Genomic DNA, 144,179 nt, shown 5'->3' with positions numbered 1-144,179 from the left:
ACATGCATTACGTGTGAAACTATAATACTTGTTCAATGTTTGCCTTTGAGGTAGAGACCCTGTATTTCTCATTTATCCCTAGTCCTGCCTCCCCTTCCTCCATTCAGTATGGTGGGATTAGTAGATGCTCCATAATTATTTTTTGAGAGAATCTGGCAGGCATTTAAGTACATTTCAGTCTTTAAAACTCACATCCATCCACAGGTGTTACTGTAGATCACGTAAATGACTTGCCCAGGGCCACGGAGTAAATGGCGGAGCCGGAGTCTCACCTCACCCTGTTTGATCCTGTAGCGCGATCTGGTGGGTCGCACTGCTCCCACCAGCGGGCCTGCCTCTGTGACGTCTTTTCAAAGCAGAACTCCAGTTTTCCATGAGTATACATTGCATGCGATGTCACAGTAATAGTTGTATTGTTTTACCTCTCAGCTGATATCGACTGCTATGCGGCAGCACTATTTCTGAACAGCGTATTTCTGGAGCTACACGTCCTAAGACTCCCTGTGCTGAGTTGTTCTTGAGAGCCAGAGAGTAGTTTTAGAGGCTACTTGTTTTAAGTAGTTCTATTTTGCCTCTATCGTCAACAAAATATCTGATTTGCAAGGTAATTCCCTCAAACCTATATATAAGCACACAGAAGAAAACAAGCAAACAAAGAAAAACAGAATTGATGGATAACTAGGGTCTGGGTTGTCTTTTTTGTTTGTTTTTTACTATTTCAGCAAAGCAATAATTTTGTCTTACCAGATATTCAGTATTTTTATAAATTTCTGGGAAGAAGGATGCTGCCACATTGCAGAACAGAGGTGATGGTCCCTAAATTGCAAAAAAGCAGTAAAGTGAACCTAGAGGTGCTCTGAGTTCTTCCTGCTTTGAGATAATGCTGATAATCAGACCTCTCTGATTCCGTGCCATCTGGACAGGGAGTGGGGAGACCGACGCTGCATGGAAGGAACTGTTTCTCCTCCCTCCTTCCTCCCTTCCTCCCCAACACACAGCAGATGGCACCCAGATTCTCAGCAAAAGCATTGAGGAGCTGATTTTAAGAGCCACACCCATTAACCCTTGGAGAAATCTAATAAAGAGTAAGTTAAAAGTAACCCTGTCTTTGAGTTTTTATTTGTTTCTGTTTGTTCATTTGTTGCTTTCAGTTTTATATCCCACATATGAGTGAAATCATATGGTTCTGGGTCTTTTCGGTGTGACTCATGTCACTTAGCACGAGATTCCCAAGATCTATCCATACTGTTGCTAATGGACAGGAGAAGATTTGACTTTGGGTGGTGGGCACACCCTGCAAAATACAGATGACATATCAGAGAACTGTGTACTTGAAACCTATAAGATTTTATTAACCAATGTCACCCCAATACATTTAATATATTTTTTTAAAAAGTAATACTGTTCAGTGCTTCTAAAATGCCCACAAGTTGTTCTGGAAGCATAAAGATGGACCCCTGAAACTAGAAGAGATCTTGGGGACAGATTTCCATCAATCAGCAGCTATTCCCCAGATAAAATAAGCTTGGCCAAGAGAAAGACTTTGAGGCCAGAAGGATGAAATTGAGTGAAGTAAATATTTCCCTGTGCTTCTCACAAGAAAATTATGCTCATTTCCCATAGGAAAAAAAGATTGTTTTATATAGTCTCCAGAAAACAGGAAGTAACTCACTTTACAATATGATAATAATTGTCTGAGGTTCCATTGTTGGGTTATTCTAGAAATAGAAAGTATAAAGAAAATGTCTTTCTTTTTGTCAAACAACAAGCATATTTTTTACTTATACTGTTCTTTTTCTCTATCACTTCAAAAGGATAATTATAATTTCTTAGTATATTCATTCTGTATATCATTTAGTCTCAGTCCAACTTTAAAAGAAGAATTTCCAAATTCCTATCTGCCTCCCTGACCATTCCCCCGAGGTCCAGATTTCTATTTTTAACAGACTGTTTCAACTGTACATCAAGATATCTCACTGGGAGCACCAACTCATTACATCCAATACTGAATTCCTCATCAGCACCCAAACCAGCTCCTCCTAAAGACTTGCCCATTCATGTTGACTTTGCCACCAAAATGAATCAGGCTGACTAGTCTCATCTTTTACTCACCTTTCTCACCCTGACATCCAATCAGTTCCCAAGAGTTTTGTTACACCCCCATTAGAGCTCCATTTTTTTGAGCTGTGAGACCTTAACTTGAGAAGTTAAGAGAAGTCATTTAACCTCTTCAGACCTCAGATTCCTAACCTGTAAAAAGAGGATAATAGCCCTGGCTGGTGTAGCTCAGTGGATTGAGCACAGGCCTGCGAACCAAACAACTGTGGTTCGATTCCCAGTCAGGGCACATGCCTGGGTTGCAGGCCAGTTCCCAGGAGGGGACACATAGGATGGAACCATACATTGATATTTCTCTCCCTCTCTCCTTCCCTTCCCCTCTAAAGATAAATAAATAAAATTTAAAATTTTATGTATTTATTTATTTTTAGGGAGGGAAAGGGAGGGAAAAAGAGAGGGAGAGAAATGGAGAGAAACATCAACGTGTGTTTGCTTCTCACATGCTCCCAACCTGGAACCAGGCCTGCAACCCAGGCATGTGCTCTGAATGAGAATTGAACCAACCACCCTTTGGTTCACAGGCCAGTGCTCAATTCACTGAACCACAGTAGCCAGGGATGACTTAAATTTTTATTGCATTTGCATTCAAGAAGTTTTCTTTTCTGGGTTTAATTTAAAAAATGCAAATCTAAAGCTTTGGCCGTGAGCCACAGTTAATTTTAAAATTATTCACAAGACTTTGTTTTCTTAATTTTAAAAATAACATGAGGAGAACCTCAAGGTTATGATTTTAATTTCAATTCAAAATATTATGCCTAGAAACTGTCATTTACAATATGCTTTTTTATTTTCCCTCCAGCTTCCTAACATACTATTTCTGCTTTCTTTTTTGAGCTTTAATTTAAGTGTCAGGCTTTAAAACATGTTTATAACATATGGTTAACTGCAAAGAGTCCACTGGACATTTAGAAGTCCTGTTATAATTAACTACATGGCTTATTAGCATTTATTGAGACTAACAGTATGCAGAAACTGCTAGTGACCACAGATCAGAGAAAATCAACTCTAACTGTAGGCTATGTGTGAGGCTGAGATCCTCCACATATAATATTTCGAGCTGCTCAGAATTAAAGAGTCAAATTCACTTAAAATCTTTTTTTTATTAGATTTGAGTGTTAGATTCCAAGTTCTTTCAGAAACTTGGAAAACTACTTGATTGCTTAGGTAAGCTGTACTGCTGAAAAGTTGTAAATTAATCAGTTGCTAATTTTACAACATTTGGGGTGTAGTCTCATTAAAACTCAGTTTCAACAACACTTGTATCTGATATTTTTTTCTGTCTTTTCTAAAGGCTCACCGTCAGAAATAGAGTATAGAGCTCAAAATTTTAATGGGGTCTCAATGGTAAAAAAATACAATTTCAATTCCTTATCTGTTATATTTTGTCAGAAATGACTTTTTCACTTTTTCTCCCATAATTCCCTCTTTTTACATGCTGTCCTTTCACATCACATTTTTGCAGATCCCTGTTGTTTTGTTTTGTTTTTTGAGAGAGGGGGAGGGAGGGGAAAAGGGAGAAACATCAACGTGAGGGAAAATCATCAATCGGTTTCCTGTCACATGACCCCCCAACGGGAACTGAGCCCACAGCCTAAGAATGTGCCCTGACAGGGAACCAAACTGGTAACATTTTGGTTTGTAGGGTAACACCCAACCAATTGAGCCACACCAGCAAGGACTATACGTTGAACTTCCTTAACCTGTGTTTTTGCTCATTAATCTCTTTGCTTGGAACTTATTTATTTTTTACTCATCTACTTATTTACTTAATTATTTAAAAATGTTTATTGACTATTTTATGTGTCAGGAACTATGATGCAACAGTTAACCACAAAGAGTCCAAGGCATATATAGACCCTTCCCTCATGAAGCTGATGTCCTGGTGGGGAAAATAAACAGAAAATAAATGAAATAGTTACTGAAATCGGGGTAAATGCAGTGCAAGAGATAAGTAGTTGGAACTAGAGGCTGTTAGAGAGGGATGGGGGAGAAGCATTACAGACAAAATGGTTAGGGAAGGCTTCTCTGAGGAGATCACAACTTAAGCTTAGATATAAAGATCTAGGAGCTTGTCAATTCCAAAGGAAAGAGCCCCCAGGACTAGAGGAACACCTTCTGCAAAAACCCGAAGACAGGAATGAGAGCAGCACATTTATTCTAAGAACTGACAGAAGACACGTATGGCTGAACTCTAGTGAGCGATGGGAGACAGCTATCAAGTGAGGCTAGAAGACTGGCAAAGTTATGTTTAAGAACCGAAGTAGGGAAACCAGTTGAAAGACTATCACAATAGGGGCAGAAGACAGATGACTCAGGTTGTGGCTACAAAGATGGAGCAAAGTAGAACTATTCAATATGTACTTGATTTTGAAAGGAAAAAAATCAAGGGACTTGTTGGTGTATGTAGGGAGTGATAAAAGGAGAGAAATACAAGATGGTTTTTAGACTTCGAGGTTAGCATCATGGTGGAGTGAGAAGACCACTTGAATCTCCCCTTAAATTTACAACTAGCCGGGCAATTATAATCCAACAAAAGTTCTCCTGCTCAACACACAAACGTGCTTTGCGAGACCCACACATTGCAACATCTGAAGGTGGGCATATTGGAACTTGCTGGGGAGGCAGGGTCAGGGCTGGAAGAGGGACGGTGTTCATGGATGCAGTTGCCCAGCTGCCGCAGCTCCAGCTAACGTGGCAGCCGCGGAGGAGTCAGGGTGTGGGACCATCCACTGGGAAGAAGATGTGTCATTTATTACTATATATGATCCCAACCTAGAAGCACCAAAATACACAAAGTAATTTCAACAGACCTAAAGGGAGAGATAGAAAGAGAAACAATAATAGTAATCATTGCATCACCATAATGGTATTATACTATAGTAGTATCATAGTATAATAATAGTAACTGCCTCCCTCCCCTAAATCCTTTGCTTCATGCAGTTTTTATTTTGAGGGAGGGAAATTACATTTGTTACCACCTTATATTCTATTATATGTTTATTTATTTCCTCTTTCTTCCTTTAATAAGTCTCATGAGAATGGGGACCTTGTTACTACTACTACTATTCCTAATGTACTCAGAAGCATATCTGGTATATAGCAGGGCCCCAATTCATATTTGTTGAATGAATGAATCAATGTATGAATGACTTACTTCTAGGGTTATTTGTTCCAAAGCTTAAATAACACATGCTTAGTGTTTTAAAAAAGTCACTTTTATGAAAAGATTGAAAGAGACTGCAATGTCTTTTAAACTATTGCCCAGTGCTAGACCTATACATATATGCATCCACAACATATAAGACCATTACATTTTTTAAAAGATTTTATTTACTTATTTTTAGAGAGAGGAGAAGGGAGGGAGAAAGAGAGTTAGAGGAACATCAGTGTGTGGTTGCCTCTCATGTGGCCCCCACTGGGAACCTGGCCTGCAACCTAGGCACGTGCCCTGACTGGGAATCGAACCGGTGACCGTTTGGTTCCCAGCCTGTGCTCAATCCACTGAGCTACACCAGCCAGGTCAAGACCATTACATTTTTGACACTTCTTTATAAAACAGGTTATATTTTTAGACTTTTTTCTCTAACCTATCATATTGAAAAAAAAGTCTATAAACTTTATTAGACCCATAAGGCTATATAAGTTTCGCTCTCCCAAAGAATATATAATCCAAGAGGAAAGATACACCATTCTAACGGGGGGTAGAAAACCATACACATCGTAAGTGGTTAGAGAGGAAATGCTCTGGGGGTTCAGGGTGAGCAGAGACATCTCCTTTTGCAGGATGAAGTGGGTGTGTCACTACAGACACTCGCAAAAGAGAAGTTGGTGAATCAACTGGAATTAATATAAGACAAATAACCAATTATGGAATATTAGGGAAAGAATACTCTAGTCCTGTTCCTTTCAGTTAGCCGATGCAATTTTTGAATAAGAGCTACCCTGTTCAACCTCTGTGACACCTTTGGCAAAGGAGGTAAAAAAAAGGGGGGGACTAGAAAATATGTGGGCTGACCAAGGAATGCTAGCATGTAGGCATGAAGCACTGTGAGAAACCAGAACAGATCAAAATTTATAGGTGAAAGTTTTGGGGAAGTTCATAGCTTGATGACTTCACTGAACATCGAACAGTAGTCTAAGAGTTTTAAATGAAATTCTAAACAAACCAAACAAGCAAGCAAAATACGACCAATGACACTCAAATATGGAACAGGCTGACAGAGTCCAGAGGGGAGAGGGGAGAGAATCATAGGGGAAAAGGGAATGGACTCACATGAACAAGTATAAAGGACACATGGACAATAACTAAGGGTGGGGGGTGGAAAGGGGAGGGAGGCGGGGAGCATGGGGTGGGGGGCGGGCAGGGTTGGGAATATAAGACAGAAACCTGTACGTGAACAAGAATTAAATAAAAATTATATTAAAAAAATAAATAAATGAAATTCATGCATAATCACAGTGAGTGGTTCTGCTAGGGAATGGACTCTGGCTACTGACTTTATTACCATTAACAAATAGTTTGTTTAATTGACTTTTAAAGGGCACTTAAATCTGGAACAGAGCCCAAGTTAGAATGACCTCTTGGTTCATAGCCCTATATTGAGATATATTTTGTGTAATTGTTTTCCAAATTTTTAAAAATTGAGCCAGCTTAGATAGACTTGGCCACCATCTATCTATTCAAGACATACTTTACTCCAGGAACTCCTGAGCACTATGAAAATGCCATTTTTAACTTACAACAGCACAGAGAAGGCATTCCAATCCACATTTTTTTCAGATTAGAAATTGAAGGATTCAAGTTTTCATCCAATATCATATGGCTTGTAAACCAGAACTTGAGTCCAAATAGACATGCTATACTATAACATTGCTACCAAGCTGATCAGTACATATTTACTGAGATCCTACTATGCTGAAAGCACTTGAAAAGTCATACACATACTGGCAAATCTTCTGCTGCCATGCAAGCCCTGCTTGCTCTTCAGGTTAGTAACTTTCCTATTGGGTCAGTAGGCTGTATGAGGCAGGGGCTGTGCCGTCCCCCTGGATTGACTCATACCTGTGTTGGCTTTCCAACACAGCCTTCTCTCCCTGTTTACTAAGCATGGAAAGAGAGCAGTGCTCTTTTTTGTTATTCTCAGCCAGAACATATAGGTGATGCTCATTGGTATTAATAATAACTCACATTTATTGTCTGCCACGTGTCAATATTGTTCCTAGAATTTGTGTTTCGTTTTCACAAGAGCTTCATGGAGTAGGTACTAATATCACCACCCTCCTTTCATATGAGGACGTGGAAGTTTAGAGAGGCTTAGTAACCCGACTAAGATCATCCATCTGGTAAGATGGAGTAGCATTTGAATTCAATAGCCTCGTTCTAGAGATTGGGCTATAAATCACTCTGCTCCACTTCTCTTAGCACAAGAATTCTCGATGAAGGGAATGAGGCTTCTCAAGGATAAATCATTATTAAAGAGACCAGATACATCCCGCCCTGGTATTCTAATACCTGATATATGCAGAACTTTTACTTCCCTTTCCTTCTATTTTCTGTATTGTTTAATTTTATTCTCAAATTTTAAAATCCTGCAAATAACACACCAATATGTCCTTGTAAATATTTATGATTGCAAAGGTACCTAAACAGTTAATGCTCCCTCTACAACACCCTGTACCCTCTACGTCACCCCGTGGGCAGGCCCCATTCAGAACTGCTTCTAGGAATACATGTACTTATTCAATTATATATTTTGTTTTCTCTTTTGGTGTACTCATGTTAGCATAATGTAATCACACATGATCACATCATACATGTAATCATTACATGCATTGCACATGCATGTGATGTGACTTGCTTTTTGCAAGAGCCCCCACTCTAGCTTAGGGCTCTTTCTATGTAGGTCTACAAGCTCTGCCCACAAAAAGCCCAGCCATCGTTAATATCACAGGAATGGTTTGCATGACATCCATGCAACCTGGCAGCAAAGGAGAGTAGACTGGAATGTGCACGTGTGCATGCTCACCCTTGAGTGAGCATGAGTACTGTGTGGCTGTTGCATTCAAAATCATTAAGTAGAGCAACGAATCTACATCCAATTTTGTGTTAAATTTGAACATTCCTCCACAGAACTATTTGGATGATTCAGAAGGCTACAGCTATGGGCAACTGGTGATTGGCAGCTTCACCACAACAACACAGCTGCTCATGCATCACGTCTTGTGCAGTTTTTGGTGAAACATCAAATCATTCAGGTGACTCAGGTCCCCTACAGCCCTGATTTGGCACCCAGTGACGTCTGGCTGTTCCCAAATTAAAATCATCATTGAAAGGGAAGAGATTTCAGACTGTCAATGACATTGGACACCTGATGGTGATTAGGAGAACACTGTGAGGTCCCAAGGTGCCTACTCTGAAAGGGACTGAAGTGCCATTGTCCTATGTACAATGTTTCTTGTATCTTGTATTTTCTTCAATAAATGTCTCTTTTTTTGCATATTACATGGCTGAACACCTTCTGGATATACCTTGTATATTTATCTTCCTCATTCCTTTGGACTACTCTGCATATCCAAATATAAATGTATCACATGAGAGGGGACCAAACGCCTTCAGAATTTATAAAAAATTGTGTATTTATTCTTACATGTGTGAACTTCAGTCACCCTCAAAGCACTTTCCGTTTGATACAATACACCTACTGAGACATTTTTTTTCCACTGCTCAAAACTGTCTTTGAATTTATCGATTTTGGTGCCTTTAGTGCTTTTGCTATTTTTCGTTTCACCTCTTCCACATTGGCAAAATATTTCCCTTTGAGGACTTTTTTGAATGTGGGGAAATTGAAAAGAAAGTTGTTTGGGGCAAGATCAGGTGAATAGGGAGGGTGGGGCATGGGGGTCATGCTATTTTTGGTCAAAAAATTCTGAACATTCAGTGTGGTCTGAACAGGTGTGCTCCTAGATCAACCCATCATTAAATGGGCAAACGCCCTGAAAGAGTCTTCCAAAAAAAAAATTCACTGAAGCTGAATGCAGCCTCTCCCAACAATGGCAGCTGGTACACTGATACAGTTGGGTTCCTAGAACACTCACCTAGCAGGAGAAGGCTGTGCTAGAAGAGGCCTGACCTCCAGAAGATAATTTTGTTTTGGGGGGGTCCCCCATCATAATTCATTAAACTACAATGAATAGATTAATTTATGCATAACTTAATATTTATTATACAATAAAAGTTATATACCAAATATACTTTATATTATATATATATTTATATATATTATATTTCTTTATTTAATATATATCCTATAGGTATTTTATTTAGATAGTATACTTTTTTATTATTTCAATGAATGCTGCAATAAACAAACTTGTATAAATTTTTGCATGTATATGAATTATTCTTTTAAATAGACACTTAGGAGTAAAACTCCTGGGTCTGAGAGTGCAGTGGCAAATTTTTATTGGAACCACTAATTACCTACCAAATAGGCAGTAGCAACTGAACATACACTAATCATGTTTGAATGCATGTGTCCCCACATGTCAATACTTGTTATTATCTTTTTTTTAGTGTGTTCTTCTAATGGCCAACAATATAGCATTTTTATATGATTTTTGTTAAGTTGAATATCTTTTCATGTGTTACTGGCTGTTTCTTTTTCTGTCTTTTCTTTGTATCCTTTGCCCATTTTTTTATTGCTTTGTTTACTCTTATTTATAGAGCCCTTATATTTTCTAGATATTAACTACATATTTCTTAATATGTTGTCAATATTTCTTCCCATCTGTTGTTGGTTTTTAATTTCTCAGCTTCACTAAGGTGTAAATGACAAGTAAAATTATAAGATATTTAAAGTATATTTTAATTGTACCCACACATAAACACATACTTTTCTCACCTTTTAAAAAATTTTATTTATTTATTTTTAGAGAGTGAGGAAGGGAGGGAGAGACAGAGGGAGAGAAATATTAATGTGCAAGAGAAACATTGATCAGTTGCCCTTCTCATGCCCCCAACCAGGTACCTGGGTCACAACCCATGCATGTGCCCCGACTGGGAACTATACAGGTGATCTTTTGGTTTGTAGGCCCAAGCCCTGAGCCATACTGGTCAGGGTACACTTTTCTTATATTTGCCCAGAAGTTTGTATAGGGTCAAATCTGTAAATCTTTTCTTTTAAAATGTTGGGGTTCTTTGTTGTTCAGAAGAAATTCCACTGAGCGCGGGCCTGCGAACCAGATGATCGCGGTTCAATTCCCAGTCAGGGCACATGCTTGGGTTGCAGGCCAGTTTCCGGCAGGGGCCAGTTCCCTGCAGGGGATGCACCAGAAGCAACCATACATTGATGTTTCCTTCCTCTCTCCTTCCCTTCCCCTCTAAAGATAAATAAATAAAATATTTAAAAAAAAAGAAATTCCACTACCACAAATTAAAATGTCAATATTTTCTTCACATATTTAAAAACTTCAATTTCCCACTTACACACACACGCACACACACACACGAGGTGAAGTGCAATCAAGCAGACTTAACAGTGTGTTAGAAACCAATGCAAGGGTTCTCTTCCTGACCTCAGCCTTTGGGATTACAGGGTGGTTTGAACACCTCAATTTGTGTACACACGGAGAGTCCCTCTTCTGCTAACCAGGCCCAGACTTCAGATCTCCTAAAATCAGCATGTAAAAGGCAGTGGTATGTGGGTTGCTTTTTCTCACGTTATTGGAGCATTACAGTATGCCAATGACTGCTTTCTGGAAGTGTCCAGAAATACTTCCCAGCAGAAATTGTTCTCTTTTGATATGGGGACCGTGGGAAGGAGCATGGCTTCAGGCAGCTGTCACGGTCAAACTAATCTGAGGGTGGGTTCGTGAAAATGGCTTGAGTAGTGGTCTCAACGGGAAAATGGGCCCGGGTACCTCGGCTGGTGGAGGTAGTCCAACAATTGTTAGCCCTGGAAGGGATCTCCTATGTCAGGTTCAATGGCTGTAATTCTATAAGTCTAAAATTACAAATGAGGAGACAGGTAAGAACACATTGTCTGTCTAAGATCACCCAGCTGGAAGGACAATGATAAAAGTGTTGCACAGCTGATACCATAAACAAAGAGCTATGTTAGGCTTAGCAACAACCTCTGTGGCTTGCTATGCTGACCTTTCAGCATTTCTGACATTCAGGACATATTTCAACCTTTGAGGTTGTTTGGAATCCCATTCCAAAGTATGAAAAATACAAATATAATCCTGTACATGTCCCCCATGAACTCACTCTGTGATTGAAAAGTCCTCATTTTTCTCATACTCTACAGGACCACAGATTTCTAAGATTTTTACCTTTCTTTAAAATTGTATTACTTATTCTTATTTTCAAAATACTATTTTCTGCATGATCTTACTTGATTCGCATTTTGGTTTGCCTCCAAATTAAAGTAAATATAAACAAACAAGTAAATAAACCAACAAATAAACACCATCCTCTGAGTGGGAGGGGGTAGGTATCACTAGAACATACTAGTATTGCTTTTTCGCCATTCCACCTCCCTAGATTTTTAATGCAGTAGTTTTTTTCCCTTCAGGCAGCTTGTTCTCCCAGTAAAACCATAAGGCAGTGCCTGGTAAACTGTAGGAAATCAGTCAACTTTAAGAAAGATGTATTTGCCCTTTCATAGATGTATTTATTTATTTAGGTAGGAATAGGTGATATTTTTACAAAAGCCTAACCTATAAAAAGTCAGCCTCAACCTTGTCCCCAGTCCACCCAGTTCCTCTTCCACCGGGCAACTCCTCGGCAGACACCGAGCAGCTGACTTAGAACTAGTGTGTGCCTGGCAGTGTCACAGCTCCATGGTCCTGGAAGTCCCACTCTGGCCTTTGGGAACTAACCAATGATTATTTGAGTGCTTTTTTTAAAGTTTAAAAAAATTACAACCCACAGTAAGAACCATATTTAAACACACACATTTTAAATTGTTACCAAGCAAATTAGGGCTCAGCTACTTGGTTCCTTGATACCCAACAATTAGTGTTAGAGGAAACAGGTTTTTATTATCAGGGTTCCATCCTTTGGAGGGCCAAGAGCACTCCTGCTCAGAGCCCCCTTTCTCATAAGGCCCGGAGCCCCTCTCTTGCTTCCCCAGAGGCTATAAGCCAAAACCATGCCCAGAATATCCCCATATGTTCAACTGTTCTTAAGCCAGTCCCACAAACAGACCTCCACCCTTTCTGGAATGTGCACTTGTGGGTCTCAGAGTCACCATCCTCTCGTAGCAGCTCACCCCTTCAGGATCTGGGGTGCTCTGTTCTCAGCCTCCATGCAGTGATTCAGAAAAACACGTGCTGTGTTACACTGGGTTATGCTGGGGTCTAAGAAGGTACACATCCCTACAGAGTGGCTTTTCCATACGTCCGTCATTGAAGCAGAACAACCTCTTCTCTCATTCTAGGCCACATGGCTGCTCCTCTTTCTCTTTCAGCCTGCCCTCATTTATTTTTATTTTATTTTATTTTTAACACCTTTTTTATTGTTGTTCAAGTACAGTTTTCTGTCTTTTCCTCCCACCCCTCCCCATTACCCCTGCCCTCTCCACCTTCCTCCCATTTCCACCTCCCCTTGTCATTGTTCATGCATTCTTTATAATTATTCCTGCAAACTCTTCACACTTTTCCCCTATTATCCCCTCTGTTCACTGTCAGTCTGTTCTCAATTTCAGTGTCTTTGGTTATATTTTGCTTGCTTGTTTGTTTTGTTGTTTAGGTTCCTGTTAAAGGTGAGATCATATGGTATTTGTCTTTCACTGCCTCTCTTATTTCACTTAGCATAATGCTTTCCAGTTCCATCTATGCTGTTGCAAAGGGTAGGAGCTCCTTCTTTCTTTCTGCTGCATAGAATTCCATTGTGTAAATGCACCATAGTTTTTGAACCATTCATTTACTGATGGGCACTTAGGTTGCTTCCAGCACTTGTCAGCCTGCCCTCATTTAAATGCTCAGCCCAGAACTTTCCATGTGACCTCATATCCAGCCCTTCCTATGCTATATTAGTATCCATCATTTTCCCCAGTTCCTCCATATCTTTTACCTTCTTTTGGCTGCCACCTTTAGTTAGGGATAAAGTTCCCAACAATGAATGGACATCCATGGAGGGCAGCTGTCCCCAGCCTCTCGAGTGGCATTGTATGAGCTCCCCTGACTATATCATGGGTCCCTGGGTGTTTTCACAGTCACTGCACAATTCACCCTGGGCGGCAGTCCTCTTCTCTTCAGGAAGGCAAGGTTGTTAATTTCCCATTATCATGCAATGTATTTTAAATGCCATATCAGTATCATCTGCTCCCCCTTCCCTCCAATCAAGAGTTGGAAGACACAAACAAATGAAAACATATACCATGTTCATGGATCAGAAGAATTAACATCATCAAAATGTCCATACTACCCAAAGCAATATATAGATTCAATGCAATACCTATGGGTATTGTACCAATGGCATATTTCACAGACACAGAACAAACACTTCAAAAATTTATGTGGAACCATAAATGGCCCCAATAGCTGCTGCAATTTTGAGAAAGAAGAGCAAAGTAGGAGGGATCACAATACTTGATAGCAAACTGTATTTCAAGGCCACTGTGATCAAAACAGCCTGGCACCAGCATAAAAACAGACACATGGACCAGTGAAACTGAACAGAGAGCCCAGAAATAAACAAGTCTCTTAGTTAATATTAGCAAAGGGGGCAGCAACATAAGATGGAATAAAAATAGCTTCTTCAACAAATGATGTTGGGAGAACTGGACAGCTATGTGCAAAAAAATGAAACTCGAGCACCAACTTACACCATACACTAAAATAAATTCAAGGTGGATAAAAGACTTAAATATAAGCCGTGAAACCATTAAATTCCTAGAGGAGAACATAGGCAGGAAAATCTCATATATTTCACGCAGCAACAGTTTTACTGATATGTCCCCTAGAGCAAGGGACATTAAGGAAAGAATAAACAAATGGGATCTCATCAAAATTAAAAGCTTCTGCATGGCTAAATAAAACAGTATTAAAATAAAAAGAGAACCAACTGTATGGGAAAACATATTTGCCAATGATACCTCAGACAAAGGTTTAATCTCCAAAATATACAAAGAACTTACATGACTCTACTCTAAGAAGACAAGCAACCCAAATAAAAAGTGGGCAAAGGATTTGAACAGACACTTCTCCAAGGAGGACATACAGAGGATCCAGAGACACATGAAAAGATGCTCGATATCACTAGCTATCAGAGAGATGCAAATGAAAATCACAATGAGATACCACTTTACACTGGTCAGAATGGCTATCATAAACAAAGCAATGAACAACAAATGTTGGAGAGGGTGTGGGGAAAAGGGGACCCTAGTTCACTGTTGATGGGATTGCAGACTGGTACAACCACTATGGAAAACAGTATGGAATTTTCTAAGAAAACTAAAAATGAATATGCTTTTCGACCCAGCAATTCCACTGCTAGGAGTATATCCTAAGAACCCTGAAACACCAATCCAAAAGAACCTATGCACCCCAATATTCATAGCATCACAACTGGCAATAGCCAAGTGCTGGAAGCAACCTAGGTGTCCATCGGTAAATAAATGGATCAAGAAACAATGATGCATTTACACAATGGAATTCTATGCAGCAGAAAAAAGGAAGGAGCTCCTACCCTTTGCAACAGCATGGATGGAACTGGAAAGCATTATGCTAAGCAAAATAAGCCAGGCAGTGAAAGACAAATACCATATGATCTCACCTTTAACAGGAAGCTAAACAACAAAACAAACAAACAAGAAAAATATAACCAGAGGCACTGAAATACAGAACAGGCTGACAGTGACCAGAGGGGAGAGAGGAGGGAATTTCAGGGGGAAAGGAGAAGGGTTTACAGGAACAACTATAAAAGACACATAGACAAAAACGAAGGGAGGTGGAAATAGGAGGGGGGAGGGCTACATGGTGGGTTGGGATAGGAGTAAAAGACAGAAAACTGTACTTGTCAACAATTAAAATTAAAAAAAAAGAGTTGTGGGGGATAAGCTCTGCACCTTGTTACAAAGAACATAGTACATTTCAGGGAACGACACTTACTCTTACTATATAACACAGTGTCATGTTTCTGTTCTGTTTAACTTTTAAACCATCTACTAAACATGCATGTATATATTTTTATCTCCCTAACCCAATTCAATTTTAGAATATTTATCTTGTAAAATTTATAGAAACTTTTGATTAAACATAAGACTGAATACTCAAATTTGCTGGAGCTCCCCAAAAAGCTTGTATCCACCCCACACTGTGATAATGGAATTTAAATAAAAGGGCAAAACACAAGGGCTAAGAGGAAAAAATAGCAACAACCCTTTAAAAGCTGGATGGTAGATGGACAAGTGATAACAGATTTAGCTCGAAGCCTTTCCCTGGGAAAAGCACAGAAGCCAAATGTTTTCTGCTACAGAATCTCAGACAAACTCTGGAAACTGAGTCCCAAGTTGCCTCTAAAAAAAGTGCTCAAATCCAGACCTGCCTGTCTTCACCAAGGTGGGACCACAGAAGCTATGTTCTCCAGGAGTGTGTTACTTTTCCATCCAGGAATTATCTACCTGCATTGGGGGCAGAGAACAAAATGGATCAGTCTGTATAGAGCTGTCCAAAAAATCTCCCTGTTCTCTGCTCCACCACTACTGCCGTTTCCCTGGAAGTTCTGTGGGTTCTGTGGGACTGTCTCTCCTCAGCTTTTTGCTCCAAGCTACACCGTCTGTCTGCAGCTTCCCCCCAAGCTTCCTCACCAACCCTCTCCACCCACCTTCTGTCTCAAAAGTAGGTAGAAAGCTTTTGTTAGCTAATGGTTCTTTTTTTTCTGCCTTGTGTTTTTCTTAAAAAATTATTATTATCATTATTTTTGTTGTCATTGCTTTTTGTTATTTTTTGTTTAACAAGTATTTAGAAAGGAAATAGATAACAACAGGTGCTCATACAGAACAGGAATTAGATGTTTTTCTTTGGTTACTAACTGTGCATAAAAATGAATATTGATAATATATATGCAAATCGTAAGGCACAATGTTTTATAACAACCTCCTCAACTGAGAATTAGAACTTGGACAATTCTGGTGAAGCTCCCAGATGTCCCTCCTCAGCCGTGTCTCCCTTCACTCCAGTGGCGATTATTCCCCTAGACGGTGTGATTATTCCCCTAGACTTCTACTTTCTTTAATGACTATCCACATATGCATTTTGCTATTTTAAAGGTTTTATACACATTGAATCATATATAATTTCTTGTGACTTGCTTTTTTCATTGAATATTTTGTTTCTAAAATAATCTCTTTTGATGTGAGTAGTTGTATTCTTTTAGTTTTCACTGCTGTGTAGTGTGGATACACTGCCATTTATTTATTCACTTCCCTGATGGCTGGTCATCTCAAATGTCTCTTTCTTTTTTTTCTCTCTCTTTTTAAAAAAACCCATGAACAATGCTTCTATGAACATTCTTTTATGTATTTTCTGCTACAGATAAGAGTTTCTCTGGCTTACAAGTGGAATTACTGAATTGTAAAACATGCACATGTTCAGCCTTACAAGATAATGCCAAATTGTTTGCCAAAAATTTTTTAACCAATTTACACTTCCAAAAATAACTTCCCATTTTCCACATTTTTGATAAAACTTTGCATAGTCAGGCTTTAAAACTTTTCTTATCCTCCTGGGCATACTATGGTTCCCCATTGTAGCATTAATTTTTTTTACTTTATATTCCTTTTTATGTATTATGTAATACAGAAAAGTAAACAGACTCTAAGTGTACAACTGGATAAATGTTCACAAAATGAACAGTCAAATCAAGACACAGAATGTTATAAGTACTACAGTACCCACTCCAATGCTCCTTTCAATTCACTCCACCCCTAATGAACCACTGTCCTGGCTTCTATGAGCATAAGTTAGTTAATATATGTACATTTTTGTGTGTATGTCTGGCTGCTCACTTCAGTACAGTGGTTTTGAGGTTCGTGCATATTGTGGCATGTGGTATTAATTTTGCATTCCCAGTAAGCTCACAGTAACTCTGCCCTTTCCTCTCTTTTTGCTCTATGACTCAGCACATTTGGGACATGGGGATTTAGAACTGCTGCCCTGAGCAGCTTTAATATCTGAGTTCTGTTGTCTTGTCCACAGGAGAAACACAGACTGGGAGATGAGAGATGGAGCAGAAGAGATTAGATGCCAGACAAACACAGGACCAGAGTGGGAAGAACAGGGTAGGATGGTCCCGTGGAACTTCTCTCAGTGGTCCGGGAGTGTCCGAGTCTCTTGGCCATGTCAGTGGTCAACTTGCTCTAAGTAGACTTAAGTAAGTCTACTCACTTAAGTGTACTCACTTACTGTTTTACTCACTCACTGTGTAGGATGCTGAGGACTGAGCAGTAGACACATCTCACTCTCAAAAAAACTCAGAGTATGGGAAAGATTACTGACACATAAACAAACAAGTAAATTGCAATATAAAGCAATAGAAACTATGTGGTAAGTGTAGCATTTGGGGGTGGGGTGGTGGATGTCATCTCTGGTTGGGGGCCAGTGGTTCGAGGAAGATTTGTCCAAGGAAGTACCCGTTGCCCTAGTTGTTACAATAAGGGGGTGTTTGCTATGTGAACAAAAGTATAAAAACAGTAGAGTTTCCAGGAGGAGAATAATGTGCAAAGGAATCACATCCAAGAAAGCATGTTTAATTACGGGATCTGAAGTCTTTCACTAAATAGGCAGCAGAATATGTAGGCATTGAAGGTTGGAGACTTAGGAAGAATCATGAAGCCCCTTGAATGTCATGGGAAGAATTTAGGACTTGTTCACTAAACCACTAAAGTATTCTGTGTAAGGAAATACCAGTTTTGGATCAGTGTTTTGGAAGGACTGAGGAGGATTGATTGGTGAGTAGAAGACTGGATGGACATTTTCGCGCACTCCATTTTTGCTCTGTTCTAAGGCTCACCTGATTCAGATTCTTGGGCTAAATGTCCTTCTCAATGGCTGTTTTTATTTAGGACTGGGCAATACAAAATGGCTCCTATTAGGGAATGTTGATGAATAAAAGATAATGACTAACATTTAAGGGTCAAGTGTAGGATGTAGATTGGATGGCTGAAGAGGGGGTGGAATGAAGTCTTAGGAATCAAGAAGATGAAGAAACTCTTGAATTAAAGATGAGTCAGCACCATGGGCAAGGAGGCCACCCATGGGAACAGCAGAATTGAGTTAAGGAGGAAATACTGCTAGTTGGGTGTGCGAACACTAAATAAATGTGAGGGACTGACCAGTAGGAAGTTGACAGTGACAGGAAGAAGTGTCATAATCTATTAGCACAAGCTTGAAGGAAGATAGCTTTCTGCACAGAGTGGGTGATGGGGTGGGAAATGATCGGGAAGAGACACTGGGCTGCTAAGAAAATGCCCACATAGCTCTGCGTCCATGGTCGTGGTGTATGGGAGGAGGATGGGTTGCCTTCATGGAAGAGGGGACAAGGAAAGCAGGTTTGTTGTGGAAACCCCAGGTCCTGTTAAGGTAAGAAATACAAGAAAATATTTAAAAAGACAAGTATGTATTGTTTTCTTTCATTTTTCAAAAGATTTTATTTGTTTTTAGAGAGTAGGGAAGGGAAGGAGAAAAAGAAACATCAATGTGTAGTTGCCTCTCAAGCACCCCCTACTGGGGACATGGCCAGCAGCCCAGTCATGTGCCGTGACTGGGAATGGAACCAGCCACCCTTTGGTTCACAGGACAGCTCTCAACCCACTGAGCCACACAAGCCAGGGCTGCTTTTCTCTCATTTTGATGGTTAATTTTCTGTGTCAACTCAGAGGATGTTTTTAGATGAAATTAGCATTTTTATCAGTGAATTTTGGGTAAAGCAGATTGCCCTCCATGTCATGAATGGGACTTATTCAATCAGTTAAAGGCCTAAATAGAACAAAAAAAGTGCCCCCACAGTAAGAGTGAATTCTTCAGCAGACTGCCACTGCGCATTACCTGTACCACTGACTTTCTTGGGTCTCCAGCCTGCCAGCCCTCATTGAAGATTTTGAATCTACCCATCTCCATAATTATATAAGTCAATTCTTATAATAAAACTTTCTCCCTCTGTGTGTGTGTGTACACATTCTGTTGGTTCTGTTTCTCTGGAGAACCCTGACTAATAAATCCATCTCTCAGAGTTTTCTTGTACAGTGTTTCACATAATCCTCAAGAGACTGAGGATTGAGGAGAGTTTGTTTACAAAGCAGCAGAAGTTCCCGAGGTCAGAAGGCAAACATTTTAGAAAGTGGCCAAGTAAGTCTTTGGAATAAGTGACAATACATGGAAACTAGGAAGTTTATATGATGAGAAGACTGTGATATTAAAATAAATTATTATTCTTTATACTGGAAATTGCAAACCTCAGGAGACCCTGAAAAAATTCCAAAGAATATGTAATCTCGATACTGCTAGCACTTCGGGAAAGAACTCCTGTCTGCCTCTGGTAGGTCACCTCCACAAGCCACAGAACTGAGACCTCTCCTTTTGGCATAGGTCCTGCAGTGCAGCAGGGCCTAAGTCTAACAGGTTCTTCAAAAACCTTTGACTCTGCCCTGGCTGGTGTGGCTCAGTGGATTTGAATGCTGGCCTGTGAACCAAAGGGTCACTGGTTCGACTCCCAGTCAGGGCACATGCCTGGGTTGTGGGCCATATCCCCAGTTGGGGGTGTGCAAGAGGCAACCACACATTGATGATTCTCTCCCTCTCTTTCGCCCTCCCTTCCCCTCTCTCTAAAAATAAATAGTCTTTAAAAAAACAAACCTTTGGCTCTTCTCTGAATATCAAGTTCTCTGGGGCACCGAGGAAGACCCAGTGGTTTACTTCCCTGCTTAAGTCCCTCAGGGTGGAGGAATTAGGTGTCTAAACCTAATAGCCACAGACAACAACTGTCCTGTGACAGTTTCTCAGTTTGCCTACAGCAAGGCTGCTTTGACCTCTCCTCTTCCCATCTGTATTCATCCTTCTAGGAAATGTCTCACCGCAGTCACCTTCAGCCACTCTGGTGATGAAAGGGCTTGTCTTTCAGGGTCCCTTAACTTACTCTACTGACCCCGGGTTTTCCATCACAGTGCCTGAGATTTCTATTATTGGTGATCACTTTTCAGTGGCAAGAAAAAGAAGAAAAACAAAAAAATCAAAGAGACCTTCCTGCTGTCTATTCCCCAAGCCTGTAATAAATAGGAGGGAAAGCAGTGAATTAGAGAGGATGTTTGATTATACCTAATTATCTTATTTCCTCCCAAGGCCTATTCAGAGAAGGAAGAAACTTATTATTTGCCACAATTGTTCTGTTTTCCTTTCATTAACAAAGTTTAGTAATGCTTAGTAATAAGGGTGATGTTTTACCTAGGTGTCTCTAGTATTAAGAAGTCATCTGTTATTCAAATTCTTATAGCAATGCATTTTACTAACAATACCTCTGTTTCTATGGAAGTGCATAGTGTCATCATCAATATTACTAAAGCCTTCTCTATACCAGGACGATGCAGTTCATACATCCCACTGGGACTGAAAGAACACTTTGAGAAGCCTCATGGGAACATCTTCGCATGCATACATGCAGTTGCTCATCTCATTATCAGTGTCATCTGTGTCTTTCTTGCTGCTTTGTTGCTGGCCCTTCGGCTTCAGGGCTAAAATAGTATAAGTCACTATTAAAATGGAAAAGATGAAAACTCAGCTCATTAACAGTTTTTTTTCTTTAATATAATTTTTTAAATTTAATTCTTGTTCAAGTACAGGTTTCTGTCTTATATTCCCAACCCTGCCCGCCCTCCACCCCATGCTCCCCGCCTCCCTCCCCTTTCTGCCCCCCACCCTTAGTTATTGTCCATGTGTCCTTTATACTTGTTCATGTGAGTCCATTCCCTTTTCCCCTATGATTCTCTCCCCTCTCCCCTCTGGACCCTGTCAGCCTGTTCCATATTTGAGTGTCATTGGTCATATTTTGCTTGCTTGTTTGTTTTGTTGTTTAGATTCCTGTTAAAGGTTAGATCGTATGGTATTTGTCTTTCACCGTCTGGCTTATTTCGCTCAGCATGATGCTTTCCAGTTCCATCCATGATGTTGCAAAGGGTAGGAGTTCCTTCTTCCTTTCTGCAGCATAGAATTCCATTGTGTAAATGTACCATAGTTTTTTGATCCAGTCATTTACCGATGGGCATCTAGGTTGCTTCCAACTCTTGGCTATCGTGAATTGTGCTGCTATGAACATCGGGGTGCATAGGTTCTTTTGGATTGGTGTTTCAGGGTTCTTAGGATATACTCCCAAGAGTGGAATTGCTGGGTCAAAAGGTACGTTCATTTTTAGTTTTCTTAGAAAATTCCATACTGTTTTCCATAGTGGTTGTACCAGTCTGCAATCCCACCAACAGTGAACTAGAGTCCCCTTTTCCCCACAACCTCTCCAGCACTTGTTGTTTGTTTCTTTGTTTATGATAGCCAATCTGACTGGTGTTAAGTGGTATCTCATTGCGGTTTTAATTTGCATCTCTCTGATAGCTAGTGATATCGAGCATCTTTTCATGTGTCTCTGGATTCTCTGTATGTCCTCCTTGGAGAAATGTCTGTTCAAGTCCTCTGCCCATTTTTTGATTGGGTTGCTTGTCTTCTTTGAGTGGAGCCGAATGAGTTCTTTGTATATTTTGGAGATTAAACCCTTATCTGAGGTATCATTGGCAAATATGTTTTCCCAAGCTGTTGCTTCTCTTTGTATCTTGATACTGTTTTCCTTAGCCATGCAGAAGCTTTTAATTTTGATGAGATCCCATTTGTTTATTCTTTCCTTTATGTTCCTTGCTCTAGGGGACGTATCAGTAAAAATATTGCTGCGTGGAATATCTGAGATTTTCTTGCCAAGGCTCTCCTCTAGGGTTTTAATGGTTTCACGGCTTATATTTAAGTCTTTTATCCACCTTGAATTTATTTTGGTGTATGGTGTAAGTTGGTGCTCAAGTTTCATTTTTTTGCATGTAGCTGTCCAGTTCTCCCAACACCATTTGTTGAAAAGGCTGTCTTTACTCCATTTTATGTTATTGCCCCCTTTGTCGAATATTAATTGACTGTAGAGAGTTGGGTTTATTTCTGGGCTCTCTGTTCTATTCCATTGGTCTATGTGCCTGTTTTTGTGCCAGTACCAGGCTGTTTTGATTACAGTGGCCTTGTAATACAGTTTGATATCAGGTATTGTGATCCCTCCCACTTTGTTTTTCTTTCTCAAAATTGCAGCAGCTATTCGGGGTCTTTTATGGTTCCATATAAATTTTTGACGTGTTTGTTCTATGTTTGTGAAATATGCCATTGGTACTTTAATAGGTACTGCATTGAATCTGTAAATTGCTTTGGGTAGTATGGACATTTTGATGATGTCATTAACAGTTTTTAAAACTTTAGTAGTAAGTAGGTTTAGCAGATGCAATCAGGAAGCAGTCAGGAGTCTGAAGGACCGGAATGAATGAGTGTACCCTTTGCTGAGGAATGGAATGGAAGGAGATCCAAAAGAATTCAAGCTTGGAGTTGTTCTAGACAGGACGGACAAGGTGATAGTCCATAGGAAGGCCTCTGGGAGCCAGAGCAGTATGAGCACCAGACCCTTAGTGGGGTTTCTGCTCAGCAAGAGGTTTAAGACTGTTGGAAGAGATGGAGCTAGACCCTCCATAAGAGAAATGAGAGTGACCCTCTTTCTTCTCTGTTCTGCCTGGGTCCAGTGGCTTCATTAGCTTGAAGCATGAGGGTCCTGGAAGCAAGAACAGCCACTGCCTTAGAACCGAGGACTTGGTTCTGAAGTCCTTTTGCTGTCCATGGTAGAGATAAGACAGCAAAATGTCAAAATAGGCGCTGTAGGTAAAGGCAGGAAAAAGAGTGTGTGCACTCTTTTTAAAGGGTTGAGTTGGAGGTTTCTGAGACAGAGAAGAACAGAAACTGAGAAATAAAAGTAAAGGGGAAGAAAGGAGTGAGACAGACATAATAATTCTAATGGCTAGGGGTATTTTGCATGGCTGAAAGAGATAAAGAGAAATAGGGAGAGGGAGAAGAGAGAGGCTTATCTGCCTAGATGTGAAGAACACAGATAAAGTTTAAGCAACTCAGAAACTTTTCAGGCATAAAAAGTCTCAGGAACAACACATTTATCTGAATAGAAGGCCAGAATTGACAGGATGGTTATTTGAGCAAATGAAAAGCACTACAGGCTGTTTTGTGGTGTGTCAGCCCAGGAAGAAAATACACAGTCATCTGTTTGATGTTCTCTGCCTCTGACTCACCTAGTTCTACAGTATGAGATCCCTTCTCGGAAAAAAATTTTCTATTTTCATATAGTTTTTTAGTGAACTTACCTGATCTATACAGATAAATAATAAGGGATAAGGGAGAATCTACTTCAATCTGTTGTATTTAATTGTGGTTTGACTAATTCTACTACCTCTTACTTAGTGCATGCATATTATTTTGGCAATGTCCCCCTCCCTAACCCTTTTAGTAATAAAAAAAAATTCAGAATAGTTCCAGAAGTTACCTATTTCTTTTAATTTGGAACCACAAACAACAGGTATAACTATCATAATGTTTGTATCTTGCCCTCGTGCTTAATGATACAATTACCTTTTATAGAACATTCCTTCGAGGAAAGCCCAAGACTTAGCCAAAACACAGGATTAGCTGAATTAAACATGCATGCAAAGACCTAATCACAAGGAGACTATGCAAGGGTTTATAGCAGGAAAGAGCTGACCTGACCCTACCCCATAACAAGCGTGGTAAATGTGCTCATCAAAGGTTGGCATAGCCAAGTTAATGTACAGGAAAGGTCTTCCACGTAGATAGAATCACAGAGAATCTAGAAGTTAGAGGTAGAAATAACTCCGAGTTAGAAAGTTAGGGAGAACTTGGGAGGTGATTTGTCACAGCTGCCTGACTTTATGAAGATAAGGTATTAGTATTTATACTTAGCAGATGAGGAGCTAGGGATCTGAGACCACCTGGCTAGTTCATGACCCAGGGAGAATGAAACCCTATGTTCCCATCTTTGGTACATGTTATTCTAGAGTTAATAAAAAGTTTTAAAAATTTATGATATTTTAGAAAAGCAGAGTCAAAACCCCAATCTATTACATGAGAGGGTTCAGAAGGGAGATTCAGGGAAAAATACTTTTATCAAAGGAATAACTTAGAAATTTATGGCTACATGACCTAGGTCAGGAGACCTTGTAGAAAAAACATTTCCTTCAATTAAAGTGTGGAAGAGGAGGAAGGGAATATTTTTTAAAATAACTTTTCATGATATGTGTTCATATTTCAAAGTTTTCTTCTATGTTATTTTCCCTGAGCACAAACACCTTCACGGGAGCACAGTGGAGTACTTCACAAACAGATCAAACACTTCGGCATTTCTTTTCTCCATTACAGCCACATTGCCACTGAAAGTTTCCCGAGGTTGTTGAGACAAATTATGTTTCCCTCTCTCTATGTAGCACAGATACATTCAATTCAAGGCACATATATATTTTATATATGCATTCAGTTTATATATTTTAAAATATTACTGGTGCTCAAAGTGAAAGAATACTGATCAAAATGACAAATTCTCACCCTGGCTGCTGTAGTTCAGTCGACTGTGCCTGGGCCTGCCAACCAAAACATCAAAGGTTTGATTCCCAGTCAGGAGGGCACATGCCTGGGTTGCAGGCCAGGTCCCCAGTAGGGGGCATAAGATAGACAACTGCACATTGGCACTTTGACGTTCCTCACCCTCTCTTTCTCCGTCCTTTCCCCTCTTTCTAAAAAAAATGAATAAAATCTTTTTTAAAAATAACAAATTCTCTTTTCTGTTATACTATAATAAAAACACCATATTTTACCCTGGCCAGGTGACTGGTTGGTTAGAGCATCATCCCATGCACCAAAAATTTATGGTTTCAATTCCTGCTCAGGGCTCATACCTAGGTTTTGGGTTTGATCCCTGGTCAGGGCATGTATGGTAGGCAACCAATGGATGTTTCTTTCTTTCTCTCTCTCTCTCACTCTTCCTCCCTCTCTCTCTAAAAAAAAGTCAGTAATAAAAAATATACTCAGGTAAGGATAAAAAAGAGTCATCAGGTGGTGAGGGACAAATACCATATGATCTCACCTTTAACTGAAACATAATCAACAAATTAAAAAAGCAAGCAAGATATAACCGGAGACATTGAAATTAAGAACAGCCTGACAGTAACCAGAGGGGAGTGGGGAGGGGAGAGAGGGGAGAAGGGTTTTCAGGAACAACTATAAAGGACACATGGACAAAACCAAGGGGGAGGGTGAAAGCAAGGGAAGGAGGTGGGTTTGGCTGGGGTGGGGGGAATGGTGGGGGGAAAATGCAGACGATTTTAACTGAACAACAATAAAATAATTTTTTTTAAAAGTCATCAAATTTCTTCTTTGTTTAAAATGAGTTTTAATATACAGGGTCTGNAGTGAAATTAAGAACAGCCTGACAGTAACCAGAGGGGAGTGGGGAGGGGAGAGAGGGGAGAAGGGTTTTCAGGAACAACTATAAAGGACACATGGACAAAACCAAGGGGGAGGGTGAAAGCAAGGGAGGGAGGTGGGTTTGGCTGGGGTGGGGGGAATGGTGGGGGGAAAATGCAGACAACTTTAACTGAACAACAATAAAATAATTTTTTTGAAAAGTCATCAAATTTCTTCTTTGTTTAAAATGAGTTTTAATATATAGGGTCTGACACAAATAATGATCCTTTTTATTATAAAATCTTTTATAACAAAAATTATAAGCATATAATTCTGTAACATAACAATATCACACTCAAGTATATTCTATGACAGTTTAGGTAAAATGTTCAAATTAAAACTATAAATTATTACACCCATATTATTACCCTACTGACCACACTCAAGTAGGTGTTATTTCTGCTGGACCCTGTATTAAGCACAAGTAGAAAGAATAATTTTTCTCTTTGTCTTAGAATGAATTTCATATTTCCATCTTGGGAGCTTTGAAGTGAATTTTCATAAGACTTAGTGTAGGCAGGACAAGGTAAGATAATGTACAAAACCTTTATCTTCACAACTCAGACAGCTGAAATTGACCTAATATTATAAGACCAAGAAGAGGTAAAATGATTTTCTGGACAATGGGACCCAAGAGAGTGATAGGACTTGAAGCAACTACAAAGACCATCTTTTTACCCTTACCTAGCATTGAACTAGACCTGAGGCTTTTTGATTTAAGTGAAGAAAAATACATCCGACACAGAGGTAATTTTCTTGAATTTCCAATTGGAGCTGAAGCACCTAAGCAAATTTTAAACAGTGAAAGGAAATAAACACTGCTTATCAGTGGAAATTTTAGTAGACTAATAAAGTATCTCCATGAATAAGTTACATTTGCTGCCTATTCAAGATGTCTTTGAAACGAGGTGATAAACCAGGTAAAATATTTCTTCTCTTCAAATGACTCCATTTTTAAATAAAATTGAATAAGAATCTTACTTCATGTGATAGAACATGAGAGCAAACCAGAATCTGATTCTTGACAAAAATCTCAGATATCAGCCCTGGCTGGCATAGCTCAGTGGATTGAGCATGGGCCTGTGAACCACACGATCTCAGTTCGATTCCCAGTCAGGGCACATGCCTGGGTTGCAGGCCAGTTCCCAGCAGGGGACTCATGAGAGGCAACCATACATTTATATTTCTCTCCTTCTCTCCTTCCCTTCCCCTCTAAAGATAAATAAATAAAATATTTTTAAACTCAGACATCAGTTAATATAGCTTGCATTAATACATAAAAATTCACAAAACATTTCTTTGAATTTTTACATCATTTTATTCTAAGGCATTTCTCTTCTTGTTAATCTCATCTTAGTAACATAAGAGTTATGTAATTTTACCCATTGGATAGGTAGAAAAAATAAATGAGGTACAGAGAGGTCAGGTGTTTTGTTAAAACGGATTCTAGATTATAGTATTTTNACACAGCTCATGTGCCAGCGACCTGAAAAACGGACGTGTGCTCTTTTCCTGATTTACGGTACCCGGAGTTGGGACAGTGGGAGAAGGGAGCGCTGTGTGTGTGTGTGTGTGTGTAGGTGTATATCCTTAAAGACTTTAATATTTTAAGGAAGGCATTAGGCCTGAATAGCATTAAATAAACATTTTGTTTCCTTTTCACAAATCTCTGGCATTGAGAGATGTCTTTCCAATTGGTGGCGGACAGAAGAGCCCTATAGATATTAGTGTATTGTCCTTGGGAGGGGCCCCTGTTTTCTGCAGCAGTTTTTGGCATCCCTCGGAGGGCCAAGTATTGCCCCCCCCTCGGACCCCTTGTTCGGTAACAATAGGAGTCTCTACTATGCTCACTCTAGGAACCAATGCACTGAGGAGCTTATAATTAACAGCAAGTAAGGTAGTAAATGAACAATGAATGAATATCCTGATTGTGATTTCAGTTACAATTGGATTAGAATTTAGTACAGATTTTAATTATACAACAAAGCTAGTTTAAAATAAACTAAATGGATTTATGTAATTATTAAGAGACAGTGAATTAAACTTGGCATTTGAGGAGTGAAGGCTGGCTGGGTAATATAATATAATATAATAACTTCACATCTGCAGTGAAGTTATTTTGAAGTAGCAGATAAAGACTTGATGTTTGTAAAGACAATTTTACATAGTCTATGTTTGTGAACAAGCATCTTCTGTGTTGGTATCATAAAGTTAAAATAAAAATACAGATTGAATCTAGACATGGCCAAGCAGGATAAACTTTTTGTTACTAACTTCAGCATTATTGGTTTGTTTTCAGCAAACTACATTGCCACTTATTACATTAAATTAATATTTGAAAATTGATACACTGAACAAGTGAAATTCTTGAGAAGCACTATTTGTCTTCCATTGTTTCTTAAAATATATTTGGTGGGAATGAACTTTCCTTTCTGTGAGATGATGCGTGAGACCAGAGCTTGCCCCGTAGCATATCATAGTCCAACCACTCACTCAGAGGTGATAAAAAGTCCTCTGGCAATTTTAAGTTGTAAACACAGTCCCCATTTTTCACTTAAAATGGTGTAGTTCAATGTATTAGCCACACTTCAATCTTAAGTCAAAAGTGAGACCTATAGTCAACATATATAACCCACAAACAGCACACATTCACTCTGCTAGTTGAAATCAGCTATAGGCTGTAGACATGAATGCCTGCATGAGGCAGGAGGAGATGGCAGGCTCTTCACCCCCACCCTTCCCCTTGGTCCCCAGCTTTCTAGGGACTTTAAGATTGGAATGCAAATGAAGGAGGAAACCCGGTTCAGGAAAGTTCTTGTCTGGTGACTTTCTGTCATAAACTGACATTGGGATCTTGAGGGTGGCTTAAGTTTAATCTGACCTTCTTAGTCTCCCCATACTCTTTCAAACCCTCTGCTGGGCCCTCCCTCAGGCGGGATGATGCCTCTCCACTGCCCTTGGTGGACCAAGGTCTGCTCTGCCCAGACTGTCTGCTGGAGTGCCTATACCCTGACAGTCGGTCCCCTTCCCATGACTGAAAATGCCTTTAGTTCTGTTCCTTCTCCCACATGACCCGCATCTATTCCATGAGTCGGGGCAGGGAACACCTCGTATTCTCCTTTTACTGCAGGAAGTGTCACAGTGGTTACTTTCCAAACTTGGCCCTTCACTCTCTTCCTGCGGAAGGTGGTTTTAGCTTCCTTCAGCTTCCTTCAGGGGCCAGATTGTGATATTCTTCAGCACAGGGAATGCTTTTCAAGTGCAGGGGAGGGCAGCACCACTTTGGTGATGGTTAGGGGAGGGGACTGGAACCCAGACGCAAAAGTAGCTTTCGCCAAAGCAATGGGTCTAGATCAGTGACTTCCAACCAGTGTGCTACAAGAATTTTTCAAACATGCAGTACATGACTATTTAGTCAGGGGCACTGACTTCTTTCCCTATAGATGGTCAAATAAAAAAATGACAACAGCCAACACAACAATAGCCATCCTGTGTGGATGATGCAAAATTATACCTGTTTTTTAATCAGGTTGGCAAAAAAATATTTCTGGTGTGCTACAGAATTTTAGTAACTACTTTATGTCTACCATGAGATGAAAAAGGTTGCAAACCGCTGTTCTAGACCATCTTATTTAATGGCACACATGGAAGAGGAGAATGCTCGTGTGAACTGCCGCAGGGCACTGGAAGGTACTTAGCGGCATTATTTCAAACGTAGAACTAAAAAAATGGTAACTGCCTAATTTGGATAAAACTTGTTTTTATTTTTAAATCATGTTATTTTTCAATTGCAGTTGACATACATCATTGTATTACTTTCAGGTGCACACCCAGTGATTAGCTATTACATAACCTACTAAACGATCATTCTGATAAATCTCTCACTCATCTGACACCATACGCAGTTACTAGAATGTTATTGACTATATTTCCTATGGTTGTTCTTGTAACAAAAAATTTGTATTTTGTTTTAATCCTCTGCTGAGGATATGTTTATTAGTTTTAGCGAGAGAGGAAAGGAGAGAGTGGAAGGGAGAGAAGAGGAGAGAGAGAGAGAGAAGAGAGGGAAACATTAATCAGTAGCCTCCCACACACACCTTGACCAGGAATCAAACCTGCAACCTTTTTGGAGTATAGGATAATACTCCAATCAGCTGAGCCACTGGACCAGCTCCAATTTGTACTTTTTAATCTTTTTACCTTTTTCACCTATCCCTTGCAACCCTCCTCCCATCTGGCATCCCTCAAGATGTTATCTGTATCTATAAGATTTTTTCTGTTCTGCATGCTGTTTTTACTTTGCGTTTTAGATTCGATTGTTGATAGATATGTATTCATTGCCATTTCATTGTTCATATTTTTTATCCTTTTTCTCTAGTTGTTTGGTAGGCATAAGGACTATGATGACTTTATTTGCTGTCTATGGTGATCCATTGGGTGTTTTGAGAGTTGTATGAGAGGAGTCAAACTTTATATGCCTGCCATCATCTTATGAAAACTGAAAGCTTCAATTACCTTTGAGAAGAAAAGTAACTTTAGCAAAATCAATTGTTAAGAATGTATGTTATCTCAAGTCATTTCCATACCCTTTTATGTCAACATATATCTTTGAAAATCTTCAGGGAAAAAGTCATTTTAACATGAATAAATCAAAACAGACAGTTTTATAGTTGTTTTAAAATGCCATTTCCCTCGCCCTGTTTTATACATACCTTTTTATTTGGGTCTAATCTACAAAATGCTGAAAACCACCTGGTGTTCATTGATTGTGATTCAGTGTTTGATGAATTTGGGTGTCACCCATTTGGAATGAATCAGAATTGGAATTCAAGGAGCTTTGTTAATTGCTGATTGCCCTTGCATAAAGAATAGAGATGGAAACCATCTTAAAAGCTGCTTTTCTCTGGGGAATATAGAGCCAAAATACTAACACAAACCATAAAACTTTATGAGTTTATTTTTTCAGTGTGCATTTTTAGTTCCAGCGTAATGCCAGGCTCAGTACTTTTTCCTTGGAAAGTGCAATTTTAAAGCTATCACTATAGTTAGGCATTATACAATATTTTTCTCATTCCATACTTAGTGTATGCTAAAGATCTGCTGATATGAAAGGAATTTAATTTTGAATTTTTAAGAGTCTTCTTTAAATCCATTGCTCATTTGAACAACAAACTGAGCTGCTGAGACAAAAAGAAACAAAATGGCAGCATGGAAAGGGGAGCCTCAGGGTCAGACCCCAACTGGGGCTCCCACTGCTGCTGCTGCTGCTGCTGCTGCTGACCATGGCCCTGGCCGGAGGCTTGGGAACCGCTTCAGCTGACGTGTTCTGCTCTGCTGTGGGTGATACCAGGCCTGTCAGTGACCTAGCCCTTGCACACCTACCCGGAGGAAGAGGAGTTGCAGCGTGTCAGAGAAGTTGCAGGCTGTTTTCAATTTGTCAGTTTGTGGATGATACAGTTGATTTAAACTAGACCAAACTGGAATGTGAATCTGCATGTCCACAAGCATATTCCCAATGTGATGAGCAATACACTTGCCATCTTGGTTGACGGGATCAGCTGCCATTGGCTGAATTGAGACAAGAACAACTTATGTTCCTGGAGCAACGTAGGTCATTCCAGAGCAACATCATGGACTCTGCATAGAGCTTCATAACCTCTTCATGGACTTTCAGTTTAAAGGCTGATGATGAAAAAACTGTTATACTCCAGTCTAAGCCAGAAATCCAGTATGCACCACAGTTGGAGCAGGAGCCTACAAATTTGAAAAATATCATCGCTAAGCAAAATGTCCTCAGGATACCAATGAGAAGTTCACAAGCACACAGGAAATATCGTGACGATGTAGAAAGTGACAGCTTTTTAAGATGCCTCTCTCTTAACTCTGGATGGGTTTTAACCACAATCTTGTCTCTTGGCAATGGTATTGCTCTGGATTTGTTGTGCAACTGGCGCAACAGCGATGGAGCAGTATGTTCCCTCTGAGCTGCTGAGTATCTATGGTGACTTGGAATTTGTGAATGAACAAAAGCTAAACAAATATCCAGCTTCTTCTCTTGTGATTGTTAGACCAAAAAAGCTGAAGACCACGAAGAAGCATGATCTCTACCTACAAAAGTAAGTCTTACTCATCCAGAAACTAAAGCTTTTCTGAAGAAAGACAAGTGTTATAGATAGTTAAATTTTTGTTTCTCATAGAGCTTTTAAAGTGGTTTCTTTGGTTGTAGTGCTTAAAGGTCACTATAAAGTGAAAGTAAAATTGCCTGAATCTGTGGTGGGGGGGGCAGGGGAAAACCTGGCCCCCACCACCACATTGCTCATTTGAAAGGAAAATCATTTGACTCTAAGTGAAATAAAAAGATGGTTCAAGATGCATATAGCTCTTTAAAAATAATATATATTTAACCTTAATACAAATTTTAATATTTAAGATTAGGTTTATTCAGAGATTATTCTCATAAAGCGTGACTATGCCAATTATTTTCTAGTACCTTTTATAATAGTGTTAACACATTAAAAATATTCAGAACTATTATCACTATAATAAGTGTTCCATTTATACTGCCTACTCCTCCAAGAAAATTAGCATTTCTGTACCATAGAACAAGCTGTCTGTGTATTCTAACAGTCATCCAACATTTCAAGTCAACAGAAAGGTATTGACTCGTATTAAGTGTGAGGTGCTGCAAAGGATAGAAAGGCAAATGCAGAATATGCCCCACTTTAAGGAGTATGCAGTTGAAAAGGAGATGATCAAGGACATAAATAGTTTAAAACATATGAATATGAATCTTACTACTAAAGGGAGAAATAACGTATTAAGGGAGTTACTACAAAAGAGATACAGATCGCCTCTGAAAAGGGAGGTGAGGAAAGGATTTAAAGAGAAGTAGTCCTGCCCCTGAGGTCAAGGACAAGCAAATGAGCCTCTTTCACAAAAAAACTGGGGGTGTGTTTCAGTCTGCTATCTGCTCTGTGCCTTAGGGGTGGTGGCCAGCCAAGAACTGTTTCCCCAGTTGTTACAGTCCCATGGGATCCAAGAACACAAGCACGCCTGGCCTCCAGAGCCAGGTGACCAACGGGTATTTTCTGGGTGGCACTCATGGATACATCCCAGGATTTTCTTACATCCCACTTGTGGAGAGCGTGACCAGTAAAATGACACTGGTCTGGTCAAGATAGCATAAAGTATACAAAACAAAATGGAGTCACTCCTGTCAACCAAGACAGCTGCCAGACAGCCATGACACTTTGGTTCAAGAGGTAAACTATCTAAGTGATGCTGGTAACATCTGGCAAGGAGGCACACCTAAGATATCTGCTCATGTAGTGCTGCTCTACGCCACACTGATCTCCCTTGATGTTGGGAGACATCTTTCAGAGGCTCTCTTTCAGACACCAGAGGCTCTGTCCTGTTGGACTGAGGACTTCATCTGCCCTGCTGTCCACCTGGCTCCAGATATTCTCTCTTGCAAGATGCTGATGACTCTGCTACCCACTGTGCTGTCTCCCGGACCTGCAGACTGAGACCCTGGGACTCGGGTTCATTATTCCCCTTTGATTGCTGTGTTTCTATTATACTTTTCTTGGACTGTTAGAGTGTGAGCAGGATATTAATGTGTATTTATGTTCTACTTTGAGTGAACCTGCATTCAATAAAAAACTGAGGAACAGCATAGTTACCTTGTGTGATTCTTGTCTATTCTTTGGTGTCCAGTTGCTCAGTAGGCAGCTAGTCAAGCAGTTGCCTGGCCATCTTATAGGAAAGACTATATCACAAACATACACTCATGACAACCCTTCATGTCATCTCCATGTTTGAATGTTGTATGTGTGAACCTCTAGCCAATTCAGGGAAGTGTTTTCTCCTATGCACAATTTTCCTACTACACACACCCTCACAATAATTCTCTGCCGATGAGTTCTTTTTCATCTCCACTCCATCTCCAATTCAGGCAGCACTAGGCTAGTCTGGGTTTAATGCCTCAGGAAAAAGATGGGTCAGGAAAAAACAGAAAAGGAGTTTTATTTAGGCTTGAGTTCCTAGTCTTGACCCTGAAGAAAACAGAGAGGGCTCCGCATGTAAGCAAGAGCCTTGGAAGACCTTGAAATGGATCAGGGAAAACTTGCCATCCCATGGCCACCATTGCAGGGTTGGAGGAGAGGGAGAGTCAGAGGAAAAGGGTAGATGCTGCTGAGTGTTGGAGAGTAGGTTCCTGAACTACCTCCCTTCCAACCACACAGTTGCAATTCTCAGGCTCAGGGGGAAATTAGAGCTCCCAGGTTTGTTTGTAGTGTGCCAGAGCATACAAGATCTGGGCCCCTTTTTAAAAAGAGCCCTAGGAAAGATGGGAAGAAATAGCTGAAAGTCAGTCTGGGCAGAAAAGGCCCAGTCATGCACAGGACCTGCCGCATATTTTGTGTGCTTAAAATGGTGTTAATTCCTCCTTTTCTTAACCAGCAGTTGCTTATTTTTGTGTACAATTCTCTTCCTTGATAGGAGATACAGTTTCAAGACTTCCTAATTCAATCATGAGGCTAATACATATGCATTTGGAGTCACAGAAATGCTGGAGAAATGATACAAAGAAAGCACCATCATACAAGTTCAAAATAAAACCTCACAAACCCCACATCAAAAGCTCTTAAATCTCTAAATCACTCTCTATAAAGTTGACATTTAATTTCACTTGAGAAAGAAAACAAACCTGTTGTTTAATTCTTGGAGGAAGCAGAGATAATCTCATATCTTCCTCTAAGCATACTAATTAGCACTTAGCCAAAATTTGAGAGGAAGGAAAATCTTGACGATCCCCTTTAATAGCAACCTTTCCTGACTTTTCTGTTCTCCCACTCATTTGCCCTGTCTAAAGGGAGGTGAGTTCTTCTGGAGTGTACTATCCCGAATTTCTGTTATGTTGCAATGGCTGAATAGATAACTATTCACAAAAGACAACTATAAAGGGTTTTCTTATTTCCATGTTTACTTCTTGCTTGAAAACAGAGGTTTATGGCAATTGTGCAACGCGCGTGTGGGGCATGCATCACCATTGCCTCGGTTCAAAACGTCACAACAGTTTTTGTCTGTTTTCACACTCAAGACAAGGCAATCAGTCAAAGGAGGACTTTTATAGCCCAATAAAAATTCTGCTTCTTTTTTCACATGATCTAACTCCCAAATGACTCAGAGATACTCCTTTTTAAATTACATCTACCTCGTGAAGAACTAATTTTGTAGCTGACCAAAGACATGGACAGTTTCATGGAGGTGGCTCATGACTAGCTGCACGTAGAGCCCTGCCGGAAGGGTTGTATAGGCACTGGAGAACCCATCGTTGGTATCTCCAAGGAGCTCAGAGTCTGCTGAGACCACGCCTACACACTGAAAGCACTTTGTGAGAAATCGATATTAATGTTTTATGAAAACTAAATGAAATTACAGGGTAAATAGCTGAAGGAACAGAGAATAAGAGTGCTTTAGATGAGGCGATTTGAGGGGTGCTCTCTGAGTACTTTGGTGAAATAATGTTTAAACATTTCTGCCATCCATATCCTCTGGAAGATGTCTGAGTGGTGTTGAGGAGAATATACACTCCTGTTTGAAAGGCTTGGTATTCTGGCAGAACACCGCTTACTTAAGATTGGGCAATTAAGACTGAACAATGGAATCTGATTCAAAGTGAAGAAACATGCTGCTATAGTTTTTGTAAGGTTGTGACTTGGGCGAGTGAGTATGTATCTCTCAGGCCAGTTAATGCCTATTGAGTACTCTCCAAGTTAATGTTTTTCCCTGGAATTATCTTTACATGGAGACAGTCCAGGTCTGTGCATATTCTGTGCTAATTCTTCTTGTTTTTATCTTTTTGGAAATATACTTTTTTTTTGTGAATGCTGTTTAAGGCACACAATAAATCCAATGGGATGGTGGAATTAGGAATTTGCATGTTGAAAAATGAGAAAGAAGTGGCTAAAAATGAAAATTGATGGACATGATATGATTGTGATTATCTGTTTCTGAGGTTCATACATCCTGTTTAATGGCTGAAAAACCATCCAGTGGGTCCATTTACTTGGAATATAATATAATGCTTAAGAGTACGCATCTCAGTTCTAACCCTAAAGAAGTTTCTTCAACACTCTGAACTTTGATTTCCTTATAATGACTGGGGAAATAAGAATATTTACCCCTATATAAATTATTGTATGAATGAAATTAAATAATTCATATAAAGCACTTAACAAACTTCCTGGCATATAATTAGTGCTCAAAAACATAATAATAATAACAATAACCTTATTGTTGAGGGAGGAATACTAAGACTGCTCATCCTGTGTGTTCTTGCTTCTCATCCTTTCTTCACACCATCCCTCCTGCAGAGGGTACCCTAACCCTTGTTCTTGGTTCACTTAATAGTCTAGACATTCAAAGATATGCTCCAGTTCCATTGTGAATTTTTTTCCCAGCTGCTTTAGCCTGATTTCTTCTTTGAACTCTAATTGCACTTTCAGTCTCAAGCATGGTAGTTAAATGTGAGAAGCTGTACCACCTGGGTTTGAATCTTGGCTCTGCATCTGTAGAAGAGAAGGGTGAATTAGAGGAGAAAGAATCTCTCTAAGCTCCTCATGACATCTGGCACAGGGAATCTTAATAATTAAGATTAGTAGAGCAGCACTACACAGGGCAGATGGCACTCAGTCACGGAAGGAAAAGTTTTCTTGCTCTGTCTAGTCAGGGTATAACTTCTTCCTAGTTTCATGAAGAAGCTGAAAAAAATCCTTTGAACTATATGTTCGAATGATGTATTTTTTATCAGTATGTACTGCTGATTCTGCTATGCTCATCTTAGTTGCATGGATACAGAAACACTGAAATCATTTCTAACTGTTAGGAGAACATTCAGGAGAGTTAGTCTACTTTCTTTGCTCCCACAAATGCAGAGGAAACATCATCTTCCAAACTTATTTCTGGGGTTTTCACATCTAACCATACTAAGACTTTAGTCATGTTATATGAAGTCCCAAGAAATACATGTTATTCCAAGAAAGGTGAAGTGGGGTCTCTGTAACATTATATGCATGAAGGATTGAAAATATTGTTTATCAAAGGGATGTTTTCACATATATAGATGTTTGATATTGTGTATATATTTTAGATATTCTGGGGAGGAATAATGCTGAGTAAAATATACCCAAAGGATGACTAATAATCTGTGACAGAGTCAACAAAGAGAGAGCTATATGGTAAAGGAAAACACCTTGCTTTTAATTCCAAGGCAGACTGTACCTGTGATTTGCATTTTCATGGGATCTTTAGAATACCATTTCCTAACTGTATTTGTGGGAGTAGATTGTAATCTGAATTGTTAAACTCTGAGCAAAACAAATAATAAAGTCATTCTGAACTAAATGTGAGATGTAGCAAAACCTTATCCAGAAAAATATCTCTGCGTGTTCCTCATGCACTCCTGTGAAGACTGACAAACAAACCCTGGTAGAGCATTTGGCAATAAAAATGGTTAGGACAAAAATGGAAATACAGGAGTAGAATTACATTGCACCTTAATTGGCCTAATCCAAAGGAATAAGCCAATATGACTCCAGAAAGCAGATTCATTAAGTATTATTTAAAGTTCTTTCTTTTAAACCAACAACTCCTAGGAAACCTGGGTTAAATAAATGAGAATAAATAATGATAAAAAAGGGAAATCAGATTAGAGAAACATCAAAAACAGTGAGGTTAGACCCATTTGGAGACACTTCTGCTCCATGGATTTCAAGGAGAAAAAGAGTTCAGCTTGTAGAGACCCAGCACGACAGCAGCCAATGACCACTAAACATGGAGAGAAGGGTTTTTATTTTGTGGTCCCTGTGGGGACCACAGCAGGGCTTGGAGTTCAGCTGGATCTGCTTCACAGGTACATTTCATCCCTTCAAGGAAGATTAGCAGAAGGGAGAAGGACAGAAAGGCCACAACAGCAATACCATCCTGAGGATTCCCTGTGGGATTCGCCACATTTCTGTACTTCACGGTGAAATGCTTTTGCTGAAGAAATAACATGTTCCTACTTCTTTTGGAGGTGGGTCTTAGATTTTATTAATCAATGTTTTGTCTCATTTAGTGCTTACTCTATGCCGTGAAATATACTAAACATTTTGGAAACAAGATATACGCACAATTCCTGCCCCCAGGAACAGTGTAGTAGAACGCATTGAACAGTTGGAAAGCAAAGCAGGATGCAATTTGTGAGGACGCAACAGAATGAAGCATTTGCAAAGTCACAGCATTTGATTGGGGATGAGGTGACAGGGAAGTTTTCAGGGAAGGGTCGTGACTTGTGATAGACTTCAAGTGCCATTTCAAGACTACAGTAAGAAATATACAGTAATTGGAAAATCAATAACATTTTCTCATGATTATTATTTCCCGATTCCAATTCTTTGCTCATGATATTCCTTCCCAGCTGGAGTATTGCTCCTGGGAACACAATCACTTTTTTCAAAATCTGGCTCAGAGCACACCTCTGCAGGAAATCCATCCTTCTAATTACTTTGGACTTTAATATTTTCAGTTATCATATTTGACTGTGCTATTTGTCATTTTAGCTGTTCTTGTGTCATTGGCTAGTAAGGTGTGCTGTTTTTGCTGAACTTAAACTACTAATGAGCAAAAAATGTAGCGCCTTGTTCATTTTATGTTACCTGTTGTTACCATTTTCCTTTTACCATTTTTGTGCCTAGAAGGTTGTTTGTCTCATGTGAATTTATTATTCTTAACTGTTCAGTTTCTCTCTCTTTTATTTTTATTTTTTTAAAGATTTTCGTTTATTTGCTTTTAGACAGAGGTTAAGGGAGGGAGAAAGAGAGGGAGAGAAAGATCAATGTTTGGTTGCCTCTCATGCACCCCCTACTGGGGACCTGGCCTGCAACCCACACATGTGCCCTGACCGAGAGTTAAACTGGTGATCCTTTGGTTTGCAGGTCAGCGCTCAACCCACTGAGCCACACCAGCTGGGGCTGCTTCCCCCTCTTTTAAATGAGGACTTACATATTTTCTGTTTGGTTTTTTTTTTTTTTTTGCTCTGTACCCTTCTGTGACTTGGATCTAAAATTTTACTTTGTCTCTGCTGTCCCTAACTTGCTCAATATTTTTAAATCTGCTTTTTTGAAGTATAATTTGCATATAATAAGTTGCAGAATTTGATGTTTGACACTTTCGTACAGCATTGTAACTGCTGTCACAATCATGATCTAGAACATTCTGTCACCCTGAAAGTTCCCTCAAGTCCTTCTGACGGCGTAGCCTTCCCTCCCCCTTCCCCCAGCAAATTTTGATGAGATTCAGTCACCACAGTTTGGTCTTTTCTAAAATTCTATACAAATGGCATTTTATAGCATGTAGTCAGTCTGATGTTAGGGCTCATGTTCTTTACCTGCACCTATTGCCTCTCTTTAAAAGACAGAAAATGGTGGAGTAGTTGAAATCAGCTGAAATTGAACACATTGCCCAGGATTGCCTCTTGGCTGCCAAGAGAATCCAATTTGTCCCCATTCAGACCCAAGAGACTTATTAATAATCAGTAAATTAAAAAATTGGGGCAACTACTATTAGTAATTACAAATAACAGAGAGATCACGGGGATCCACAAAGGAGTAAAATATGTCCCCTGCCTTCTAGAGCTCGTGGCTAATAGGAGAGATAGGACAAGAGCAGAAATAACTTGAGTACACCAGAAAGTAAGGGAGAAGCGGTACAGACACAGCATTCTGGGAGTTCAAGAGAAGAAGAAAGCATATTTGACTGGAGGATTGGAAAAATCTTTTTTTTTTAATTTTTTTTATTTATCTTTAGAGGGGAAGGAAAGGAGAGAGGGAGAGAAATATCAATGTACAGTTGCCTCTCATGTGCCCCCTGCTGGGAACTGGCCTGCAACCCAGGCATGTGCCCTGACTGGGAATCGAACCACGATCCTGTGGTTCGCATGCCCACGCTCAATCCACTGAGCTACACCAGCCAGGGCTGGAAAAATCTTTTTAAAAAGATTTATTTTATCTTGAACTTGAAAAATGATGAAGGTTTCAAACACAAGGATGCCATGGGGATTTTCAGGGGGAGACAGCAACATGGGTGTGGACATGGAATAACTGTCTCCAAAAGATGTCTGTGTCCTAATGCCTGAAACCTGCAGATATGTTATCTTACACGGCAAAACGTTCTCAGCAGTTGTGATTAAATAAAGGCTCTTGGAATAGGGAGGTTATCCTGGAATTTTTGTGATCCCATGTAATCACAAAGGTCCTTAAGGGACACAGAAGGTCAAGGTTACAGAAGGAGATGTGATAGCAGAAGCAGAGAGAGAGAGAGAGAGAGGGATTCCTGTAGTTGCTATATACCTAGTCTTGAAGATGGAGGAAGGGGCCATGAGCCAGAGACTGCTAGGGCCTCCAGAAGTTGGAAAAGGCAAGGAAACAGATTCTTCCGCCTAGAAGGAAGAGCTTCTAGAAGGAAGGCACCTCTGCAGACACCCTGACTCAGTCTATGAAACGCATTTCTGACTTCTCACCTCCAGAACTATAAGACAGTATGTGTATGTTTTTAGGCTCTTAAGTGCTAATGTGTTACAACAGCAATGAGAAACTAATACAATGAGAAAGTACAGCTTTTTAAGGAAATAGTGAGTTTAGATGCAATCTAAGGTATTTGTAGGACAAGCAGTGGGAAACAGGGCTGAATTTGCAGGTTGGGAAAAAGAGGATGGGATCTTGGCATATAGTAAACACTCATAATATTTGTTAAGTGCATTTTTTACATGTTATTATGGCTTGAACTGTGTCCCCTTCAAATTCATATGTGAGAGTCCCAACCTACGAGTATCTTAGAATGTGACCTTACTTGCAATAGGATCCTTGTGGATGTGAATAGTTAAGATGAGGTAATATTAAAGGTCAGCCCCCAATCCAATTGGGATTTTTACTGAAAGGGAGAATATGGACACAGGCTCACACAGAAGGAGAGCAACAGGAGAAGATGAAAGCAGAAATGGGGGCAATGCTTCTAACACAAGTTGAGGAGCACTGAAAATGGCCGGCGAGCGCCCAGGAGCTGGGCAAGAGGCATGCGGCGTATCCCACCTCAGTGCCCTCAGAAGGACCCACTTGCAGACGCTTGATCTCATACTTCTAGCCCCATATCTAAGAGATAGTTATTCTGTCGTTTAAGATACTCGGTTTGCCAAGCCATCACTAGGAAATAATGCACACGTGAGTATATTTAGGAAAAAATGGGGAGACTGCGAAAGGGTGAAACTATGACTTAACCAATTAATTGGATAGTAGTACGTGGCGTGGTTTGTAGAGTAAGAAGTCGTGGGGGCTAAAATGGGAATGCAGCAGAATGGAGAGAACTTTGAGTTAGCAGAGCGGTGCATTTGGTGATTAAAATTTCCAGACCTAAAGTCGTAACACGCAAATGCTTCAGAGGGATCACAGGATAGAACATGTGAAATCACGGCTGACCTAGAAGACCTGGTCTGTGTCAGCAGTTCCTAAGTGTGTTACACTGAACCCTGATCCCACAAAGTGCTCTGAAAAACATTTTTTTCCAGCCAAAAAAAATGGAGAAAACCATATTTTTAAGTATTATAGTCTATGAGGAGTCTTGCAAAAAAAAAATCAGACTTCGCATGATTGAGAACTTTTTGAACTTAAGCAAACGTGCAACCCTGTTTTTCGTAGAACCCCCATTTATATCCATGGAACATTCCTGGGTCACCTTGCTCCAGCTGTGCCTCATTCCCCAAGACCTATGTGGACCAGTCCTGTGACAGGAGCACACGTGGCTACTGAGCTTGGGAAACCTGGCTAATCTGAATAGAGATAGGCTGTGGGTGAGTATATACATTGATTTCAAAGCCTTAGTATAAAAAAAAGAATGTAAAATATCTCTATTTTTATATTGATTACCATATTAAAATAATACTTTAGATATACTGTGTTAAATAAAATGTTACTCAAGTTAGTTTTACCTACTTCTTTAAAATTTTTAATAAAACTACTAGGAATTTAAATTTGCATGCAGCTATAGTTATATTTCTGTTGGACAGCACTGTTCTAGACTATTCTTTTTGCAAAGTGTTCTCTCTGATTTCCAGGCGCTCTTTAAGAACTGTGAAGGGTCTTGAGGCTTCATCCCATCTGCATTCTGACAAGTTAGCCTGACACAGTTTCAAGGATGCTGGCATAAGACATGGAACTCATGGATCAGAGATAAAAGATAACTTATTATTTATAACGATAGCAGTAGCCAGAACAACAACTGGGTTTGTGTGTGTGTGTGTGTGTGTGTGTGTGTGTGTGTGTTTTCATTAGTTCCTTGAGTCCCAGTTCCCATTGGCAATATGAAAATACCTACACACCTAAAGGATGGCATTACAGGAGAATCCTGAGTTTAGGAAACCCAGATTTAATCTATAATGATCAGTTAGCATGCCTAGCCTTCACTCCAAAGGGATGCATTGTCTTCGCTGTGCTGGATGGTAAGCATGTCTCTCTTTTGCTCTGAAAGGTGATACTGTATCTTCTGAGAGTAAAAGTAAACCTGCATTTTGCTCTGAAAGGAGACACTCTGTCTTTGCTGCATAACTAAGATAACCTGGAACAAAGAGCAATCACTGCCTTACTCACAAAATGAAACAGTTTTTCAGTTTCTGCAGAACAGTCATTATATCCGAGACCTGGTGACTAAGAACAGATGTGGAAATGAAGACCACTCTCTGACTTGTAACCTACACCTAAGAAATTAAGGTGAGGAAACCCTTGTATCTAGGATAGCCAGGAGAGAATTTCCTTCCCCAGTGTCAGAGTCTAGAAAGGGTTTTGCTTTTTCCTGCTATGTTTTCCTCTCCTGGGCAAGGTAATCTCTGGCACTCAGACACGCTCCCGGGACCACTCTAGTGTGTGTGAGAGCCTGAACAGAGAGCTCAGGCATGCACAGGACCTGACACACCTACCATCCATCTTGGTTTTTACTAATCATGCCTTAAACACTTACTTTTCCTACATAATAATAAAATACAATATTGTAGTAATAAAGCACTACACATACAAAATATGTAAGTCAACTAGATAGCAAAGAAAATGTTCATAAGACTTATATGGTCAAATATTTATCATCCATCTTTAAAAATTCTTAGGGTAGCAGACAATAAATTTAATAATAATACCACTGTGCAAAATACCTTCTGTAATCAATTTCTGCATCTTCAGAATCTTGTCTTGATTCTTACCAATCAATGATGGAAAGTTTTTTCCTTTGGTAAGTGGTTAAGTTTCTATCTCAAAGTTTTGTGACTAAGTTGAGTAATATGGTAGGGTTTTACTACTTCTTTTTTTTTAAATTAGTAATTAATTTAATTTAATTTTCTTAATTTTATTTTTTTTATTTAATTCTTATTCAAGTATGGTTTTCTGTTTTATATTCCCTGCCCTGCCCCCCCCACCCAGAGTTTTACTACTTCTTAAAAAAAATGAAGTATGATGCCAAGTCTCTGCTTTAAGTTGCTTATAAAGTAGTTATAAGGCAATTTCAAAAAAAATTTCCAAAATTAACTGAGTAAAGGCAACATTTCCTACATAATTAAACAGCTTCATAAAGTGACTGATTTGAAAGTATATGCCCTTTCTAATTGTATAAATGTTAGTAATAGTATTTTGAAATAATTTTTTCATTAAATTGCCATACAGTATTCTCTGTGTGTATATTAACAATAATAGCTGATAATTATGGATTACTTCCATTGTGCTAAATACTTTATATGTATTAATCATCAAAAATTCTCTTTACAGGGAGAAAACTGAGGCACAGAAAGTTTTAGTACCATATTTTTAGGACTATAAAATGCACTGGACCATAAGACACACCTAAGTTTTAGAGGAGGCAAATAGGAAACAAAAATTTTGAAGCAAAAAATATGGTAAAATACTTAATGACATAAATAATATCATATTTCACCAATGTAAATGTAAACTACATTTACCAGCCAGATAAGCTACATTTGGACTATAAGATACACCCCCACTTTCCTCCCAAATTTTGGGAGAAAAAGTGTGTCTTATAGTCTGAAAAATACAGTAGCTTGCCCACCACCACCCGGCTTGTTTGTAGCAGACTCAGAATTTGAACAAGAGCATACTTTGTGTATGCACTGTTTCATCAAGCCAACTGAAGGGACAAAGTTTGAAAGATGAGTAATTAAATGTCAATTTCTATATTTTCAAAAACATTTAGCCAAAGACTTCTATTTATTATACTGAAAAGATAAAGTCCTTTTTAGAACTCTTATACTCTATACTATATTTTTATTCTATTCAGTTTCAATTGCTCATTTTCATATTCAGTGTCTCCCCTGAGTACAAAAAGAATGTGAAAATCTCATTAGAGATGTAAATCTAGTTTGCTTTTAAATGTTTTTTTCAATCTGTTATATTTATAGATTCAAATACAGTAATAGACAGAAATAAGATACGGAAAAGCCTTTCAATTCTATTAAATTATATATTTAAAACCCTGTACACTCCTAAGAAGGAGATAAACAGCTTCAAAGATCAAGGAGCTAAGTACCAGTTTTAATACACATTCTTTTAAAAAAAAAACGCATTCTTACAGGCTGCTTGTGAAGAAATTTCTAGTTGTGGTAAAATTGTAATTGAAGTTGTTCTTTGAAGTCTTGGAAATAGAATCTGAATGTTAGATTCAGATTTTGAAAAGCAGTACAAACACATGTTCCTGGAGAATAGCCTAGAAGTAAAATTCACGTATTCAATTATCCATTCATTCAGTCATTCATTGACATTTTTAATTCAGCAAATACTTATTCAGGATATTCTATATAGAATGTTATAGGATGCAGACCATACAAAGACATATGAAACAAGACCCCTCATGGAGTTTACAATGTAGTTGGAGAAGTAAAACATGAAGGCAGTATATGACCCGAGGAAATCCATTCCATTTCCGTTCCATTCAACCATCTTCATGGAGCACATGTATGTCTATGTTTTCACTAGGCATTGAGGATACGAATATAAATGAAACACTTGTGAGCTAGAAAATGTCTTAAAGTTGGCCCTTATGAGGTATGACTGCATAGCATTTAGAGCTTAATGAAGAAAAAAGGTTTTTTTGTCAACAGAGGTGTGATTCATAGGCTGGTGGTGACATCTTGGGACTCTAGAGAGAGTTAAAACATTGACAGATTGATTGTAGTATTTGACCATTACATTTTTTCCAAACTTGAGATTCTATGCTTTTAAAGCTTCCATGTACTTCTTTTAGAGGTAGATAGGTGTTTCAGAATTCTCACACCATGCTTCTGCAGTTGCCAGCTCTAGGCTCAGCTGGAGCTTCCTCCTGTGGAGGACTTGAAGTGCTTCCTTGGAGGTACTAACCAGTGCTTTTAAACACATAACTTCTCATCAGCCCAGAAAACGTTGTTTTTATTCACTTCCTTTTTTTAAAGCCTCATTCAAGAAGCATGATTTTTTCACTAAAAAACTGTTATACAATCAGAAAGACTGATGAAAATTGAGTATACAATATTTAGACTTTAAAAAGTGACTTTCCACAGTTTTCCCAAAAATCAAAGCTTTCTTCTTGAAAGGATTTGACTCACTTCAAGTAGCGTGAAGAGCACTGGACTTGGGCAACTAACTGGTTTTATCAAAAAGAAAAGAGAAAATCGAGTTTTATTATAGCAAACAGCAAAATATATTTTGAGATATCGTCCTCTAAGTTGATCTACTTATGTATTTTGGTTTAAAGGCTTGAGAGTAGTGAAAATAAAGTATTTGTCACAACCAAAGTAACAATGCAAATTTCCATGTTTGCTTTTTGTTTTTGGGGGGGTTTTAAAAAGATTTTATTTATTTATCTTTAGAGAGGAAGGGAAGGAGAGAGGGAGAGAAACATCAATGTGTGGTTGCCTCTCGTGAGTCCCCTGCTCGGAACTGCCCTGCAACCCAGGCATGTGCCCTGACAGGGAATCGAACTGCGATCACATGGTTCACAGGCCTGCACTCAATCCACTGAGCTATACCAGCCAGGCTTTTTTTGTTTTAAATAAAATCAACCATAAATAATTGGATATTTTAAAAAATGTTTTTGAGATTTAGAATTTTTATTGTAAGATTTTACTTCTCAGTCTTTCTCCGTAGGTCTTCTGATATAGAATTTTGTCTCAGAGCAGGGGAAAGCTTTTACAGTGCTTCCATTACTGCATGGGTTTCTAGTAAGACATTTTGTTCTCTAATGAGCCCTTACCAAGCATCTACTGGAACAGAAGGTATTAATCTGGTGGCAGACATAGGGATTTGTAAGAGTTGGAGTTAGAGAAATAAGTCAGTCTGATGTTTAAGTCATCTTAATCATAGTCTATGTGGATAGGCCACGAGGCCATCTGACTGGCAAACGGGTTGGTCTGGCTACTGATACACAGAAGGTCTGAGTGGGAAAACCATGGGAGGGCATGTGTGCCTTTGAAAGGTAGATTTGAAGGTTTGTTGCTGTTTCAAACAGATTTTAAAAAATGCAGCATGTAGCAGCAACTAAGACTGTAGATTTATAACTAGATAGGTTAAGTTCATGTCCAGACTCTACTGCTTACTAGCTTTAGATTATTTCTTTAGACAAGTTCCTTAACCATTCTGTGCCTGTCCCCTCATCACTAAATTGGGGGTAACATTAGTATTTCAGTAGTTGTAAGGATTTAATGAGTAACACATATAAAGACCTTTGACCAGTTCCTGGCATAGTAAACACTCTATAAATTCTCAGTCTTTTCATGTGTCAATTTGACCGGGCTAAGGGATGCCCAAATAGCTAGTAAGACATCATTTATGTTTTTTCCTGTGAGGACTTTTCTGGAAGGGATTAGCATTTGAATCAGTAGACCAGGTGAACAAGATTGCTGTACCTGATGTGGTGGGCACCATCTAATTTTTGAGGGCCTGAGTAGAACAGAGAAACAGAGGAGGTCGATCCAAGATTGTGGAGGAGTAAGTGGAAGCTACAGTAACCGTCTCCCAGGACCAATCTGTATGGAATTACAACTACATTGTAGGGAAATTATCTACAATGACCAACTGAACACTATATGAAGAGAAGCCTTATAACAACAAAGAGAAGAAACCACTTCATCACAATGTGACTGGTAGAGACGGTGGGAAGAGGCATGAAAGGGCTGGCTTGACTCTCACAGTCTGCAGCTGAGGTGCCAGAGAGATATTTCAGTGGCTGGGGGTCCCTCCTGAGGAGCGTGGGGTTTAAACTCCAAGCTGGGCTCTCCAGCCTACAGCAGCAGAGCCAGGAAGAAACCTAGGTAACACCCAGCTCTGAAAAGCAACAGGGTTTCTGTCTGCCAGGGAGAGATGGCCAGAGACACAGAAAGTCTCTTAAAAGGCCAACACACACAATTTCATTTGCAGCCTCTTACCCTGGGCTCTGGCATAGGGAGGGCAGAGTGGATTAGAACTGTTTAAGGAAAATCCGGGGCTGGTGGGTGAGGGGAGATAGCTAAAGGAACAACTTCCAGAATCCCTATGCTGAGTCTTTCTCCATACAGCAGAAACATCTTTCTCAGGGAGAGCACTCCTCTCCAAGTGGCATCAGCCTGAGGGGAACTAATAGTCCTGCCTGCAGGAATTACCCAGCCCCATCCTGAGGCACTTAAACAGATTAATGATTGATCAGTTTCACATCTAAGAAAGAAAATACAAAGTCGAAATAGGAAGAAGAAGAAACAGGCCCCAAATGAAAGAACAAGAGACTTCTCCAGAAGAATAACTAGATGAAATGGAAGTAAGCAATCTATCAGGTAGAGAGTTTAGAGTAATGATTGTAAGGCTACTCAACAGCATGAGAAAAGACACGGGAACCATAAAAAAGGACCAGTCAGAAATAAAGAATGCATTATCTGAGATAAATAATACGCTGGAAGAAATAAACAGTAGGTTAGATGAAGCAGATGATAGAATCAGTGATTTTAAAGACAAGGTAGAAAAAAAATGCCCAAGCAGAGTGGCAAAAAGAAAAAAACAATTTTAAAAAATGAGAACTTAAGAAATAGTTTGGAAAACATGAAGCATAACAACAGCCACATCATGGGAATACTAGAAGAGAGTGAGCAAGGGTTGAGAACCTATGTGAAGAAATAATAACTGAAAATTTCCCTAGTTTGGTGAAGGAAAAAGCCACACAAGTCCAGGAAGTTCAGAGTCCCAAACAAGTTGGACCCAAAGAGGCCTAAATCAACACATCATAATTAAAATGATAAGGCTTAAAGACAAGGAAAGAATCCTAACAACTGCAAGAGAAAACAAGTAGTTACCTACAAAGGAGCACCAATTAGACTGGCATCTGATTACTCAACAGAAACATTTCAGGACAGAAGGAAAGAGCATGAAATATTTAAGGTGATGAAAAGTAAGGACCTACAGCCAAGGCTACTTTACTCAGCCAAGATATTATTTAAAATTAAAGGAGAAATAATGAGTTTCCCAGACAAGAAAAAGCTAAAGGAGTTTGCGAACACCAAACAAATGTTAAAGAGCTAGTTTTAAGAAGAAGGGGAATAAAAAGAGAAAGAAAAAAAAAGAGGAAAACAGTCAAACAATAAAACAGCACTACATACACATCTATGAATAATCATCTTAAATGTAAATGGCTTAAATGCCCCAACCAAAAGACACAGGGCAATTGAATGGATAAGAAACAAGACTCAGATATAGGCTGCCTTAATGAGACCCACCTCAGATTAAATGATACACACAGACTAAAAGCAAACAGTTGGAAAAAGGTATTTCATGCAAATGGAAAAGAAAAAAAGCTGGGGTAGCAGTACTTATATGCAACAATATATAAACTTTAAAACAAAGGTAATAGTAAGAGACAAAGAAGGACATTACATAATGATAAAGGGAACAATCCAACAAAAGGATATAATCCTAGTAAACATTTATGCACCCAACATAGGGGCACCTAAATATGTAAAGCAATTTTGATGGACATAAGAGGAGAGATGGACAGAAATACAGTCGTAGTGGGGGATTTTTAACACCCCATTGATCTACCAGGCAGAAAATCAAAAAGGAGACAGTGGTCTTAAATAACACACTAGATCAAATGGATTCAACTGATCTGTTCAGAGCATTTCACCCCAGAGCAGCAGAATATACATACTTTTGAAGTGGACATGGAATGTTCTCTAGGATAGATCACATATTATGACACAAAACAAGTCTCAATAAATTTAAAGAAATTGGAATCATATCAAGCATCTTCTCTGAGCACAATGTTATGAAACTAGAAATCAATCACAAGAAGAACACTGAAAAACACATAAAGACATGGAAGCTAAATAACAGGTCATTAACCAATGAATAGGTCAACAATGATATCAAGGAAGAAATCAAAAAATACTTTGAAACAAATGAAAGTGATGACACAGCAACCCTAAATCTGTGGGACTGAGGAAAAGCAATCCTAAGAGGCAAATTCATAGCATTATAGGACTATCTAAAATAAATAAGACAGAGTTCAAATAAACAATCTAACTTCAAACTTAAAGAAACTTGGAAAAACCCCCAAAAACCAAAGTGAGTAGAAGGAAGAAATAATAAAGATCAGAGCAGAAATAAATGAAATAGAGTGTAAAAAAAGATACAAAAGATCAATGAATCCAAGAGTTGGTTCTTTGAAAAGATAAACAAGATTCACAAACCTTTAACCAGACTCATCAAGAAAAAAAAGAGAAAGGACCCAAATAAATAAAACCAGAAATGAAAGAGGAGAAATAACAACTGACACCAAAAAAATACAAAGGGCTGTAAGAAAATATTATGAACAATTATATGCCAACAAAGTGGACAACCTGGACTAAGTGATAAATTCCTAGAAACACACAATCTTGCAAAAATAAATTGGAAATAATCAGAGAATCTGAGTAGACAGATTACACCTAATGAAATTGAAACAGTAGTAATAATAATAAAAAAACTCCCAACAAACAAATGCCCTGGACTAGATGGCTTCACAGGTGAAATTTACCAAACATTCCTAGAAGAACTAATACCTCTGCTTCTCAAACTATTTCATAAAATTCAAGAGGAGGGAAGGCTCTCGAACTCATTTTACCAGGCCAGAATTATCCTAACTCAAAAACCTGATAAAGACCCTACAAAGAAAGAAAATTATAGGAAAATATCCCTGATGAGTATCCCATAGACATACAATCCCTGATGCTAAAATCCTCAACAATATATTAGCAAATCAAATACAGCAATTTGTCAAAAAGATCATACACCATGATCAAGTGGGATTTATTCTGGAAATTCAAAGTGTATACAACATTTGGAAATCAATCAATGTGATTCACCACACAAACAAAATGAAGAATAAAAACCACATGATCATATCAATAGATGCAGGAAGTGTCTGTGATAAAATCCAGCACCCCTTTATAATAAAAACTCTCAGCAAAGTGGGAGTAGAGAGAACATACCTAAACATAATAAAGGCCATATATGAAAAACCCACTACCAGCATTGTACTCAATGGGCAAAAAGTACAAACATTCACCTTAAGATTGGGAACAAGATAGGGATGTTTGCTTTCCCCTCTTTTACTCAGCATAGTATTGCAAATCCTAGATGCAGCAATCAGACAAGAAGAAAAAATAAAAGGCACCCAAATGGGAAAGGAAGAAGTAAAACTGTCTTTATTTGCAGATGACATGACGTTGTACATAGAGAGCCCCAAAGATTCCACCATGAAACTACTAGTGCTGATAAATGAGTTCAGCAAATTAGCAGGATACAAAATAAATATTCAGAAATCTGTTGCATTATTATATACCAATGATGAACTAACAGAAAGGGAAATTAAGAAAACAATCCCATTCACAATTGCTTCAAAAAGAATGAAATACTGAGGAATAAATCAAACCAAGGAGGTAAAAGAGTTGTACATGGAAAATTATAAGACACTGAAGAAAGAAATTCAAGAAGATGCAAATAAGTGGAAGCACATAACATGTTCATGGATATGAAGCATTAACATCATTAAAATGTCCAGACTACCCAAAGCAATGTATAGATTCAGTGCAATTTCTATCAAGATTCCAATGATGTATCACAGAACTAGAACAAATATTGCAAAAATTTATATGGAACCATGAAAGACCCTGTATAGCAATGCAATCCTGAGACAGAAGAACGAAGTTGGAAGAGTCACACTACCTAATATGAAACTATACTACAGGGCCATAGTAAGCAAAACAATCTGGTACTGGCATCAAAACAGACACCTAGATCAATGGAACAGAATAGAGAACCCAGAAATAAATCCATACTTTTACAGCCAATTAATATTTGACAGAGGAAGCAAGCACAAGCAATAGACTAATGATAGTTTATTCAATAAATGGTATAGGGAAAACTGAACAGATCCCTACAGAAAAATGAGACTAGACCACCTTCCTACATTATGTGCAAGAGTAAATTCAAAATCGATTAAAGACTTAAATGTTAGACCCCAAACCATATAAATCCGAGAAGAAAAGATAGGTGGCAAAATCTGGAACATTGCTCGTAGCAATGTTTTATCAGATATATCTCCCTAGGCAAGGAAAACAAAAGAAAAAAATAAATAAATGGGACAACATCAAACTATAAAGTTTTTGCACAGCATGGGAAAACATCAACAAAATAAAAAGACAACTCACAGAATGGGAGAACATATTTGCTGATACATCTGTTAAGGGCTTAATACCCAAAATTTATAAAGTACTTACAAAATTCAACCCCCAAATCCAAACAACCCAATTCAAAAAAATGGGAAAAGTACCTGAATAGACACTTCCCCAAAGAGGACATACAGATGGCCAATATACATATGAAAAGATGTTCAACATCACTAATCATCAGAGAAACGCAAACAAAAACCACAGTCAGATTCCATCTCACACCTGTCAGAATGGCCATCATCAATAGATCAACAAACAACAAGTGCTGGTGAGGATGTGGAGAATGGGCAACTCTTATGTACTTTGAATGGGAATACAGACTGGCGCAGCCGCTGTGGAAAGCAGTGTGGAGATACCTCAAACAATCAAAACTGGATCTGCCTTTTAACCCAGGGGTCTCGCTTCTTGGAATATATCCAAAGGAACTCAAGACACTAATTGGAAAGAACATAAGCACCCCTATGTTTATTGCAGCATTATTTATAATTGCCAAGATATGGAAGCAGCCCAAATGTCCATCAATAGATGAGTTTTATCCACTCATCTATTGTTTTATCCACAACTATGGGATATTTACACAATGGAATTTTACTCAGCTGTAAAAATGATGAAAATTTTGCCCTTTGTAACAGTATGGACCTGGAGAACATTATGCTAAGTTAAATAAGCCAATCAGAGAAAGACATATACCATATGATTTCACTAATATGTAGAATGTAATGAAAAAACTGCACTAACAAGCAAAACTGAGACAGACTCATAGATGGAGAGATGATAGCTAGTTGGGGGGGGACGGTTAGTGAGTGGAAGGATTGAGCAAAAAGGAAAAAGGGCTTATAGACATGGACAACATTGTGGTGACTGCGGGAGGGAGGGGGATGTAAAGGAACTAAATGGTAATAGAAAAAATACAATAAAATATTTTTAAAAAAACAGAGCAAAGGTGAATTCACCTTTTTTTTGCCTGAGCTGGGACATCTCATGTCTAATGTGCTTAGATATCATCACTCCTGGTTCTTGAGCTTTCAGACTTGGACTGGGACTTACATCATTGGCTCCCCTACCTGGGTCTCAATCCTTGTGTTTCATCAGAACTACCCCAGCAGTTTTCCTGGGCCTCCAGGTTGTAGATGGCAGGTCATGAGACATTTCAGCCTCCATAACTGCATAAGCCAGTCTCTCATAATAAATCTCTGTCTACATTTGGATCTATGTATATCATGTTGGTTCTTTATCTCTGCAGAACCTTGACTAATATTACTGTCAAATCATACTATAGATGAAGAAGGAAAGCCACAAAACCACGGAGTAATTTGCTCAAGAGCACAGAGCTGGTACATGGCACAGCTAGTACTTGAACCCAGGCACTGTGGCTAAAGACTATGTATAATGAGTCCAGCAGATTTCAGAATTTTTTATTAAATTCTAGTGCCATTGTCGAGATTAGATCTCAAGTTTGTTACTATATTGAATACTCCATAGAAATGCTTTGAAATACGACTATTGCTGATAAAAACATAGTTAAGCCTATTAAGCCTCAAAAGAAAAAGAACAAAAGTTTCCTACAACTACGTAACTAAACACTACTTTAGATAAAGAGAGAATGTTGTTGTAAAGGCCACATTTAGATGAAATTTGAACCAGTGGGTAAGAATGAGCGGCCTATTGTACAGCTCACTAGGGAATATTAATCTAATAAAGTTGAATGAATTCCTTCCATTATTTTTCTTGGCCCACAGGAAAGTCAGTGAAAGATAAAGTATGATAGAGTCACATTTGGTCACTTCCAACTAAGAGTAGGGGTCTTCAGGAAATTGAATTTTTACAAACGTCTTTTGGGTTTCTCTGGGCTGGCCAGAGTTATGTTTATTTTGAACTTACTATATACAAATTAGTTCAGAAAAGTGGCTTCCTGAACCCACTAGCTTTTTGAAGCACCTGAGCATGACACAGGACAGTGAGAAACTGCCATCTGACATTGCAGTGTGGCCCCATGATTTCAGAGCATGGATGGTGGGGCTGGACCAAGGGAGTTCCTAATCCGCCTCTTCCACCTCCTTGCTACATGACATCGGACAAGTTACTCAGTGGCTCAGCACCTAGTTTTCTCTGTGTTCAAAAGGGAGATAATAACACTACTCACTTCACAGAGTTACAGTGAGGGTTACATGGGTTAACATGAGTAAATCTTGATCGATGACCAATAATAGAAAGGCTAGCACTTGTTAGTGTTATTGCTGATGGCACCAGCTTGCTGTGTTAACTGGGCTGATATATCCATTGGTGATAAACTTACATATGTTTGTGCTTCAGTCACAGCATTTTTAGTGGAGTAAAATCTCAGTTTAAGCACCATGAGGCTAATCAGACCTTTTAATTAATATAGTTAAAAACGCTTTGATTTTATAAGAAAAAGTAAATAAACAGAGCACCATCATATTTTAAGAACCGAGTAAGGAGAAAACAGCAGTGTTTATGCAAAAACACTCATAAACCTTTCAGCATATCTCATAAGATCAGTTCAAGTTCAGTCCCATTTTCAATAGCTTCTAGACCTATCATATAATGAAGCCATCACTGATAAGTTCTGAGAGTACTCCTCATGTGTCCCAGACTAGTCCCTTAACATTTCTGAGCCTCAATTTTCTTATTTATAAAATCAACCTACTCGTCGCTGTGCCCGACTCACTGGACAGGTGGGAGGGAGATGAAATGCTATTCCAGAAGAAGCCCATGCATCTAAAATGTGAAGTTGTTATGTGTTGGAGAACATATGGTATTAGTATAAGAATTATTCTTCAGGCTTAAAAAGGCAAATTAATCTAGTACCCTAAATTCACAAGGACAAAAAGATAAAATTTTATACAGATTTTCATCAAGTCTTAAAGGGAAAGATGTGCTTATTAAATTAGATACATAAATTCCTGCCAACGTTTCAGCCAAAGAGGACATTACCACTCTCGAATTGTGTGAGGCTACCACCCCACTGACGAGGAGATGTGGAAGGCTACTAAGGACTTGTTTTTTTTTTCTGGGGATTCCCAGGTTTTGGACAGGTCAGAGAAGAGATTCGCTATAGCCAGGAAGCTTTTAGAGACTCCCACCCTATCAGAGGGGTAGCCTGCTTCTCTGCCTGTGTGTCCTGAATTCCTCTGCTGAGGTGCTGGGCGCTGGAGAGTGGGAGAAATTGCTCTTCAGCTGCTTCTGGCTTTGCATTTGCAACTTGAGAGGACAAGCTGAGCCCGCAGTTCTTAGGAGAATTGGTCCTACAGAAATGCACCAGCAGACATTGCTGTATAAATTTACCATGCTGCATTGCTTGTGATACTGATGACGAAAAGTTGGAAACAAGGTAAAGGCCCATCGATCCAGAGTTCTTTACATAAATTATGGCACGTTCAATCTATGGAATATTTATTCCGTGTTTTCAAAGCATTAAAAATTTAAGTAGCTTTCCGTGAATGGACATGGAATGGTGTTCTCACTGTATTAGGTGAAAATAGAGAGCTACGCTACAACTTGTGAAGTGTGATCCTACTTTTGGAAAGAAATATAAAGCTTTTTCTCCCTCTCCTTATCCATATATAAGCATGCATCTATAACATGTAGGTGAAAGCACAGAGAAAAGTGTTTGTGAAAGTGTACACCGTGGGTTAACCATAGTTCCTTTTGGAAGTAGGACTTGAGAGAAAAGACAATGAAATTTTTTACTTTATGTATTTGTTAATTGTTTGGATTTTTTTTACAGTGAGTGTTATTTTCAACGAGGAAGAAAATTTCACTATACACAAACATGGACAACCACATACACAAACTAAAGTCTAGATAAACTCTGTAATCTCTCTCTTTAGTACCTTTCTATTTCTTCCTCCACATTATCCTTACCTAGCCTGAAGAATCAAAGTTCAGCTCTGCACTATTTGTGTAGGCTCAAGGTCTAAACTGAATGAGGAGGGTCCTCAAAAAACTATGGTACATTTACACAATGGAATTCTATGCAGCAGAAAGAAAGAAAGAAGGAGCTCCTACCCTTTTCAACAGCATGGATGAAACTGGAAAGCACTATGCTAAGTGAAATAAGCCAGGTGGTGAAAGACAAATAACCATATGATCTCACCTTTAACAGGAACCTACACAACAAGATGAACAAGCAAGCAAAATATAACCAGAGACACTGAAATTGAGAACAGGTGGACAGTGACAAGAGGGAAGAGGGGAGGGGATTATAGCAGAAAAAGCTGAAGGGTTTGCAGGAACAATTATAAAGGACACGTGGACAATAACAAGGGGGGGGTGGAAACAGGGGAGGGAGGTAGGGAGGGCTGGGGTGGTGGGGGAGGGGTGGGGACTAAAGTCAGAAAAGTGTACTTGAACAACAATTTTTTTAAAAGAAAAGAAAAAGGAGGATCCTTTAAATGTAGACTGGTGGGGGTGAGCGTGCCGTCTCCCTCATTCTGGGACAAGCTCGAGGAGCAGTTTGTGCAGCAGCCTTTCTGAGCCCACACCAAGCTACTGCTGACTCACCCTGGGTCACGACTTCCGCACTCTATTCAGGGTCCCTTGCACTTGCTGAGAGTCTGCTTTTAATTTTCTAATTGTTATATGTGTGTTTCCTCAAATTCAAATATTTGCTGCTCGGTTAGATTTTATATTTTTTAATTAAAAAGGCAACATTTGGCCCTGACTGATATGGCTCAGTGGGTTGGTGTTGTCCCAGAAAGCAAAAGGTTGCTGGTTTGATTCCCAGTCAGGGCACATGCCTGGGTTGTGTGCCAGGTCCCCAGGTGGGTACGTACAGGAGGCATGTGATTGATGTTTCTCTTACACATTGATGTTACTTCTCTCTCTTTCTTCCTCCCTGCCCCTCTCTCTAAAAATGAATAAATACAATCTTTAAAAAATAAGAAGGCAAGATTTGTATATTTTATTCCTTGAAAATTTTTTTAGCAACATGTTCTCTTAGTTCAGAATATCAACTGCATTGATCTGTAAGTCCTGTTAAATTTGGTGAGTGTCTGTTGAAACTGGAACAATTGTCCTACTCACTGGACCGTTCCCAGTACTGCTCAGCCGCTGACCACCAAGTGTGGCCGACTGAAAGCTGCACTACCAAATGTGCTCATAGTTTGCCTTCATTGCGTTCTATGTTAATGAATATCTTAAAATTTTCTCATGATAATGAATATCTTTTCAGTCTAGAATCAAGAGATTTCCTGGCATTTAAATAAGTAATAACATGAGCTCCTAAAATTTATAAGGAATACATTTTAGAACATTGTGATTCTCAAATGCAATTTCTCTCACAAAATGCAACAAGGCAGCACTAAACTATTTAAAGAATTACTTCAAATTTCTAATAATTTAATAACCACAACACTGAAGTTATGCTTGAATCATTTGAACTTCTTTCTTTAGGGAGGTTTTTATTTTTGTCATTCACTTTTTATTGTTATGCATTTTTTAATTAAACCTGTTTAGCATTTACAAACAGACAAGTAGAAACAATGAAGCCAACTTGAGATGTAGATATAGGGTGGACAGCTAGGCTCACTCAATAGTGAAGGGTCTCACTCACACATATAAGCCAGATAGTACCTTGATGCAAATTTGAGACCTTAGCAAAATCACAAGCCATCATGGAAATCAGAATCATTTATAAGTGGTTAAACCATGAAGGTTAAATTTGTGCATGCTAATGTCCACTATATTTAGGGTGAGTTAGCCAACACTAATCAGCCCTTCCCTTTTTTGCTACTTAGCATTTTGTGGGAGAAAAGTAAATCACCAATACACAGCTCCATCCCTGCAAGTTCCTTCAGTCTCCAAGTGAACCTCCCAAGAGGCTCAGTGGAAGAGGGACAGGTGGGACACCACATTTTCTTTGTTTCAGGGTTTGTGTTTTTATTGGAAAGAGCCTGGATACCTGCCATTTCTTAGCTGTAACCTTGACCATGTCACTTAACTTCTCTGGTCTACAGTTTCCAAATCGAAACAGGACCCGTTAGGGCAGGAAATGTCTATTAAGCTCCTGAGCTTCAGAGTCAAATGTCCACAGGCCTGTTTGATAATTCCACTGGGATATGCTTGGCCATTCACTAAACATCTCAAAGGTAACATGTCAAAACACAACTCAGATTTGTTTCTATCTCGGTCTTCACTCATTTCAGTGAAGGATTTCACCGTATGAGTATAACCAGTTTTTCTGGACAGGAATCTCGGAGTTAGATGTCCCCAAGACAGCAGTGTTGGAGAGCCCAGGCTCCTTCTCCTCACTAAGATTAACAATTGACAGCTACTCACCAACAAGAACAGCTCTAGAATCCACATAAGAAACTTCAGCACCACAAAAAGGACAGAACAGCCTCATTTTGCTTGCCTCATCCCACACTCCAGGCTGGCATTGCTCAGCACCAGGAGGGGACTTCCCGCTGGAAAGGGGAAGGGACAGCGCTGAGCTTCCCCAGCCTTTTGGACGCCATACGAAGGTGCCTCTGTTTGGTGCCCACCTCCCCCCCCCCCATTGACAAAGTTAAGAAGTATAGGAACAGCTAGGAACAAGGAGGGGAAAAAAAAACAGGGGCTACCAAGATACGCCACACAGCAGCAGCAACTGTGTTTCCCAGTGACCCTGGCAGGTTTCATCATTGAAGAAACTGAGGGCCAGCTCAATTGCCAGAGATCCACTGCAGATTTCACTGGGTTTGGCTGCAGATACTCTCGCTCACTGACTGCAGTTACCCGAGTCACTCTCAGTTACTCTGCTTCTTCTTCTCCTCCATCTGCCCTCAGGGACCCCAGGACCTGCTCAGGCAGCCAGTCCAGGTCTCTGAAGCTGTGCGAGTTTGAGATTCCAGTCTAGATCTCCTCAGCTGATGCTCGCTCACTGTGTGTGAGCCCTCCCTCAGGGCTCCCTTTATAGCTGTATACTCGCACACCTCTGGCCTAACACCTGTCACTGGCCTCCATTAATGTGTGTGTACTCATGGGAAAATACTGTAGTCACGGAAGTACACAGACAGCCAAGGCCCACAGAGCTGCCTGTGGGCTCAGCTTTGGCCCTATCTCCTGTCATTGGCCTGTATGCCTGGGCTCACGTACAACTTGTCCTCCCAGCTGTGAACCTGCACAGCTCCAGCCCGAACCTATCATCAGCCTCCACTGCTATGTGCATGCCTATGTGGAGACTGCGTCCACAGGAGGGCACAGTGACTGTTGCTTGTGCCTGAATTCAACCCTATATCCTGTCACTGGCCTGTACTAGTGGGCTCACCTGCAGCTAGGCCTCCCAACTGTATACCTATACGCCCCTGGACTAACTCCCAGCACTGGCCTCCACCGCAGTGTTGCCCATGGCATTACCCAGTGGCCACATAGTGCACACTGACAACCAGGGCCCCTTCAACTGCCAGTGCACCTGCTCTTGGCCCTGGCCTGTGCTGCTTGGCCTGGTCCCCATCACTATGTCTGCAATCAGCCCCTGTCACCACCAGCACCTGCAGCTGGCCCCTAAAGCTCAGTATATGCAAACTGATGGCTCTGGTCACCTCTGCTGCTGGTCCTGGTCCCCAATCACTGGACTCAGAGGTACCACTGAGAACCCCAAGAATCCTCGAAGCCTCCATGGACTTCCCTGAGTTCTTGTCAAAGATAAAACAGTTGTCAGTGCTGCGGACCTCAGTGGCCTGAGTTGACAAATCACCCATGCCCAACCCATCCTCTGGCTATCAGACAGGGAGCTGCCACACTCCCCTGTACCTGGCACTCTGTACTTCTAGACCCAGGGTCATAGCGTACTCCAGGGTATCCCAACCCATAGATAAAGGACTTGCTTTTTTTTTTTTAAATCACAGTCCATATAGTCTGAAGAGGTGACTGCTTCTTCAAATGTGCAGACATCCACACAGGCTACAGGCTCACAAAGAGTTAGGGAAACACGACTCCGCCAAAAGAACACAGGAGACTTCTAGTAACTGATCACAAGGAAATGGACATATAGAAAATGCCCAACAGAATTCAAGAGAATTGTTTAAAACATGCTAACAGGGTTATAAGAGAACACAGATAAACAACTTCTGTCCTTCGAAACACAGAGGTCATTATAATCTTAGAGCCTATGCACTTGTGGTTATTTCTACTTGGAGAACTCTGCCGGAGATTTATGTTTGAATGACCCTCCTCACCATGCAGGTTCTTTCCACATGTCACTTTCTGAGAGGACCTTCCTTGCCAGTCAGTTGACAGTGGCCTTCCTACCTTCCAGTCACTCTCTGTCCCAGTGCCTTGCTCCATGTTAGTTCTTTGTAGAACTAACCATCACTGAAGTTATCTTAAGTTTGTATTATTGATTTATTTGCAGGTTCCCCAAAGGCAAGAATTTTGCTTTGCTCATCATTGTATTTCTAGTGCTTACAAAACTGCCTGGCACATAGTAGGTGCTCAATAAATATTTGTTGAAGAAAAACAATGCAATGTATATATCTTTAAATTTCTGTTGACAAACACTTTTAATCGGATACTCTCCCACGACCTAGCACAATCTTGGAAATTCAAGGATTCTGGGATTGCCAAACTAAGAAAATAATCTTTTCTATCATTCTCCACATTTCCCCACACCCTGAAGGTGACTCCTTTATCAGTGGCTTTTTGAGATCTATAAAAGTATTTACTTTATGATTATTATTGTTGGTCCTTTTAATGTGAGAACAATTCAGTCCTGCCACCACACTTGTTTCCATGCTGGGAGAATTCTGACTATTTCTACTGAATTGTTAATGTTCCTCTTGGTTCACAATATGAAAAGCACCTATTGGAAAGGAGGCCTAGCTGTCAGTTGCTTGTCAATATCACCTCCCATTTTCTGCATCCAAATATGAGAACAAACACCATATTCTTCACTGAAATATAAACTGCTCATTCTTTGCTGGCATTCATAAGTATCAACAGCATTCTACTCTCAGAGAATCTGAATCAGCCTAAATTTATTAAAAGACCAGGCAGGGTTCTGAATTTTGCTTCCAAGGAGAAAGCTATGGCCAAAGACTTGAGAGAAGAAAAATAAGATAATTTGTCACAGAATTGAATTCACCTTGGGAAAAAAATTAATTTCCTTTAAAAAGTGGAGAGCTCTTCAATAAACATTAGGGCTACTGCTCAGAAATTGGCTTTCCAATATTGCTTTCTTTATGAAAACACTTTCTAAATGATGCACCCCTTCTTAATAACCATGATGGCCTTGATAAATAAAATAGAATTGTATTTTCTAATTCTCTTTTGTTAATCAACAAAGGATAAGAGAAGAATGTTGGAATCCAGTTTTATTCCCAAAGGCTATTAAGTCTTTATTTGTACATCCTCATGCATTCTTGCCTCAAGCAATAGTATTTTATGATGATTTGATTTCCAAAGTATAAAAGACAGAGCCCACAGACATCCTCACCACTATTGGTAGACAGTATCCACTTTCTTGCTATCCTAATTCCACTTAGTATTTACTGAACACTTCCCTTCTAATAATCTTACATTCTTGTATAAATTCGCCTGGTGTCAAGTCCAGCATAAATATATATTTATAGGTGAAATATTAAAGCAAACATTATAAAAATAGCCAGTTATAAACACAGGAAAAAAAACTGACCTAAAAGAACAAAATAATTGTGCCACTTTTGAGTCTCTGCTATTGTCGCTGAAGAAAGACAATTTTGCCTTAATCATTGACACGCTTAGAATCCAGTCTGTAGAGAAGTCAACTGCATGGTGATTAAAATAGCTGAGTCAATTTGTACTTACCACTAACAAAACAAACAACAAATAAAACCAACAAATAACCAACTTAAGGTCGGGCTGTATCGGTTCTCTCTTGCTGGCATAGGAAATGACCACAAACATAGCTGCTTAAAACAACACACATTATCTCTCAGCTCTGGAAGTCAGAAGTCCAGGTAGGTCTGACTGGTTCTTCTGTTTTGGGTCACACAAGTTGTTTGTTGGCCAGTGTGGGCCCTTACCTGGAGGCTCTGGGGGAGGGCTCATTTCCAGGTTCATTCGGGTTGGTGGCAGAATTCAGTTCCTTGAGCTTGCAGGGCTTAAGGTCCCTGATTCTTCACTGGTTATCAGTCAGAGCCTCCTTAAGGCTGCCTGCACTCTTCATGTCTCCCCCTCCTTCGAAGGCTTTCAATCTATCTGATTCCCATCTACCTCATCTCCTGACCTTCCACCATCGGGAAAGAGTGTTCTGTGTTCAGGGGCCCATGTGATTAGATTGGGCCCACCTGGATAATTCAGAAGACTCTCCCATTAGGTCCATAACTTAAGTACACCTGCAAAGTCCCTTTTATACTGTACCCATGAATTTCAGATATTGAGATGTGGACATCTTTGCAGGACCATTTTGCACATCACACTGGCTTATGAAGCTCCACCTGACGGAAGGTCTACCTCTCTCTCATTTCACTATGTTGCATTCACACCAGCCTTTCTGTTCCTTCAATATGCCATGTCTGTTCTTCTCTTGGGGTGTCTGCACTGGCTGTGCCTTTCTGGGGGTGCTGTGCCCACAGATCTCATTAAGCGGGTGCTTTCTCCTCATTCCGTCCAAGTGTAAATGGCGCCCCTCCTCTGAAAGGCAATCCCTGGTCCTCCTTGAAAAGCTGCCTCCAGTCCTTCAGTCACTCTATCCCATTACATTATTTCATTTTCTTTACAAATTATCTTCATTATTTGCTTGTCTACCTATTTATTGTTGTGCTTCTACTTGCCATGATTCAGTTTCCTGAGCCCAGGGGCTGGAGCCGACTTGCTTACTGCTGAATCACCTGTGTCACCGTGTCCATGCCTAAAACATGGGAGGGAGTCGATACTAGTTGCCTTACCTATTTTAGTTTTTCCTTTGAATGAGTGAAATTAACCATTTTGTACCATCTTTTAGTTTTGCCAAAATGTTATTTTAGTAAAAGATATTATAATAAATACATTTCATCTGCCATGAAATTAAGTACAGGTTTAAGTCTGAAACAAAGCCAGATGGCAAGGAAATCGGGCGATTGACTTGTGCGGCATGGTGTGGAGCGGGGCTTCTCCATCCTGGCCGCGCATTAGAATCACCTGGGAAACACGAACGGGAAATGGATTTTCAGGGCCCATGCCAGACTGATTAAGGCAGAGTCTCTGGAAATGGGGGTCTGGCATAGGGGTGTCCAATCTTTTGGCACCTCTGTGCTACACTGGAAGAAAAGGGGTTGTCTTAAGCCACACATTAAATGCAGAAACACTAACAAAAACTGATGAGCAGGAAAAAAAGTTTTTAAGTAAATTTATGATTTTGTGTTGGGCCACATTCATAGCCCTCCTGGACCACATGTGGCCTGTGGGCCACGGGTTGGACACCTCTGGAAGTCTTCCCAGTATTTTTCCATGATGATCAGCAACTGTTGCAAGAGTTCTAGAGCCTGAAGATAGAGCTGAAACGGGAGCTCACCCAGTACCCCAGGGGAAAGGGCCGCAAGTAGAGGTAAGACATTCACGCACTGGTGCCATGCCTATTGTTCTACAACAACACGTTCAAGTTTGCTAGAGATGCCATCACGAAGTACCAAAAGCTGGGGCCTTAAACGACAGAAATTATTGTCCCGTGGTCTGGAGGCTGAACATCCGAGATGTAGGTGCTGTCAATGTCGGTTCCTTCCGAGGTCTATGGGAGAGGGGTCTGTGCCAGCCCCTGCCCTCGCTTCCGGGAGTTCACTTGGGGGGTTCCTTGGCTTGTGGGTCTCTGCCCTCATCTTCAGATGGTGTTTGCCTTGTGTGGATGCATGTCTCCAAATTTTTCTTCTGTATAAGAATACCAGAGGTATTGAATAAGGGGACCACTCTACTTCAGTGTGACATTATCTTAAACAATTACATCTGTAACAACCCTGTTTACATTCTGAGGTGCTGGGGGTTAGGACTGCCATATATGATGTTTTGGACAGGGGTGGGGGACAATATTCAACTCATAAAACACAAACATAAAACTAGACAAAATACATTCCGTGACTGTTTTCAGTCCTAGTCCAGGAATGAGGTCCTATTAGAGGGGAAGCACATGAAGTGAGGCCTGGCTCAGCCTGAACAGAGCCCTTTGGTCTCCCTGTGCTAAGGAGGAAGAAATGGGATGCTGAGTTCCCAGGGAACTGGCCAAGTGGAGTCCAGGAGAGGGAACCTATGAGGTGGACTAGGAGGTGGGGTCAGAAATGTATCAGGAAGTTCCCTGCAGGTGCTTGGCCAAGGGTGGCGCAGCACAAGTACAGGGCAGAGGGTGACCACTGCAAAGCTGCAAACCGAAAGGAGATACCAGAGACAGCTCAGTTCGGGGGAAGTCCAGGCGCCAGCCCAGCCAGTGTATTCAGGAAAGGTGGACAACTTTTGAAATTCTACTGAGACCCCAGAAAGTCCATACCCTAGGACTAAAGCACAGGTGGCAACCCCAATGCCTTCAGGCCGAATCCAGCCCTCCACCTTGTTTTATCTGGCCCAGCACCTTGTTTCTACCCAGCGGCAGTGTTACCTTCTGTTAAGGAGTATTGCTTAACTGTTAAGGAGTAGTTACATTTATAAAATCCTAAAATTATTCAGCCCTTTGAAGGCAACCGAGAGGCTGGTGTGGTTGCCAGTGAAAATGACTTTGACACCCCTGGACTAAAGACAAAGTGAAATATACCCATATTAACAAGATAAATAAATGAATCTAAGCCTGAAAAAATGGATTAAATGAACCCTTCCTTGACAACACACAACACTGATTAAAGGAAGACAATCAACCCAGATTCTCTACAATGTGTTATTCACCACATCTAGTAGATTATGAAAAATTATGGACATGCACCCTGGCTGCTGTGGCTCAGTGGATTGAGTGTTGTCCTGTGAACCAAAGGGTCAGTGGTTCAACTCCCAGTCAGGGCACATGCCTGGGTTGCAGGCCAGGTCCCCAGTTGGGGATGTGCAACAGGAAATCACACATTGATGTTTCTATTCCTCTCTTTCTCCCTCCCTTCCCTCTCTCTAAAAATAAAGAAATCTTAAAAAAACAAAAAGAATGGACATGCAAATCAGTAGGAAAGTGTGACCCATAGTAAAGAGCAAACTGAGTCAACGAGCCTCAACTCCTACGTTGCACCATCCAAAATAAATATAAACATTAAAGTTATAAAACATACCAAAGAAAAAGTAGTATATCTGACAAATACCCTCTCGACTAGGATGTATGTAGAACTTCTATAAATCAATGAGAATAAGATAAATACTTAATTTTTTCTTTTTTAAATACTTTTATTTTTAACCAGGAATTAGTTTTATTTATTTTTTATTAGTTAACTTTTATTATATTTTTTCCATTACTGTCTTTCTCTCTCTATTCCATCTTCCACCTCCACTCACCCTGCTTTCCCACATAATCACCACACTGTTGCTCACATCCCTGAGTTCTTTTTCTTGTTTTATTCAATCCCTCTACCCTCCAACCCCCTACATTTTTTTTAAATTTGTTTTTTGCTCTCACGTGAATATTTTTTCTCATTGGTTTTAGAGAGAGAAGGATGGGGGGGGAGAGAGAGAGAGAGATATGAGACAGAAACATCAATTGGTTGCCTTCCTGTACACATCTGGACTGGGAAATGAACCTGCAACCTTTTGGTCCAAGGGACAATGTTCCAACCAATCGGGCCACACTGGCCAAGGCCCTCCTAATATTTTTTTTAAACAAGGCAAAACATCCTATATACAAGAATTCATACAATGGCCAATAGGCACATGAAAAAGCAAATTAGAAACACTAGGACCAATTCACATGTATCAAAATGGCTAACATTAAAAAAGAGACTGAAAAAAATAAATATTGATAAGGATGCAGAGCACATGTAAGCCTTATACATTGTAGATAATAGTGTAAAACGGTACAGCCACCCTAAAAAACTATTTGGCAGTTTCTTGCATAACCATTTCCATTCCTAGGAATTCACTTAAGAGAAATAGGAAATAAAATTTCACCAATAGGAAAATGGATAAATAAATCATCATGGAATATTTATACAATGGCATAACAGGAAACCCAAAAGAGCAAGCTAGGGACTTCTGGCCAAGCTGGAGACATAACTTGAGGCACTTTGCCTCCTCACACAACCACAAGAGGACAACAACAAATTTAAGAAACAAAAAATAGCTAGAAACACCAGAAAATTGCACTGTATGGAAGTCCGACAACCAAGGAGTTAAAGAAGAAACTTTCACTCAGACCAGTAGGAGGGGTGGAGCTGGGCAGCCAGGTAGATAGGACTCAAGGCAAGGTGGTAGCTGGCGGAGCTTGCTGTTCCACATTTGCGTGCAGATAAGCCAGGATGAACAGCTGTGGAGCGAGATGGACTGTGCAACCCAGGGTTCGAGTGCAGGGACGTAAAGCCTCAAAACCTCACTGAAAAACCTGTGGGGGTTGAGGTGGCAGTGGGAGAAACTCCCAGCCTCATAGGAGAGTTCATTGGAGAGACCCACGGGATCCTAGAATGTACATAAAACTGCCCACCTGGGAATCTGCATCAGAAGGGCCCAATTTGATTGCTGGTAGCGGGGAAAGTGACTGAAAGAAGGTGAGAGCTGAGCCAGTGCCATTGTTACCTCTCCAACCACTCCCCCAGTACAGCACCACAACAAAGGGAGGTGGATTGCCCCACCCTGAAGGATACCTAAGGCTCCTCCCCTTACTATGTGACAGCCACTTCGAGACAAAAAATTATGGCCCAAATGAAAGAACAGATGAATGTGCCAGAAAAAATACAACAAAGAGTAACAAGGAGATAGTCAGCCTATCAGATGCAGAGTTTAAAACACTGATAATTGGGATGTTCACAGAAATGGTTGTGTATGGTTGCAAAATAGAGGAAAATGTGAAGGCTATGAAAAGTGAAATAGAGGAAAATGAACAGGAAACTAACAGTGAAGGGAAGTAAACTAGGACTCAGATCAGTGGTTTGGAGCAGAAGGAACAAGAATGAAGAAACAAGAATTCAAAAATATGAAGAGAGGCTTAGGAACTCCCAGGACAACTAAATGTTCCATCATCAAAATCATACAGGTGTCAGAAGGAGAAAAGGAACAGTAAGAAATTGAAAACTTATTTGAACACTTAAAGAAGAAAAACTTCCCTAATCTGGAGAAGAAAACAGACTTCCAGAAAGTCCAGGAAGCTCAGAGAGTCCCATAGAAGTTGGACCCAAGAAGGAACACAGGGCACATCATAATTACATTAGCCAAGATGAATGATAAGGAGAGAATCTTAAAAGCAGCAAGAGAAAAGGAGACAGTTACCGACAAAGGAATTCCCATAAGACTATCAGCTGATTTCTCAAAAGAAACCTTGCAGGCAAGAAGGGGCTGGAAAGATTCAAAATCATGAACGGCAAGAACCTACATCCAAGATTACTCTATCTAGCAAAACTTTCATTTAGAATGGAAGGGCAGATAAAGTGCTTCCCAGATTAGCTCAAGTTAAAGGAGTTCATTTTCACCAAGCCCTTATTATATGAAAGAAATGTTAAAGAGACTTATCTAAGAAAAAGAAGATGATCAAAACTATGAATAATAAAATGTCAATAAACTCACAACTATCAACAACTAAACCTAAAAAGACAAAAACAAAAATAAAAATGAACTAAGCAAACAAGTAGAACAGGAACAGACTCACAGAAATAGAGATCACATGGAAGGTTATCAGTGGGGAGGGAGTGGGGGTAGAATGGGGGAAGAGGTACATGGAATAAGAAGCATAATGATAGGTACAAAATAGACAGGGGGAGGTTAAGAATAGTATGGGAAATGGAGAAACCAAAGAACTTATATGTACGACCCATGGACATGAACTAAGGTGGGAGAATGATGGTTGGTGAGGGGGTATAGGGCAGAGGGGAATATTAAGGCAAGAAAAAATGGGACAACTGTAATGGCATAATCAATAGAATATATAAAATAATAATAATAAATAAAATAAAAAGAGCAAGCTTTCCCACTCACCGAAATGAATAAAATTGAAAAACATTGTATTGAGTGAAAGAAGTCAGACCATAAAGATTACCTACTGAATGATACCATTTATAGGAAGTTCAAGAAATGTTTATTAATATATGGTGATGGAAATCAGAATGGTGATTGCTTCTGGGGTGGGAGATTGAGGTACAAGGGAAATTTCTAGAATGATGAACTATTCTAATCTAGATTGGCATGTTGGTTTCACAAATCTAACCTGTCAAACGTCATCAAATTGTACACTTAAAGTATGTAAAATTTATACTGTATATAATGACTTTAATGAAATTTTCATAATTGAAAAAGTTAGAAAAATAAAGAGAAAAGAAAGGCCACCATGACCAAAATCACATCTTAAAAGAAAGCCTACCCATCCTCTACTTTGTCCAGCTCTACTAGTAGACTGTTTGGTTTGCCCAGTGTGAGCCGGGTTCCAGGTGGAACACTGTGGTTCTCAGCCGTTTGTTGTCAGCTGTTGGAGCCATGACTACCTAGTGGAACTCTGTGGTGGACTTCAGTTCCGTAGGAGGGGTTGTGAGCCGTTATGGAATCTGGCTTTTTGCTGATCCTGGGCAAGTCACAAGAAGTGGTGGCAGAGCTGCTGCCAGATGACAGGAGGCCAGGGTTTGTCTATAACAGCCTTCAGTGGGAGTCAGTGGTATGTGTCTCTGTCATTGGCTTTTTGGTGAGTCTCTTATATTTGTTCAGACTTCGACATTAAATTGGAAGCCACTTTACCTGAAAAGAAAATTGGAGTCGCAGGAACACTGGTTGAAATTCATCAATTTTTTTGACGTGCTTACATCTGTTCAAAAATGAGTATTTAGATGCTGAGACACCCTTAGAAGATACCAGCCTAGAAAAAGAGTCATCAAAAATACAGACCTTGGTGGATCCATATGGACAGTTGGAGAGAACCAACATGATCTTGGAGGAAATTACTTATTTAGTAAAAAGAAGTAAATAAAGAGAGAGCCAAGTCCTCAAGACAAAAAGAGGGGGTAGCTGAAACTATAAGAATGATCCAGTCACCAGAAAATGACCTAGGCATCATCACCTCACAAGATTTCCAAAACACTGCAGTAACTGGAAGCCTGTGTCCTTCACTAAGGGTCTGAAAGCAGAGCTTTCCACTTTCCTCAACTCAGACCCCTGGTGCTACCAGCTTCTACTTCCCCCTGGTTGTCTGTGCTTCTGGGAAGCACTCTGCAGACTGGAGTGGGTTTTTTGTTCTTGTTGCCAGCTTCACACTGGGAAAACAGATGTGAGTTCCCTTAAGGTTAATTCAAACTTCAAACGAACCATTCTTGGAACTACAGAAACACGCCAAGAAACTTGGGACTCTTTAAAATGGTCTCTCTTCAAAATAAATTTTAATCTCATTCATTATTTTAAGAGCTGATGATATGAGACCAAAGTTGAGTTCAAAATAAAACTTGTTGAAACTCAGGTCTCAGCACAGTGTTTTGTAAATATTATTTTCATATGAATTTTGTAAGTGAATTATTTCTATTATATTTTTATCTCTGTATCATGTACACATTGTGTTTTATTTAAATTGTACAGTTTAGGAAAAGGAAATATTTCTAGATATTTTCTAGAAAATGCAAAGGCAATTTTGGTTTTGGTTTGCCCAGAATTGTTTTTATTATACTTCTAAGGCAAGTAAAAAGTAAATATTTTTCTCCTTAATAAATGGTGCTTAGTTAGAGAGAAAGTTTGTTTGTTTGTTTGTTTGTTTGTCTTTAATGAACATACCAATATAATTATTATGGGGTTGTAGCAAAAGTGATATAGAGGGAAACTGATAGGATTTATTGAACTCCTGTTCAATAAATATTTTTAAATGTGTATATTACAATAAAGGCTAGAAAGGAAAAATAGGGAAAAGAAGCAATTTATAGTTTTTCACAGCAGTTTTTGGCAATTCTAATTCCTAGACTACTCCATGGACCAGCTAAGTCTGAACCCCAAGGGGTAGGCCCAGACGTCAGAATTCTGTGAAACTCTCCAAGTGATCCCCGTACGTAGCGACAGTTAAGGACCACTGATTTTATGGTATGCATACCACTAGATATAATTTCATTATAAAACCTTCAGCTACTGTCTCAATTGTGTAACAGAATGTTCCAATGACAGAAATAATAGTAGAATTTTTAAAAATTGCCCACAGAAGACTACTCCCATATAAATTGATAATGAAATGGTGCCATATAATAAAAAAAATATGTTTTTAAACAGGAGATCTACTTATGAGTGTAATGTTATCAATAAATTAGTCAACATTAAAAACATTTTCTCATTTTGTATGATGCTGATTCGGTTCTTATTCTGTCTTCATTTTTCTTGTTTCTAAAATAAATGACTAAACAACTGATTTTCAAGGTCTTTTATAGCTATAAAATTACTTGGTTATAGAATGAGCAGAAAATTTTGGAGGTAAGGGGATTAAGACTGAATTTTGACCTATTAAGGACTTTATAATTAACCTTAAGCAAAGCGAGTGATGGTTCTTCTCCTGCAGATACAGCTTTTTATACCTCCCATCTCACTCTCTAATCTTCCATGACCACTTTTTCTAATGCTGGATTTTCCTTTCTTTCTGATATTACACTTATAGACCTGGAACTTTGTTCTGAATAAATTTCCTGCCATCTGAGTATAAACAATCACCTTTTAAACAATTTGTAGATTATCAGTATGATATCCACCATAAGTTGAAAAATTTTACAATTTAACATACAATTTATATGTTACAATTAACATATAACATATAATAACAAATATAACAGTAAGCCAGTGCTACAATAATGCTGTTAAACTATTCCACAACTCAGAGGCAAAACCAACAGAATCATCTCTTGTGCTCGCATATGTGGTGAGTTGGGGTTTACTGGGGATTCAGATGATTGAGGCTCGGATTGGCTAGGCTTGGATTTAGTCTATGGCTTGGCTCCAAGTCTGCTCCATATGTCTCTCATTCTCTATGGTCTAGCAGCTATCTGAGACAAAAGGCAGAAGAAACACACAATGCCTCTTAAGCAATTAGCTCAGAATTTATACCCTATTACTTCTGCCTGTATTCTATTGGCAAAAGTTCATGGCCAAGCCCCATATCCATGGGCCTGGAGGTATACTGTACCACAGTGGAAGGGGAGTAAATACTTATTACATAATAGTTCACACTATCATATCTTTCTACCTATTTATATATAAAATGAAGGAGCTAGCTTCTTTGCTAGCTCTCTCTGCAATTTTTATTTTCTTCGGATGGCTTACTTGCAGAAAATATTCATAGATTTGCTTCAATAAATGTGTACATTCGATTTGCTTTAAGATGGGCAAAGCATTAACAATTTGATGAGCCAGAAGGTAAGGGTAAAGCAAACAAAAATATTCCAGTTAAAAACTTTAGACTAAAATTTTTAAAACTATGATTTTTGTTTCTAAAAATCTTAGTCCTGGTAGAAAGAGTTGGTAATTTATATAAAAAAAACTTAACCTCAAAACAAATGTGGCAATTGAAAAAATTTAGGATTTCTTTTAGGTGGTTTCTGAATCAGAACTTCACCCCAGAAGACGAGTAAAGTTTCTCTCATATTAGAATGATATTTATTTCCAAGAGATGCAAGGAGGAGACAGTATATGGCAATTGAGTAGATAAAGAACCATTCAACATTCTTTTAGTAATTACATGTTCTTTAACTACTAATATTAGGCAAACTGCCTAATGTCAGAAAGTTAAGAAACAGAATTCGAACATAGGTTCTCCTGCATCCAGAGAATGTGCTGTCCCCTTGAATTGTAGAAATGTACATTGGGTAACTTTAAAACTCATTTAATTAATCATGTCACTGTAACAAAAACAGATCAATTGTCACTCCAAGGGTGTTTAGTAAATTGAGTTTTCTTTGTAATCAAAAGGTTGACATTGTCAATAGTTCATGACATTACACATCCTAGGAGAGAGTTTTATCAGTCATTTGGCTAAGTTGGAAGAAAATAGATTAAATCTTTTATCTAAGAAACAATTACAAAGGCACTGCTATGAATTCCCTTAAGCCATTCTCATGTAACACAATTACCCACCTCTGGACTACTAGATATTTACAATGATAAAAACTACAATGAAATGTAGGTCCTGATTTATTATTACTATAGGCCAAGAAAACACATTTTCAGGCTTTATAGTGAGATTATATTAATCAAAGCCACTATATCTAGTCTAACTTCTTGAGGGAGCATAGTAACTCCCGAAATGCTAAATAAAAAGTGCAGACACAGGAGAACTGCATACCAGAGAAAGGACGGTTGGGGTTCCCACCGCGTTGTGTCCATTACCAAGTGTCTCTAGATCAACTGCAATTTTCTTTGCGTGGTTGAAAACAAACCACAAAACACAGAATGTATGTGAAACAAGTGATGAGAAAAGCAGTAGTGCCTAATCGTTAAATTTTCAGACTTTGTGTGTGAAGACCTGATCCCAGCGGAGGTGATACCGTATTCAGGTTCCTGTGATTGCTGACTAAAACAGTGAATGAAGAAGGGATGGGTATTCGATATGCAGTTTTGGGGACAGCAAATGTCAGAATCCCAGTTGTCTGATCTAGGGGGTATTAACTAAAACTCAGTGAGGAATATACAGGCAAAAGCAGTATGCGAATGAGAATTTTTTAAATATTCCAGGGATAAGGAATTTGAAAAGGTCATTTGTTACTGGTTAATACGTGACATTAGGAAAGAAGCCAGCAAGTCAATTGTTAACATATCCTTTCCCACGAGATACTATGGGTAACTTGATCCTGATTAGTCTCAACGGTTATCATGAAATAGAATTAAATAAAGCAGGGCTCCCTTCCCTGCTGTGCGTCCTGTATTGGACAGATTCCCAGGGCTCCCCCATCTTAGCTCTGGCTGTTTATACACAATCTTATAACATCGCTTCTTCAGAACTACAGTTTCCTGAATTTTCACCCTTCATAACTAGGACAGCAGAGTCTGGTTGTACTGTTGTCCCGTTCATAAATTCTGGGTGCAGGGTGTTGAACTCCATCAGGACTGCTGGATAGTAGAGAAACCTGGAGTTTAAATACTGTAATAAGCAGACATTCTTAGCAAGGGGTTATAAAGCCGGGCAAGTGCTGCTGACCAGCAGGATGCAGCAAAATTATTGGGAAGGGATAGAGATTGAATGTTTATTACCTCGGATTGTGTGCTAATTTGCTTAGTGATGTGTGGGTCTATGAGCTTTAACACATGCAGACCTGTGTGACTACTAACACAGTAGGGACACGGAATTGTGGGAAATGAAACCTCCCTCTCATCCCATCGCCGCACTTGTTGCCTTTCCATGTTCATGTTCATGAGATACTCATTTCCCTTACTTTCTAATAATCAATATGTGTTTTTTAGAAGTGTTTAATTATTTTAAAAAGATTTGGGGAAATATTTTATAAATATTCTGTTATGATTTCTAACTTAATTCCAGTGCCATCACAGATACTTGAAATGAGTATTTATTCTACTGTGGTTGGATAAAGTGTTCTTTAAATATTAATTAGACCAAATTGGTCGATAATATTTATTTAATCTTCTCCATCCTTACAGATTTTGTCTACTTGTCCTATCAATTATTTAGAGAGGGACGTTCAATATCTGATTTTATTTGTGAATATGCTTTCCACAAACCAGGAAATAGGCTTTCACTAGACACTCAATCTACCAGCACCTTGATTTTGGACTTTCCAGCTTCCAGAACCATGACAAATAAATTTCTATACTGTATACACCACCCAGTCTGTGGCATTCTGTTACAGCAGCCTGAAAAGACTCGGGCAAACAGCACACTTCCACTCAGAAGGCATCGGCCAGGCTCTGTCTGTGTTCTGCCCTGCACTGCACCCCGGGATCCCCGCCGCGCAGCGGGCTGAGGCGCTTGCAGAGCTCTCCACAGTTGTTCCTCCTCTCAGCGACCGCTATCCCCCAATGCCTGCTGGTCCGGGTCTTGGAAATCATTACTCAATGTACTTTGCCTATTTTTTTTTTGTGGTTTTATGCAAAAGGATTAATTCAGTTTCTGTTACTTTGTCTTAACCCCAAAACAGAAGTTCTTAGTTAAGTTTCATTGATTAGTAGACTTTATATGAAAAACTGTGCAAATAAATTGAGGTAGTATGTACCAGCTCCTTTGAAAGACATTAATTTTTTCTTCCATTAGGTGATCAGGAGCAATAGAAATTCCTTGTTAACTTTATGTAATTTCAGGAATTGAGATGATTCTAAACAGGGCTTCATTTTTTTTGCAAGGACCAGTTTATTTCTGGTTTTACTCTTACTTTTACTCTTGCCAGTTTATTCTTACCTTTGCGTGTAAGTCTTTAACACTCAAAGGGATCTAAAATCTCAGTGTCAAGGCTCAGTGGGTCTGCTTGTGGGACTCTGGTCCATAATTTCTCAGGCCTCTAGTCCCATGAAAATGTGAAAGAATCCTCCTGAGCATCTCAGTGACCTCTGTAACAATCAGCAGATGTTTTTAAGATTAGAAATGCCTCTGTGTATAGCTATTACAGTATTATTTACATATTCCCTGTGTGGTACTTCCCACCCCTGTGACTCTTCTGTAACTGCCAATTTGTACTTCATATAAATGTCTAACCATGGGGTTGTACACCAGAAACTAATATATTCATTGTATGTCAACTGTGACTTACAAATAAAATATTAAAGTAAATAAATAAAGTAATCTAAAAAAAAGAAGTGCCTCTGTATGTTGGATAAACGCCTCAGGACTTTCTCCTTTTCCTGTATATTTACTGATCTGTTAGCTCTCTGATGCCTTCAAACAGATTATTGCAAAATATATGTTGTACCCATTCTCTAGTTGTTCTTAGCCAGAGTTAGTCCAAATGACCTAATGCAGCAGTACTAGGGTGAATGTACCCTGATTTTTTGTTTGTTTGCTTGTTTTGCATGTTAAATCTTCCATCTTTCTGATGTTTTAGTAAGACATTTTTCAAAGTTAAGAAAACTTGAAAGAATTTTATATTGACTGTCCATATACCCATCATGTAGATACTATACTTGTTAACGTTTTGTATATTTGCTTTATTAAAAACACATCCCTGAGCAGTGAGGCTCAGCTGGTTGGGCATCATCCCACAAAGCAAAGAGTCTCGGGTTTGATTCCCAGGGCAGATGCCTGGGTTGCAAGTTCAGGCCCCAGTCAGTAGGAGAGGAAAGTGACCAATGTTTCTCTTTCAACATTGATGTTTCTCACCCTCTCTTTCTCCCTCCCGTTCCCCTCCCTAAAAATAAATAAATAAGATATTAAAAAAGCATATCTATTCATCTTCACTTTTATGCATTTTTAAGGAAGTTGTAGACATCAGTATATTTGATCCATAAACAGTTTAGCATTTAATATTTTACTTATAAATTTTAAAGTAAAATTTACATAGAGCAAAATGCACAAATCTTTATCGCTCTGTGATTTTTGACATATGCATACACCGTGTAACTCATCTGCTGTGAAGATACAAAACATTTCTGTCATCGCGGAATATTCTCTCATGTTTCTTCCCAGTCAAATCCCCATTGCCACCCCAAAGGCAACCGCAGTTCTAACTTTTTTCGTCACAGTTTAGTTTAGCCTGCTTTGGAACGTCATATAAGAAGTAACTAGCGGTGTTTTTGTTGTTTTGCTTGATTTTTGTTTTTGTTGAGACTTCTTTTATTCAGCATAATTTTATGAAAATGCATCCATATTATTATATATAGCAGTTCATTTATTTTTATTGCCGAGTTGCACATCGTCGTATAAATATACTACATTTTGCTAATTCATTCTCATATTAGTGAACACCAGGAATGTTCTTAGTTTTAAACTACTATGAACATTACTTATACAAGTGCTTTTATGGACATGTGTTTTCATTTCTTTTAGATAAATACTTAGGGCTAGTGTGCTTGATTACAAGGTAGCTCTGTTTATAAGAAACTACCAGACTTTTCTACAAAGAGTTGGACATATTTTTTTATGATCCTGAAAGAAATGCATAAAAGAGCCCTTATTGCCCTGGCTGGTGTAGCTCAGTGGATTGAGCGCGGGCCTGCAAACCACAGGATCGCGGTTAGATTCCCAGTCAGGGCACATGCCTAGGTTGCAGGCAAGTTCCTGGTTCCCGGCAGGGGACGCATGAGAGGCAACCATACATTGATATTTCTCTCTCTCTCCTTCCCTTCTCCTCTAAGATAAATAAATAAAATCTTTTTTAAAAAGCGCCCTTATTGGTGAGTTCTTTTATTGGAGGAAGTTGGGGTGAAGGTACTGGGGGTACATATGGCTCAGGGTACGAAGTCCTGAGTTAGAATCTGTCTCCCCACTCAGGACTGCTAGTTTTTTAAACCTTTCCTCTTTAGCTCTAACCACATGGGGCTCGCGACCCAGAAAGTGAAGGAAGGAGGATGTGTGTGGGGCTCAGCCGATCCATCTGCACCTGCCGTTACTTGTTCTCTATCCCAGCCAGCTTCCGGTAGCATGTAATGTTTCCAGCCCTTTCCCACTTGACTCTGAATTACTTTCTTTTTTGTTTTATTATTAAATTCATGGTGGCACAGAGGCACATGGTGTAATTCCACCCGGGGCTGTGTAGGCAGGAGAACAGAACAAACCAAATACTAAATCCTTCGGTTTCCCCCCACTATCCTTTCCTTTGTACCTGGCCCTCTTCCACTCTCAGCTAGTCTTCTCCCGCCCCCCCCACTCCCTCCTCCGTACTGGGACTTAATCCATATTTTTTTGGCTCAAGAATTGCTCAGAATTTTAAAGTTAGCTTGACAGACCCATCAATTTCTGAGACAGTTTTTGAGGTATGTCCAAGGCAGGGGGTAAGCAACAACTACCCTAATTTTTTGTCATTTCAGGAAGTAGAACAAATATAATATAAACAGAGTATGTTTAGGGTGGAGCAAAGGTAGGTTAATAGTTGTGAGTGTGCAAAATACAGTTTATTCTTGTATCATTATTTATTAATTATTGCATCATTTTCCATACTGACAGCCACAAACCTAACTTTTGCCCCGCCCTATAAATATATACACATATGAGTATGTATTTTAAGTTAGTTCATTAAGATATAATGTACATGTCATGTAACCAGTACCACAATGAAGACATGGAATAATTTTGTCACCCCTTAAGTGTTCCTAACCCCCTTTATATTCGATCTTTTTCCTCACAACAGGCACTGATCTAATTTCTATTCCTATAGTGTTATGTTTTCTAGAATGTCACATAAATGACATCATACAGTATGTAGCATTTTGTGTCTGGCTTGTTTCACTTAGCATGACGCTTTTTGAAATTTGCATGTTGTCATGTATATTGGTAGCTCATAGAACCAATATTTTTATTTTAAAATATTAACTCAAAAGAGTTAACAGGCAACATGATCATCTAAAGTGTTTTTTCTCCAGAGAAGAATTTTCCTGAACTAGGTCCAGGGACCATTGGTTCTATAACATAAGATTCTTGCTGCTTATTCAAACTATTTTTCAATCAATTAGTACCATGTATACTATCTTTTCTATTGCAAATCCTTTAAGAAGATTTCTTTCCCTTTTACAAAATGATAGCGCTGAACCATAAGTTCACTATCTTGAAGAAAAGCAAGCTTTGATTAAGTAAGTTCGGAAATGTTTCATGCTATAGCCCCCTCCTTGAGATTCACGTTTCCATGTCTGAGGTTCAGAAATATGCTGCATTAAAGAACTCCAATTAGTGGTCAATCCAGCATTTTCCAAAGCAATTAAACTATAAAACAACACTGTCCCATAAAATTTTCTGTGACAATAGAAATGTCCGATAGCTGCAATGTCCAATATAGTAGCTATTAGCTACCTATGGCTATTGAACACTTGAAGTGCCACAGGAAAAAACTGAATTTTTAAATTTCATTTCAATTTCAGTAGCCACATGTGACTGCTGGCTTTGTTTGTATTTGATAGGGCAATTATAGAGTCTTTTAAAATTTTCTCTACCCAACGTTACTTTTTACTGCTCACAGCACTATTATCCCATGGAGAACCAACCACATAATTTGCAGCACCGAATGCAAAATGAAAATGTGAGCCCCCTTATTCAAAAAGCAGGAAAAAAGTGCCATTAAAGGTACTAAAGTATAAAAGCATTTTCTGTTTCTTCTCTGGTCTCTCTATTGAGTTGTCATGAGAGCTTCTAATTTGCTGTTTGATTTTGTTCTAAGTTAAAACTGAAAATTATTAGCTTGAATTTTACCATTTATCTTTGTTTTGTGCAGTGCCAGAGTAAAATACAAATACAAGAACACTCCACTTTTATACATAATCTCCAAAATTACATAGTTCATAATTAGTAGCTTCTACTTACACTTGTCTTTGTTCTTGCCAAAACAATAGAAATGCTACACAAAACTTACTTGACTATTTTTATTTCACTTCTTGATACTAGTTCATTCTACCAGTGTGCTCTACCTTAGGCCTATTGATGCATAAGGAAGGACTAAAAGGAAAAGGAAATGCGGGTTACCTAATCTTTCTCCTTTCTTCAATGTCATTTTTAGCATAAGTGGTCAGCTAGTACAGGGAAGTAACATGAATAGAACGGATACAATAAGGATCCTTGGTTGTTTGTGTTTCTTAGAACATTGCCCTTGAAAACATTTCTTAGTAGCTTTTATTCATTAGAACAGTCTCAGGGTAAGAGAAAAACTGGACAGAAAGCACAGAGACTCACCATAGGCTTCCTGCCCCCACACACACGCACAGCCTCCTCCCCTATCAACCCCCTCCTCTGGAGGGATGTACACTCGTTACAGCCGATGAACCTACAGGACACATCTGAGTCACTCGAAGTCTGCAGTTTCCCTTAGTGTTCTCTCTTGGTGTTGTCCTCGGTATGAGCAAATGTAAAGGCCTATTATTAAGTGAAAGAAGCCAACTTGAAAAAGCTCATCTTGCGTGGTTTAAACTATAAGATATTCTAGACAAGTGGAAACCACAGTTTTACAGACAGTAAAAAAGATCAGTGGTTGCCAGGGTTTAATAGGGAAGAGGGGATGAACAAGAGGACTACAGAGGATTGTTTTAGAGAACTGAAACTATTCTATTTTTTGACACTATGAGAGCAGATGTATGTCGTTTGTCCAAACCTGTTATTGCCTTCTTTCTTTCTATGTTCTGGTTCCTGTGGAACTCAAGGCCTCCCAGGGATGTTCACTCGGAGTTATGTGATGCTGGTGCCCAGAGGCATGAGCACAAGTGTACTGTTTAATATGTCGCTATAAATGGTGGCTCCATCCCCAGCCCAGAGTGTAAAAGTCTACTGAATCCATTCTGTGTCTCTGGATTTCAGCATCTGAGCCAGCCTGTCACCTGAGAACGAAAGGTTCTAAGAGGAAGTGACTTCACTGGATCTGGGAAGGCACTAGGTATGTATGAAAATTAGGGCATGTGTGCACAGGAGAATTTTTTTAGGAAGTGTGTCCACAACTTTTAATAAATTCTCAAAGGGATTCATGACACAAAAGCCTAAGAGCTACTAATTCAGAACATTGTTTATAACAGAAATGGCTTTTCGGATCCAGGAAAACAACTTCCAAACAAACTTTGGGAAACCAGCCTGTTGGAAAGCCGAGGGCTACAAATACATCTTGTAATGATGATTAATGCTAAAATGCGGTTTTACGAAATTTTTCAATAAATGCTTGCCTTGATTTTGTTCTCCATCTAAATTGATCTTAAAAGGGGTCCTTATACTTCTTCTCCACTCTCCCCTTCCCCAAATTATCCAAGGTACCTGGGGCTCCAATATCAGATATTATCATGAAATGATTTCTCTGGGCTTTTTTACCTCTTCTTTTTGCATCTAAAATATATCTATGTCCTTAAAGGCTTTATGCTCTGAGGAGTCAATGAGTCAAAGGCAAGAGAGAGAGCAGGAGGCTGTGTCTGAATGTACAAAATAGACGTTTGGGGCTAAAGACACCCAGCCAGAGAGTGATACTCTTGATCTTTAGGGACTTGTAAATAATTCTGAATAAAGTCAGCCCTGACCCAAGCCTTTAGAGGTTGAGGAACCGAGGGCTAATTTTGTGCGTATTTGCTGAATTTTCACATGGTACACAGTGCTTGCTTCCAGCTGGAACTGGACATGGAAAGACTTATACTGAAATAACATTAGTTAGGGGGCCCCTGTGAGGTTTCTGATCAGGCAGGAACCAAGAAAAACTAAAATTCCCAGGAGACTTGACTCATTTATTATTTTCAACTTTTCTTCTTCCTCATCCTAGGAAAGTCTCTGAGCTGACAAGGAACTGTATATAAAAGGCATTTTGTGAGACATCAGTCTTAGATCTCTTCAGGAATCCTAGCTTTGAAGAAGTGTACAATAAAGTGAGTTTATCTGCCTCTGAATTGCTCAAGAAGTCATCCTTCTCCACAATGTTGATATTATTGGGCTGCTGTATTTTTTAGTTAACTTTTTTCCCTCAGCTTCTGATAAAGGAATTAAGTGAACTTTTTTAGAAAGACCACTTTCCTAGTTCTAATAAGATTATGTTTGGAGTTTCTCTGAAAGAGCAATGTGTGTATCTATTTTTGCATAGAGTCTGCTAAGATTACTGAGAAGCAAGACACATATAAACCGAAACTTAAATATTGACTTTACTTGATCCAGAGTAGCCTTCTATATTCTACTTATTCACATATCGAGCACTATAGCCAATAATGTCTACAAAGAATATCTGTGTTGGCAAGATGGGCGACTATCTGCCTAAGTAAGAGCAACAAATTTTAACAGGGGCAACACAAGCAAAAAAGGTTCCGGTATTTGAACCACTGAGCTTTTGCTTCTGCGTCACCTGGCAGGGGTGGTGGGTCCCTTCGGCGACTTCTCTGCAGACCTAGGTCACAGGGGAAACGATGAGCGCCTCTTTCCCAGCCCTGAGGCTCACTTAATGTGAGTTGGAGTCTGTTTTGTTTCAGCTAAAGGGAGTAGGGCAGGTCTGTATCGTGCATTTTGCTTTTTGTCATGTTGTGCTGTCTACGGAATATAAAACCAATTGATCACATTTTCACATTTTGTAGCAAAATCGTACTTTGACCGGTGTAACACTTCTAAGGGAAGAAATAGAAGACAAGGATGTTCCCAGGATTTCTTGAAAAAGGAGAACCCCCAAGTCTTACCTAGGTTGGGAAATGCTTGTTCACACCTTCATGTTCCTCACAGCTCCTTGATTAAACAGAATTTTTTTTCTGAGTGATCTCAGGTAAACAAACAGAATATGCTTTCTTGAATGTTCCAAAGTTGAACTATTATATTATATTATGAGTTCTTCATGGAAAAACACTCCATCTTATTCATCTTTGTTATTGCATATTTTTTGTCTTTAGTTTCTCAGAACTTGGTAAGGTGACTGGCAAGTCACCTTAGAATAGAATAGGAGAGATTCCTATTCTCTCCTATAGAATAGGAGAGATTCTATAAACAGTTATTTCATTTGCTCAATTTGTCAGCTGGAATACAGAATTCTAGGGTTCAGGCTCAAATTTCGAGCACAAACATCTTTGAGTGAGATTGTTAAATGGGAAAAGGTGCTTCCAGAATCAATCTACTTTCCCTTTCACTGTGTTCATCACAGGCACCTGGGTGATTTTGCTGTTCTCTGGTTGAGATTATTGATTCCCACTGAGACATTGTCACCGGGACTACTTCTCTTGTTCCAACTGTATCTTGATCAAATAAGAGCAGGTCATAGTGATTCAGTATGACAGGTCTCCACGTAACTTACCTATTTTGAGCCTCTGGGGATGATACTCGTGGTAACAGGAGAGAAATTTTAGGACGTGGTGTCCTTACAAAATCTTTAGGATGACAAATCATATTGAGCAGGAAACAGCCCTAGTTCAGTCTTACTTTTAAGGACTAAAGAGAAAGCAACACAGTATTCCCTTGAGACAACTCCGTCTTTCCCCTCATTTTGCAGATGTGGAAATTGAAAAAAATAGAACACAAATAACTGCTCAACTTGACATTATGAGTCAGGGTCAGAGTTGGAAATAAACACAAGGGACTATATTAGATTTCTATCTTATTAAACCATTATTTATCGAACAATGTATAAATTAACCTATCTACAGCTCTGACTCTTTTATTGGAAAATGATCATTAGATTTCCTCAAACTGCCATTAACATATACGATAAATATAAATCTTCCTCATGGGATCCTGGAATATCCAGTTTTCTAGGTCAGTATGTATTGTGCTTACAAAGTTCAATAAGCCCTTCAAATGCTGTTTTAAAATAATTCAGATATAGTTTTTTTAAAGAAATCATAACTGCTGTGTACCAAAGTTAAATGAAGTATTTTTCCTTGGCATGCCTATCATTTCAGCTTAGTGTTGAAGACTGAGTAATAAAATTATTATTGGACAGTTGCACTGATATAATATTTTTAAAAATATTTTATTTATTTATCTTTAGATGGGAAGGGAAGGAGAGAGGAAGGAAACATCAATGTATGGTTGCTTCTCGTGCATCCCCTGCAGGGAACTGGCCTGCAACCCAGGCATGTGCCCTGACTGGGAATCAAACTGCGATCGTCTGGTTCGCAGGCCCGCGCTCAATCCACTGAGCTACACCAGCCAGGTTGATATAATATTTATATACAAAGTCTTCTTGATTTTTCAAAGCTATTTCAAGAGTATGTTTTTGCAACAAATTGCAATTTTTCTCACATTTGTTTAGCATAAGTTTAATGTTTTAACTCTTGCCTCAAAACCACAGAGTAGAAAAAAATAGTAAAAAGAACTAAGTTAGTCTTTTAATTATTGATTGTTTTAGAGAGAGAGAGGGGAAGAGAGAGAGAAAAACATTGATATGTTGTTCCACTTATTTATGCATTTATTGGTCGATTCTTGCATGTGCCCTGGCTGGGATTCAAACCCACAAACTTGGAGTATAAGGTCTATGCAACTTAGCTGCCCAGCCAGGGCTATTTAAGTTATTTTTAAAACTTCAGCTTTGGAAGGCAAACAGGCTTCTTCATAAATGAATTGTTTTATTGATTGGGTTTTATCAGATTTACTTACGAAAATTTATTTAATAATAAGATTAAAGGCACAACAATGTTCTGATCATATTTGAATATGTGAAGTGAAACACAAAACAGAATTCCTTTAGTCCATCCAACATGGCAGTAGCAACTGTTTAGACTCAACCTATGTTGAATATTTTGGAGAAGAAGTATATGGTTTTGAGGTCTGTGTTAATAGGAGAAGTATCTGAGTCATCTTTTGCACCTTTACTCACGACTCTTTCTGCATACTCTGGTCACACACAGTGAGTCAGTAGTTTGGGGAATAAAGACAGAAAACATATCTTTCTCCAGATGTCTTGTCAGCAGGCAATTCCAAACGAGGCCCCTGATGGTTCCCGGAACACATGATACCCTGCTAATTATAGCACATTTTAGAATAGACCATTTCTCAGACCAATTCCCAAGCCCTTAAAGGTAAGTCCATACCTGAAAGACTGAGTCATCACTGAACCAGTGTTTATGCTCCAATGTGCTGGGCTGTACCTGGGCATGCACAGAACCTCCAGGACATTAGAGCATTCATCTCATGTGAGCCTTAGCCTTTAGTTAGAAAACCTTAGAAGACCACTTATAGGCTGACTGCTGTGTCTCTCCCTCTACCTCCCCTAGAGTTGTGGGGACAGGAGGAATACAGAGTGGGAAAGAGCTCACCAGGACTGAAAGCACCCTGAGCTGCCTTCTGCTCTGTGTTTGGTAGAGTTCACAGGTGGTGCTTTCTTTTATGGAGAATTTTTGCAGCCCCCTCCTCCTGCAGTTCCCTCTCTGAGAAGGATGCATCACTGTTCTGGTGGTCATTGGAACCCTCTCTGAATCCCCTGAGCAACCTCTTCCAGCCTCTGAATGCTGGGGTCCTTGCGCTTCTCCACAACCCCCTAACAGAGCAGATCCAAGACTGTCCATGGCAGCTGACTCTTGCGTGACCCTCTCCCTAACAAACCTGACAGTAAGGGCCTATTCCAGCTCAGTAGTTCCCTCTCAGCTCCACCAGTCAGCAGACTCTCTGGTGCCTTAGGGTCCCCATCCACTCTGCCCCAGCTCTATGAGTAATGGGCTCCCTGGGCAGTGCTGTGAGACCCTCCTCACTAAAATGCAGTTGGTGAGAGGAGTGAGGCGCACAGCACAGCTCTGTGTTGTTTCAGATGCATAGTAGACATCCATGCAGAAAGTGTGAAACCTTACCATCCGAGTCGACCCCTATCTACTTCAGGACTGCATCTCCCATCACCACTCTGCTTGTTGTTGCTGACACTCAAGTCACACTGGTCTCTTCCCTGTTTCTCAAACAGGCCAAGCTAGTTTGTCTTAAGGCTGGTACGCTTATGTTCCCCACCTGGACTCTCCATCTTCAGGTGTTGGTGGTGCTGTTCCGGGACCATTTGTGTATATTATGGAATAATTACTCACTTGGGTAATTAAGCTACTATCACTGAAAACTGGGAATGTTAGCATTGGAGAGAGAAGACAAACGTGTCAGTTCAATGAGCTTTAAGTAAAAACAAAACAAAAAAAAACAAAACCCTGTAGTTCTGCATTTGAGTTGAAAATAATACAAACTCACAAAATTATTTATCTTAAAAATACATTTTTTCTATTTCTGTTTACTGAAGTGGGCAAGAAACAACAGACCCTGCAGCAGTGAGAACCCCAGTGCCTAGACTGTTGTCAATAAACACTGGTGTTTAATAAAACGAATCAGGCTCCTTGAGGAAACAGCTTGTTCTAGGTCTGAGGCAGGACATTTACAAGATGAGCCTGGAACATTTCATCGAAGCAGAAACCCAGACAGCTATTTACAAACAGCAGGACCCTGTCAAGTAATCAGGAACCAGAGGTAGGATAACTTGATCACAAATAAGATAATAGCTTCAACAAATTGAAATACAACCAATGTGTTCAAACCCAGGAGTTCATGATCATGTTTTAAAAATAAAACTTACTGGTTGCCTTTGCAGGATGCTATCTTGAAAACTGGTCAAAGAAAAGAGTTAAACATTTATCCTGCCTTTTCTACAGATGCATTTCGAGTTAACCAAATATTTGAAGAGGGGAGATTTTTTTTCCTTATTGATATATCCAAGCCAATGACTGAAGAAGATACTTAAGAATATTTCTATTTTGCAAACCACACTTAAAGTATTAATGAATCCAAGCAATGATTATTCACAATTGCCAACATCTTAAAAGAAGACAATCAGATATTAAATATTTCTGATGAAAGTATCCACTAATACCCACAAAGTATTGCACCAAAAAAGAAAAATAATCCAACCCAAATGTAATCAAGCCTCTACCAACTAACGATATAAGAGGAACAAAGAGCACGTTGAGCGACACCACTGGGATGCCCTCAGCATAATCCAGACAAGACAGAGCACTGCTGGAGCCCCCACCACTTATTTTAAGACACGTATTGCAAGCGATAAAGAAGAGAGGCAAAGGGAGAATTTATAGAGTATAATAGACTTGAGGAATCTGTTGCAATGTATAAACTTTATTTGAATTCTGGTTTGAACAAACACACTATAAAAATAAATTATTAAAATACACTTTTGAGACAACTGGGGAAATTTGAATAGTAGACATTTGATGATATAAAGGACTTAGTATTTCAAGTGTGATAACTGGGTTTAAGTTTTCTTTAGTAGTCCTTAGTTTTTAGTGCTTATAAATATTACTACAAATGAAGTGATACGATGTCTGGGATTGTTTTCAAAACAAGGAGAAGACAGAGACTGGGTAGAGTAAGTAGGGAAGAGTGTAAATGAAAAAGATTGTCCATGAGCTGAAAATTGTTGAAGATGGGTGGTGGATACACTATATTTTGGTCTATGCTTGATAAATAGTAAAGACTTGTAATAAATCATCGTAGCTCTGGCCCACAGCCTCGGCACCCTGCAGCCCGGGCTAGGACCTGGGCTGTTACAAGGACATCTAAGCACTGAGTAAGCAAACACATTCTGCCCGTCTGCGCAGGGCCCCTCTTTAACAGCATTACTGTGAGACACAAATAAACAGATGGGGCTCTGGCACCTACCCATTCGGAGTTTTAGGAGCTGGAGTAGGTTACCTTGGAGGTAGTGGAGTAGGTTACTCCACTACCTGGAGTAGGTTACCTTGTTGTCTAATAAATATTTGCAGAATTAATGAATGAAATCATCATAATGTTTTCCTTATTTAACATCCCTGAAGCCATTTCCTCACATTTGGCAACCTACTCTTGGGATATTTATCAAGATTTGTTTTATTTAAATTTTTAGCTGTGTGTCATTGATGAAAAGCACTTTCCTTACAAACTACTGTTTAGCTTCATCTGGTGACAATGTTTTCATCAAAATGCCTGTTGTGTGAGGACTCTTCAGTTTTAAGTAAAATGAGAGAGGAAACAGAACAGTTTTGCCTCTTTGCAGGCAGGATGAGAAACGAAATTGTCAGATATCTAAACACAGATGCTTGGCTCCAAATTTATTCTCACTGTTTTCAGTCTTTTGGTCCATCAATTATACTAGAATTTCCTATAGTAGTTTAAGGTCATAGATTCTTACTTTCAGGGTTATAGAATGATTTGGTTGTCCTTTAAAAAATATGAATTTAAAATTACACAAAAATGCATATTTTTGAATAATCAAGAAATATAAAGAAAAAAGAAAAATCGCTAACATCTTCACTGCCCAGAGATACCCTCAGTTTTTATTTTGTTGTATCACCTACACAATTTTTAAGTCCACAAAATACATTCTATTGTATATACTATTTGTAATGTGATTGTTTTTCACTCCAAACATGCCACAAATGTGCATATTGTATATGTGTCTGCTAAACAAAGAAAACCCGCCTATCATATCTAGGAATGGGGGGTTTCCTGGTGCGGCCCTCAGAGGGGCACCGTGCTCCCCATGGACACTCAACAGGCGCCTGCTGGCTGAGTCCTGCTCAGCTGCTGTATGCCCAGATGGTTTTCTGCAGTGAACCCTTCAAAACAAACTTTCCAGTAGTGATGATGGCCAGTATGCGATACACAGCTGTCTGCTCTTTGAGGAGACGTGTAATCTTGTTGTTCCTGCATTAGGACTGAGTCCTCGGTGTCTTCCTGCAGAACTGATCTCAACCACTCTCATCTGAAATGTATTACTTCTCAGTATAACTGTACAAAATTACAAAGTCTGGTATTCTAAAATTCAGCACTTAAACACTCAAAATTTCCTGTAGACACTCTCGCTCTCTAGAACAAGCCCACACAGATCTTCCTTTTAAGGACACTTGGCTCCTTTTTTTCTGAGCTCCAAGGGCCCCCCTTTGGCCTCTGCAACTAATTTCCTGAACCCATCTCCCGTTGGCTCACTTTTCCTACCACTGTGACTTTTTGAATAAATTTTTGCTACTATTTGAAAAAAAAAACAAAAAAACTCTGTCCTGGCTGGTGTGGCTCAGGGGAATGAGCAATGGCCTGCAAACCAAAGGGTCACTGGTTAGATTCCCAGTCAGGGCACATGCCTGGGTTGTGGACCAGGTCCCCAGCTGGGGGTGCGCAAGAGGCAACCGCACATTGATCTTTCTCTCCCTCTCTTTCTCCCTCCCACCCTCTCTGTCTAAAAATAAATAAATGAAAATCTTCAAAAATATTCCTGTAGTTTAATGTATTCTGATTCTTTAGCTTTAAATCTATCTGACATACTTTAGTTTGCCAAGCCATGTAACTTCTGATTGTAGACATTATACCAGATCTGTGAGAAAAAACGTTCCATTACCTGCCACATTTTTTGTAGTTAAACTTAAGCAAACATAAATCCCTTTTACCTCAACAATACAGCATGCAGCACTGCTTATCATATTAGCATATAGGAAGGCCCATCTTCTTCAGGCCAAGCCAAAACAAAGCAAACACAACAGCAACAACAATCTGTTCCCTCTCTTAGTGGGCTCACTTATCCCAAATTGTTGAGGACCTACCATTAAACTGTTGATGTACTTTCTCATTTGTTGGCTTGACATTCTAATGCCCTTCCCATGTGTTAAACCTTTCCCCTCACTCTTCTCAACACAAACCGGACAACTCAGAACACAATGACTTATACTGTAGTCACTATGTAATTGTAGGAATGTAGAAAACACTAGAATAAAGTCGAAAAACAAGTTCATTCTGGAGGTCTTTGTTTATTTCTAGTCTTTGGACCTTGGCCATACAATTCTTGAAAATGCACCTTTATCCACATCTTCTTAATCAGAGTCTTCTGAATATTTTCTGTCATGTTCCACTAGACCAACACCCCTAGAGTAAATTCTCAGTGAAAACTAGAGACATTGTTTTGAGGCACCAAAACTAGAGGCACCGAACAATGGAAGTTTCTTTACAATTTCATATTGGCACATGATGTATTTTAATTGCAGACATAAAGATGCAACTCAAGTCCTGAAAGCATTAGAAGAATCCCCCTCTTTGTCATCTGAAGACACTTGTGGTTGCCACAGGAAAGAGAAAAAGGCCTGACACTTGCAGAACTCAGAATTCCTTTCCATGACACTCTGCTGATACTCTTATTGCCTGCAGTGACAGATTGCTGCCAACAAATGTCAATTGCCGATCACAGGGTCAGGAGGAGAACGTGTTTGGCTAATAACAAGGGGGACGTGATCAGCACCGCGCTTTCCCTTCACTCAAAGCCTTGGCCACACTGCAAATGGGAGGCATGCAGAAAGAGGGGTAGAGTGACGCCTGACGGCTAACAATGAAATATCCACACTTCATGGAAACTACATCTACTAAGTAAGAGTTGCAAGTATACATTCCCATAGTAGCATCTTCTGCTCTGTTGAATCCCTTGAGACAGAAATTATAAACACAAACACAGCTAAGTATGTGCGCAGAGTCCTTTTGGACACCTCCAGGTACCCAGATAGAGAGTATACTTTCTGGGCTCTTCCTTTCCTGGGAAGCCTTATATTTATTAGGTAGTTTTGGCTGTCTGTGGCATTCATATACTAACAGTTTTAGTAATAATCAACAGGAAAGTGGTACTGTCCGGTAGGCTTAGTGGGCTAAACTCTTTTCATCTATTTTTTTTTACAAAAGATTTTATTTATTTATTCTTGGAGAGAGGGCAAGGGAGGGTGAAAGAAAGGGAGAGAAGCATCGATGTGTGATGAGCTACACTGGTTAGGGCAATTCTTTTCATCTTTACAAACTCTCACAATAAGCTTATGAGAATAGACAATTTTTTAAAGATATTTATTTATTTATTTTTAGAGAGGGGAAAGGAGGGAGGGAGAGAGAGAGAGAGAGACAAACATCAGTGTATGGTTGCCTCTTTTGTAGCCCTCACTGAGGACCTGGCCCACAACCCAGGCATGTGCCCCGACTGGGAATTGAACGGCGACACATTGCTTCACAGGCCTGTGCTCAATCCACTGATCTAAGCTAGCCAGGGCAGAATAGACTATTTTATTACCCTTATTGTTCAGATAAAGAAACTGAGGAAGAGAGAGGTTAAATAATGTATCCAAGATTAGTCAGTTAAGAAAAAGCAGGGGCAGGGAATAATGTAAGACATCATTAATGTCTTGATGTAAGTTCTATCTGATTCAAAATCCATGCTTTCTGCTGGTATGTTGAGAAGTTGCTTGCTTCCTTGGGAATTTTGACTCAAATTTGGGAGTACTCTCCACGAGAGATGTTGCCTCTGTTGAGTTACATTGTCCAAGCAGCAGGTTTGTGCCTATTCACTTTTGGGTATAATGGGGCAGCTCCTTTAACAATTTGAGCCATGGGTATTTTTACCTATTTGACTTTTGCTTAAGTACTGACATGGAAACAGTGCTAAAGGGGAGAGAAGCATTGACATTGTCACCCATCAGCTCCCCAACCTCCTCTGTGCCATAGTTGTAGTCCCAGTCAAGACAGCACCTAGACCTACAGCTCTGGGATCACACCAGAGAGGGTGCAGTGAAGTGACCCAGTAGCAGAAGCAGAGCATGGTGTGACTTTGGAACAAAACACGGTTCTACCACTCTTGTCCTGAGGACCCTCTGAGAGATGTTGGAAAGAGAGGAAAACCTAAAGGGACTGAATTACTCCTAATCTCACAGGTGGGAATGTACAGACATGATTATTAGGTAATTAATACAAATACAATCTCATCTGCACTAGCCGGTCAGAGAAGCCTGGACATCCCTGTTACTCTTTCAAGTCCTCCCAGTGAGTGACGAGGCAGTGCCTTCAGCTGTCCCCTGGATCTGTCTCTTGTTTCAACAGTGTTTGGAAGGGACAGATCCAGAGACGACCCTCTTCCAGCCTCCCACCACCCTCCAGCCTTTTTTCTACTCACCACCTTCAGAACCACTTCAGCCGTCCTCAGCCTCTGAGAGCAGCCAACATCAGTTTTTGACCTTAACTCTTTATTGCAGAGCAACCATGAGCTCCCAAATTCATCAGAATTATTCCACCCAGGTGGAGGTTGCCATCAAGCACCTGGTCAACCTGCATTACTAGGCCTGCTACACCTACCTCCCTCTGGGCTTCTATTTCGAGCAGGACAGTGTAGCTCCGGAGGGTGTGGGCTGCCTCACAAGTTGGCTAAGGAGAAGCACAAGGACGTCAAAAGTCTCTTAAAGATGCAAAACTAGCACATGACTTTGTTCTCTTCCGGGCTGTGCTTTCCTAAGATGAGTGGAGTGAAACTCAGGATGCCATGGAAGCTGCCATGGTCATGGGGAAGGACCTGACCAGGCCATTTGGGATATGCAGGGTTCTACCTGCACAGACCCTCACGTCTGTGATGTCCTGGATGAGCAGGTGAAACTCATGAAGAATCTGGACAATCACCTGACTGACCTCAGCAGGCTGACCAGCCCCCAACCTGGTCTGGGTGAGTATTTCTTCAAAAGCCTCACCTTCAAGTATGACTATGAGCCTTTGCAGCCCAGAAAACTTTGAGGGGTCCCTCTGTACCCCCTGGTATCTGACTCTTGAAGCCACTGGGCATCCTTCTAACCACCCTGGATCGGGCCAAATGGAAAAAATGAAGCTTTTGGCAGAAATAGATAGATAGATAGATAGATAGATAGGTAGATAGATAGATAGATAGATAAAGAATAGTGTCCATCAGTAGATGAGTGAATAAAAAAAAGCTGTGGTATATTTATATAATGGCATAGTTTTAGGCTATAAAAAAGAGAGAAATCTTACCTTTTGTGACAGCGTGGATGGACCTGGAAAACATTATGCTAAGTGAAATAAGACAGAGAAAAACAAGTAGCATATAATTTTACTTATATGTGGAATCTAATGACCAAAGAAGCAGGCAAACAAAGTAGAAACAGACTCACAGGACAGACTGATAGCTGTTAGAGGTGAGGGGTTGAGGATCTGGGTGAAAAATGTAAAGGGGTTAAACAAAACAAAACAAAGCCCCTCATGGACACCGACCACACCGACCACTACTACCAGAGGAAAGGGGAGTGGGTGATGTAGAAAACGGTAAAGGGGGAATAAATGGCGATGGGAGGAGGCTTGACCTCAGGTGGTGAACACACAACAAAATACAGAGACAATGTATTATAGAATAGTACACCTGAAACCTATGTAATTTTGTTAACCAATGTCACCCCAATAAATTTAATAAAACTTAAAAACTATCAGTCTATAAGTTAAAATAATTTCTCAATTTTAAAGTTATTGTTGTGCATGGACATATATTTATAATCCTATATCATGTAGGTAGTAGAATTATTTTTCTTTTCTCATTGTTAAGGTAAAGAGTTTATTTGATGAACATTCTGGAACATGTCTCCTCATGCAAATATGCCAGGGTATTTCTGCAGTATATGGGTAGAAATGGAATTTTGGGGATATGGGACATAAGAATGTNTAGATAGGTAGATAGATAGATAAAGAATAGTGTCCATCAGTAGATGAGTGAATAAAAAAAAGCTGTGGTATATTTATATAATGGCATAGTTTTAGGCTATAAAAAAGAGAGAAATCTTACCTTTTGTGACAGCGTGGATGGACTTGGAAAACATTATGCTAAGTGAAATAAGACAGTCAGAGAAAAACAAGTAGCATATAATTTTACTTATATGTGGAATCTAATGACCAAAGAAGCAGGCAGACAAAGTAGAAACAGACTCACAGGACAGACTGATAGCTGTTAGAGGTGAGGGGTTGAGGATCTGGGTGAAAAATGTAAAGGGGCTAAACAAAACAAAACAAAACAAAGCCCCTCATGGACACCGACCACACCGACCACTACTACCAGAGGAAAGGGGAGTGGGTGATGTAGAAAACGGTATAGGGGGGATAAATGGCGATGGGAGGAGGCTTGACCTCAGGTGGTGAACACACAACAAAATACAGAGACAATGTATTATAGAATAGTACACCTGAAATCTATGTAATTTTGTTAACCAATGTCACCCCAATAAATTTAATAAAACTTAAAAACTATCAGTCTATAAGTTAAAATAATTTCTCAATTTTAAAGTTATTGTTTTGCATGGACATATATTTATAATCCTATATCATGTAGGTAGTAGAATTATTTTTCTTTTCTCATTGTTAAGGTAAAGAGTTTATTTGATGAACATTCTGGAACATGTCTCCTCATGCAAATATGCCAGGGTATTTCTGCAGTATATGAGTAGAAATGGAATTTTGGGGATATGGGGCATAAGAATGTCTAAGAGTAGCTGTCGTAACACAATTATATAGAAATCATTTGATTTGGGTAAACTTAAATTCAGCAGTCATGCAAAACTTTTACTAGTTATAATGATAAATTTAATTAAAATGACTCTCCAGAGATGTTTAATAAATGATATTCTATGAAAAAAAGGCAGTTGGATTTGTACACTTTGAATACTTAATATTTTTTTCTCTAAGAAATCCAGTAAAATGCTCTAGCTGTGTGGCTCAGTTGGTTGGAGCATCATCCTATGAACTGAATGAAAGGCCATGGGTTCGATTCCCAGTCAGGGCACATACTTATGTGGAGGGTTTGTTCCCTGGTCAGGGTGTGTAGGAGAAGCAACCAATAAATGTTTCTGTCTTGCATCAATAGTTCTCTTCCCCTCCTTCTCCCTCCTTTCCCTCTCCCTTAAAAAAATAAGCATGTTCTTGGGTGAAGATTGTTTAAAAAAGAAATCTAGTAAAATGTTGCTTAGAAATGGTTATTGCTTTCTTAAATATACAATCACTTTTATTATTTTACTTTTAAGTATTAGTATTCCCTTTTCTGCTTCTTCTTTGCCTCATAAATCTTTTCCCATTATTTTATTTTCAACTTTTCCATGTCCATATGTTTTAGACATGTCTTCTTTAAACAATGTATAACTTAACTACTTTTTTTTTAAATGTGACAATCTTTGCCTCTTAACTAATTTAATCAATTTATACTGCCTATTATTACAGACACATTTGGACTTATTTATATCCTCTTATTTTCCTTTTTAGATTTTCTATTTGTCTTATATTTTCTATATTTCTGGTTTATTTTTCTTTGAGTTTAGTCTTTTGGATTGAAAGATTGAAAGTTATTATTTTCCTTTTTTATTCATCTTACTTGAGATTTGTTGGATTTTCTCAGTCCAAGGATTGATTTCTTTGATCAGTTGAGGAAAAATTTCTGCCATTATCTATTTCAATATTGCCTCTTTCCCCATTTTCTCCTTTTGAAAATCTAGCAAGATGTAAATTGAATGAACCTTCACAAGCCTGTCTTCATTTTTTAAAAAAGACTTTATTTATTTATTTTTAGAGAGAGGGGAAAGGAGGGAGAGAGAGAGAGAGAGAAACATCAATGTGTGGTTGCCTTTCACATGCACCCAACCAGGGACCTAGCCAACAACCCAGGCATGTGCCCTGACTGGGAATCGAACCGGCAACCCTTTGGTTTGCAGGCTAACACTCAATCCACTGAGCCACACTAGTCAGGGCTACCCTGTCTTCTTTTATTCATCTTTGCTATTTTCTCTTGTCCCTCTGTCCTTCATTTTATGTAATTTCTCCACTTTTATCTTCCAGTTCATTGGTACTCTCTTTAGCTTATTCTATCGGCTATTTAATTTGTCACATTGAATTTCTAATTTGAATTATTGTATTTTTCAGAAATTCTATTTGCTTTCACTTTTTCAAAAAAATTTTGACAATTATGATACTCTCTTTTCTTAATAATGCTTTTGATTTATTCTTTTACTTATTTGAACATATTAAGTAGACTTATTTAAGTCTGTATCTGATAATTCCAAAAACTGTATCCTTGAAAGGCCTGAATCTGTAGTTTGTTGTTGCAGCTGATGTTTGCTCAGGAAAATTTATTTCCTCAAGTTTACTGAGTTCTCATCTTAAGCCCTTGCTTCTTAGAATTTCATTATTGGAGATTATTTCAAACTTTGTTTAGCACGTCCTTCCAGAGTTGGTTTGTGTTTGCTTTTGCTAGGTACTTGGGAACACTACTACCTTGAGTGGCTTTAAATTCAAATTATAACCTGCAGTTTTGAGAGTCACATAGGTACCGTGGTTTCAGGCCCAAAGCTGTTGGGAGAGATGGTTAGAGATTTTCATGGGAGATATTATCTGCTTTCTCTTCAGAGATATGAAAAGACAGGAAAACTGTCTCCCTCTGCAGGGTGACTGTTTTCTTTTGGAGGAACTGTGTCTCTCAGCAGAATGTTTCTTTTCATTCATTTAGCCACTGATGATTTTATTTTGTTTCTTTTCATTCATTTAGCCACTGATGATTTTATCTTTTCTGTTTTCTGCCTTTAAGTGCCTGACCTCTCCCCCTCCCACTCCAAATTTCTCTTCCATCTCAGGTGCTTGTAGCCCTAGCACTGGACCACCAGGGACCACCAGATCCTCCCAAGGACATGCTTATCTTGATGGATTGTTTTTCTTTCTTGTGACTTCTGGTTTCTAAATTTTTTTAATATAGTTATAACTCAGCCATACATTAAAACACTTATTATTCATTATTTTAATAAGAGCTGTACTGAGAAGTTTTCTCTCATAATCTAGTCTACAATATTGCTAAAACATGAAGTCTAAAACATATTAATGTATTTATAAAGGAATTCTTATTGTAAGTCAATATGCAACAAACAAATACACTTAAAAGTGTTTAATTTCAAAAGATACGCGAAGTTAGAACTGGAATTTCATCATTTGGATTTATGTTTACTTAAAAAGTCATTTTTATCTTAAATACCAAACAGAAACTTATTTTAAATACACTACCCTGTCACATACTTATGTGACAGTTTTTTCCACTGCAGCAATTTAGTTGAGAAACTGATATTTTTTCCATACAGCACCATTATATGGTACAATAGCTATAATACCCAGAGTCCATAATGCTTCCCAATGAGCCTTGCCTTTTGGTATTCATATCCTGGTATAGTCCCCTTCCATGCCAATTAGGACTGAGCTTTGCAATAAAGAATAGAGGAAATTATGATGTGGGACTTGCAAGACTAGGTCATAAAAAACATCGTGGCTTCTCTTTGGATTATTCACTCTGGAATAAGCCAGTCATATGACATGTGACTGTAAGTCAAACAGTCTTATAGAAAAGTCTCCAACTGACCTGCCATATAAATCAACTGTCTTGGAAGCAGCTCCTCCAGCTGAGTCAAACCTTTAGGTTTCAGCCATGGATGATATCTTGACTACTACCTCATAAGAGACTCCCAGCTAATCTGCTCATGATATCCTGACCCAGAGAAACCATGAGGTAATACATGTTTATTACTTTGGTAGGCCACTAAATTGGGGGTACTTTGTTATTGTGGCAATATAAAACTCATACAATTATTAGACAAGTTAGGTATGCTGTTATTTTACTTAATTGAAAATTTTACATCACTTTTTGTTTTAAACAACCAACTAGTGATCTCATCTGAACATCTATTAGAATAACAAGATCCATTTAAGGACTGAACTCAGCTTCGAAGCTCTTGCTGCTACATGTAATCACCAAACACTGGAAAGATAAACATATCTGGTGATCAGGGAAATGTCTGCAAAACCCTGATGGCTGGCTCAAGCAATGGCAGATATTTGTCTATATACAAAAGCTTTAAGCTCTGGGCTCCCAGTTTAAAACACACACACATACACACACATCCCAGTCCTTCTGGAGGGTTTTTGTAGTGTGAGTACCTCTTATACATCACAGAATATATTTCCTAAGACATAGATTATATCACGTATTTCCTATAGCATCTAATCCTTTTACATACTCCATAGTACATGAATAAAGAGACTCTAAAAAAATCTGTAGGTTTCACATTTTTTCTCTTTTATCCATCTCTCTACGATACAAAATTTTGCTCTGAACCTTTTTGTTCCCTCTATCCTTGATCCTTCCTGTACTGACCTCCTAACTCCCTCTCTCTTCACCTACTAAGAAATGTTGCTTTCAGGTAAAACCTGTTAGTGATGGAATCAATGTAAATTCCTCTACAACTTGGATTCAAACTACCTTTCTATCTTCTCTCTCAGCCTGCTGTCCCCTGCAAACCCTTCACACTAGCAAAAATATCTCTTTCCTGATAACTTCTGCTTCTGGTGGTTGCACTTAAGCCAGTTCTTCCCACAAGAGACCCCTTCCTCTTGGCTCAGGCATGTCTTTTGTCCCTTCAACCCCAGCTCTGATGTCTTCTAGGAGGTCTTCCATCACTGTCATAATGACCACTGTTTTTTCTTTTCCCATCTATTACAGCAATCTTTTTATTGCCCTTTGGCCCCCAGGACATACAGTTATCTTTTTACTAATGTGTGTACCTGATCAACATCACTGTCCCTCTCCACTCTCACTCTTTAAATGCACAGAGATGAGCTTCCTTTCCCTCTGTCCATTTAGCCTTTGAGTTCTTAGAAGTCAGGAATGATGTTAACTTTTCTCCGCAGCTTAACTTAGCACAGTTTACTCTTTGTAGCTAGGACATACTCAGGGGAGAAGGCCAGGAAAAAGTACACACCTGTTTGGAGAAGATGGGCCATAGTGGGTGTGGTGGCCAAGGCTCTCAAAGGAGGCAGTAGAAGTCTGGTTGTTAATATTATCAACCAGAGTATCAACATTTAATATTGGGGCCTTGAAGTTTTGTCACCTGGACCCTGGGGGTAGGGTTATGGGTAAGTTGGATACAGCAAGTGGGAAGGAAATAACCAAGAATTATTTGAAATTCAGTCTAAAGAGCACCCAGAACCCAGAAGCAAAACCAACCCCATGATGATCATCAAATGGGGAAAACCAGGAACGGTGCACAGAGAAAGATATGAGGGTCCCAAAACACAAGTGTAAAAGCCAGAATTCAGGTTGATCCAAAGACAAGATCTAGGCCAGATTCAAGTTTTGACAAGAAAGAGACATGAACTCAAAGTATGGGGAGCCAAGGACTCTGAGAAAGGCAGCAGCAAACCATCTACGATCAGAGTCAAAGTACCCTAAAACACTGCTGAATGTTTGAAAATTACACCGCAATTTTGTCTATGAATATAAGACAGAATCTTAAGTAAAAGGTTAGTAAACAATTCATCACTGCCTTATATGGGGTTTATTTCAGAAACAGGTAACTATAGTTCAATAAGAAATATATTTATCAGAAGAACTAATATGTATAAGAAGTATAAGATCTTCTCCACAGACTTTTAGATGACTTTTAACAAGATCCAACTCCCATTATTAATAACAAATCTTAATAAAATCAATAATTTCTCAGCATAATAAATTCTTGATATAGGCAGTATTATTCAATGCACTTTAAACAAGTAGATAAACAAGAGCCAAGAAACTTGGAGATCATACTTTTCTAAATGTTTTCATTATAAAGCTGACAATCCTGCAAAATTCAACTAAAAATGTGCTGCAAGTAAAAAGAGCCTTTAATTAAAAATTGTGGGAGAAAAATAACATGCAGAAATTAATGTCCTTCAGAAATATAAGCAACAAATAACTGAGATATGAAATGAAGGAAAAGTCTCACCAACAATGGCAACAAAAAACCCTTAGAAATAAATTTAACATGAAATGTATAAAACCTTTACAAGAAAAACATTTAAACATTCCTAAAGAACATACACACAGAAATTTTTGGTATAGTATGTTTCTGGATAAAAAAATTCAAAACTGTAAATACTTCAGTTCTACCTAAGGTAATTTAAAATTTAATATGGTTTCCATTAAAATATTCATACTTTTTCCCCTTGGATTTGCCTTTCTCTTGACTATAAGCAAATCAAGTTTGTCCTGAGAAGTAGGGTAATGGCTTCTCAAATGTTTCCTCTCTCCCTCTACTGAGTCAGAATGTGAGCTAATATGAGGATGAGGCTAAGTAGAATAGCACATTTCTAGTGAAGGGCGAAAAAAGAAAGAAGGGGTGAAAGAGAAAAAGAGAAAGAATGAGGATGGAAAGAACATACGGAGTCTAGAGTTCACATTAAAAAAAATGAAACAAGAAAAAATACCCAGGTAACTTCTTAGAACAGCAATGAAGCTGTCAGATATTAAAACACATGATAAAGCCTCAGTAATTATCAGTGTGACATGTAAATAGAATGGTATGCAGAATAAAATGTAAAGTTCACAAATAGACCCAAATACATATGAGAAAGTTAGTATATAATAATGATGTCACATAAAATCAGTGGGGTAAAGATGAATTTTAAATAAATGTTTGAGACACTTGGTTGGGTTTGGTACAGCCAGAAGTCCCCAAGAACAGCAATCTTTTGAAGTGACACATCTTAAAATGTGTTTCCCTGAAACACCAATCCAGAAGAACCTATGCAGCCCAATGTTCATAGCAACACAATTTACGATAGCCAAGTGCTGGAAGCAACCTAACTGCCCATCAGTAAATGAATGGATCAAAAAACTATGGTACATATACACAATGGAATTCTATGCAGCAGAAAGAAAGAAGGAGCTCCTACCCTTTGTGATAGCATGGATGGAACTGGAAAGCATCATGCTAAGTGAGGCCAGGCGGTGAGGGACAAATACCAAATGATCTCACCTTTAATTGGAACATAATCAACAAAAGAAAAAAACAAACAAAATATATAATCAGAATCACTGAAATCAAGAACAATCTAACAATAGCCAGAAGGGAAGAGGGAAGGGACAGTGGGGAGGAAGGTTTTCAGGAACTATTATAAAGGACACATGGACAAAAACCAAGGGGGAGGGTGGAAGCAAGGGAGGGAGGTGGGTTTGGAGGTGGTGAAGGGGAGGGGTGGGGAGAAAATACAGACAATTGTAATTGGACAACAACAAAATAATTTAAATTAAAAAAAACTGTACATTTAAAAAGTAAAAAAAAAAAATCTGTTTCTCAGACCATCTCATCACAAAAATCAGTTACATGTTGAAGTGCAGGTTCCAAGGCTCCATTTGAATCACCCACTAAATTAAAAGCTTTTAAGGTAGCTCCTGAGAACTTGCATATTTACTGTGTTTCCCTGGTGATTCTGATGGGCACACATTTGGGGATCTTGCCTTCAAATCAACTCCCTGCTAACTCAGTTCTCCAGCCTCACTGAGCAGCCATGTGGCCTTCGCGGCAGATACCCTCTCTCCCTGGAGTCTACCTTTTCCTAATAATGCCCCTCCAAAGACCTGAAGCACATTCCTCATGTCTTTCTATTTTGAAAACTCACACTTCTTTGGGGAATATCAGTGAGGTTTCTACTCTCTGAGGAAAGCTTCTGAATCTCCATTTATGTAGGGAACAAAGTGAACCAATAGACCTTGTGTCCAATAACTTGCTTTGAGATTACTCAGCTGGACAAGGGTCTCTTTGGTAGCATATTACCAGCTAAGGGAGGGGTTTTATAGAATGTCATAATTACTCAAAATTCTCCATATCTTGGGGAGCAATAAGAAATTAATTCCTGGCCTGTAAAATGAGTTATTTTCTCAATGTTCATCAATTTTCATCATTGGGCTGGTAAACTAACTCATTCAAACTGCACTACAGATAATTGATAATATTTCTGCCAACATAATATTCAGTCATTAGAATCACTTTAAGCAAAGAAGATAATATAAATATAAACTGTCAAGGGGTGTTTGTAAAAAACATTTGTAGTACATTTTCATTGCCAGATTCTTTCTTCCTGCAATGTAAAGGTTGCTATGGCTACAAACTGGATTTCACAGACTGCATTGAGGAGTGTATGACTGAAAAATAAATAGCAAACCTCAGGTGGTTGTCTCAAAGGGTATGTTTAATAGTATGAGACAGCATCAAAGAGTTGAGCAGAGGGAAGATCATCCTCTCATCTAAATCTGTCACAGCCTCCATGAGTATGAGTTTGAAAGCACCTGAAGTGGAGACACAGTCAAGACAGGAAAGCCATTCCAGAACAGAATAGGCAGCAGGGATTAGGGGGAGCAGTTCCAGCATTTTCCCAATCTTGCACTGTAATGTGAAACAGTTTTTTAATGTAGACAAGAGGATTGACGTGGACACTGGCCCACAGTGTCCTCAGCATTATGGATGAGATACGAGACAAATTCACATGGACTACCAAGTCCTATGGAGGAAAAGGGGTGGCACAGCTACTCCCTCAAGGGGGGAGCGCCTCAGAGAGGCCTGGCAACTCTCTCAGAAGGAGAGCGCCCCGACCCTTGCCTTGACAGGTTTTTATTGGCTTTTGATTGGCACAAGAATACAGGTAAAGTTTGTTAATCATTGCCAGGCAGTAAGGATCAAACAATAGATAGCACACAAAGAACTACGAGGGTCTATTCTGAGTCAGGGTCTGTTAGCTAAAGGCTACAAAACTTTGAGAAACAAACTCATTTCCTGCCCAGACACTTATCACTTAATTCAGAGCATTGTGAGCAAAGCACGTTTCACAGGATTTTATATATTCTTTCTTAGGCCTGATCACCCTGGGGAACCTGCCCTTTCCAGCACAGGGCTGCACCACCCTTTGTGATTGTTTCAGGCTTAAGTCAGGCAGGGGAAGTAAGGCAGCCAAGAGATTAGGAGACTTCTTGCAGACGGAATGAGGACTCAAGCTATGTCAAAGCTGAGGGGGGAGGGTCCACCCCTTTTGCTATAGCCTCCCAAGTTCTTCCCTTGGGCCTCCCCATGATCGTGCCTGTCTTAGATCATTCCCCCCTTGGGGAATCTTACCCATCATTGGCTAACCGATCAAGCATGGGGGCCAGGCAGCATGAAGAAAAAGGAGCAGAAGTGGCACTCCTGTCAGGGAGATGAGCCTTGTCTCCTTAGTGGCTTATGATCCAAAGGTCACTCACTCAGCCTTAGCCATGGGGTGGGGGGGTGGGAGGGGGTTACAGCTTCTGAAACCAGGCAGGGCGGTTCCCAACAGAAAATTTCTGGCTAGTGTGGCTCAGTTGGTTGGGCATTGTCCTGCAGACCAAAAGGTTGTGAATTGGGTTCCCTGTCAGGGCACATGCCAGGGTTGAGGGTTCTGTCCCCAGTTGGGAGGCATGCTGATCAGTTTTTCCCTCACATCAGTGTTTCTCTTCCTCTCTTTCTCTCTCCTTTCCCCTTTCTCTGGAATCAATAAAAATTTTTTAAAATAATAAAAATATACATATAGACAAGAAGAAAAATATTCCAAAATATGAACCCTGGGCAGCTGTAGTTAAAAGGGCTGGAGAAACTCTACAATTGAGATAAAATTGATAGTTTTAGTGCAAGGACATAGAAAATTAGCTGCAAATTATGCAGAACAAGGAACAGTATAAAAATGCTCTAAGAAAAACTAGGTAATTGTGCTAAAAAGAACAAGAACACAATTCTGAAAAGAAGAAATGCAAAAGGACAATAAATCATGAATAAATCCTACCTTTCTAATAATATTTTTACCAAATTACCAACAATTTAAAAATGAAAATAATCAGCTTTTCTGTAGAAGATAAAATTCAGTGGAAATTTAGTTCCTAGTGAGAATTTAAATATGTACCACTTTTCTGAAAAGCAATTTAGGAGTGTGTTTCAAGAGCTTTAAACATGTTTATATTTTTGACTGAGTAAATTTGGCATGAATTTACCTGAAAAAATATATGTATATTAGGATACTTATCATTATTTATTTACAATAGTTAAAAAACTAGAAATAGTTTTTAAAAGGAATAAAATGATTACATCTATTACATGGCAAAAAACTTATTATATAGGCTTTGAAAATATGTTCTCTGTAATACAGTATGAAAAATATTCTGATGGCTAAAATGGGCAGACTGGGAATACGTTTGTTTTTTTTTTTAAATCCTCTTCTGGAATTCCTTTGGGCAATAAATCTTCCAAGATTGCCTTTCCAGAGAGTGTTCTGGTTGCCAAAGGAGACTAAGAGCTCCTGCTGCTGGAATTAAGATTTAGAGAAGAATAATATGCAGAACTAAAAAGACTATTTATCAAAGGAATCTTTCCAATAAAACACAATCTAGAATTATTTATTTATGTATATAAAGTAAAAGGAATAAATTAGGGCACTCAAACTTTCAGTTATGAAAATGGCTTTATTAATAATGGCAACAACAAAATAATGAAATCCAAATGACAGTAATGGTGATGGTTTCTGTGAGTTCAGGAATACTTTAAATGATTGATATTTTGCCAATTGCAATAACATCTACATACATTTGAAAGATAGAGGTTTACATTTTCATGAGAAACTCTGCTTATTCAGCCTGTAATCAAAGCTTGGAATACTATAGAAATTCAGAGGTCTGTTTCAATAATTCCGTGACCTCTTAGATTGAATAGAAAACACTTGTACAGCTATTTGGGGAAAGATAAACTGGAAAAATCCTCATTTACCCCTTCTACTAGAAGAGGAAGAAGCACACAAGGTTCAAAAAGATAATCATAGTTGGTGCACTGAAAATGGAGTTATTTCTGATGTCAGCAAAGTACCAGAAAAACACTCTCTGGTGGCCATGTGGTGACTTACCATTTTAGTTGCTCTGTGGCTCTTTCCATCTAGTGAATCAATGACATTGCTTGCTTCTGAGGAAGGAAAAATGTGAAGGCAAGATAGAGCCTTGGACTAAGGACTAATCTGACGTTTTCCTGTTGTTTGTTTGTTTTTACTTGCAGAAGTAAATGAAGGTTTTTTTATGTGTGAGAACAACTATAAAAAAGAAGTGACTATATTTAGAACTCCAAACGGACCTAGAAGATATGAGCCAAATCTTGGAGGATTAAATCACAAAGTTCATTAAAATTATACATCATGGAGAGTAATGAAGGATATAGGTGAGTAGTTTCTGGTATAGAAAGCTCAAGAGAAAAAACCACTACCATCTTGCTGGGCTATCCCATCTTCCCAAAGAGAAAAAGAAAAGGAGCATATTGTCTTCTTGGGCTGTCCTAACAAAATGCCACAGACTAGGTGGGTAAAACAACAGACATTTATTTGTCCACAGTTCTGGAGGCTGGAAGTGTAAGATCAAGGTGCTGGGGGGGATAGTTTCTGGTGAGGCATTGCTTCCTGGCCTGCAGAGAGCCACCATGTCAGGTGTCCTCATGTGGCTTCTTCTCCATGTATGCAGAGAGAGACAGAGAGAGAGAGAGAAGCCACCTTGTCAGTGTTCTCATATGGCTTCTTCTCCAGGCATGCAAAGGGTAGGGGCAGAGAGAGAGAGAGATTTCTGACAACTCTTTCTCTTACAAGGACACTAGTCCTATTAGATTTGGGCCTTGCCCTTTTGATCTCATTTAATCTTGATTACTTTCTTAAAGACCCTACCGCTATATATGGTCACATTAGAGTTAGGACTTTAATGTATTTATTTTGAGGAGATACAGTTTAGACCAGAATGAAAAGAATAGAAAAAAAGGATAAGATGTAGGTGAGGTCCCTGAAAGGACTTTGGATCTATCTCTTCTAAGGGAAGACCTCCAGGCAGGTCTTTTTACTGATGGATAAACAATCATGTGACCAGCTTCTTACCCGGAACCCTGAGAGGAAACAGGCTTATAGAGTACCTCTCCTACCCTCAGTGTGGAAACACTACAATAAAATTACAGAGCAGAGCAGTTCCATTAAGAAAAGACAAATCTTGAAATAAGCACTACCCATTCCTCCCAGGTGTCAATCAGCACAGTCAACTTTGGAAAGGATCTAGAAAAGCTCTAAGGGCCTCATGAGACAGCTGGGAAGAGAGCTGAAAACGGAGCAAGGAATGTAGACAAGGGTTGCTGCATGAACGGTTCAGAGTTCTGGGTCAGCAGAAACAAGGCTGAGCGAGGATCTGGAACCCTGGGAGAAACTGAGGCGAACGGAAAGAGAAACAGAAATGGCGCGTTTCCAAAACGGAAATGGCACGTTTCCAAACAGAAATGGCTGGGTTCTTTTCAGCAGTATTTTTAGTTTTCAGCATAAAAATTTGCCCATCTTGCATTACGTTTATTTCTAGACACCTTATGATTGTGATTCTAATGTAAATGGAACTGTTTCTTTAGTTTCACTTTCTAGTTGTATATAGTTTATGAAATAATTTATGTATTCACCTTGCATTTCACAACCTTGTTAAATTCATGTATTTATTTCAGTAGCATTTTTAAGTAGATGTTTTAGGATTCTTTTTATATACTATAATTTCACCTGCAAATACAGATTTATTTTCTGTTTCTTTCTGTTAGGTATTTCACTTTTTCTTTTCATGATTTTTACTTCTAGCCCTATTGTTTGGGCTATAGCTCTAGGACTAGAGCAACAAGAACAGATTTTCTTGCTTTGTTCCTTCTCTTAAATGGGAAGAATGCAGTCACTCACTATGGGGCACGGTGATAGCAATAGATATTTTTTATACATGTTTTCAATCAGATTACATTTTCTTCTATTTCCAGTTAACTAAGAGTGTTTATAATAAATGAGCAATAATTTCTGTCAAACGTTTTTTTCTGCATCTACTGAGATAATCATATGCAGTTTTCTCCTTTGTTCTATTTATACACTAAATTGTATGTATTGACTTTTAAATTTTAAACCACCTTCCATGCCTGATGTAAGCCCCAAGCCCCGGTTGGTCATGGTGTATTATTCCTTCCACATATTGCTGAATTCTTCTTGCTAATATTTTGTTAAGAACCTTTGAGTCTGTGTTAATGAAAAATATTTATCTGTATTTCTGTGTGCGTGATATCTTTGCCTGGTTTTGGTGTTAGGGTAGGAGTGAGCTTATAAAATGGATTGTGAAATGTTTCCTTCACTTTCATTTTCTGAAACATTTGTGTGAGATTAGTTTATTTTTCTTACTTAAATGTTTGGTAGTGACAAGGGAAAAATTCTGAAGTGATCTAAATTAAATTACAGCAGCAGAAGAGAGAGAAGGGCAAGAACAGTTAATCAGCTAATAATTGTGGGCCATCTAACAGAAGACTGCTCACATCCCTGAATGTACGTTGGAGCTTTGAATCGCCCTTCAGCCATCTCTAAGCAGACTGCTGGATGCCACCACACCCCGCATATGCACGGACTTTCAGGACTATTGCCCGTAACCAATCAAAAGTAGTAAATAGGTCTTCCTTATAGGATGTAAACCTATAAGAACTGCCCCTGCTTCACATTATCCCACCCCCTTATTTGTATATAACCAATGTAAATTCTCTCGAAATAACATAAATATTTCTTCCCCAAGGCATAATGTACAAAAATGTCCATCAATTCCAAGACTTCAGACCTGCTTGTCTCTTCTCCCCAGCCCTGCTGCTAGTGATGTAGATCGCATGCCCCAGGACCTGGTCCTTTTCTGGCTAGCATATGGCTCAATAAACTCTTTCCTTTAGAAAAGCTCTATCTGTGAAAGTTTTTTGTTTAACATATCAATTCACTGAAGAAGCCATTTGAGTCTGAAGTTGTCTCCAGAAAAAGGTTAATTACAAATTTAACTTCCATAATTGATATAGATATATTCAAGGTTTTATTTTTTATTTTACTTATTTTTAAGATTTTATTATTATTATTTTTTTTAGAGAGAGGGGAAGGGAAGGAGAAAGAGAAGGAGTGAAACATCAATGTGTAGTTGCCTCTTGTCCCACCCCTTGGGGACCTGGCCCACAACCCAGGCATGTGCTCTGCCTGGGAATTGAACTGGTGACCCTTTGGTTTGCAGGCTGGCACTCAATCCACTGAACCACACCAGCCAGGATGGTTTTTTTCTTACTACTGAGTAGAGTAGTAAGAAAAGAGACTGTAAACAAATTGAGTTCAGCTGTAGAGAATTTTCTAAATTTATGGTTTGTCTATATTGGAGGCTAGAGTCATTTTCTACCTTGCCACCACCCAGTCTGCCAAGATTGGGCAGAGAGAGCAGCAGCATGAAATATAAAACTGAGGTTTTCCTCTAGTTTATATCATGCTAAAAGATGTCAGAGGACAAAGTCTTATTTGTGAGAAAGTGAGGCGTTTCTGAAGGTAAGTACAACTGAAAGAGCCTTGAGGAAGGGATTTAATGCAAGTCAGACACATGTAGTAAAGAATTTAGCCTTGCTCAGAAAGAGATCTGGCCTTTAACCATGGGTTCTGGCAGGTAAGAACATCTTTCTTGGTAGGAGTGTCTTGTTTTCCTGGGGTCTTTGAGGCACACTGTATAGTCTAACGATGTGACTTAGGGTCAGAGCTAGCCATCCTGGATCTCAGAGTGGGGTGGGTGAAATGAGAGAGTAACAACCTAATTTAGGACAAAGTTCTTTCTCCAAGCCAGATGGTAACAGTGGAATTTAGGGTGGGGGCTTTAGGTCACATGGTATCAGTTGATTTGAAGACTGAGGTTAACCATGTGGGCAATTAATCATCCAGTCAATCAATCATGTCTCTGTGATGAAGCCCCCCCGCCGACCCCCCAAAATCTTAGAACACAGGGACTCTGGTGAGCCTTCCCAGGTGCCAGTACTCCAAGCATATTGTCACACACAAATGCTGAGAAAGTAATGTGTCCTAACCCCACAGGGAAATGACAATGAAAACCACAACTGGTACTTATCTGAGGTCTATTCTTCCCTTAGATGAATTTAATCAGTAGCTCTTCCTTGTAATAGACCATGACTGTAAGTATAACTGTTTACAATGAGTTTTGTGAGTCCCAGCAAATTATCAGTCTTGAGGGTGGTTTCGGCAATCCTATGAACTTGCAGTTGGTGTCAGAAGAAAGGATGCTTGATTGTGGGGACTGTGCTCCTCCATTTAACTTTTCATTTGTCTAACTGGTATAGAGGACATCAGAAGAAAGATATAGGCTAGTAGAAGGAAATTTTGTTGGCTGACATACTCCTTCAAAATTTTAAGATTTAAAGAGTTTTCTCTTGTGTTTACAAGAGTATATTAATTAGAGTCTCAATATTTGTCCCTTGGTCATTGTAAAACTTCTGAAATCCCCCTAGTCCTTCAATTAAAAAAAACACAAAAATACAAACATTTTGGTCTGTTTACATAGTTGTTGCTAATGTTTTGTCAGGCGAGGGCAACTGAGTGTGTGGGACAAAAGAAAGCAAGCCCAGATTCCTTGTTACTTTTCAAGTTCTCCTGGTGAAGGGAGTGGAGATGCATCGGCTCACTCAGCTGGAACACGATACAGAATGTCACCACAGGCAAGAGCCAGAAGCGCTACTTAACTTTTATAAGATGAAAATAATTTCTTCAATACTCTAGTCTTCAGTTTATTACAAATCCCAAAGTATAAATCAATAATCATGAGTCCCGCTCCCATCTCAGGTATGAATTCACTGAATTTACTTGGTTCAGATTATGCTACTCGATTCCACTGAGACAACTGGCCACAAGAAGTCGTGGTACCAGTGTACCTTGGCTTCTAAAACTCAGTCCTGAAATGTTTAAAAAACATTCCTTGGCCAAAACCCAAATATTTTTTTACCTTAACTCATGATTTAAGGGTTCCAACAAACAGAACTCATTGTAAATTATTTATTTGTTATTTTCACAAAATGATGTGCTCTAAATTATAATTTTGTATGTCTTTCAACTTCCTCCCATAACATGAGAACTTTCATAGATAGGCCACGGGGGCAAAACGAGGTGACCCTGAGAACATAGAGATAAAAGAGACAAGACTGTCTTCTAAGAAATAAACGACTTAAATCAACATGATGGGAGGAGACAGAATGTCTCCTAGCCCCGGAACAGGTCCTTGACTAGGGACAGCTCAATTGGCTCAATGTGAAATATTTATGCCTAAGTAAGAAAGTTGCAACAGAACTTGGGTGACAAACAAAGAAAATGAAGCAGTGTGTGAGTTTATTTATTTTTTATTTTTTTATATATATGTAACTTTTTAAAATTTAATTCTTATTCAAGTACAGTTTTCTGTTTTATATTCCCTGCCCTGCCCACCCCCCAGTGCTTCCCACCTCCCTCCCATTTCCACCCCGCACCTTAATTATTGTCCATGTGTCCTTTATACTTATTCATGTGAGTCCAGAGAACTTGAAAGATCTATAGCTGTGTTTTGCTGTAAGATTAGCATATTTCAGTTAGTGAAATCCTTAGGAATATCCGCCTTCTTTTGCTTTATACCATACTAAGTCAGCCACACTCTGATTAATATTTTGGGGAAAGAGGTGCTTTGAGTAGTGTAATTGATCATTTGGGTTACCAATAAAGGATTACCAGCCTCACTATGAAAGAGTGTATTCTAATTGACAGGTAAGTCTAGAGTAAGGTTTGGTTAGCATTGGTCCATTCACCAGACACTTGACCAAAAGGTGCTAGGAGTTTAGTCTTAGAGCATATAATGCTGAGGACCCAAGGCTAGACATGGATAGCATCACCGGCTTCTCCCTACCCAGTGAGGAAGCCCTTTCTGGGTGACTCGCCTTCAGTTTCTCCCTCATGGCCTTTTTTTTCACATAAAACTTCTATCCACATCTTCTTAACTGCTAGGTTAGTTATTAAGCCACAGAGTATCCTGTGAGAGAAGTAAGCCACATTTATTAGTAAACACAATTATTAGAATTATTAGAATGTGTGTGTGTAAGTGAATTAATAATTAATTTGTTGTTGGAAAACAGAGATTAAGACATTAAGTCACACAGAAAGCCAAACACAAAGGCATGACTCAATGATTTCATATTTGTGGCCTTTTTAATGAGTTCCCCCCCACCCCCAGCAGAGTGGTGTATTGAAGACACTTTCCTGGAAACCCTACCAGAGTGAAAGCTCATTCACTCACTGCATTTTAATGCATTCAGTGACGCCCCAAATACACATTTGAACTTTGTTGGTGATTCTAGATAATTTCTCCTTTGAATCCTATGGTACTTAATGATAACTAATAGAACACTTAAGGATGCCTGAAGCAATTTCTTCCAAGAAATGAAGTTAGGTTATCCAATAATTATTCTTAGGATTTTTCATTTTAATGTTTATGCTGAATCTAAGAGAGGAAAATAGGTAACGTGTTTTTGCCTTGTTTATTTCCAAAATTCACTAATTGACTCTGAAAACTACAAACATAGATACGGCAAAAGAATAAAATTCATGCCACTGAGTCCATAATTACTAACTATATCAACTTTTCAATTTTATGAAAGCATAAAATATAAAATGTCTTCTTCTCTGTTTTATAAATTGCAAAGTGATCTATTTTGGGAAAACATCAGAACATATTTATTTTAGTAATGTGCACTTATATTTGGACAGTGATGGAACATTTGCATTTCTAAAATGAAGATAAATTAATACAGAAAATATTTTTTACCTTAACTCATGATTTAAGGGTTCCAACAAACAGAACTCATTGTAAATTATTTATTCTATTTATTTGTTATTTTCACAAAATTATGTGCTCTAAATTATAATTTTGAATAAAGTTATTTGACAGTAGCAAGACACAGACTTTAAGATGACAGTTAACCCAAAAGAGAAGTGTGTTTCAAGGTGAATGGTGCCTTGTTGCATTATTCAGAGACACAATGGGAGTAATCTTTAATCAATTTGTCAAAAATTAAAATGCTCATTCATAAAATGGTCTAAAATTTTTCAAGTTGATTGAGTAGTTGTATACAACTCAAATATACAAGTAAGATTCAAATAGACTTTTTCTAAACCTTCCAAGGAATTATGTCTTTCCAAGGAATTATGAGAATTTTATGACATTCTAATTCTATTATTAATTTTTAAATAAAGATTTTCTTTACTCACCAGGGTAAATAAAATACACTTTAAATTATGTTTATCTGCATTGCCAACCCCCTTCCTAGATTTTGGGTGAGTTTTAACAAAATTTTAGTAAATTAAATTATGGTGTTTTGGTCTTAGTTAAGAGTCAAATATGACTCTTTAATTAAGAGTATTTTCCAGTTGTTGAGAAAGTTTTAAATTGTATAACAAGATTTTAGCACAGATTTTTGGATCCATTTTAAACCCCTTATCTATGAAATGAGAAAACCACATCTCATAGAAGTTTAGAAAGTTACTCCATGTCACACTAACTCAAATTAGTAATAGTTTCATGATTGAACTTAGGTTGTTTGACTCCAAGTGGCAGGAAAATTTCATCATAGTTATTTGTAAAAACCTACTCTTTAATTTCCAAGTTAAACTAGTATGAGTATTTAACTTTCCTTACAAACTCTTAAGTAAATGTCACTTCAAGGAGTGCCCTTACCCTGGCACAGTCAGAGGTCATTTACCAAGTTGCGTTTGATGCATTACCACGCAGCCTCCGTTACAAGGCCTGGGGGAGAGACAGCTTCCTGGCTCTAGGACTCAGCACCCAGAACACCTCTTGTGGGTAAGAACCATTCTGTAGCAGTAGAATTAACTCAGCCTCAACACAGAACCAAATAGATAAAAGCACAGAGTATTAAACTGACTACTGTGTAGGTCACTATACATGTTTCAAGCCACGGTTCAAGGTTGCCCTTGCAGCTGAACTACGTATGTTCTAGCCCCAGCTCAGGCATCTTAAGCAAGTTATAGGGCATATATAAAGTATTTGTTTCTGTGGAAGTAAGTTTTCCTTTCACTTGGGTAAATCCCTAAAAATGGAATTTCTGCTTTGCATGGCAAGTGATGTTTAATTTTATAAGAAATGGCCAGCTTGGTTCCCAAAGAGCACCTTACAGCATCTTACAGCATCTTACAGCCTGTAGCATCTTACACTGCAACCAGCAAAGAATGAGGGCTTCAGTTGCTCTGCACCCTTGGTATTGTCCATAGATTTACTTTTAGCCATTCTAGTGGGAAGTTGGCATACCACTGTGACTTTAATTTGCATTTCCCAATTGACTAATAATAATGAGCCTCTTTCCATGGGATTATAGGCCATTCAAATATCTTTTGTGTAGTTTCAATTTGAAGACTTTGTCCATTTTTAAATTGTATGTTTGTGTTCTTACTATTGAGTTTCTAGACTTTTTTGTGTGTGCTCAAGATGCAAATTCTCTGTAAGTGGTATGTATTGTGAATATTTTTTTGAGGGGCTTGTTTTTTCATTTAGTGGTTTCTTTTGAAGGACAAAAGTTGTTGGTATACAGGGGGTTTTTGGTATGAAGTACAATTTACCAATACATTTTTTTAGGTTCTTGCTTTTTGTCTCCTCTGTAAGAAATTTTTGGCAATTCTAAGGTCACAAATTTTCTTACATTTCTTTTTCTAGGTGTTTCAGAGTTTTAGTTTTAGTATTTAGGTGTATGATTCACTTTCAGTTAGTTTTGGAATATAATGTAAGGTAAGGATCATTTTTTTCTGTATTAGACACCCAATTGTTCCAGCTGCCTGAAAAATTATTCTTTCCCACTGTATTGCATTAACATCTTAGTCTCAAATGAATTGATGATACACTTGTGGGTCCAATTTGGGGTTTTCTATTCTGTTGAATTGATCTATGTATCTACTTGCATGCTAATACCACACCATTTGGTTACTGCAGTTTTATAATAAGTCTTAAAATCAGATGATGCAAGTCCACCAACTGTCTTCTTCTTTTACAAAATTCTTTTGACTATGTCCTTGCATTTCAATAAAAATTTTAGAATCAGCTTGTCACAATGTTTACAAACAATTCTTTGTAAAAGTTTTGGGGGAATTGCATTGACAGTATGTATAGGTTGTAGATTGGTTATAAAATTGACATTTTAAACTATATCAGATCTTCTAATTTATGAACAGAATGCACCTGCTCATTCATTTGGATATTCTTTAATTTCTATGAGCAGCTTTTATAGATTTGTTCTACAGTTTTTACATATACTGTGAAAAATTTATCCCTCAGTATCTCATGGTCCTGGATACCATTGTAGATGGTTTATTGATAGCATATTATAATAATAATGCTTCCAAAAGTTTTCTCCACTCTGATTTGTGTTAACCTGAATGATTCCTCCTGGTTTCAGCCTGGGAATTATTTAGCCTACAACTCCCCAGTATTAGTTATTTCCCTGAAAGAATTCTGACCCAAAACAATGGATTTTTCTCTACACACATGCAGACTGACTTTTGTCCAATGATTCAGGGGGTCTCCTATGCAGATTACTGGAACTCCTCCTCTTGGGTATTAGACCCCCAAATTTTAGCCACCTTGGCCTTCCCAAATTCTAGTCTCTTGCTCCTCACATGTGACTTCCATGCATTTCCTGCCTCTGCAACACAGTCCAGAATTACCTCCAAACAGAAAGCCTGGGCAATGAATGGTAAGATTCACTTTACTTTTTCCCCCTTTTTTCTGGATCACAGTTCTACATTGCCTGTTGTTCAATATCCAAAAATAGTTGTTTCTTATGTTTTGCCCAGTTTTCAAATTGTTTACTGCAGGGCAGCAATCTTGAGTTATTGCTCCCTCATGGCTAGAACGTTAAATCTTTTCCTTTTCCTTTACAGTGTGGAATTAAAAAACAGTTAATATTTAAATTATATGTAAACACTTTCCCAGCAGTAGTAAAACAAGTGGGTCCTAGAGCAAATTAAGCCTGAAACATCCCTGAAGGCAAAAAATAGACAAAACTGAAGCTGTCTTATTTCAGGCACATCATGAGAAGGCAGGGTTCCTTGGAAGATACAATAATGTGGGAAAAATAGAAGAAGAAAAAGAGGAAGACCAAATATGAAATGGACCGACTCCTTAAAAGCCATAAACGTGAGTCTACAGGAGCTGAGCAGTGCTGTTGAGTATAGGATATGGTGACATCACTCATTTATAGAGCTACCAGGAATCCAAGCCAACTTAATGGCAGGTAACACACACACACACACACAGAAAGAGAAACAAGAGAGTTTGGTATGTATCTAGCTGTAAAGAATGCATAGGTAAAATAGGAAGCTACTAGATGATTTCATTGTTAATAACACCCACCTATCATACCAACAAATTGAAATTTACAAAGCTGATTTGACGGTATACCCAATGCTCCAAATTATAGTATGAACTCCATGTAATCCACAGTCATGCAAGTTCAGGGACTTAATCTTATCAGTGCCCAGCATTTATATGAGTTGGAAGAGCTGCACACTGAACTATCTCACATGAGACTCATGGATAAGCAGGAATGCTAAGTACATTCTCTGGGTGAAAACTTTCTTTGGCTCAAATCCCATCTCCACAGCTTGTTAGTATTACATTTGAAAATGTTTCCTAATGACCTGGAGTTTCCATCTTCCAGCTGTGATATGAAGAAAATATTGGCTAATTAATAGAATTGTCATGAAGATGACATGAAATTATGTAACAAGCCTGAAGAGACCCGGCAACATCGTGGTAAAGAATAGGAATTCTGAAGTAAGACCTGTTTGAGTTTGGATCTTGTCTCTACTTCTACTACCAGCTGTGTGATCTCTGGTGAATCCCTTAAATTTTTTGTTGTTTAGTTTATTTAAACAAAGTATGAGTAATAATAACCCCTACCTTACCTGGTTGTTTTGAGGTTTAAACCAATCAATGGATGTGAAGTGCTTAGATTACCGTGACTGACACATGCTAAGCTCTCTATAAGTATGGTTATGATGACGGATATAAAGTTTCTAGTCTGGTGTCCCACACCCTAGAGGTGCTCCTCAGCAATGCAAGTCCACCTGTAGACTGCAGAACTCAAGAACCTAAACTTACACGGAACCAGCACAATGATAGAGAAGATTGTAGAGGCAAGATGAGAAAAAGATGCTGATGTTATAGAAAATAAGTTTTTTTAAATTGGTTAAAAAAAAACTCAATACCTTAATTCCTGAAAAGCGACTGCTATAAAGATATAATCATTATGATTCACTGAGTCATTGTCAATGGGCTTTGAGATCAGGTAGACATGGTTGGAACCAGCTCACTATTAGTAACTCAAAAAGTACTTGCTATTTTAATGAGAAATAAAGCTGGCAAGAATGTCTCTCTTGTGTAATAGGGGCATAGAAACCAGGTTTAATCCTAGAAGGTTGCCTGGTGCACTTAGGTTCAGAACATGGGCCATTGTTTGACAGAATTAAATTTCACATGTCCCCTTTTAGAATGTAAGCTCTATTAAGCCACAGATTTTTTCACTGTTGCATTTGCAGAAACTAAATAATAACTGACAAATAGTAAGTGTTCAATAAGTTATTTTGACTGAATGAATATATGGATAAAAGGATATGGCTAGATTTTACCCTTGGGTCAGGGTAACTAATTCCCTAGAAAATGCTTGGGTAGGCACTGCCAAGGTGTGCTTTTTTTACTACAGTTTTCTTGCTTCCATTGCTGTCCTCACTCTCTTCTGATTGGGATATTTTTAGAAATATATATATATATATATATCTTATATATATGTTAATATATTTTGAATATACCCGATACCTTAATATATCTGAATATATATCTTAATATATTCAGACTGTTTACTGTATTACATGACCTGATATTTATGATCAGTTCTCATTGAATTGTAAATTAACCTACAGAATAAAAAATTAATTTATGTTTTTAAAAAAATTTTATTTACTTGTTTTTAGAAAGTGAGGGAAAGGGAAGGAGAACAAGAGGGAGAGAAACATCGATATGAGAGAGGAACATCAATCAGTTGCTTCTTGTACGCACTCAACCAGGGACTAAACCCACAACCTAGGTATGTACCAAACAACTGGGAATCGAACCAGTGACCTTTCACTTTGTGTAACGAGGCCCAACTGAATCAAACCAGTCACAGCTTAACTGTAAGTTTTCCAGAGGTATTATATAACCAGCAGGAAAACTACCCTTTAACTCATTTGTAAAATGTTCTACCTTCAGTAGGATAAACTGACTTTTTCCCTTGCTTGTACAGTATTCATATACCTTTGGTTATAACTTGTGAAGTATTCATAAGTTTCTAAATACAAATTTTTTACAAGTCTTTTCTAAAACTGCTATGTACACAATGGGCTATATTTTATTGTCCCTGTTAAATATAGAACAAAAGAAGTGTTTTTCATTTTAGGCATAATAATGTTTGTAACAAAATTACATTACCAAAAAACTGATATACAGAAATATCCCAATTCAGATTTTCCAAGACAAAAATAAATATGTAGCTCATTTATTATTAACCTTTAACTTTAAATGTAGTGAGCCTGAGTTGACCAATACCTCATTGGAGCTAATTAATGTTAGTAATAATGTGGGGTAAGGGAACTCGTTTACCCTCAGTCATATGCGGCTGCCGGCAAGGCAATCAAATAGCAATAAAGTTATTGAAGGGGAAGCCCTGAAGCTCACACCACTGACTCGCATTAGGCCCTGGCTGGTGCGGCTCAGTGGACTGAGTGCTGGCCTGAGAAACAAAGTGTCACTAATTTGATTGCCAGTCAGGGCACATGCCTGGGTTGCGGGCCAGGCCCCCAGCTGGGGTATATGAGAGGCAACCACACATTGATGTTTCTCTCTCTTTCTCCTCTCTCTAAAAATAAATAAATAAATCTTTAAAAATTTAATCTAAGAGATACATTAACCACCAATAAATATAGACCTTATTTGGATACTGATTAAAATTAACGATAAAATTAATAAGTCATGAAATACTTAAAGCTTTTAACATTGTCTGCATTTTTATAATATAAAATCATTCTTTGTTGTATAACATGGCTTTATGGTTATTTTTAAGTAAGCATCATTAAAATGCATATACTGAAATATTGATGAATTTCTAGGATCTAGTTTGGAAATAATACGGGAAAAAAGGAAGTGGAGATACAAATGAAACAAGATTGCGGTGAGTTGATAGGTATTAGGGGATTCATTGGGCTCTGCTGTTTTACATATGTTTAAAGTCTTCCATTAAAAAAGTTAAATAAAATTTTGCCATAAATTTTCATGCCAATTAAATCCATTTCTTTTTATTATTATTTTAATTTTTAAATTTATATGTTTTATTTGCTATTTACAATAATAACCATTATTTTTTTAAGAGCAACCTGTTTTATCAGACTCACTCCCGCAGTAATCTGAATCCTGGCATAACATCCCAGTAACTGAAGTCCTCTTGATTTACAACACAGATATTTTTGCCTTGGAAAAATCCTTAACCAGTCATTTCCTTGGTGCATTGCACAATACAAAAGATCTGTCCTGATTTTTCTGTTGAATTAGCACCAGGTTTCTGCTGCAGAGCTCATTATTCAGATGTCTGTATGAACACTTGCATCTAAAATTTTATGAACATGGAAAAATAGTACTTTATCCTGAAAATTCTTTCCTCTGATGCCCTTCTTTGCCTTACCTCTAATTTGCTTACCGCCCTTGATCATTTTGAGCACTTCCTTGGGAAAACTCTATAGTTTTGAGGTAAAGCAAGACAATATTGTTTGTTAGCTTACTGAGAGGTTGAAGCCATAAAAGGCAAGGACCTGCTGGTAACCACAACTTCCAACCTCCAGCTTAGTTCCTACTTAGTTTCTACCAGTAGGATATATTTTTTCAGCTCAAGTCAAATAACTTTGTATCTCTTCAAAAATCTATAGATGACCAACATCCTCTAGAATATTTATTCAAATGATGTCTTAGTCACTTCAAATATGTGTTGGAAGAAGGTCAGAGGTACTCAGAACGACTGTGAAAATAGGAAAGGAGAGAATTACTATAACATAATGTTTATTATTTTATTTTAACCTAACAGGTTTTGAGGTCATCTTCCAAGATTACACAAAATTTATCCATGTGCTGTGTTTCTTATTGCTAAGTGTTTCTGACTTGTAAATGTCCTGTAACTCTACAGATGTCTATTCAGTCATCTTTGACCAAGAACCATTTGGAGACAGAAGTTAATTCAAGTGGCAAAAAAAAAAATTTCAATGATCTCCCAGGACAACTTTGTAAATATTCCTTTTGTCACCAAACATCAAATTGTACACTTTCTTTTTCTTTAAAAAAATTTTAAACCAAACCAAACAGTAAAGTAAAACTAATTAAGTACTGTTTTTTTAAAAATAAAAATGTAATTAAGAATTCCTAGCCAAAGAGTAGAGACTACAATAGGCTGGAGAAAAATAGGCACTGAAATGTATTTTTTCACCTGTGAAAACCAAAGGTTCCAATTTGCATAATCATTAACTTTACTCATTTCTGGTCCGAGCTAGTCTTTTGAAATACTTTTTTTTTGTTTGATGTGGCCTCTAAAATATGTTTGGGCAACAAGCATGATAAATGTTTACCCTGACACCATACCAACCTTACCGTCTTGTAAGCTTTCATAACCTTCAATGACCTAATTCATTCCCAAGTAAGCTTCTTGTTGAGAGTGCTTTAATAATTTCATTATCATTTGTACTTTCTGCACATCTAAGTATTAATTTAACACCATGGGAGTTTTGTGCTAATAAGCTTTAAACATGATTTCAAAATAAGACACAGGGATGTTTTTCCCCCTATCTCTTATCTGTCCCATGTTTTAGTTTGTGTGGACACCTTTGAAATTATTGACCTGGTTTTCTGTGTACCCTCTGCCCTTGTAGAAGTTTGCACTTACAAACTGTTTGTTGTGCCCTGCCTGGCTCATATTCTGAAATTCCAATTTGGAAAGCTTTATTTGCTCAGATTCCATTTCACAGTCATTAGAAGCAGAGTGTGTTCCTTCTCCCTGTCAGGGTTGTGGGAAAGAAAGCATCAAAATTGTTTTCACTTTCACAACAAGTACCACTTTCAGCACTATTAAGTGCTAAGCATTAAGCACTTGGTGCCCCATGACATGTTGTTTTGCAGCCAAGAAGACTGACGTGTTTAAGCTCATCATAGTATATCACAGACAAGACAGTAAAGGTTTTTCCTTTTGTAATGCAACTGAAATATTCATATAGTCAAAATTTTTAAATAGCTCAAAACAATATACAATGAAAAATAAGTTTTCCTTTATCTATTCTGAAATTTTCCATTTAATAAACATAGAGAGGTAGATGAGTAGATATAGATATATCTGTAGATATATGTAATAAAGCTTACTCATATAAAATAATATTCTAAAACAGTTAAAAAGAATAAAGCAAGGCCCTGGCTGGTGTAGCTCAGTGGATTGAGTGTGGGCCTTTGAACCAGAGGATCACAGTTCGATTCCCAGTCAGGGCACATGCCTGGGTTGCAGGCCAGTTCCCAGCAGGGGACTCACGAGAGGCAACCATACACTGATATTTCTCTCCTCCTCTCCTTCCCTTCCTCTTTAAAGATAAATAAATAAAAAATCTTTTTAAAAAAGAATAAAGCAGATCTCTAGGTGGTGACATCTAAATTGTCTCTAAGAAATATCAGTGTAATATATTAATGCTTTTCTCATCTATTGTTTCAAAAATTCCTATTTATGAGTATGCTCTAATTTATTTAACCAATTTTATTCTGATGAGCCTTTCGGTATCCCTAGTATTTCATAGCTGACTCCCTTGTGCAACATCTTTGCATGTTTGCAGAGCAATGGTGTCCTGAAGCTGTATTACTGGACCAAAGAGCAGAGCGTTGTGGATGAGCCAAATTTCTCTTCATAGAGAGCCGATGAAGACTGTAAATAGGTCTGATTCTCTATGCTCTTGCTGGCCATTAACACTATCAACTGTTTTTGTTTTTGCTAATTGATAGCGTAACCACATTATTTACTAGCATTTATTAATTATAAATAAGTTTGGGAAACATTATATATATTTCTAAACCATGTGTATTTGCTCTCTGTGAACACATGTCTTTTTTTCCTATTTATCTACCTGATTGTTTATATTTATTGGTTGATTTATGAAGCTCTTTAACTTTCACAGGTTAAGGAAATTTGCTGCAGTTAAGAAAATTAATACTAAATGTTTTCCCCTTAGTGATTAAACTTAGTTATGGGTTTTTTCCCCAATGGTCAAGCAAAAAAATTTAATTATTATATAGTCAAATTTCCTCATTTTACCCTCTGTGGCTTCTAAGCTTTTGTGTTTTGTCCAATCCAGCATTATGAAAATGTTTGCTTGTTTTATTAATTTTACAACTTCATATTTCTATTTTATTATTTGAAGTCATCTGGAAATATTTTGTGTTAGAAGTGAGGACCAATTTAATTTTTTTCCAAATGAGTAGGCTTTGTCTCACAACATTTACTGAGTATTTTATCTGTTTACTATTGTCATAAGATCCCACCATTATCATATACTGAATTCCAAAACGATCTTGTCTTCATTTCTGTCTGAACTACTGTGTTTTATTGATCAAATTAATTTTTGTGAACTTAAAGTATTTTCCAATGAATACTTGAATGTCTCTCACTCATTGCTGTACAATAAATCACTTCAAAACTGAAAATATTAGTTTATTCTTCATCATGGCTTAAAACCATAGTTCATTGTTGAACATCATTCTGTGGGTTGGCAATCTGGGAGGTCTTTCTGCTGGTCTTTCCTGGGATCACTCACGTGCCTGCAGTTCTGACAGCTTTAAAGAGGAGTGGAGAGTCCAGATGGATTCACTCATGCATCTGGCAACTGGTGCCAGCTGCTCACTGGGACACCATGGTTTCCCTTCGTGGGTTTTCATCCCCTAGTAGATTATCCTGCGTTTCCTCACATCCTGGTGGTCCGCAGTTCCAAGGAGGCAAGCCCCAAAGCAAAAGCATACATCAAGTCTCTGACCCCACCACCACTCCCTCACAACCCTGACCCTGGTGTTTACTCATTGTCTGTTGAACAAAGCAAGTCACGTGGAGAAGCTCAGAGGCCATGTTTGAGAGGACCTAGACTACCCGGCGAGGGCAGAAGAAGCTAAGAATTTGTTGCCTTTTTAATCCACCACTCTGGCTGATAAGTCATCTTCATTTTTAATTTGTATATTTATACTTTCTTCCCTTTCTTCTTAATTGGGATTTATTGTGGTTTATATGTTTTATAGTTTCAGGAATTTTCTCTCCAGAGAACTTGGGTAAATTGATTAGGTTTAAAATTTTTCTCTTTGTGTATATAAAATACATATGTATTTTATTTATTACATGCTATAATACACACTTATGTATTTTATATCATAACACAATATATATTATTACATATTAATATAAAATCACAAGTTTTGTACATAATAAACAGATAAATTACACACATAATATATGTATATTCTACCCTCTAAGATCATTGCTTTAGCTTACTTGTATTGATTCTATTTCCATTCTCACTATTTCCTAAATATTTTACAGTTGCAATTTTTATTTNAGCACTTTCTTGGGAAAACTCTATAGTTTTGAGGTAAAGCAAGACAATATTGTTTGTTAGCTTACTGAGAGGTTGAAGCCATAAAAGGCAAGGACCTACTGGTAACCACAACTTCCAACCTCCAACTTAGTTCCTACTTAGTTTCTACCAGTAGGATATATTTTTTCAGCTCAAGTCAAATAGCTTTGTATCTCCTCAAAAATCTATAGATGACCAACATCCTCTAGAATATTTATTCAAGTGATGTCTTAGTCACTTCAAATATGTGTTAGAAGAAGGTCAGAGGTACTCAGAACGACTGTGAAAACAGGAAAGGAGAGAATTACTATAACATAATGTTTATTATTTTATTTTAACCTAACATGTTAGGTTTTGAGGTCATCTTCCAAGATTACACAAAATTTATCCATGTGCTGTATTTCTTATTGCTAAGTGTTTCTGACTTGTCAATGTCCTGTAACTCTACAGATGTCTGTTCAGTCATCTTTGACCAAGAACCATTTGGAGACAGAAGTTAATTCAAGTGGCAAAAAAAATTTCAGTGATCTCCCAGGACAACTTTGTAAATATTCCTTTTGTCACCAAACATCAAATTGTACACTTTCTTTTTCTTTAAAAAAAAAATTAAACCAAACCAAACAGTAAAGTAAAACTAATTAAGTACTGGTTTTTTAAAAATAAAAATGTAATTAAGAATTCCTAGCCAAAGAGTAGAGACTACAATAGGCTGGAGAAAAATAGGCACCGAAATGTATTTTTTCACCTGTGGAAACCAATGGTTCCAATTTGCATAATCATTAACTTTACTAATTTCTGGTCCAAGCTAGTCTTTTGAAATACTTTTTTTTTTGTTTGATGTGGCCTCTAAAATATGTTTGGGCAACAAGCATGATAAATGTTTACCCTGACACCATACCAACCTTACCGTCTTGTAAGCTTTCATGACCTTCAATGACCTAATTCATTCCCAAGTAAGCTTCTTGTTGAGAGTGCTTTAATAATTTCATTATCATTTTTACTTTCTGCACATCTAAGTATTAATTTAACACCATGGGAGTTTTGTGCTAATAAGCTTTAAACATGATTTCAAAATAGGACACAGAGATGTTTTTCCCCCTATCTCTTATCTGTCCCATGTTTTAGTTGGTGTGGACACCTTTGAAATTATTGACCTGGTTTTCTGTGTACCCTCTGCCCTTGTAGACGTTTGCACTTACAAACTGTTTGTTGTGCCCTGCCTGGCTCGTATTCTGAAATTCCAATTTGGAAAGCTTTATTTGCTTAGATTCCATCTCACAGTCATTAGAAGCAGAGTGTGTTCCTTCTCCCTGTCAGGGTTGTGGGAAAGAAAGCATCAAAATTGTTTTCACTTTCACAACAAGTACCACTTTCAAGTGCTAAGCATTAAGTGCTAAGCATTAAGCACTTGGTGCCCCATGACATGTTGTTTTGCAGCCAAGAAGACTGACGTGTTTAAGCTCATCATAGTATATCACAGACAAGACAGTAAAGGTTTTTCCTTTTGTAATGCAACTGAAATATTCATATAGTCAAAAATTTTAAATAGCTCAAAACAATATACAATGAAAAATAAGTTTTCCTTTATCTATTCTGAAATTTTCCATTTAATAAACATAGAGAGGTAGATGAGTAGATATAGATATATCTGTAGATATATGTAATAAAGCTTACTCATATAAAATAATATTCTAAAACAGTTAAAAAGAATAAAGCAAGGCCCTGGCTGGTGTAGCTCAGTGGATTGAGTGTGGGCCTTTGAACCAGAGGATCACAGTTCGATTCCCAGTCAGGGCACATGCCTGGGTTGCAGGCCAGTTCCCAGCAGGGGACTCACGAGAGGCAACCATACACTGATATTTCTCTCCTCCTCTCCTTCCCTTCCTCTTTAAAGATAAATAAATAAAAAATCTTTTAAAAAAAAGAATAAAGCAGATCTCTAGGTGGTGACATCTAAATTGTCTCTAAGAAATATCAGTGTAATATATTAATGCTTTTCTCATTTATTGTTTCAAAAATTCCTATTTATGAGTATGCTCTAATTTATTTAACCAATTTTATTCTGATGAGCCTTTCGGTATCCCTAGTATTTCATAGCTGACTCCCTTGTGCAACATCTTTGCATGTTTGCAGAGCAATGGTGTCCTGAAGCTGTATTACTGGACCAAAGAGCAGAGCGTTGTGGATGAGCCAAATTTCTCTTCATAGAGAGCCGATGAAGACTGTAAATAGGTCTGATTCTCTATGCTCTTGCTGGCCATTAACACTATCAACTGTTTTTGTTTTTGCTAATTGATAGCGTAACCACATTATTTACTAGCATTTATTAATTATAAATAAGTTTGGGAAACATTATATATATTTCTAAACCATGTGTATTTGCTCTCTGTGAACACATGTCTTTTTTTCCTATTTATCTACCTGATTGTTTATATTTATTGGTTGATTTATGAAGCTCTTTAACTTTCACAGGTTAAGGAAATTTGCTGCAGTTAAGAAAATTAATACTAAATGTTTTCCCCTTAGTGATTAAACTTAGTTATGGGTTTTTTCCCCAATGGTCAAGCAAAAAAATTTAATTATTATGTAGTCAAATTTCCTCATTTTACCCTCTGTGGCTTCTAAGCTTTTGTGTTTTGTCCAATCCAGCATTATGAAAATGTTTGCTTGTTTTATTAATTTTACAACTTCATATTTCTATTTTATTATTTGAAGTCATCTGGAAATATTTTGTGTTAGAAGTGAGGACCAATTTAATTTTTTTCCAAATGAGTAGGCTTTGTCTCACAACATTTACTGAGTATTTTATCTGTTTACTATTGTCATAAGATCCCACTATTATCATATACTGAATTCCAAAACGATCTTGTCTTCATTTCTGTCTGAACTACTGTGTTTTATTGATCAAATTAATTTTTGTGAACTTAAAGTATTTTCCAATGAATACTTGAATGTCTCTCACTCATTGCTGTACAATAAATCACTTCAAAACTGAAAATATTAGTTTATTCTTCATCATGGCTTAAAACCATAGTTCATTGTTGAACATCATTCTGTGGGTTGGCAATCTGGGAGGTCTTTCTGCTGGTCTTTCCTGGGATCACTCACGTGCCTGCAGTTCTGACAGCTTTAAAGAGGAGTGGAGAGTCCAGATGGATTCACTCATGCATCTGGCAACTGGTGCCAGCTGCTCACTGGGACACCATGGTTTCCCTTCGTGGGTTTTCATCCCCTAGTAGATTATCCTGCGTTTCCTCACATCCTGGTGGTCCGCAGTTCCAAGGAGGCAAGCCCCAAAGCAAAAGCATACATCAAGTCTCTGACCCCACCACCACTCCCTCACAACCCTGACCCTGGTGTTTACTCATTGTCTGTTGAACAAAGCAAGTCACGTGGAGAAGCTCAGAGGCCATGTTTGAGAGGACCTAGACTACCCGGCGAGGGCAGAAGAAGCTAAGAATTTGTTGCCTTTTTAATCCACCACTCTGGCTGATAAGTCATCTTCATTTTTAATTTGTATATTTATACTTTCTTCCCTTTCTTCTTAATTGGGATTTATTGTGGTTTATATGTTTTATAGTTTCAGGAATTTTCTCTCCAGAGAACTTGGGTAAATTGATTAGGTTTAAAATTTTTCTCTTTGTGTATATAAAATACATATGTATTTTATTTATTACATGCTATAATACATACTTATGTATTTTATATCATAACACAATATATATTATTACATATTAATATAAAATCACAAGTTTTGTACATAATAAACAGATAAATTACACACATAATATATGTATATTCTACCCTCTAAGATCATTGCTTTAGCTTACTTGTATTGATTCTATTTCCATTCTCACTATTTCCTAAATATTTTACAGTTGCAATTTTTATTTCTACTTTGAATGAGGTTAGTTAAGTGAGAAAAAAAGTTTCTATACTTATTATAAAATTTTTGGCTTTTTGATAACCAGAGACTAAACTTTGTACTACACTGAAATTAGCAATCATTGAGCTAATAGCAATCATTGAGCTATTGGTCATGACCTAATTTATTACCCATTTTTATATATTTGAAACATGAACAAAAGAGAGTTATTCTATTTTCAGGTTATAGCTTTGGACATTGATGTATGTGTAATTGATAAGGGAAATGTTATAAATATGCATATATTTATAGCTTAGCCTCTGATATTTTATAGATATGGATTGTAAATAACTTGTAAGAAAATTTGTATACATATAACATTATCATAAATTAATCCATAAAGATTAATCCTTGGTAATTTCTAAATTTAAATACAAATGAAAGTATAATTTTTAATTTCAATTAACAAGTAATAAAAAGAATGCAATACAAAAAAATCTCTCTCTTAATAATCCAATTCAAAATAAAAATCAAAATTAAAATGGCAGAATATTTAGGAAATAATGAGAATGAAAATAGAATAAATGGAATCAGGTTAAATCACTTATCAGAAGATAGACATACATATATCCATGCCCACATACATATTTACAATTTTTGTTTTATTAATTTTTAATATAAATTTATTATGTCTTTCCTTATATTTTTGTGTGCCTAATCATTATATCTATTTATTCCAGGGTTTCCTGCAGATTTTGCCTTAGTAACTTTGACATCATTCCACAAATAAACATTCTTAAGATCTAATCTTCATTGAAAATTGCACCTTTTATCATCATGGATTCTCTTTATTTTTTTTCACTGCTTTTTGCCTGAAACTCAAAATTTTCTGATACTGATACTGTGTCCTTTTTTTTTAGGGGTGGCAATTCCCTGGCATGTGCTTGCTTCAATATTCTTTATTTAGAAAGCTCAAAAATTTGGGGTTTTTCCCCTTAGAACATAGAATTTCAAGTCTAAAAATTAAAATTTTCTCTATCCCAGAGACGTTTTTTGTATTATATATTAGAATATTTTATCTTCCATTTATGGCTTTACTTCCCTAATTTTGTGAATCATCATTTTGGTTCTTCTTTATCTGACCTGAACATTTATTATTTTTCCTCTGTTTCTTTAATCTTAGGGTCTTTTGTGTTTTCATACACTGAAGTCTACTTCCACATCAATCATTGTATTTTTTATTTTGCTTTATTGTTTCTAATTTGGGTTGGTTGTATAATAATATTGATGGTCTTTCATTTTTTTCCGTAAGTGTTCATTGTTCTTTTTGTCTCATTCTGTTGTTTTGTGTTGTAAGGGAGTAAAAAATTTCCTCAACCCTCCCTGGATGAGTCTGAACATTAAACTGTTAGATTAACAAAAGAAAAACATATAAAGTTCTTTCCTATAAATTTTACATGACACAGGTGCCTTTATAAGAAAATGAAGACTAAAAGAAACAGGCCTGAGTATTTTTATGCTTATTTGATAAAGAGCTGTTAATTGTTGAAGCATATGATAGGTCAAAGAGTAAGAGGTAATTACAGTGAACTGGAAGAGATTTAGCAAGGCTTGTTTGTTTGGATTCTTCTAGGTGTCCCTTTGTCAACGGAGATAAGGATGCTTCTCTGGGTATAGGGAGGGCACCTCTCACATGAGGATTTTAATGATGGTTCCAAGGAAGAAGAGAAGGAAGGTCAGTGTGACCTTACTGCTTCTGCTGTTTTCTCAAAGTTCTTCATCTTAAAATATTTAGTATGCCAAGGTGCCATATTTTGGGGTAGTGTATTTTGAACCACATCAGTATTTACTATTTAAGTACTAATTGTATTAGCTTTGGCTCTCATTCATTTATCCCAAGACATGAAGATACATACAGAAAATTCTTTTTGTTTCCTGGGGCATATTTTCCTCTAGACCAGATTGTTCACCAACATTTTCTTGATATGTTTTTTTTTCCATTTCTTTTGTATTTTTTATGAGATGTCTCAGCAGAGATTGTGTTAGAAAACCATGATGAAAACAGACACCATAGAAAGACCTGAAACTCTTGATTTTTTTCTCTCTTAATCCAAGTCTGCACTAGAAGGTACTCATGTATCCCATAGTACCCTGTGTTTACCACCACCTTGGAACTTATATATCATTGTAATGATTTATTTGTCTATATTTTCCACTAGATCATTGCTGTTCAGAGAATAGCCCCAATCAATCTGTATCAGAGTCACCTGAAGGGCTTATTGAAAATAAAGGTACTTGGGTCATTTTCTTATCTACTGAATCTAAATTAGTGAGGGTGAAGCTTAGAAATTTGTATTTTAAACTCAGGTCCTGGTAAGTCCTTTTGCATAAACTCTGAGAATCTTGGAGGTACATCACTCATCATGGCTTTAACCTAGTGCCAAACAATAGAGAAGGAGCTCAAGATATCAGTATTGGATAAATAACTAACTCAATAATGAAGTTCTATATTACATGTACCTTACAGTATGTGTTAGCCAATGAAGGTGACATTAGTAGTTAAATTCCAGGGTTTTTTCCACCATTGCCTAGTCTAGTGAAACAGTGTAATGTTTTATGAAAATTTCTGTGAGTTTTTTTCTCTGCGTTTTCCATTATCAGGGTCCCCCCAAAATATTTCAATGAAACATAGGAAAATGTCTCATGCATTGAAAATCCTGTATTGAAATAACTTGGCTTGGAATGTCAGTTAGTGATTGGTAACTATTTGGTTGCAAAAGTAGCATCACCAGCAATCCATTGTTGATGAACTCTGACAGATTTTGGTTTGCCAAATACCTTTCCCCTTAGTTGGAACTGATTGCAATAACCACAATGTTGTGGAAAACAGTGGCATTGAAATCTGAAGACATGTGTTTGTATCTCATTTCTCTCTCTTCTATCTGAAACTCAGTTCCTTTTTGGGAGCTGTTATGATGCTTTGGTGAGAGCATATGTAAATAATTAAGCACAGAGCATGTATTCATAAGCTATAAAGACTATTTTTTTTTAAAGATTTTATTTATTTATTTATCTTTAGAGGGGAAGGAGAGAGGGAGAGAAACATCAATGTATGGTTGCCTTTTGTGCATCCCCTGCTGGGAGTTGGCCTGCAGGGAACTGGACTACAACCCAGGCATGTGCCCTGACTGGGAATCGAACCGCGATCCTCTGGTTCGCAGGCCCGCGCTCAATCCACTGAGCTACACCAGCCAGGGCAAGACTATTTTTTAATTATAAATAATTGAGGATACAGCACAATGAATAATTATGTCTGGGAGGCACTATAACTGTTGTAGCTATAGGCAAAGATGACTTTAGTATAAAATATTGGATTAATTATGTAGAAAAGTATTTTAAAATTTGTAAATATGACCTATATAAGATACACTTGGAAAGTGGGTAAAAGTATAATAAAGCATAAACCCAAGTTCATCAATCAAAATGTTTTTAATTAAAAGGATTCTGAGAATTAGTATGAGGTTCATTTCTCATACTGAGCAGTAATCATGGAGTAAAGAAGGGTGGGGTGTGGCTTAACTTGGCAGAAGATCCTGTTCTCTTCAACCAGAGCAATCAGAACATCAATCAAAAAATTGACAGAATTATGTTGAAAGTTCAGAAGCATAAGACTACAGCCCATTAGCTTGAGCTAATATGACAATGAAGGTGTCATCAAAGAGCCAAGAAAGACTCTAGAAAATTTATTTTATTTTATTTATTTTTAGAAGGAGGTAAAGGGAAGGAGAAAGAGGAGAGAAACATTGATGTGAGAGAGAAACATCGATCAGATGCCTCATATACACCCCGGCTGGGTACTGAACCTGCAACCGGGTGTGTGCCCGGACTGGGAATCAAACCAGCAACCAAGGGAGACTAGAGTGAAACTCTCCAGATCAATAATATGAAGATAAAACTTTGCTGTCCTTTATCTCAGTTTGGCTGGGAATCTGGTTCCTGGCTAATGTTACCATCTACCATAATATAAGAATCAAATGTAAAATTTGGGAATAATTCTGACAAACTATGTGATAGAATTTGAACATGCAATAAAACATTATACCTGTGGCCAAATTTGCCTAAGCTATCTTCTTGAAATTTAGCCTTCTAAATATCATACTTACAAAATGTCTATTGAATGTACTTTGACCAATCTTACCTTACAATCAGCTTTTAATGCCAAAACAATTATATCACCCCCCTTCAATTAGATAATCATTTTTCTTTTATTCTCTTAAAGTATTTTAGCTTTCAGTTGAATTTAATCAGAGGCTAGATCTGGATAAACTTTTTTCTTCAAGCATGTAAAATTTAATTTCTTCAGAGAATATCAGATAGCAATAATGTTGTTCATTCTTTCACACGTCTGCCATGTTCCATAATGCTGTTCTGACGTTTTACCTTCCGTTGACATTCATTTGAGAAAGTGCTTCAATCCTGTGTGGAGTATCCCCCGCACAAGGAAGAACGTACATACTTCTGTGCCCATGCTCTTCTTACCCCACCTCACCCCATGGCTTACTTGCAAAATGACTTTGCAAACCAAGCACTGCCACCAATAAATATATCTTTTCAATAAAATATACTTCTTTCTCAAACATACAGATTTTCCCCAGGCCTGAATTTCATCAGCTTAATTAAAATGTACATTATACCTTAGTATTTGAGCCAGAGAGTACCCATTAAAATAAAAAGTTTCTTTGGGGGGGGATTTTTACATCTTTACTTTATTATTTTTTAATTGTTTTTTAATTTTTCCATGACAGTTGACATACATTAGTTTATTAGTGTTAGGTGTATGCCCCAGTGATTAGACATGACATAACTTACTAAGTGATCACCCTGATAAATCTTGCACCCACCTGACACCACACATAGTTAGTAGAATATTATTGGCCATACTCCCTATGCTTCTGTTTACATCCTCATGATTCTTCTGTAGGTGGTAATTTGTCTCCTTAATTCCTTCTCCTTTTTTAGCCATTTCCCCAACCCACCTCCCAGTCAAAACAGTCAAAATGTTCTCTGTACCTGTGAATCAGTTTCTGTTTTGCTTGTTCATTTATTTTGTTTTTCAGATTCAGTTCTTCTTAGATATGTATGTTTTAAAATATTTTATTTATTTATTTATAGAAAGAGGGGAAGGGAAGGAGAAAGAGTGGGAGAGAAACATCAATGTGTGGTTGCCTCTCATATGTCCCCTATTGAGGACCTGGCCTGCAAGCCAGGCATGTGCCCTGACTGGGAATCAAACCCATGACCCTTAGCTTCACAGGCCCATGCTCAATCTGCTGAGCTACACCAACCAGGGCTAGATATGTATTTCTTGCCATTTTATTGTTCATATTTTATCTTTTTCTTCTACTTCTTAAGGACCCTTTAATATTTTATGTAACACTGGTTAGATGGTGATGAACTTCTTTAGTTTTTTCTTGTCTGGGAAGCTCTTTTTCTGTCCTTTGATTCTAAGTAATAGTTTTGTTGGGTAGACTAATCTAGGTTGTAGGTCCTTGCTTTTCATCATTCTGAGTATTTCTTGCCAGTCCCTTCTGGCCTGCAAAGTTTCTGCTGAGAAATCAGCTACATTCTTCTGTGGACTCCCCTGTAGGTAACTGACTCCTTTTTTCTTGCTCCATGTCTCTGTCCTTTCTACCAGTCTCAGTGTAGCTTCTTTAAATTTATATTTTAGGTCCTCCATTTAGCCAGATTTCAGGAGCTTCTGAATGATGATTGTTCTGTAGTTTAGTTGTAATTTTAATGTGGTTATGGGAAGAGGCGAGTACTGCGTTATAAGATGCAAATTTTCTTAGCACCACGAAATCCATACCTCCTCTAGCTCCAAATTTATTCTAAAATGTTTTGACTTAGAAGGACAATTTATAATTCACAGTTTTTGTAACATGACTATTTATAAAACACTGAAACATTATTTATGATTGTATAATAATCACACTGTCACTTTTTGAGTACAGGCACCATATTCATTACATACATAATCTGATTTTTTATTGTGTCTGTCTTATGTTCTCTTATCTTAGCACTAAGCAGAGTACAATGCATGTTGAATGAATACATGCATGCACAAGTGCAGGGATTAAGACATATAAACTCACTGACTGCTGTGGCTCAGTGGGGTGGGCATCATCTTGCAAAAGTTCTCCAATTCAATTTCTGATCACGGCACATGCCTGGGTTTTGGGCCAGGCCCCTGACTGTGGACATGCAAGAGGCATCCAGTTGATGTTTCTCTCCCTCTTTCTCCCTCTCTTGGTGGGATTTACACATACACAGCTCTCTGATGCCAACACGAGTTGTCCCCAGGGCCGGTGAGAAAGAAAGGTACCCTAACCTAGCCCTCTCCCCTTCAGACGGGTTGGCCATGCTGCCAGTAGAGAAGACAAGGGATTGTGTCTAGTATTCTCTGTGTCCTTGTGAAAACTGGATCCTAGCCCATCTCATCAGAAAACCAGTAACCAATGTCAGGATGGCCAAGCAGTCCAGGTTGCTGTGTTCAGAAAACCAGCAGGCAATAATTGTAGAATCTGGTAATTGCACATCTGTTTCCCTTTTACAGAATTGGAATCAGACTGCCCCAGAGATAAAAGAAGTCCAATTTTTAAAGTGTTAAGTAAGTATAATCCTGATTCTTTGTAAGATTGGCTAGGCATTCAGAAATTAGGCTGACCAGACACACATGCCTACCAACATTTTAGAAACATTCTACTACATCATCCAAAATGCAGCATTTGAGAATAAATTTAAACCACTGTTTTGTAATCACATTGAATAAGCTGATTCACATTTAAGGTCTATAAACATCAGGGGAGAAAGCTTCCATTAAAGAGGCAAAAGCAATGATGTGTTACAACCACTCAAGGCCTGACAGGTTCATGGTATTCAGGCAGATGGAAAAATATTCACAGAGCCATTGGGATGTCTGGCGTGCCTTTATTCGCTGCAAGCTATGTGTCTCCCTGCATGTCTCTGCTATGGCCCTTGCTCCCCAGCATGGCACCAGCAGGGAGCCACTACTAGAGGCCTTAAGTACTAGAGGCAAACAGAGCTGGCTTTGAGCCGGAAAATTATATAACATAGCATGATTCTGTGCATGCGAGCCCACCTCATGTTATGGGAACAGTTTATCAGACGCAGGCTCACGGCTCTGAGAACACTACGGATCAGGCCCCTTCAAGCTTATGGGAAGACTGCTTCCCTTAGTTACCCAGACACCTGGGTGAGGAAGCCATACTGTCTCTGCTTACCCTGCAAAGGAGAACCCAAGTTCCTGAAGGATTTTTTTTTGCCTTGAGTCCTTAGCAAAGTATTTCCTTTATGTGGTGAATTATTCAAAACAGAAAACCCTCAGGAAGAGAGAAATACAAAGAATCAACTTCTTATATAGAAGTTCTAAGTTAATTTGACTTTCATTAATCACACACCATTGATTTATACCTTTGACCTAATAATTCCACTTTTGGGATATTTCAGGATCATCAGTTAAGGAAATCATCAGAGGTATAAAGACTTGTGGTGGTGTCTTTACTTGGGTTACCAGTATCTGGGGTCCTTGGGAACTCCTGAGATAGAAATCAAGAGTTCACCACACACAAAAAATAATACTTCGGTGAGAAGTTTATTATAGCTCAGGTACTGAGGGAGATAGCATTCAAAGGGAAAAAGAAAATGCTACTCTGAACAAAGGCCAGGGAGGAGTTTTAGAGAAGTTGAGGTGGGAAGGATGACATCCAACTATGTAGAGGTGGGTTTTTTTTTTAAGATTTCATTTATTTATTTGTAGACAGAGGGGAGGGGAGGGAGAAAGAAAGAGAGAGAAACATTAATGTGGTTTCTCATTGATGTGGTTGCCTCTTGCACGCCCCCTTCAAGGAACCTGGCCTGCAACCCAGGCATGTGCCCCAACTGGGAATCCAAAGCAGCGGCCCTTTGGTTCACAGGCCCATGATCAATCCACTGAGCCACACCAGCCAGGGCAAGGTGCAGATCCTTCTGGGTTTGCTTGTGCAGTACAACTACATGCTTATTTATGTCTCCTATGTTCCCAAATCACACAACTGTTAAGAGGAAGCACCTCAAAATTCAGGCCTATTGATTCCATAGTCTGTGCTCTTTCAAAAAACTAGCTATATGATTTCTTATTTACCTCAATATTCAGATAATTCCTATGAGTTTGTGGGTGCAGAGGGAGAGTCATTTTCACCAGAACTAAAATCAAAGGGGTTGTTTTTGTTTATTTTAGAGAGAAGGAATAATCATTTACTTAATTCCTTTAATTCTTGACACTTTTATTCCAGTGGAGGAAATGGTGTTAATGTTTGGTCCATGTTTGCAGTAGTAATACGAAATCATTCTCAAATATGCATTCATTAAAATAAAGTCTCCAAGTAACATACAAACATAAAATAAAACCTGGTGTTGAGGAGTTAACCGAATGGTTTTTCCACAATGCTGTTGAGTAGGTATTGCTGTTAGCTTCATAGTCAATAAGCAGTAGATCTAACTTTGAACCCCGGTGCCCACTCTACTGATTCTCACATGGTGAGAACTGACCCCAAGTTTTCACCAAATGGTAACCCTAACATTCATGTAAATTTTAAAATTATACTATGCTAAGAAAGTTTGCCACAGCACATTTTAAATATGCAAATGAACAAAGTATATATACAACCCTATAACTTGGGCTATATGCAAATAATGATTGATTGTATAATTATATAAATATTATGAGTTCTTGCTTTGAAAATATTTCAGTTTATTTTTTTTCTTTTCCCATCTTTAATATGTTTTTATTTTTCAATTATAGTTGACTTACAATATTATATTAGTTTCAGGTGTACAACATACTGATTAAACAGTTATGAAACTTACAAAGTGACTACCTGATAAATCTAGTACCCTCTGACACTATACGTAGTTATTACAGTATTGTTGAATATATTCCCTGTACATGCCCATTCACGGTTTATTATCTAAGTAAAAATAAGTGTCAATTTAGTAATCTTGAATTTCCAGTATTTCTTATTTTAAGTGTTTTAAATTAATTCTGAATTTTTAGGCAGAATAGAAAACATATAAGGCAAAACCAATATTCAGTGATATTTTTGGAAACCTTGATTATGAATAATAAGAATTAAATTAGGGTAAATTCTGAGGATACAGTGTGCATGCATATTATCAATTGATAGTCCGAGCAGAGATATATTCTGAAATGATCTAGAGGAGTATTCATTTTACAAAAATGGATTGACATCAAGCTCAAGCTGTGCTCAGGAAGAATCGTATTGACACTGACCACTAAATAGTGACTAATTCTATATCATTTTGGTTGGTTCTGGAGTACATCATAGGAATTTTTTTGCATGGTATTTGCTTTCCTGATTTGAGTTTTCTAAGACCCGTCTAAAATCAGTTTCTATTTTCTGTGCCAGAAAACCCAGTAGAAAGGGGAAGTAGTCCAGCTGTATTTATGACAGCAGAGGAGATTGGCCGGGTATTCACTTGCAGCCATTATCATCAGCCTGTGTGTCAGGATTCAGGGGATCTGTACTGTCTACACCAGACTATGTTCTCACATGACTGAGCTGGAGGGAGAGGTTCTCCTTTGTAACTTAACTGACCCAAACCGCTGTAACAGAACCGATGGAACAAAAGTAGCAGTCCCTTTGGTTGTAGAAACCTATTCTCCATTGTTTTCCCCACCCCCACATTTCTCACCATCATCCGTGGGTCACCAGAACAGAGATCTCACAAGAAATGAGCAGATCTGGTAGGTGTACAAAATCCTGGAGGAAACATATACGAGTATGTGTTTCTAATCCTACCCAAGGGATTCAGATGTACTGCCCAGCTCATCCCAGAAAATGGCTCAGTGACAAAAGGATTTCCAAGAAGCAAAGTTCTATATATCCAGAATAAATATTCTATAGATATTCATATCAATAAATATTCATAATAGGTAATGATGACAACCATTATTGCCACTAGTAACACTTATTGCATCCTCTAGATTGTTTTTAAATTTATTACTATAATCATTCTGAATAACTGTGCCCCTGTTCTAAGTTACATAATGTTTTGTTTTTAATTTTAGGAGGGTCTTATAAAATAAGAACTTATAAAACTATTAGATAATTTCTATTTCATCATGTTGGGCCTTTGCCCGTAGTAGAGATCTGGAGACACACATGGAGTTTTTCGGTGATTCTCCACACACTGCCAAAGAAAGCTGTTGCAGTCATTTTAGGCTGCTACAAAAATATGCTGTGGACTGAGTGGCTTAAACAACAAAGGAATATTTGTTTCTAACTGTTCTGGAGGCTGGAAAATCCAAAATCAAGGTGCTGGCAGATCCAGGTCCTGGTGGGGGCCCTTCCTGGATGGCAGGTGGCTGCCTTCTTGCTGTTTCCTCACGAGGCTGCCACAGAGAGCTATTCTCCCTCTTCTTACAAAGACACTAAGCCCACCACTGGGGCTTCACCCTCACAGCCTCGTTAATACCTAACTGCTTCCCCAAAGCCCCACTTCCCAGTATCATCACAACGGAGATCAGGGATTCAACATATAAATTTTGGGGTGACACATTCAGTCTCTGGAAACAATTATATAGAAAATTCAACAACAATTATAAATTATCTACTTATAAAAATGTCGTAGATAGAAAGAAGCTGTTATCTGTAACTGTCAGAGTTTCTCCCATCATTCGTGATGACATTTTTCATAAGGCCTTAACCAGGGACTATAAAAGGAGAAAAAAACTCATAAAGAAAGATACTCCAAAATGAGAAACTAGGAGTATTATAAACGTGTATTTGGGTTCTAATGAGATCCTTGGAGTCTTTAGTGAAGTCCCACATTGTGGAGGTGGCTGCCTTTTCAGTGAGGTCCTTTGAAATTCAAGTAAGTAAATGACTTCAAATTAAGTCCACTGAAGATAGACTAGACATTCGAACTAAAACTTTTTCAGATTAATGAAAATTCTCTCTCTCTCTCTCTCTCTCTCATCTCTTCTTCCTCTCTCCTTCCTTTCTTTTTTTCTCTCCCTTTTTTTCTTGCTCATTTTTTACTTTTTGAGGTGATACAACTGATGTTTCTGGTGTAGATGAATACCACTTTAATGATCTTCATGTTGAGAAAGACTCTCTTCAGGATTCATTTCAGTGATATCCAAAAATAGTGACACTACATTTTTTAGAAGGGAACACAAGGAAGTTATTTCAATTTAACTGCTTCATGGAAAGAGATTCCTATTTTCTTATTGCCTCAAATAGGCCCTAGGCAGTTTCTATTAAGAACAGGTAAAATCAAGGGATGTGGGCAACAAGACACGTGACCACACCGCCTAACGTTTCGGAAACTGAGCAGAGGTTTCCAAGCATCTCAGTTAGCTCTCTCTCAAGGGCAGTAGGATGTTCAAGATCATTTCAAATGCTCTTCAGACTAAGATGAGGGCTGGAATAGCAGAGAAAAATGTAATCACTCCAACTAAGCCCATAGTTTAGTTACTCCACATAGAGATGAAAAGATGCCATAGTGTTTCCGAATTTCCTAGGACATTTTCTTTTTGACCAGTATAAAGTCACTTAGGCTGCATAGAACAAACTTTCCTGCGTAAAAGTTGAGAGACTCAACAAAGGTTAATTAGAGGAGACAAATGCTGTATCTTCTTCAGACAACAAATCTCTAGTGATAGTGCAGGTGATGTGTGCTAAGCTCTTTTGTCCCTTACATAGGAGTCCTTCTTTTCTACCCAGATATTTTTTCATTATAGTTACCAAAATTATTTATAATATCATTCTGAAAATATGGGAGAATTAAGCATATTCTATGCTTGATAAAACATCATACATAATCCTAAATTTTCTAATTTTTTATTGTTACATTGTAAATAATTCCCTAAATCTTCTTTAATTCACTGAAACTCTATGTCCTATTCCTACATAAAGGATAAATAATTACAGACAAAATCACCCACATAATTCTTGTTTCATTACATTTCTTACATAAGCTTATACTTAATATTCCTTATTCTTAACTGTCTTAGTGATTTGATAGAAGTTATTTTTATCAATATTATTGAGTTAAAAAGTATTTATGATGCCTGGGCCTAGGATGAATTTTAAAATTCTCTTTCTGATGATACATATTGGGTTGGCCAAAAAGTTAATTTGGTTTTTTTCCCATAAGGTGGCTCTACTAGCACTTAGTTGTCCTTACCTTCATTTGCAACAATTTTGTCAGACTGTATTGTGACAGCTGTCATGGCAGTGTGCACTTTAAAAAAAACTTATCACAATTGGTAAGTTTTTGTACAGACACTTAATACTGAAGATGAAAGAAAATAAGCAATAGTTTCAGCATAATATGCTTTATTATTTTAAGAAAGGTAAAACTGCAACTAAAATGTAAAAAAAAAAATCTGTGCAGTGTATGGAGAAGGTGCTGTGACTGATCAAAGGGGTCAACGTGGTTTGTGAAGTTTCATGCTGGAGCTTTCTCTCTTGAGGATGCTCCACAGACAGGTAGACCACTTGAAGTTGATAGCAATCAAATCAATTAATGTTATGGCAGAGGGGAGATAGCCAACGTACTCAAATTATCCAAAGCAATCAAGTTACTGATGAAAATGGAAAATGTGTCTTTTATTTTATGGAAAAAACTAAACAGACTTTTTGGCCAACCCATAATTAGCAATTTATTTGGTTGTTATATAGAATTAATTATTCATTCATTCAAAAAATACCTAGTGATCATCTATTAACTGCAGGCTGTATTCTAGGCACTAAGAATACAGTAGTGACCCAGTTCCTTATTCTCAGAGGGAGACACAGTCAAGTAGTGAATAAATATATAATATGTTGAGTGGTGAGAGGTTTAGTAAAGAAAAATAAAGCAAGTTAGGGGCTAAACAGCATGAACTGGGAGTGAGGCTTTTTTAAAATGTAGGAGTGATCATGTGAGCAAAACCATGAATAAAGTGAGGGAAAGAGCCACATGGCTGTTTGAGAAAAGAGTGATCCTGGCAGTTGGAACAATTTAGTGCAATTCCTGGCAGTTGGAACAGTTTAGTGCAATTATGAGGCAAGGATGCACATAACATGTTTGAGAAAGAACAGAGTTAGTGTGGGAAGTGAAGTGAGGAGGGAAGTGGTGGGGGATGAAATCATAAAGGCAGCCTCTGGGATGGCCCCACCTTGCTTACTATTGCACCACTCTGGGGAAAGTCAGCTGCCCTGTTATGAGGACAATCAATCAAAGGTCCACATGGTGAGGGACTGCGGCCTCTTGTCAGGAGCCAGCTGCAACTCGTGAACCTTGTGAGCTTCAGATGACTGCAATCCTGGCTGACATCTTGCCTTCAACTCAGGAGATACCCTCAACCAGACTAATGCAGCTAAGTCTGTCCACTCTTCCTGACCCACAGAAATTGTGTAAGATAAGAAATGGTTATTGTTGTTTAAAGGCAGAAGTTTGGGGGGTGGGGTTATAATTTGTTATGCAGCAACTGATAACTAATACAACAGAGTTTTGCAGACCACAGCAAGGACTTTAGATTTTATTCTAAGTAAGATGGAAAGATATTGGAGGAACTTGGTCTGATGTAGATTTTTAAATAATTACGTTGGATAACAGACCTAAGGAGAAAGGGACTGAAGTAGAAAGATGAAGTAGAAAGTTTCTGTAATAAGCCAGTCAAAGATGACAAAGTTAGGCCCTGGCTGGTGTAGCTCAGTGGATTGAGCGCGGGCCTGCAAACCACACGATTGCGGTTCGATTCCCAGTCAGGGCACATGCCTGGGTTGCAGGCCAGTTCCCAGCAGGGGACACATCAGAGGCAACCATACATTGATGTTTCTCTCCCTCTCTCTTTCCCTTCCCCTCTGAAGATAAATAAATAAATAAAATATTTTAAAAAGAGATGACTAAGTTAGACTAGAATATGCAAGCAGTGGATGTGGTCAGAAGGGGCCAGATTTGGGGTATATTTTGAAGCACAGTGGAAAATATTAAAGCATACTCAGAGGCCAGTGGTTGCAAGGAGGGATTGTAAACACACTGACTTGCAGTCCTGGCATTTGGGCCTGACTTGTACGGGTAGGAAAAACTGTCCCTTCTGTGCTACAACCAGCGCTGAAGCCAGTGCTTCGATCCCAAGACCAATTCTGATGATACTTGCACATAGCACCCAGGTGTTCCAGTCTTTCATGATGCATTAAAGGGATGGTCTTGCTGTAAGAAAAGAACAACTGATTTTTCTGATATTTTAAGCATGATAGGCTGCACAAAAGGCAGACATAATAGTGAAAAGCCACCTGAGCCAGTCAAACCTGAAGTCAAGACTACTGAGAAGAAAGAACCATCTGAATTGAAACTCCAATTTCAAGAGCACATCATTCAAGCCCCTAAACCAGTAGAAGCAATAAAGAGGCCAAACCCAGACAAACCAATGACATTTTGGAATTAAAAGTATCTGCCTCCCTTAAACAAGCACTTGATAAACTTAAACTATCATCAGGGAATGAAAAAAATTAAGATGGAGACAGTGATAAAATTAAGATTGGCACTTCATGTAAAAATGGAGGGTGTTCAAAGACATACCAGGGTCTACAGGGTCTAGAAGTCTGTGTATGTTATTCTGGAGGACCTACTTTCCATTAAGGGATGAGATACTGGAGCTGTTGTAGAAGAAATACTTCTGATTTTAATACATTCTTAGCCCAAGAGGGCTGAACAACAGGAAACCACATGTGGACCGCAAAGGATGATAGGAAAAAGTTATTCTATGCAGACATGAAGGACATCAAATGGGGGGGTGAATCCTCCATTTCAGTACATGCTAAAAATTCATGTCTAGAACTTCTATAGCAGCAAATAGTACATTATTAAATGTACACATTGAATTCAAAGGAGAGAAGAAATTTTATGGGTGTGAATGATGCACAGTGAAATTATGTAACTATGACTGCACAAAGATTGAGATAACCATGAGAAAAGCTGAAGCTATGCAATGGGCAAGCCTTGAACCACCTGTGACAAAACACCAGGAAAAACAAGAAGATAAAACAGAATGAATCAAGAGAGAATAACAAGTTATTGCCTCTTTCAAAATTCTTAATATGTGGTGAAGTGGTGGCTTACTGATGTAATCCTTGGTTTTGCTGTTATTGTTGAATCTGGCATTTCAGGGTCAACAGTGAAGGTTCTTAAAAGCCAAAGTCAGCTTATCTTGCAGTGCTTCTCAGTTTTCTCTTGAGTTACCAAGACTGATTATCCACTTCTCCTCACTAATAGAACTGCAGTTGTGTCCCACACTTGAAGAAGCCAGAAAACAGCTCATAAATAGAGTAGTTCTTAGTATAGCATTATGTTAAGCAGAGAAATATAAAATAACATTTGTTCACTTCTCTTTATATTATTCCATAATCAGTAAAGGGAGATGAAATGTCAAATTTTAATTAGTTTTTTGTGCATTTGTGTACCTATAATACTTAAAAATCTTTAAGGAAATGATAAAGCTCTGAAATGTCTTTTCCACCTGGGATGGTTACTTTCTGTAGGAGGATTAATTCCGAAGTAGTATAGTAAGTAGTTAAACAGGAATATATGCATTAAAAAATTAGAATTTGTTTGCAGCTAATTGAAAACAATTATATCAGTACCTATATCACTTGCCAATCAGTACCATTTAAGAGTATAGAAAATATTATAAATAAAAGTGTAGAGGTATCAGTTTGGTTAAAGATGACATGACAGTGTACATAGAAAACACTATAGACTCCACCAAAAAAAATTACTCGACCTAATAAGTGAATTTAGCAAAACAGTGGAATGCAAAGCCAAAAATTGAAGGCATTCCTTCAGAAATTGAAGGCATTTTGTACACCAACAATGAAATATCAGAAGCAGAAGTTAGGGGAAAAATCACACTTACTACAGCAACAAGGAAAATAAAGTATGTAGGAATAAGCCTAACCAAGCAGATAAAAGACCTGCACTCAGAAATCTATACAACACTGAAGAAAGAAACTGAGGAAGATACAAATAAATGGAAGCATGTGCTGTGTTCATGGATTGGAAGAATTAACATCATCAAAATGTCCATACTATCCAAAGCAATTTATAGATTCAATGCAATCCCTATTAAAATACCAATAACATACTTCACAGATATAGAACAAACATTTCAAAAATTTATATGGAACCATAAATGATCCCAAATAGCCTCAGCACTTTCAAGAAAAAAGAATAAAGTAGGAGGGATTACAATACCTGATATTGAACTATGTAACATAAACAGAATTACAAAACAGTGTGGCCACAGTAATCAGAACAGCCTGGTGCCGGCATAAGAACAGACACAGACCAATGGAACAGAACAGAGAGCCCAGAAATAAACCCATGTCTCTATGGTCAATTAATATCTGACAAAGGGGGCAGGAGCACAAAATGGAATAAAAATAGCCTCTTCAACAAATGGGAGAACTGGACAGGTACATTAAAAAAATGAAACTAGATCACCCACTTACACCATACACAAAAACAAAATCAAGATGAATAAAAGATTTAAATATAAATCATTACAACATAAAAGTTCTAGAGGAGAACACAGGAAAATTTCAGATATCCCATGCAGCAAAATTTTCTCTGCCACGATCCCTAGGGCAAGGGATATAAAGGAAAGAATAAATAAATGTGACTGTGACAGTGAGCAGAGAGAAGGTGGTAGGGGATAACGGGAGGGAAATGGGGAAGGATTTTCAGGAGCATATATAAAGGACCCATGGACAAGGACAAGGGGATGAGAGAATTGAACATGGGGTGTGTGGACAGGGCATGGGAGAGTAATGGGAGAAAATGGGGCAACTGTGAATGAACAACAATAAAAAATATTTTTTTAAAAACAGGTGGAAATTGACCAAAGGAAATCTCTCCTGTATTAAAAACTTCAGTAATTCCTCCTCAACATTTTTTGTTTGTAACTTGAGAGGTTTTTACTGTATTACGTAGGCATTTTTTTTCTTCATGAGCCTCTTCTTGCATAAAAAAACCTTTTTAATTAAAAAAAGAAAATATTACCATAAGATAGTTCTGATTTTACCACTACAACTCATAGATATGAAATAATTTCTCCAAAAGNGGAGCATGTATAAAGGACCCATGGACAAGGACAAGGGGATGAGAGAATTGAACATGGGGTGTGTGGACAGGGCATGGGAGAGTAATGGGAGAAAATGGGGCAACTGTGAATGAACAACAATAAAAAATATTTTTTAAAAAACAGGTGGAAATTGACCAAAGGAAATCTCTCCTGTATTAAAAACTTCAGTAATTCCTCCTCAACATTTTTTGTTTGTAACTTGAGAGGTTTTTACTGTATTATGTAGGCATTTTTTTTCTTCATGAGCCTCTTCTTGAATAAAAAAACCTTTTTAATTTAAAAAAGAAAATATTACCATAAGATAGTTCTGATTTTACCACTACAACTCATAGATATGAAGTAATTTCTCCAGAAGTTCAAAGTGCAGAATTCTTCAAAAACCTATCATCACAATTCATCTATCATAAACCTCTGTTCATCATCTTTATCCTATTTTTCATAAATTGTAAGTAGGTAAATTATAAAAGGAGTCAATAATAATTGCTGCCTATTAGAGTGTTTGGTGGAAAATTCATCACTGATTCTGTATTTAATACAGTAATAAGCTGCATGGTTTCATAGACTACCTCTGAATAACAGCTTTGTAAGCAATGGAACAGAATCCTCTTCCTGAAAAATGTGCCAATGAATCTAAATTATCAATGCAAAATAATAAAAATAACATGAATTAATCTCAGTAATACACATGGTTTAACTACATTTCATGGTGGCAATCAGTTTAGTGTATATATATATATATATGCATATTTTAAATTACTATAGTAGAAAAGATAAATATCATTTCTGATTTTATTAAGAACAATGAGAATTAGTAAATAAAATTTAGCCTAAAGCACCTAAATATTACCTCTTTGGGGACTGTTTCAAAGGAAAGAAAGAAAACATTTAGGGAAAGGGAGGGAAAACCTAGAATAAATGAAGAAAGAGTCAACAGAAGAAACATCTAAAACTGAAAAGAATTTTTATGAGTTTATTTGAGCCAAACAGACAATGTTACCCAGGAAGCACGCTCTCCAATGCTCCAGAGAACGACAGCTTGCCATTTCTTTTATGTATTTGGAATTAGGAAGAGCATATGAAGGTGGGAGAAAGCAAAGCTGAGGTTGGATTGTGTGCTAGTTTACAAGATCATGTGCTCTCTGTGAGGGGTCTAGAAAGAGAATTGCTTTGGTGATTCAAATAGTATGTGTTAAAAGCTCAAGAACAATGAAGAGAGGCTTGCTTAAGGCAGATAAACCTTTTACTAAAGATGCTGTAATGCCTGAGGCATCACTACCCATCAGGACCTGCCCAGTTAGGAATTTATGACCACATCGCCATGTGATGTTACTTTCTATCAACGGAGTTGCCATTTTTTTCAGATACGGTCAACTGAAATAGTTGTCTGTATGAGTTTTCTGTGACTGCTGTAACAAACTGCCACAAATCTAGTGGCTTTAAACAATGTAAATTGTTATCTTACAGTTCTGAAAGTCCGAAATGAGTCTCAAAGTGGTGGCAGGTATGATTCCTTTGGGAGACTCTGAGAGAGAACCTGTTTTCTTGTATTTTTGAGCTTCTGAATCCACGTACTTTCCTGGGCTAGTGGAGCCTCTTCATATCACACTGCCTTTTCTTAACCTGCTTCTGTTGTGACATCACATTTTCCCTCTTCTATAGTCAAATCTGTCTGCCTCCTCTTTATAAAGATACTTCCTATAAGAGTTATACTTAAGGCATTCAGGACGACTTGAGGAATTCAGGACAACCTCCCCATCTCAGGAACTTGAATGAATCACTCCTGCGAAGCCCCTTTTGCCATTCCCAGGTCCCAGGGGTTAGGACTTGGATATCCATAGAAGCCATTATGTCACCAAGCATACAATTACACTTCAGACTAAAATTAAATTTATTGGCAATAAAACTTCAAAACTCTTGCCCTGAAAAGTGTGGCTCAGCTGATTGGGCATTGTCCCTCAAAGCAAAATGTCAACGGTTCCATTTCCAGTCAGAGCACATGCTTAAGTGCAGGGTTTGATTCCCAGTCAGGGTGCCTTCAAGAGGCAACTTATTATCTCACATCAATATTTCTCTCTGTCTCTTTCTCTCTCCATTCCCATATCTCTAAAAATAAATACATAAAATCTTTTTTAAAAACTTCAAAATTATTTATATATGTTGTTAACAGGCATCTCTCTTACCCGGAACTTATGCACTTGGATTTTAGTATTCAGGTGAAGACCAGATAATCAATACCCTCATTAAATTCTTTTTAAGTGTATTTTATTGATTATACTATTACAGTTGTCCCATTTTTTCTCCCCTTTATCCCCCTCTGCCCTGTACCCACCTTCCCTCCAGCATTTCCTGTCCTTAGTTCATGTCCATGGGACATACATCCAAGTTATTTGGCTTCTCCACTTCCTACACTATTCTTAACCTCCACCTGTCTATTTTGTATCTACCAATTATGCTTCTCAATCCTTGCATCTTTTCCCCCATTCTCTAATTCCCCCTTCCCCCCTGATATCCTTCCATGTGATCTCCCTTTCTGTGATTCTGTTCCTGTTCTAGTTGTTTGCTTAGTTTGTTTTTGTTTTTGTTTTAAGTTCAATTGTTGGTAGTTGTGAGTTTGTTATTATTTAACTGTTCATAGTTTTGATCTTTTTCTTAGATAAGTCACTTTAACATTTCATATAATAATGGCTTGGTGATGATGAACTCCTTTAGCTTTATTTTATCTCAGAAGCACTTTATCTGCCCTTCCATTCTAAAGACAGTTTTGCTAGATAGAGTATTCTTGGATGTAGGTCTTTGCCTTTCACGACTTTGA

The 144,179-nt window shown here is 38.3% G+C and overlaps 2 pseudogenes; both read left to right on the top strand.

The window, feature by feature from the left end:
* The first annotated feature begins 29,363 nt into the window (after positions 1–29,363).
* LOC118998857 (transmembrane protein 59-like) lies at positions 29,364–31,895 on the top strand (annotated as a pseudogene).
* Positions 31,896–68,099: 36,204 nt separating this feature from the next.
* Positions 68,100–139,329, top strand: LOC118998856 (cysteine and histidine-rich domain-containing protein 1-like; annotated as a pseudogene).
* Positions 139,330–144,179: the final 4,850 nt, after the last annotated feature.

The sequence above is a fragment of the Sturnira hondurensis genome, unplaced genomic scaffold (assembly GCF_014824575.4).
Source record: "Sturnira hondurensis isolate 20B ecotype Veracruz unplaced genomic scaffold, ASM1482457v3 Scaffold0014384, whole genome shotgun sequence".
In the NCBI taxonomy this organism is placed as follows: domain Eukaryota; kingdom Metazoa; phylum Chordata; class Mammalia; order Chiroptera; family Phyllostomidae; genus Sturnira; species Sturnira hondurensis.
The sequence above is the reverse complement of the archived record's forward strand: the minus strand, read 5'-3'. Positions and strand labels throughout refer to the sequence as shown.